The sequence below is a fragment of the Parus major genome, chromosome 13, assembly GCF_001522545.3.
Source record: "Parus major isolate Abel chromosome 13, Parus_major1.1, whole genome shotgun sequence".
Taxonomy (NCBI): domain Eukaryota; kingdom Metazoa; phylum Chordata; class Aves; order Passeriformes; family Paridae; genus Parus; species Parus major.
The window spans coordinates 4496211-4637375 of NC_031782.1; the positions used below are offsets into that span (position 1 = coordinate 4496211).

Sequence of the window (141165 nt, forward strand, 5' to 3'; positions counted from 1 at the left end):
CCCATCCTCCCAGCCCTCGTCCCCATCCTCCCGGCCCTTGTCCCCATCCTCTCAGCCCTCGTCCCGTGCCCGTCCCCGCCTGCCCGGTCGCTGCGATGCCATCTCCGGGGGTTCTGCCTCTTCGCACAGAGCCAGGACCAGGCTCTGCCGCAGGGGTTTTTCCTCTGGAGGGTGTTTTCGTGCTGCTGGGGCAGCAGGAGGGTGGCTCAGGGGTGTGTGAGCCCAGGTGCGGGGTTAGGGGAACCTGCTGTGCACCCAGGGGCTGTGCAAAGCCAGGGGCTGAACACAGGTGTGGCGGAAATAGAAATTAAAAGTAAACGAGAGAAATGTTAGTGGCAATGTCAGCTTAGTTTCTGGACTCGGGCATGGAGTATTTTTCAGCCTTTTGGGCTGAACAATATATGAATGATACAAAGTTCTTAGGGAGCATCCAAAGGAGGACCACGAAGATTGTGAAGGGTCTGGAGCAGAAGCCATGTGAAGAACAACTGAGGTCACTTGGTTTGTTCAGACTGGAGAAGAGAAATCTCCATCAACTCCCCCTCCCTAAGCCTCCCTTGCTGATTCTGGTGTGTGAACGTTTTGGAGTGTGTGGCACATCACTTTTGCCTTCATCCCCATCCTCCCCTGCCGACCTCCCTCCCCGCATTTGTGCTCAGTGGCTGTGTACACAGAAACCTCATGCTGATAGAAAAGTCCTTTCCTTGTCATTAGCCAAGTTCTGCTGTAAGTCAACAGAGATAAGTAAAACCAATAGTGAAACAAGAGCTTTGCTTCAGCAAGCCCACATTTATAGGTAGACAGGATCCCTGTCATAAAGCAATATAAAGATACAAGATTTGCAGGACCTGAATGTCTGAAAATTTGCCTTTTTTTCCCCCCCCTCATAAAATAAATTGCCTGTTACTACAGGAATCACCCTTAAACTATCAGGCTGCAGCATTGCTAACACCTCATGACTCCTTCATTCAGTGCCTGATCCTATCTCTGAGCAACTGTTTTCTCCAGCAAATGTAATGCTCAAGTGCTTTGTGAGTCATTTGATTTTAATCAAGTCTGTTCATCCATCACAGTCCTGTGGGCCATTGGCGGGGAGAGACTGTGCCAGCCAAATCCCACGTCCTCCCCTTTATGCCAGGGCACTTGATAATCAATCCAAATCATATGGCAGCAGGTTTTGATGTAGGAAATGAAATGTGTGCTGATTTATCAGTGTTCTGGGAGCAACTTCTGCTGCTGTTATTTATTATGCAACCAAAAAGGACAAGACCCTGGCAAGATGATGATGGTGGGATTTGGCCTCTGTTTAGTAAATTTCCTGGCTGATGCTGGTTAGGAGCTATTCATGCAATGTGTGAATACAGGGCTGGTTGTAGAAAACCAGTGTGATGGTGAAGTGGAACAAGTATTTGCTGTGTTTGCAGCGCTGACTGCCTGTGCTGGCTGGGGGAACTCGTGTCCCCTGTCCCCTCACAGGCTGCTCTGCCTGTTCATTCTGGTGCTTGGGGATCTCCTCTTTGCTGGACCTTTTCCAACACCCTGAGGTCTTGCTGGCAGCTGGGGAGACCTAATTGTGGTGTGGTTATTGGCAATTAAACTGTGTCCAAAACAATTTCCAAGCTTTTTCAGATGAGTGTTGTTGACATCTGTGCTCACTGTGCACAAAGAAGTGTGAAGGGGGCGGCAAATTTTTATGGAAGAGATCTGGGGTTAAAATAATCGTTTTGGCCATGGTGCAGCTTCATGCATTACTGCCACAGCATGGTGCAGACAAAAAGAAAAGGAACTTTGGGCCACATCTTTACCTTCCCCTGTCTGCTTAGTTTCCTAAAGGAAAAGCCTGATGTGACCACATACACGTGTGTTTATGTACTCCTTTTCCCCCCCCCAAAGATAAATTTGAGTCTGTGGGCCACTTCTGCCAGATTTGACAAGGGGTGAGACCTCCAAAAGAAGCCATTCTAAATCCTAGGAAGAGAGACATGATGAGCAAAAGGTCCTCAAAAGGAGGGGACACTGCAGTGTGAGCTGGCTCTATCAGACAGTGGGGAAGGAGCGTGCCTGGGTGACACCACTGAGGGAGAAGCTTCAGTCAGATCTTGCAACCAGCCATGGATACAAGTGTGTCTCATATTTCCTTCTTTCTGCACAGGGACTGCGTGGGGTGCAGTCCATACAATCACAAAGCCACAGGAGTTGCATTTGATGGATTTAGCAAGGCTGTGTATGGCAATATGGGAGTAAAGAGCCAGGTAGAGTTGGCATGGAGCCTTCTGTGCTTAGTCAAGGGCAAGTTGAGACTGATAACAATAAAGCAGGGATGCAGCCAATGTCTCTTTTATTGCTTCATATCCTCATTTTAATGGGAAGGCTGTAATTAAGGGAATTTAGCTCCAAGCTGTGACCTCACGGGCTGATACTCACATCAGATGCTGCCTTATAAAAATAACTCATTAGAAATCAGGGAGTCTTCCTTAGCAGTTCATCTTTTAACAATGCAGTTCCTCCTGAAATACTGGTTTCCAGGCCAAAACCTTGACTGGAATCCAGGGGACAGAACAAGGCAGCTTTGCATGCAAATAACCTCTCCAGCAACATCAATAGGCTGTTCTTTCCCCTGCTCTCCTCTGCTCATCTCTTCTGTTCTGCAAAAAGTGATGGAAAACTACTGAGTACCAATTGTACTCTGTTAAAAATAATGGTGGAAGTATCCTGCTAACAGGTGATGGAAACTTTTGCCCTTGCATGTCTGCTAGGCATGGTTTCTGTTGAAAGTTTATGAACAGCTTTGTAATATTCTGCTCTGGCTTTGTGTAATTTTAGAGCTCCAAAGAGCTGTTTGCTGCTTCAAAGAGAGGGTGAACCCTTTTTCTGGCAATGATTTGATAAGGTAGGGGTTAAAGGAATTGCCTGGTGGTGGATGATTGCAGCACTACATGAAAGGATGCCCAAAGCTTGAAAGATTGAACTTTGATGAGCAGACAGCTTTTAATTCAGCCTATCTCAAGGTAACCGTGTCTGCAGTGGCTGAGGCTGTCATTTGGTGCCACCAGAGTTTAGACAGCACCAACAGACACAGTTCCCAATCCTGCCACACCCATGGTGAGCTCCAAGCCTTGCAGTTCTGCCCTCCCCATGCCAGTGCCCACACCTGCGGGTCTGTGCTGATCCGCTGAGTGATGCAGGGACACCGGGCCATAAAACACATCCCGGCTTCTTTCTCCCAGGGTTGCTAAAATATTTTATCCAGGTCACCGTGGCCCCACCAAGCCACATGTTGGCAGTGCAGGAGTGGTGGGCTGGTGATGGACAGCAGTGGGTGAAGTGACACGTAATCAGCAGATCGTTTGTTTGCAGACTTCTTATCTGGAGGCGTTTGCATCAGAACTCTAAATCAAGCAAAGCTCTATGTGAAAGGCACTCCTGACTTGCAGAGGGGGTCACAGGAAGGGTAATTTTGTTAAGCTTTTGAAAGAATAAAATAATCATTAATGAACTGTTCTCTGCATTGGTGAAGTGACATTCATCTGGAGATGTAAACATATTTATGAGCATTAGAAAGAAGAAAGATGAAGGCTTGTATCTTTGATACTGCTCCCTCAGAGTTGGTTGTTCAAAATTTAGAGCCTTGGGACCCTGACACTGAAAGCAAGAATTACTTCTGGCTCAACTCAGACCATGTGAGCTCTCAGCATTTCATAGGGCTGGTGTGAGAACTGAAGTGTCCATGACGCAGCAGCTAAAATTAGTTTTGAAAAGAAAAAAAAAAAAAAAGAAAGAAAAATCTTGATGGGAGAAAGGATAAATCCCAAAAAACCTGCCCAGGATCAGTGGCTGATGCAGGAAGAAAGTCCTGCTCTCCTCTCTGCCATTTCCTGTAGCAGAACCATGTTGAAATCAGTAAACATTGGACAATTCTGCACAATCAAACAGTCCTGCACAGCAGGATGTCACCCACAGAGCTGCAGTGCAGCCTCAGGGCACATTGGAAAGATCAACAGAGCTGCCTGGTCATGGTGTAAAGTCCATTCCCAATTTTATGTGAAGAATCATTGCATTTCTGTTCCTCTTAAACTAGGAAGCTGTTCCCATGAGGAAACCTTGGGGAGAAGCTGTGAAAGGGAACAGCATTTACAGTGTTTGGGCTGGAGCTGATGAGCACAGGAGTCCAACTCCCTTACACCCAATGTCACTTGTCTCTCCCTAATTCCTCAGCTCCCAGAAGATCTTTTCCCCTTGGTTCCCACTTCTGCAGTCAACAACCACGGCTGCTCCTTGGATGCTTTTAACACAAAACTAAGAATGGTTTCAAATGGAAATTTGGGAAAATAATAGCTAGGAGAATCTCCTGGAATAAAAAAAAAATGTCCCTGTGGAGTTAACCAGGCTGCAGTAATGAGAAGAAATTAAGTCCTCAGTTTAGCTTTGAGTAGAGCCTGTCAAAATCTATTAAAAATGATTATATGATTTTCTCTTCCCTGACCCTCTTATACTAAAACAAGTTTTAAAATGAAAAATGTGTTGTGCAAGGAAGTTCTAGGAAGTTCTTCTCAAAAATCATTAACTTTTTGATAGGAAAATATGTGTTTTTTGGTGCTGGCCACAAAGACTCATATTTTTTTCCTTTGGTTTCTACAAAAGCTTGACATTTTTATCAAATTAGCTGATTTTTTTTTTTTTTTTTTGTGCAAGGTGCAATTGAAGCCTCTCCCCAAATAACAGTCATCACAATGATGATGACACCACAAGCTAAATTCTGCCCATTTCATGAATGAGCCCAATTTTTATTTCTCTTCATCACAAAAGTCATCCCACATTTGTTGTACACACTGTTGGTTGCTGTGTTACGGGACATTATCACCAGGTATCAGATGCTTTACTCTTGCAGAAGCACTTCTAATGGAGATGGAAGCTTCTGTCGGCTGAATTTTAGAACAACAGCAAAAAATAATAATACAAAACCAAAATATCATCTTCAGCTGCATAGCAAATATGGATCAAAAATTTAACACTGTATCAGATCACAAGCGTAAATATACCTCACCATAAATAAAATTCATTGTACAAAATAACTCAAGCAGCTTTTCATACAAATATGGTACATTTGACAACAGTTTTTGAGAGTATTTTCTTGTTTTTTTACACCTTTGATTCTTTTCTCTTTTGCTCTCCAATACACATGAACCTACCAGACTGGAGTAACGCAGGAGGAAAAGGACTAATGTTCAATGCTCCTAAGTGCTGTCAGAGTTTAAAAAGAAAACCACTGAAGTGCTGAATTTGATCTAGTTTCCTTCCCCTTTCTATTGCAGCATTGCAAGTCAAGTGTGGAAAATCCCAGAAAATCATGTGCACTGCCAACAGTGACATTTTATAATGGCAGAGCCAGAGGGAACATTAAAATAACCCAGTCTGACTTGGTGCAGGACACAGGCCATCCTCTCTCCCCCTGTAATTCCTGTATGGAGCCAACCACTGGCCTCTGGAGTGGACATTCCAAGTGGTGGCTGGGGAGTGCTGGGGAGTTTGCACACCACTTCAGCAAAGCAGGAAAATACAGGTTAAAAAGCAAGTCCCCTGTCAGTGGACTTGGGAGGATTCACACAGGGGTCAACATTTTCCTGAGAAAACAACATTAGAAGTCTGCAGATTATAAAAGATGGAAAAATACAGGACTGAAGCACAGCCTCCCAAACTTGGCAGAAAGTCTGCAAGTATGGGGAATATGCCTGACCCCCTGGCAATCTGCTACTTTTTAGCCCTACTCTTACAAATTTGCTCCCTATTTTCATTAACAATTATGACATTTAAAAAAGTTTGGGAGGAAAAAAAAATCTGTTTTCATGGAGTTGTTTAAAGACCTAAGCCTGGACCTTTCTCATACACAGACAAAGAGGGTGAGAAAACTGAAGATAAGCAATATATTAATCCTTGAGATAATCAAAGGACAGTAACATCAAATCTCAGAAATTAAGACTGTGATTATGATTATTACTAGCTGATATCTCACACTACTTGAGCAACAAGGCAAAAGCTCTGCATACGCTCTACAGTCAAAACACTTTACATTTTTGTCATGCACTTTGACATTTTGCTCAAAACATTTAATCCCTTGGAATCTGGAGGGATTTTACATTTTTGCTAGCAAATCTCAGGGCAACAAATAGATTTCAACTACCTGTTCTTTCAAGAACAGCCTGTACAACTTTTCAGTGCAACTGTGTTTTGCAGGGTTTCAGAGAATTATGGCAAAACTAGAGGAAAAGAATGCAAAGAGATTTACAGATTATTAGGTAAAATATCTCATGACTCACTCCAGACCTAAACTGATGAAAACAGGGATTTAAATTCACCTTCCTATATCCCATTTTGTCTAGGTAGCTGAGACTGGGCCATTTGGTAGAGTTCATCCTTTTGTAGCAGCTTCTTGTTCGTGCTGGTTTCCCAGAAGACTCCAGCATTCCATAGCTTGTCAGATGTAGTAGGACACTTAATTTGTGCTGTGCCTAGAGGTGGCTCTGAAAGCCAGAGAGGGACTTGTGCCAGCTTTTCAGCAAGACTTCCATACCAAAATAACAAGCATTTATTATTTAGATCAGGAGAAATATGGATCCTGGTCAGATCTATCTTCCTCGCATCTTGTTTTCCACAAAAAATAAAGTGCTTGATTTTTCTCCTCCTTTTAAAAATATATATCTCTAGATACCCTCACTCCAGTAGTATAGAAGTGCTGGAACATGATGAAATGCCAGAACTGACATTCTTAGTGGAAGAGTGAGGAGGGAGCAAGTCCCAGATGCTCTTGTGCTGCTCTTGCTCACAACACGGAGGAAAGAACTCGCCTTGCTGGGCTGGGTCCTTCCCTGTCACTCCAAGATTTCAGCCAGACTTCCTGAGATTTCATTTTACTTTCAGATTACTGTGCTGCACAATTTCCTCCCTGCAGCTGCAAATGTCTGTCTCAGTAATTAAAGGAAACTCAAGGTGTGAAAATGTCCTGCACTTGTCACATGTGGGTTATTTATGGATTATCAAGGGAGCAGGTGATGAGAGTCTGGGAGCACAAATTCATACCACACACCAAGAACTCCTCTTGCCAGCAGTAGCTTGCTGGCTGCTGTTTCCTAAGACAAAAACTCCAGTTGGGATATTTCTACTAATTAATTATATGTTCCCTCTGAGAGAATAAATGCCCAGGCTCTACCTTTTAAACATCTGTAACAGCATGCAGTTTACAAGCATGATGAAATGCATGGAACAAATATTATCACATCTGGATACAGCAATTTTTGCTGTGGCCAGGCTAAAGCTGAGGAAACACTGCCAGTGGCGAGGCTGGCATCATTTTCTCTTGGAGCACATGGTTTGATCTCCTTTCACATCAAGCACAAGCTTTTGTATCACTACAATGACACTACTGAGGGGAAGCAGGTTAGACCAGGAGTTACGAAATCCTCCTTGAAGTTCCACCTGAATTTGTTCTCTATATCCAGGGATCTTAGATTAGCTGACTGGGAAAAGGAAACAGACTCCAGTGTTCTCTCTGAACAACTCTGAACTGGGTATTTTTAAAATTCTGGGTATTTTTTAAAGCTTATCCTATATTTTATCTTTTCTAAACAATCACATAATTTCTGAGTGATGGTAAGTTTCCTAAGCCCTGCTGGTAGTCACCATTCTCTGGAGAAAGGTATTTGTTTACTGTGCCACTAGGAATTCGTCTAAACCAAGGGAAAATAGCATCCCAGAACACACACAGATTCCACACCCTGGCTCTCACCCTTGGCTGAAGAACAAAGATCCCCTATGTTCAAGGTAACTAACTACACCTGCATCCTGTCAGCACCAGTCATCATTTCCACCCAAATTAATATGTTTGAGAGTACATTCAAATGAATGCAGCCTCTTCTGTAGTCCACAGGAAATCTGGTTTAGTCCATGGAAGATGTGTCTTCAGGGGAGAACCTCTGCATAAAAATAAGTGGACATCCCACAGCATGGAAAAAGTCAGGCTGTTTTTCTCTTTCCCCAGCTCTCTGAAGTGCTGAGGAGTTATCTGGTGACTGCATCACTGCTGTTCTCAAGCCCACATGCCAAAGCTCCCCCTACAACTGCTGGAAAGGCCAAGGACACAGCAGAGAGCGCAAAGAGAGAGCACAGAGAGACCCCAGCCTGGGGCAGGCATCCATCCACAACCAGCCTGGCAGGGCTCCTCTGCACCCAGCACTCGATCCTCAGGGCACTGCCATGGCTAACACCCTGCCTTCATCCCTTCTTCCCCCCAAAGAGCGGGTCAGGGACTTGCCTTCAGCCCCTCCTGCTCCGTGGCTGGTGGCACATGTCACGGGGGCGTTGATTTGTCCCGCTGCTGCTGCAGTGGGAGCGGGTTCCCGGCGCCGTGGGAGCGTGGAAATCTCCCACCTGAGGCTGCAGTATGGCTTCAGAGCGACGTGTGGACTGGGTGAATCACAGGGAAAACCGGACCACTTCATGGAAGAAAAGCACATTTTGCCCGCCCACCCCCACCCCCCCTCAAGTCCGAAAGCTACGAGTAAAACCGATCACAGGGATGGGACAGAGGAACATGCACTCAAACGGGGCCGAGGGGAAGATGTGTCCTCGTGTGGAGAGGCAGACCCAGCCTCACTCCCTTGTCAGGCCTCACACCATCAAGATTACCCCTCCCAGCTGGTTTGGGTTCAGTCCCTGCTCCCTTCCCAACCCACGCAGGGTCCGTGTCCACACTAGCAGGTGGTGGCCAGCGACTGGTGGATGGGGGGCTGGAAGCAGCGCACGTGCTCCACCGTGGAACTGTCTGTTTCCACTGACTTCATGTACTTGTTCAGGATGGCAAAGATCTCGTTGTTCAGGATCTGGTACTTCCTGATCCTGTCGGCCATCTTCTTCAAGGGCTGGAGGGATGGTGAGGGAGAGAAACAGCGCATCAAGGGTCTCATGTCATCTGACCAGCTCAGAAGTAGCAGAACCTGTGCCCTGCTGCTGCTGGAAAGCTCTGCTGAGGCAAAGCAGCTCTAACACATGTTCCTGTTCCACTTAGCACCTCGCAGGGACCGCTGATTCGATTCATTATTGGCTTTAACGATTCAAGACAGAGCATTAACAGGATCAGTGAGTGGTCCTAAGTTAACTGTTCCAGAGTCTAGGCTCCCAACTGCTTATTGAAAAAGCCACCGAGATCACAGGATGGCTGCTGGAAGTACCAGCTCCTCAGGTCCAGCTTCCCAACCCCAGGAAGAAGAGGAAAGCTTTGGGAGAAAAAAGATTTGATTTTCAAGCCAATTAAAACCTTGGCCTCTCTGCTGAGACTGCAGATGGAAACCTTATAGCAAGGGCATCCAGTAGGAATAAGATTAACACCGGGCTTTGTTGTAATTGATGAATTTGGACAAAGCAGGATAGAAAACAGAAAGAAGTGTGCTGGTTTGGATCCTTTGGGACCTCACCCTTCAACTTACCACGTTTTTTATGATTTCATCCTTCCCATCCTGCCTCTGCACCTTCAGCAGGTGGTAACAGAAGTCAAAGAGGTCAAAGCGCCGTTGCTGTCCAAGGAGAACGATGATAGAGCAACCTGCCCAGTTCAGACCATCTCCAAAGCACTGCCTGGAGGGAGGAACAGGGTGATGGGTGGGAAGAGATGACAGGATAGAGTTAGGCAAGAGAAGTACCATGGCACCAGGAACCTTCCTTGGTGAAATCGGGTTCAGTCCTGCTTCTAGAAAGTGAGTATACACCTAGAGAAAATGAACCCAGAAGGAGATAATACAGAATTACACCCAGGCCAGGCTGTGTAGGGTGAACCACAGGGTAAGATGGGTGAGAACCTAGTTGTGGGTTGTTGGCCCATCTACCCATCTCCTGCCTGTCACCTTGGGCATGTCCCTTTACCCTGTCCTTTCCTCCAGCTGCTCCAACACATAGCTGAGCACAACAAAGTCCTTCCAGCAAGGACCCACATTCCCGCTCCACCTCCACAGAGGCTCTCACCGCAGCTGAGGGCACCCCGGGGGCTGGCTGGCCCCATCAGAGCTGCCTGGGGACACTCACTCTGCCGTGAACTCGTTGGTGCCCACGGGGATGCAGTACACGAACTGCATGGCGCTCCAGAGCCGGTGGAACTCCACGCACTCGTCCACGTGCATGACCCCGTTGGTGGGGGGCGGCCCGCGCCAGATGGGGTCCTGCAGGTAGCTCCGGATGCGCGTCAGGATCACCTCGAACATGGAGAGCCCGCAGCACAGCCGCTCCTTGGTCAGCAGGTCCCCCTCCCGGGCGATGGCTATTTGCTGAGGACAGGGACAGCCAGAGGGACACCAGTGAGGATGTGACCCACACATTTAACGCTGCCTGGTCTCTCCCCGGCTCTTTCGCCTCGTGGGAGGTCCAACCTTACCTCTGATGGCTGTTCCCATGGCACTTCCCACCAGAGAATACACATCCCTCAAACAGGAGGTTTAATACTGTGCTCCACTCTGTTTCACCGACCTCAGTATCTTTTGGAGTAGCTGTGTACATCAGAACACCAGAGCTGAAGGCAAAGCTCTGACCAGAAATACTGATCCTTCACTCTGCTAGCATGCTGTTCTGCCCTGTTAGTGCTACTCAGCATTTGATTTCAGGATTCTCATTTCATGGGTTTCGTCTCATCATTTCTGCAGATTATCAAGATAAAACAGGACAGAACAGGGACATTTTGCTTCCCAGGACACTGCCATCATCTCTTCAAAATGCAGATAGCCTACAGCTTTCTTGATTTCTTTCGTAGTTAGAGTTAAAAAGCTCTGAGGAAGATGAGAAGGCACTGCAAACTTGATACTGAAAAACCTGTGGTTTGTAAGCAAGCCAAATAATTTTTTCCCAGATGTGGAAGCTTTACAGGTGTGGATAATTTCTGTGACATCCCTGCTCACATTTAAATACACAAATCTGGAATAGTTCCACTGGATGAAATTATTTTGGCTTTTACACTAGAGAAAAATTAAAAGAGAATTAACTTCATTTCAGACCCATTGCTCCCCAAGAGGACATAAAAAAAAGCAGGGGGGATTTAAAACAAGCAAGTAGGGCCTTCCCTCAAGCTCACTGAGTGGTGCAAGCGTGGGGGTCTGTCACTGCCCTGGTATCCTCTCAGCTGCCCCATTTCCTGCTGTTCCAGCGGCAGGACTGACTTCTCTTTGCAGTGCTGCCAAAAATAACTCAGGAAATGGGAGCTGAGTGCTGTCAGAGGCGTGCAGTGGCTGTGGGAGGCTCTGTGCTCACCTTGGCAGAGTGGCTGCACAGCAGAGCCTTTCAGCCCTGCCACCACTCTGGAACAGGCACACAGAACAAGCGTGGCACTGACTGGGACCCTGCCTATCCCAGAGGACTTCCCAGAGCTTTAAGCAGATTTTAAGCATTTGCTCCATTTCCTGCTGTCCCTGTAATGCCTATAAAAATGTTATCCCAATCAGTCATGATAGGGACTTGCAGCAGCTGGGACAAAGGGCAGACACATGTCCTGGCCAGACATTAAGAACATGAATTATGCTTGGTTTGCTTGGGTCATCTTCATTCTGCTCTGAAAAATGCATGAATGTGCCTGCACATCCCTGTTCCTGATTATCAATTTATGCTGGCAGTAACCTCAAGCATTTTTAGCTTGGTTGCTCTAGAAATTAGAAGCATTTGAATTCTTGTTTGTGCCACCATTTAAAGGATGTTCTGGGGACCTCAGCTCAATTAGTGTTCAACTAATAAGCAAATATCAAGGGAAAGCTGTCATCATGTGCAGAGGCCACATTTGGTGTGGGATCCCTCAGTCTGTTAAAAGCAGGAATGGTATCACTGGTTCCATGGCACACACCTGTATGTGTTTGGTAAGTAAAGGTTGATTTTATTCAGCTTTTTAGCTAAAGGCTGTACACTGTTCCTCTCCTCACCTGCTCCAAGCTCTTATGGGCACAGATCTGCACACACTATCTATCATGGCAAAATAAGGGCACAGTAGAAACAGAGCCATTTCAAATATAAATTAGGTGTCAGCATTACTAAAACGTAGTGCTAAAAGGGATACTTTTGAGAACAGACTTCTCCAGTGATCTTGGTACACGATTTTTGAAGAAATCTTAATTTAGAAAGGGATGCATCTGGCTTTCAGTGTAGGTAGTGCCACTCAGTTATGCACATTCACAGAGTCTGGTTCTAAAATTCTTCACAGTAAGGCCAGTCTTTGACACAGGACTGCCATCCTAGGGTAGGTATCTTAACATGGGAGAGCTGTTGGTCCTGTGCTCAGAGCTGCCTCACAGTCTGGGGTCCCACTGATTCCTAAGATCAGGAGAGGAAGGATGCTCTCAAGGTAAATTGTCACAGGATGCCACTGTGCTGAATCTATTATTCCTTCTGTCTTCAGAACCAAAGGCTCTGATTATTTCCAGGGAAGAAACCAGACTGACCAAGCACTTTTGAAAACCCCTTACTAAATACCTTTATGGTCAGCATTAAAAGGGTGAGGATTCCTTTAATGAACCACTTTGACCCCCCCTGGTTCTTTATAGATGATCCATCAAACAGCAGCTTCTGGATTTCCAATGCAAAGTAATTATTTACAACAATCATTGGCAGTTTTCCTGCCATTGCACAAATCCAGTTTTGATTTTCTAGTTTTTGAACCTCTTTTATAGCCTGTTTACTGGTGAACTTGCCAGAACCCTACCCCCAAAACCTGCAAAAACCAATAGATCCCCACTGTAACATGCATGGGGCCACCTTTTGGGAGAGGCATCGGGCAGGCAACTTCAGCTTAGATTCTGGACAATTGCTACAAGGCATTTATGCATTCTGCAGGAAAAAATCCTGTATGGCCTGTGTCCAAAACTGCATTTCCAAAATGCATGTCCAAAACTGCATAAAAGGAGCAAGCTTAGAAGCTATGGAGGCACCTACAGAAAGCAATTCTTGTGTTCATTTACATTTGAGCTCAAAAAAATTAAAAATCTGGTACCCAACTGTACCTGTGTAATGAATATGGGAACAGTTTACAGAAAAGTAACTTTTTAGGGGGAAGTGAATTATCTTTTGTTTCCATCACCATTATAACTACAGCAGAAATAAGCAACGAGTGGACTCTAATAGCAGAATTCAATGATGATTTTGCATGGAAAGAAGGAGAGATAGAAAGACCAACACAAAGACACAAAAACACAGAGGTGAATTCTTTTTCTCGAGTGTCTCCTTTAAAAGGAATTGTCTACAGAGTAAGACAAAGTCCTCAGTTATCTAGCCAATTTCTCTGTTTCAGATGATTTCCAATGATGCAAAGTTCAAAATGTCCTTGATCCATGAGAAAAAAATACAGGAACAAATATCAACCACTTTCTGCCTGCCATAGATCTGTCACCTCCTACACCAGCTGAGTGTTCGTTCCATTCCCTCTTCAGTACATTACAGGAAAAGGGTGCTGATTCATTTGATACTTCAAAAGATTTTTATCCCATCAACCCCAAGTAAATGGGCACTTGAAGTTTGATTATTATTATTATTATCAATGGAGCACAAATTCTGCCCATTACACTGATCAATCTATGGAGATATTTTAAACAGTACTGAATTTCTGCACAGGAGATCTTTCCCAAGCTGAGACCCACGTCAAGAAGATAACTTAAATGGAGCCATAATTTTAAGCATGTGCTGAAGCTCTAAGCATGTGCTAGGAGGGAAACCATTCTCAGATGTATTCCTTGACAGGGATGAGCTTAATGGACCACACTGCAGTCCTAAAATGGGGTCCCCAAAAGTGATGGCAATTGATCATTAGGACAGCCCTGCAAAGCTTCTCCTCAAACCACACCAGCAATTCTCCATCTTTTTGAAGTGGAGAAGAGGTTTTTGGAGTTGTTCTGATTCAGAACTGGCTTCTAGCACACTAGCCTTACAGCTCCCTGCCAGCTCTCCTGACTGGAGGCAGCAAAACATCTCTGGACCCACTCACAAATTTCCCTTCAGAATGTTTGCTCGGGCAAGGATTCAGATTTGTTCCTCCAATTGATGTTTTGGGGGGAAAAAAAAAATCAATCAATCAATCAATCAAAAAAAAGAAAAAAAGAAAAAAAAGGATCACTCTTCCCAAGGCCAAGCAGGCCAAGTGGGGACTGCTACGAGTTTCCAACAGCCATCCCTTCCAATGCAATCCTTACCTGCGGAGTGCCCAGCCTCTCTATTAGGGGAACCAGGTGAAGTGGGGCATACTTGGCTTCGAGACGCTTCATGCGCACCTCCAAGCGTTCTCCTTCTGTCAAGCGAGCAGCAAACAGTGAAATGAGAGGAGGAAGTGGAGACCCGCAACTTTCCGCCGAGTTTGCTCAGAGCTGCCCCCCAGCAACCATCCGAGGAGACTGTGGGATCATCGGGGAGCCAAACCGAGCAATGAGGGGCCAGTGATGCAGAGAAGGGAGGGATGGGCGAGTGCAGTCTCAGCAGCAGCTTTATCACACATGTCCAAAGCATGTCCCTGTTACCGAGCACTCCTGTTGAGATGGACATTTCATGCTGTCATTCTCCAAAGAGGCTGTGAAATGGCTTCCAAACCTTAAAGGGAACCCCCAAACTGCCTGAGGTTTCAGGTCATGGCTAGGCTACGGGAAATGCACCCCTGGCTTTTGTTTGCACCTGACGTTTGGCTGTATCCACTGATCTGTTTGGAGGGGGAAGCAGGGTCAGAGATAATCCTCAGCAGAGATGGGAGAGAAAACAGCCTCTGGGCAGAGACCTCTGAGTCTGCCCACTGCTTCCCTCTCAGCTTCTTACCTTTGATGTAGACCCTGGGCAAAATATTTTGGAAAGGAGCAGCATGCAGCAAATCACAAACTTCTTCCTGGGACTGAGGCAGGAAGAAAGAAAGATAAAGTAAGTTAAAAAATATCTGTGGGGGAGACTGAATGGCTCAGGGGCCTGGGCAACACTACAACAGCTCACACCTACAGCACCTACTCAGATCCAACCCAGCTCAGTAGCAACTCCAGTGGTTTGAACCTAAATGATCTAAAACTGGAAGCAACACTTCAGCTTCAGTCAGGAAGTTTCCCTAACTCAAATAAGTTACTTCCTGCCTGTACAAGGCCAGGCCTTTATACTGATTTTCTGTCCTACTTACTAGCCCTGAAGGTAAGAGGGGATAAAGAATATGGAAGCTTCCATTTCATCTTACCCTGAATGAATTCCTGCAGCCTGTTCTTTAGGAGAGGGCCAAGGCAGAAATTACCTTTTGGTTTAGTTATTTTAGGAAGTATACATGAAAAATATACTGACATGTGGCTCTTCTGCAAATAGGTACATCACAACTGGTCTGAAATGATTTGGTTGTTGGTGTGGTGTTCTCAGCCAGGGCTATCAGAATCCCAGTGGTGCAGGCACCAGGAAGTATAAAACAGAAGTCCAGAGAGGAATAACACCATGAGATGCCACCTGAGGGGATGCATGCCAATGCACTTGAGAAAAAAATAATCCCAAACACAGATGCACAAGGAGGAGAAACCTAGAAATAGGCAGGTGGAGACTGAGGAGCGATGGCCGACAGTACATTGTACACGAGTCTGCAATGGGCAACAGCAGCGAGGAAACCAAAGCTGTTCAACACAGAGGCATCGTGTCACGACAAGGCATCAGCCTGCTCCTACAAAAGCCTATCCTAGGACATGCTTTCAGTTCTGAGCTCACTGGAGAGATGTAGACACACTCGGAAGCAGATCATGACAGCGCAGCAGGAGGAACCCGGGGCTGGATGGAATGACTGGGCTGGGCCTGTTTGGGATGCAGGGGTGGACATCCCCCCTTCCAGCCAGCAGGACAGTGGAGCATGGAGCTGCAGGAGGCTGCACTGGCGCATGGATGCTGGGATGAGAGCAAGTTTGTGGGAGTGCAGTTTGTGACACAGTGCTGGAGGGACAGGAACAGTCTGGGGCCCCTCCGTGGGCACAGAGGTGCTGATGTTAACAGAGTGGGCCTGTCACCTTGGTCATTTTGTTTGCAAAACACTGTTCACTCCTAGGTGAATGTTCTTCTGTTTTCCTCTCATAAAGTGAGCATTTTCAGCCATTTGCAGCCTGCATTCACCTCGTATGTGTCCCAAAATTAGTCACATTACTAACAGACCTCTTCCCCAAGGCCCATTAACCGAGAGCACAAACTCTGCTTACAAATCTCATCCCAAGCAACCCCTCATTCCTCAAACTTAAACCGTAAAATGGGGGTAAAATGCAGCAGACTGGACATCTGCATCAGAGCCATTTTTGCCAGGAAATACCACCAGCCTTAGATCACTCAGACAGCTCTGAAGGTAATTGCAGTATAAAAGCAATTCTTGCTGATGCACAAGAGCTCCATTAGAGGGAAAATCTTCTTTCTGTGATGGCTCTGTGCATCTGACATCCTCCAGCAAGTGGGAACCAGAGCCCACTGCATGCAAACGAGTCTATTACCGTGAGGAAAAACAGAGGATCCAAGAGGGAGAGGCTTTGTCTGGCACAGAAAGTAGGCAGATGTGGACTTTGATGGGCAACCTTCCTTAAAGGATCCCCAAATTCACACCATCTTTATTTTCTGCTATTCTAAAATGCCAGTACACTGCTGATGTACAGTTCCTGGGACTGAAGGAACATTTCTGCATTGAAATGAAGGAAGAAACCACCATGTCCCTTGAGTGTCCCATTAAAGATGTGACAGGAAAGGCAAATGCAGTACATCCAGCAGAAAACCCAACACTGAGAACAGCAGAAAGCACTGACAAAGCCACAAAAGAAACAGAAACTGCCAGAATATAGTTGGCAACTCTGGTCATTCTATAAAATTCTATAGAAGCCAAGCTGCTGGGTGATACACATCTCTTGTTTTCTTAATCTTATGCAAGCACTGCTCACTGAATGTCTTTGAAACACACCACCAAGAATTAAAAGTCTCTAGATCTGGAGTTAAAATGCAAAGGGCAAGGGCAGATATATGCATTTTGAGGACATGCAGAGACTTTTAGTTTTCTCTTTGCTCTGTGGCCAGATAAAACTTCAAATCTTTGAACTTCCTTATGGCTTTGCTCTGAACAAAACTTCTGGTTTTGCTTGGAAAGCCTGTCTTATGTTAGGGCAGTAATTTTGAAATACTTCTGGAGAAACAGAAACAACCCTGCCCAAACCATTCTGACACAGTATGCACATTTAATGCACAATTGTGTTGTTGAGCACTCCTCAGTTGGCTCTGGACGAAATTATGAGATAAATTCATTGCTTTGTAAATTTGTTATGTGAAAAACAAGAAGCTAAGAGGATGAGTGGCACCCAGCCACAGCCTTTGCCCCCCACCAGAAAGGGCATCATGTGAGCTGGGAGGCTGAGAGACTTGTGCACGTGTAAAACTCCTGTGCAGGGGGCAACACCAAGCTGTTACTCCAGCCAAATTTTCAGTGAAGATGCCCCAGGACATATATACTCAGCAGATTTCCTTCCTGTTGGATTGCTTTATCCATTTCACCATTACAATCAATCAGGCCGTTTCCATTGCACTGGCACCCCAAAAGAGCAGAGGGATCAAATCTACTTCTCACTGTACAAATATGTGTATCAAAAAGTATTGATCCCTGCCCCAGAGAGCTTACAATCTAGAAATTAACTCCAGTTGGTTTTGTTTCTAAGCAGGACAAACAAGGGGCAGCTTTGGGTCCAAGAATGTAATCTGGATCTTCCAGTACTCAGACTCAGCCATCCCAGAGGCCTGACCGAGTGCCAACGCTCACCATCCCCATGGACATCCCCAAAGACTCCAATAACACAGCCCCAGAGAGTCCCTGAGAACATGAGAATCTGGAAAATAACATTTCCCAAACTCTTCTGCTGGAGAACCCACTTGCACTTCTACTCTTGAGCTGGAAATTTCGGGTACGATGTTGGTGTGGGGGTTTTGCCTTACCAAAGCCTGCTCGATAAGGAGGCAGAAGAGAATGGCATTGCCCACTTCTCTGAGGCTCTGGAACACGTCAGTCTTCAGCTCTGCATACTCAATGATGTCCTTCAGCTGATGGTGGAAAAACTCCAGGATTCCTTAAAAGAGAAGGAAGGACTGTCAGAAAGAGACTGGAATCACTTCCCAGAAATTTGGATAAAAAGATGATCAGTGTCTGGCATTTCCTTTCACAAACTGCAGCTGCTAAATGCATACACAGAGGCTGGCATTGGGAAGAACTAACATGCAGTGTCTTATCCTGCTTTCAGTAAAGCCTTGGGAAATAGGGAGTTACTCATATAAACTCCCTGGATTTCTTCATCAGAGGAGGAAAGAGGTTCCAGACTGTGATGGATGACTTGGTGCTGGCCCATGTACAGCAGCCACAGTTTCTGACTGCAGCCGTGCTGCAAAAAATCTCTTCACCAGCTAAGGAGAGCATTTAAAAAGATTTAAAAAGTACCAGTGAACTCGCAAAAGCTTACACAATCCTGAAAACATAAGAGAGGCTATCAGAAGACATTCCCTTATCACCCATCTATGTGTTCAAAAGGAAATTTCCAGCAGGAGATTTCCTCAAAAGGTTTCCTATACATGCTCCAGTGTCAATGGCAGAACAGCTGAAAGTGTCCCAGCAAACCTGGCTGCAAGTGGCAATGGCAGGACAGGAGGCCAGCCTGGATTAACCATGAGTGTGGGCCTGAGTAAATGCTGCAGCAACACATGGCTGAGCTCCTGCTCAAGGATCCATCTGCAGCACCCACCTGGAGAGCCATATTCATGTCTTGGCAAGCGGCAGATCTTGGGCATTACTTCAATCAGAGTCTTCACATACTGCAGGATGGTGCCTTGCAGCTGTTGGAGACAAAGGGAGGTTAAACTGGAATGCCAGGTCTCCTGGCACTGGTTTTGCAGGAGGCTGGTTGTGGATGGATCCACATCTGACAGCACAGGATGAAACTTCAGCTGGAGTCCGAGAAGAATTTGCTTAATTTGGATTTCACTCAAATATGAAATTCAGTCCAAGTGTATGGAGTCAGAGTGCTTTTACAGCTTCCTCCCAAAGAATAAATCCCAGCTGCATGGATTTTCAATTTCAAAATACAGCTTGCTGTGTTTGCACTGTCTGCAGCTGAAATCCAAAACAAGGCTCAGTCTTATATACAGCTGGACTTGTGCTTCTAACCCAAAAAGCATTTCACCAGAGCTGCCAAAGGACTCACTCCCTAGCAAAGGAAATGCTCCTTCCACCTGAGGAACGATCACTGGACACTCAAGAGTTTAATAAGGAATTTATGTTCATGTAGAGCAAGTTTCTGCAGATCTGATGTTCTGGACATACATGGATTAGAGCAGAGCTTAGTTTAGAGCTTAGTTTAAAGCCCTTGCTGTCATTTGGAGTCCCGCACCTGCACCCTGTGGATACATTCTATGAGATAATGCACTCAATTCCATTTAGTCAACCATGCAACCTTTGTGCTGAATGCTGTCTGATCCTGCTGGGAAGGCTCCATCACCCCACAGGACTCGCTGGGATCCCTCACCAGTGCAAATCAGCTCCAAGTGCTCCAGTGTGGATCAAGAGACACGAAGGTGCCCAACGGGAACGCCCCAATCCCAACGCCCACACTGCCTGCCTCTACCTATCCAGGCTTTGGGGTTTCTCCACCACCAGGGCCAGGCTCAGAATTACCAGGCTCTTGACGATCTTCAGCAGCTCTTCCATGACCACAGCGATGCCTTGGTAGCCCAGGAGCCGACAGATGGTCTTGAAATGAGGCGGCCCCACAAAGTTGCGGTAGGAGCTGTAGATGTGGCTGTAGGCGATGTTGAGAGGCTGGGAAATTGGAAGCACACTGACAATTAGACAGGGCCATCGACCAGACCTGCAATGCTCTTACCACAGTATTACCTTCCATCACTACATATAAGTTTTAAGGAGGGGAAGGAGTAGAAATAATAATACCAGTGGTCATTCCCACTTTTGCTTCTTGTAGGAGAAGAGACTACTTTTCTTCCTGTGTGCTCAGATATACTCCAACCTCAACACTGTCATGGCACAAGGTTTTGTTATCCTCCTATGTAGCAACTGCACTTTCATTTCCAAGGTAATTTACTCTCCCATAGACTCCCAATCCAATCAGCTCTGTGGCCCTTTGCCTCTTCAAAATCAAATTGTTCTCTACTAAAATGAAAAGTTTTATGTACGTTTAAGCAGACAGATTTTTTTTTCCCCCTATGAGCACTTGCTTTAAATAAGGCATATTAAGACAAGCAGGAACTGAAGCAACTGAGTTAAGGGCAGATGGAAAAGACAGAGAAAGATCCTTTTTGCATCCTGCAAAGCTTTACATCAGCCTCTACTTAACAGACATCCCATGGGTCCATGACAAGGATTAGAATCTGACACTGGTCTAAGGAGAATGGTGCCTAGGACATTGCCCCCAAAATTCTTAGCAGCAGAGAACAGAAAGTGATTTCCAAGAATGTACTCTATCAGTGTCATCTTGGAAATATGGAAATTGCTGCAACATTTACAGGATCCATTTGGTGTGAGACAAAGAGAGGCAGAGGGAATTAATTCACTTGTGTGTTCTGCAGGAAAAAAGTACTGAGAATCAGATTTAGCTGAGACACCACATGCTCGAGAGGGCTCTGCAATGGATGGAAGTGTTGGCATCATAACTCAGCCCAGCAGAGGGGCTGCACTCTCCCCCCATAACATCTCCAGCCACAGCAAAAAAGCCATCCTGGAAAAGATCCTGGCACATAATGCTCCTTCCAGCAAAACACAGATTAACCCCGGGCTCATGCTCACCTAAAGGTAAAACAAAGATAAGGAAACAAATTAGACTGAATCCCAAATGCCTCCCTGTGGATATTGCAGATTCCACAAGGATCCCCTTTTCTGCCAGTAATGGAGCCAAGGGAGCGCTGGGATGAAGGCTCTGAGGAGGTTTGGATGAAAGGGAGAAAGGGCTGAACAAGTCAAAATGTGGTCTTTGCTCCACCACTGCTGCGATACCCCCAGCTGGAGGCTCCTGTCATCCCCCACTCCTGACTCATTCCACAAGATTTACTTTCAGTGCATCATCTGAGCTGCTAATGGGTTACAAAGTCATTTGCTAAAAATTGGAAATGTATTTTCTTTAGCTTTCAGCTATAGAATTTCACCAGTGTACTGACCACGCTTTCACAGACTTGTCAGTTACTTTAATCAATTAATTGTCCCTCATTTTGTCACAGCCCTACAGATCTGGTCCAGCAGGTTGTTACCTGCTGTAATTCCCAAGTGCTCTTTGAACCAGCAGAATTAAGGCACAGCTAGAAAGTCTCCTATTTTCTGTGAAGTGCAATTTCACCTCTTGTTCCTGGTAGGTGCAAATAGCCCTGAAACACTATTAAGTGCAGAAAGACCGCCTTGGAGGCTTGCTCACAATAAGCAAGAACTTTCTTTCCCATCAAAACTTTTTAAATAAAAAAGAAAAATAAAAAAAGGGGCCCTGGGTATGTGTCAGAGTTAAGAATTATTCAGGCAGGCAAAAGCCTACTTTCAAAGCTCCAGCTCTTAAGAGAATTGAGCACCCTGCTTAGGCTTCTGTCTGCATCCTCAGATAACCAAGTCTTTAAAAATCTGGTAGAGACAGACCCAAAGCCACTGATTCTGCACCCTGATACATTTGAAAAACCGCAATGTGTTTTTTTGAAAAGTGTTTCTGTTTAAACACCAGATAATGCCCAGCCTGGAACATTTGCCAAATGGCCAACATGACTATCTCAGAGGGAAGTCAGTGCTCCAAGGCTCCAGCCCAGCCATATTCCCATAGCTTTTATTGCTTTAACTTTTGCAAGGCACTGTCCCAGTGCCTGATGTCCTCAGAAAGCTGCAGGGGTGATCCAAGTGGCCCAGAGATGGCTCCTTGCACTTTCCTTCCACACCTCCCTGTAGGCTCCTTTACCCTGCTATTTCCCCAGGGTTAGTACACTGGGGTTCATCCTAGCGTGGGGGAATAAAACAATCCTTATTTCAGTGGGCTCATGAATCCACATTCATGTCTGGAGGCCTCTTTGCTACTCCTTGGCCAGGGGAGTTCTGTCTGTGCATGTTCCTTGTTCCTCTGAGATGCACTGGTAGCAGTTGTGGTGCAGCTGGTCAGATTTTGCCCACAACAGGGCTGATATCTGGCTGTACAGGCAGCCAGCAGCTGGTGCTGCTGCACAGCCCTCGCCTCGCAGCACGCCCTCAACCCTCAGTGGGATAAAGGGGCTGGAGAGCAGCTCCCAAACAGCTCCCCTCTTGAGTGAGGGTCTCAGCAATTAGCCTGATTGGGAGAAAACACATTTTAGGATGTGCACTGGCTGCAGATGAGCAGGATGATTCACACCTGCCTGTCTGCAGGATGAGGTGGGTTCATGGAGCTCTCTGCAAAGCCATACAGCGCACGAACAGCAGGCTTGTGTCTAATAATAATGCTCTGCCAGCAATTAAAAATATAACTCCATTTAAGGGTGAGATACACAGCTTGGGCTAAAGACTGTAGGATGTAAAAAATTACACCAGTGGGTATTTTAAGACAAAGCAGCTGAAGGCACAAGCTGGCTGCACAGCAGAGCAGAGCACAGCACAGCACAGCTCACTCCCCCGCGCTGGGTGGCCGCTTCTGACCCCTCAGAGAACCAAAGCCAAAGCCTGACCCTGACATTTCCTGGGAGCAGCAGCTGCTGGAGACACTGAGGAGGTTTGCCCCACCCTTGGTTTGGGGCCAAATGGGCAGGTTTTGGGGATGGGAGGCTGGGATGTGCAGCATGGGGCAGAGCTCTCAGTGTCCTACAGAGCCCACCCTGCACCCAGGGACAGTCATCTGTCATTGTGAGAATGTGGGCAAGGTCCCAGTGCTGCTTTAGGAGCTCAGGAGATTACCAGCAATGCTCTGGAGAAGCTTTAGCAACAAATGAAGCAAATCAAAGCTCTATTTCCATGTCTTTGACCTTGTTGTTGGCCATCACTCAGACCCATCTGAGCTTACCTGAGGAAAGCCAGGGAGAGTTTTATCTGACAAAACTGAACCGAGATAATAGACAGTACTGACTGTTACAGAATTCCCTTGGAAAACTGAAGAGCTAATGAAGACCAATATACTCAAAGACAAAAAAAGAACTTGCACACAGCCCCAGACAAATCAGGGATCCCAGCCAATCTAATCTCAGTGCAACAGCTGAGGGTGTCTTAGAAAGTGGAATGATAACTCCAGACTCAGCATCAACATTTCTGGGGAAGTTCCTCTTGAGCACATTTTGGCTTTAGAGAGGAGCAAGTCACTTGTTCAGAGCCTCTCCCTACCAGGCCCATCTGTCCCCTCCTGGCCACAGGCTTGACCTGTCCCCCTGAACACCACAGGCACAGGCTTTGCCTCTCCCTCCTGCCCTCTCAGGACAGACAGGGGACGTCCCCAAGTTGTCTGTAAGCAGAGGCATACAAAGGAGAGCGAGTCTTAATCCTATGTAGTTCATCAGGAGGTCAAAGTCTTTGAAAACCCAATTCCTACTCCCATCACACAGTTTAGAAAATATTAAAAGTCTACTGGAAATTGCAGCACCGTCAGGGATCAAAATGAACTGCTTATAGCTCTAACTTAAATCAGTAGTTCAAGTGTGCAAGAAATCACAGAATTAAAGACAAAGCCCCTGAGTCAACTTGTACCAGGATCCCAGATTTCACACCATGTACCAACGTGTCTGTAACCCCAGACCCTGCTGGGGCTCAGTGATGGTTTTGCTGGGAGATTGTGGATACAGGAAAAAAAACCAAACCAAGTAAGCCAGCAAAAAAACCTACCCAGATTGTTTTTTCCTGCCTTGGAGACACACACTTCTCCCAGAAGCTTTTAGGGATAACATTCCCAAATCACTGGAAGATGCCTGCCCATCCTTCCCTATTGGTTGCCATGGTGAGAGATGACGGAGCCGAGCTGGGTATAAAGGAGGGAGTGCAGGGAAGGGATTTAGCAGAGGCAGGAGGGAGGTGAGTGCTGGCAAGGCACTGCCTGAGGCCACCCTGTCACAGAGCCACCGCCACGGGGCCACCGCGACCTGGCCGCAGGTAAGTGCTGGCTCTGGGAGGGCTCAGCATGGGCACGTGCAGCCTCATGTAAGGACAGATAAGCAGTCATTAGGATGAGCTTATTCTTGAGTGAATTAAAGGAAAGTTACTGTTAGAGAGAGAAGAAAAAGGAAAGAATAAACCAGCTGCTCTGAGCACTCGCTGGATGGGAGGGAGAGCCCTGCAGTGAGGCTCAGAGAGCACTTTGGGGATCTAAAGGAGTGATGTGCTCAAGTAATTTGTGGCTGTTGCTGAACAGCCACACAGCTCAGAGAGTATTAAAAACTACTGGACATTGTCCCATCAGGGAATCATAATCTACTGCTCACTAGCTCTGGCTCAAATCAGTTTAAATGTTTAAATTTATTAGGTGGGCAGTGTCTTTTTTCTGTCTTTGTTCTTATTATTCATATATTTTTGTTTCCCTAAGGCCACTGCTTTTATATTTCACCAACCTACAGACTTCACATTTGAGATCCTGATATTACAGTGTGAGATTCTGCAGGAACAGAGGGAGTTTATACTTTATTAAGCAAGGAAGGTACAGAAAATGCAGTGACAACTTAAAACAATGAATTAAACATTATGGAGATTTCTAAACGTCATTTAGGCATAAAATCAAAATATCTGTTGATTGTCAGGTTAAAAAGGCAAGCTGGAGCTAGTTTAATGATCACTTTACATTAATCACTTGCAGTTTCTTTTTTGTTTTGTGGGAAACAAAAAGCTAAAAAGGCTTCTGATAGAGACAGGCAGTCAGAGAGATTTAAAAAAAAATATAACCGGAGCAAAAATATACCCTGTATTCCAACTGGATGTTTTTGTTGTGAAGCACAGTGATACAGTAGTCTGGGCAACAGCAGGATTTGTCTTTTGCAATTTTGGCATTATAATAATTTAACCTAAGAGAGCCAGGATAGTCTTGAGTCCAACCGAAGGGAGGGTAAAAGTCAGTGGAAAGACTTCACCGATGTCGGTGTCCTTTGAGCCCTGACACGGATCACAAAACTGAGCCTCTCCCTGCATCTGGTTTCAGGGGCACGATGAACATCGAAGTGCACAACATCACTTACACCAGTGCCACCGTGTCCTGGGCCATGAGCAGCCCCTGCCCAGAGAACTACTACCACGTCATGTACCGCCCCAACTGGAACAGCGTCTTTGCCGGCTACCTGCGGCAGAACTTCCACCGCGAGCAGCGCGTCCCGCACCCCCTCAGCTCGCTGGTGCTGCACCGCCTCACACCATCCACCATCTACGTCCTCTGCATCACCTGCAAGAACTCCTACCCCTCCAGCAACCACTGCACCACCTTCCACACTCTGGACAAAATCCCCCTGGTTTTCGGCGGCTCCAAGCACGAGCCCACCACGTCCATGTGGATGGTGAGCAGCCTCCTGCTCCTCTGCTTCCTCGCCCTCCTGGCCTACGGCTGCCTGCAGTTCTGGTCTGCGCGGTGCCAGCGGGCTGCCAGGCTGAAGCACCCCGACAGCAGCCCTGAAGAAGTGCTGGAAGGAAGCAGCTCACCAGAGGAGGCACTGAGTGATGGACTGAGAGAGGAGCTCCTGGAAGTGCCCATGACCACTGTGCTAATGAGGAGCTCCGGTCTCATGAAGGAGAGCCCCTATCACTCCCCTCACTGCTTTTTTTCCTATAAAAACAGCGATGATAAAAGGGCCATCTTGCCACAGCATGGCCTTCAATGAAAGCAAAAGGAAACAAAATCTGGCTTACAGGTCTGGTATGTCCTGCTCTTTCCCAGCCCTTGCCAAAAGGACTGTCTGTGTGTCCATGGCAGCTGTCTGTCCCAGGGTAGAACATGAGGCATAGACATTGGTCACAGGGAGAAAGATTTTTATCAAGTGACAAAAGTACTCTCATTTGCTGAGGATTTTTAAAAAAAGAAACCAAGTTAGCTCTCTGGGAACAGCCAGGCTTGGCAGACTGTAGTGTCATTAGCTCATGTGCATCAGTGCTGTAGGTTCACTTCAGAGTCATCAATCAATGTGCACAAGAACTAAACTCAAGTGCTTTCACACTTGAGTGCCCCTCCACTAGCATCACAACCCAAGACCTTGTAACCCCTGTATAAACAGTCATTGCAGCCTGAGAAAAAAGCTTTTTTTGTCAGTATTATGCAGTGCACACTCAAGTATTCAGTAATTCCCATTTTGAACAGAACAAGGGATTCCCGGAGTGGTACCTTCCTCGGGGAGCATCACTGCATCAGAGCACAAACTTGCTCATTTCCCTGTGATGGATGTGACTCAGTCTCAGTGCCAACACCAAGCAAGAGCAGTGCTGACATCCCTTAACATGGGTATTTTATGGAGAAGAATATGGAAAAGCAACAGGACACTGAATTTGCTTCTTGCATGGCTGTTTGGTTGCACACAGCAATGTGACGCTGCTCATCTGCACCCACCACTCTGTTAATGAACTAGTCCTTGCATTTCTGTCCCTTCCTAAATAAATATTTCCAACATCCACCCCTGCTGGCTGTTGTGGCTCATTTACTGACCTTGGACCCGTAGAGGTAATAGGGCTGGACGTTGGCAGGCTTGTCCCGCTGGGGCTCCTGTGTGAAGGGGATCGCTGTTCTCACAAACCTGCGGTGAGCACGGGAGACAGGGAGGGAAGTGGTGAGAGCCTGGTTAACAGGGCACAGTCTGGGATACCCTGCAGCTGCAGGCTAGTTAGAATTCACCACCTGAGCTATATCAGCTGGAATGCAAAATCTTGTCACAATCTGTTGGTGGTGTACAACCCACCAAAAGAGAGATTTCTTCTCATTTTTAACAGGCATGAAAACAACATCTGAGCAGCTACCAGAGCTCTCCTGCTGAGTAAACCAACCCTCAGCCACTTCAATCACTGTCTAACTGCTGCTTGAATTTGTTACTAATATTTTCAAGACCAAATGAAGATGGTGGGTTTCAGCTTCATTTTAAGAGTAACTGCTGCATCCCACAGGGAGCACAAAACTCACCACAACGCATGTCAGTTTTATGTGGCAGAGGTTTGACGTTCTGGAAAGAAAAGCAGGGTCTCCAGGTGGCCTTGCTTTCCCTCCTCACCTGTTGGTGGATCCATTGTAGCAGTAGTTGGGCAGGAAGTCGAAGTTGAGCTCCCAGAAGACGTGGAGGGTGATGCGCCCATAGGGCGCGGACACGTTGTGGTTGGCCTCGCGGAACATGGCATCGAAGCTGTCCAGAGTCATGTGCTTGCACAGCAGCCTGTGAGTCAGGCGATTGATTTCCAAGAGCCACTCCAGCTCCTGCAGCACATAAAGCAGCAGAAAATGCTTTGTATTTCAACAAAAACAGCTGATTTAATTGTCAGGGGAATGGGTTTTTTTTTATCCACACGCACACAGAACTAAAGACATCAATTTAACTCAGCAGCCAAGGCCAATTGCACTTCCACTCAAGGGGGTCCTGGGCCAGTATTTTGTGAACCTGTAGGAAGCAAAATTAATTTGTTCCCCACTGAGCACTGGCTGGCTTTCACCTCAGAATCCTCCAAAGGTGGAAACTGGAAATTTTACACTACTTGACTCTGATGCTCCTGTAACATATCAAAGACAGCAAATGCTGTACACACATGAAAAATGTCACAACCCCCTTCATCCAACAGGGAATTAAAGCCAAGATTTCCTTCTCCCAGTTTTCAGGACTCTCTTATATAAGCTCTGCAAAGTCTAACTGCTGACTGCCACCTTATGATTTACACAGATACTTAATGGTCTGATAATAATGCAATTAAAGCTGCATAAACAGAAATAGTAAAGACTCGGCAGCATAAAGGAAGATACATGACTGGTTGAAACCTACTGCAGGGGAGCACTGCACTCAAAACAGAAGACAGTTGACTGTGTATCCACAGCAGTTTATTAGTCTCCCTGCTCATAATCAAGAGTCAATGAAAGTTCTTACCACGATGGATGTCAGGTCCTCGCTCTCGAAGCGGCTGATGGCCTGGTCTAACGATTTGTACATGGCTGCAGAGATGCGCTGGGTAATGAGCCTGTTCAGGTCGATCGATCTGCCCAGCAGCTGGCAAAAGAAGAGATCTGCATGTTATATACTGATGAGGAAAAGGTGTTTCAGTTTTTAGTCAACACACAAATGAAAACCAAACCTTGAAATCCACTCAAACATGAAATGCCTCGGTTGAGTGTAGATTACTTAAGGAGAGAGGGAAACGTGGAGCTTAACTCATTTCTGTGTCACAAACAGATTCACCCTTTCTCAGCCCAGAGCCAGCCTCAACTAGGATGCCCTCCACCACCAGAAGGATAACAGACCAGGAGTGATGAGCACTGGAATCTGCTGCTTGCAGTGTACCTGGACGTGTCTCTGCTTGAGCAGCGTTTCGTAGCGGTTGGACGGTGGGTACGGAATGATCACCCCGTAATTCTTGCATTCAGCCCGGAAACGTTTGTCCAGTAAAACACTGAAAAAGGGAAGCAGTGTCAGGAAAATAGAAGCATACACTATCAGCTTCTCTATGCATCTTTCCTGAGTTGTTTTTGATCTTCTTTTAATCTTGGCTCTGAATGACAAGAAATCTCTGCACACTAAACCACAGGGCAGTGGTTGTTATGTGGGGACTGCTCTGCTTGTCTTTCGTGGCTAAAACATTCAAAAAGATTAAAAAAAATGTGCTGAAAGATATCAGTGCCAGGTACTGGGTGGTTCCCCTGGTGTGCTCCCTCCTTGAAGATCTGCTGTGGGAACATTTGGTTGGTGATGGTGATTGTCCTCCTTCTCTGAGGCCAAATGTGACCTAGAGACAGAACTTGCAGTCACGTGGAAGACTCAGTTCACCTCTGGGGCCACGAGAAGAAGACTCTCCCTAGATTTCATCCATGCCCTTTAAATTGGAAAGGAGGATATGCCAAAAAGGGTCTGTCTCCCCAAAGGGAGAACAAGTTCTGCTGCTTTACTAGGACAACAAATGAATATTCCTGTTTTGTAGAGATGGGAGCTTTCCAGTCGTCTGCCTGCTACACAAGCAGAAGTCAAGCAAGGACATGCCTGTCATAAGCTCAGTTTGCTTTTCTGCTGCTCTCACAAACTGTACTCCAACAGCTACTAGAGATGCCAATTATTATTTTTTCACTTTTAACTGTGTCTCCTTAATTAATTTTCCCCATCTACAGCAGTCTGGCATGGACAGCCAGCTCTGGGGGACAGGGATGATCTATGTTTTGTCTTCTTGCAGTGGCTGCTCCCTGAGGGAAACCTTTTGGTTAACAGCAATTTGAATCCAGCAGTATCATCAGTCACCATCAGGGTCTCCTACCTGCCAGCCATTGCTTTGTAATAGGCAAAGATCTGATCTGCCAGCTTGTACACAAATTGATCAAAGCACAAATTCACCTGGGGGAGAAAAAACAAGACTTGGTGAGGGCGTCACCAGCACAGAACAGCTCCTTCCTACGCATGCAAGATCAATACAACCCAACACAGATCCCTCATTTAACACAAACATGTTTTAAAGGTCACACTATCTAAAAAACACACTGCAGTTCTCACAGTGCTGAAGGTAAGCAGAAAATTGCAGTTACATTTCTCTCTTTATAGTTTCTGCATGTTCTTACAGGTCCTGGTCCCCTATCCTCAATCATCCTTCCCTCTCAGGGAATTCTTCATTTTCCTCTGCTCAACAGACTCTGCCATGTCCCCAAGCTTTTGGCTTCCATGGTTCCCAACAGGTACAGCTGAGCTGAAGCCCCTAATCAGGAGAGTCTGTAGGGTCTCTGGAAATGCTGATCTTTTTGAAAACATCTCAGTCTGATGGGATATTTCTTTCAGAAGAAAGGTGCCTACGATGAACTGCTGGGTCAAACAGGGCAGTGTGACCCCAGTGAGCTTTTTCCATACAAGAAAGATGAAGAGAACTTACTTCAGCTTCAATTTCATCATACAAGAACTGCTTCTTGAACTTGGTCAAAGCATAGTATGCACTGTCATTGTAGAGGTCCAGGGGGTACAGTACATACCTGAGGGCAAGAACACAGACCACATCTAAAATTAACTTTGGAGCTTACCAGCATAAACTGCAGGCAGTGCATGTCGTGCCCTGCCTGATGCAAAAAAAGTGGTTTTGCTCTGACTTCATGCCTATCACTGCCACCTCCTGCAGCCCCTCAAATAGCCCTTCTTTATCCCTGGGTTCTGCAGGAAGCAGCTACAACCAAACTGGAAGTGAGCTAACTATGAGTTGTTCAATCAACACTTGCTTCTTTGCCCTTAAAGAAGTTTTCACCCTGCCCTCACTCCAGAGAGTGCTCTGACAATGCCCATACAACAGAAAACCAAGTTTTCCTAACAAGGAAAACATTATGGGGATGATTACACTTGCAGAACAGCAGTTCCTCTCATCATTTATCCTACACATAAAAAAACAGTTGAGATGGCTTAACCTGGGCCCACCCCCTTTGGTGACACATCTGTCTCAGTGCTGTGTGCAGGTGACAGTGCCACCCTGTCCTGCCCACATCCCAACAGTTGCCAACTGCTGTTTATGACACACAAAGAAGTGCCAGTGCCAGGAAGTCGCCCCTGTGTCTGCTAACAAGGTGTTCACACAGCACCATTCATGTGACAGCAGATCAAGGAACATCTATTTACCTCCCACGTCAAAAGGACTGCTCATCACCAGCCTACCCTTCTTCCTGAGCAAAATCCCAAACCCCAGCATGTGTATGGTCCCAATGGAGCCCATCTGCTCTTACTCCATCATGGAGGGTTCTTTGGTTTCCAAGATATGGTCCGTGAGGATCCAGGGCATGGACATCTCGATGGGGAACTGGATCCGGCGGCCCATGGTCAGCTCCAAGAAGAACTCCCGGAACCAGAGCTGGGACAGGTCACAGCACTGCTGCAGAGCTTCTGGAATGCAGAGAGGATCCATGCTAGCCCCACACTACTCCCCTGGGGATGGCAGCGAGGCCAGGACACAGGAGGCAGCTGCTGCAGCCACGATTTTGGGTATGGAACATTTTCTAGGATGGCTCTGGTTTTAAACCCAGACGATGTCCACACTGCCTGAGCACTTGGTAATGTAAGAACGAGGAAGGGATCACCCCTTATGCTCTAGAGGGCCAGGGAGAACACTCAAATGGCTCAGAATTATTCTGGAAGACTTCTGTGTCCAGTGGCTCAGTTTGTCTGAGACCAAAGTAAAGTCTAGTCCTAGAAAATAAACTACCACCTGCAGCTCTCTGCTCTTGCTGATGGCCCTGCTCACATAGTGACTACTACACAGAAGCATGCCCAAACCAGGCAGGAGGACATTTGGGAAAAATCAAGGAAAATCTTCTGCACAGGTCAATAAGGAGCAAAGCTGATCTGCTTTTGCCTTTCTGAACATGCAAGGGCTGTGTTCAAACCTCCCCCTGCCATAATCTCACCACTGATGTTGAGAAGGTGGGTGAAGAAGAAGGACTGCTTGTGGAACTCCTCAATGGCCAAGACTATTGGCCCATCCAAGCTGCTCCTCAGAGTCTTCTTCGAGCCACTCTTGTCTGCTATGAGGGACTCCAGCATGGTCCGAACCATGTAAAGCTTTGGGAAAAAGGTGTCACACAGTTACCACTCTCCAGACACCATCACACACAGCCCTGCTGCTCTGGGAACAAAAAATAACACTTCTCCCAGGTGCTGACCACCCTCTGCACACATAAACCGCTATCCTTCGGAGGTAGAGATAATTAAGCCCCTAAAAGAAGAGGCTTTAGGAATTATGCAACAGATTAGGCACCAAAGCAACATTTAACACACAGCAGAATGGAGACTTTGTGGAACAGAGCACAGAAACTGCTGCTAATCCACAGGGTGGGAGACTCCTACATGGCTGTGAGACCATTAATTCCCCACACAGGAGACAGACATTCACACACCTGTGTGCTTGATGGTCCTACAGCTCGTCGTGGGACTTTAATATCAAATCCACCCTTGGGATCCTTCTCCCCTCTCAGGCAAGGATCATTTGGAGGCTCTCGACCTCCCTCCCAGTCACAGATTGTCTTCCGAATCGCCTGCAGGACACTGGAGTGGGGGAGAGGGAAAGCAGTGCTTAAGTTTGATTTTACTTCAAGATGAAAATAGCTATGGCTGTGCACACATGAGAGGAAAGGTACCTGAGGTGGGACCATACACAGCTGGTATTGGTGGGGTTATGCCCAGAAGTTACCTCTGGAGGAGCTGCTGGCCAAGGACTGCTGGCTGTTTGTGTACCGGAGCATACCCAGGGCCATGTGCTCGTGTATTATGAAGTGTAACACTAATAAATATATGGGTTGTGCACTGCATTCAGGGACAGACTGACCTGATCAGAACATTCTTCTTCTTCCTGACAGCCTGTCGGAGAGGCTCCCTCAGGGTGACCTGGGCAAAGTCCTGCAGGGCAGCGTAGATGGTGTTGCGGATGGCCTGGTTGAAGACACTCTCCATCCGCCCCATCAGCACTTGGAGGCCTTTGATCATGGCAATCACCTGGAGAAAAAGTTAAACCCAGATGTATTTGCTGTTTTTCCACTGTGTGAAGAGGGCTATAAAATCCAGCACTGAGAGAAATTGGGACTGAATTAATTCTGATCATGTAACTGGTGATCAGGCAGCTAGGTTTTGGGTGTTAGCTGCTTTACAGGTCACAAAAGGCTGAGGAGAGCATTTATACCATCAGTTTCTTGCAATTGGCCCTTGTCCCTTGTTTCTACTCCATCTCTTGGTATCTTTAACACCACACAAATGCTCCACGTGTGGGTGCAGCTTGCACAGAGCTGCATCTGACCAGGGCACAGCCCTCCCTGCCCAACAGCACAGTGGAGGAAGCCATGAGACAACATCCAAACCACCCTGGACTGTGGAAGGCAGGAGAAAGGTGAGGACATCCCAGAGCCTGGCTCAGAGGACTGTTCCCACTGTTCCCAGACAGCCAGGCTGAGAGCTGATGTGTCCTGGGGACTGGCTGAGCATCTGTGTTTGCAGAGCTCCTGAGTGCAGCTGCTGCTCCTGCTCCAGATCACACTGCTCTGCAAGCCCCCTGTTCTGGGCTTGTGTGGAAACATTTTGGAAGCAGGAGGATACAGGGGTGACTTCTGTGAGAAGCCCCCCACATGGACAGAGCTGGCTCCATGACAGACCCAATTGCCAGGGCAATTTAAAGCCCAGATTAAAGGATGTGGGAATCCTTAATCCCTTAACATGGGTCACAAGGATGAGGATCTGGCAGAGTATGGTGAGAACACCTTTCCATTCTCTTTCCCTGGCATGAAAACAAAGACAGGAAACCAGCATGGACTGGCTCTGACTCCTGTGCAAGTGGCACCTACTTCCACAAAGGCAAACTTCTCCTCGCTGGTGTAGTTGTACCGGGTGGCTCTCTCATACTCTTCAGCTGTTCCTGGGCAATCCTTGTTACAGAATTTATCTGTGGGATGAACCAGCTTCCAAGAGTACTAGAAGATGGAAAGAGACCATGTCAACATTGCAATGAGGAAGGAGATAGGTTAGGAAGACTGAATTAGACCATATGCCAAAAAAATATTTCCTAGACATCACTACAGTTTGACATCCTTGGCTTCATTAGCACTTAGTGAATTGATTTTCTTTATCTGTGAGACTGCCAGTCATACCAGGCTTTTGATATCCATGGACTTGTGTTGAGATGTGGTCAAAACTTTGCAAATTAAGAGTTCCCATCATCATTTGAATTACAGTTTTAGTTGCTCAAGACCCAGACTCACCCCAAACTGCTTTCAGAGATGCAGGGATGCACTCACCACTTCCATGACATGGGCACTCCACTTGGACAGCAGCTGCAGCCCCCGTAAAGCCAGGTCAAAGAGCTCCCTGTACTCCTCATCTGACTTCTGGCTGTCCAGGCCTGAGCCAGTGACAACCTGGAAGACATCACATCATGTCAGGGCTACAACCAGCAACTTGCTGCAGGGGTTTCTCTCAGTCAACAGGTTTTTCTACCAAATCCCACCTGAAATGAATTTCTGACCTTATGACCAAGCTAGAATTGAGGAAAGCATATACTGTTCTTCAGGAAAAGGGACCTTGACAAGGCTCTTTTTACACAGGCAGTCAAATTATTCCCTACAAAAAAGAATTAGTGTGACCTGTCACCTCAGAGCAAATAACTGACTGTTTTTATTCCACTTTCCCATTCCTTTGTGATGTCTAATACTGCTGAAATCCTTGAGAATTCTTTACCAATTAAAGTTCAAACAAGCTCTTACAAATGCCAAGAAAGAAGTGCCTGAGAATGCAATGCTACAATTTGTTAAACTGACACTGATGAATGAGGATCACACACACAAAAACCAGTCCCAATGGCATCAGACAGGGCACTGGCATTCAGTAATGAAAAGAACAGAGGTGCCTTCGTGAATTTTCCTCTAAGCCCTGACTGATAGGCCTGTGTAATTGAAAAGCACTATTTGCAAGTCATGGGTGTTCTGACATTTGCTTGATTATAAACATTTAGTTGCCAGTTCTTTTTCTGCTTATTTTAACGAAGCTGTGGTCAAGGAGCAGAAGCTGTTGCTGTAGATCTCCTGGTGCACATGACTTTGTACCTGCAAGAGCCTTTCATAAGGCGTGAGATTTGGAGAGAACAAGTCAGCCACAGCTCAAGGTAGTCATGGGTTTCTTCCTCACAAATACAGAACATTTTGGTCCAACAGACAGCTAACACAAAACTTGTTTCTACTTAATAACCTATCACTTTTGCTTAATTCTGCCACACTGTGTCTGTCTTTCAGCCAATAAACTGACAGGTCACATACTCATACACATCTCTGTTACAGCTTCTAGATCCTTAGCTTACCCTATAAGTCACATTATTACAGCTTAAACTTCTCACTATTTTACCTAATATAATTTCTTATCTACTTAAGGCATATTCTTACTTACAATTTAGGAACATAAATTCATAATTTTTCTACCTAATGTTTGTGTACCTTTATCCTTAAATTAACTCAAGCTCTTTCTAGGACTGCAGACTGAGCCCTTGAGCATCTGTGGAAGTTTCTGTTTCCCCATTTCCTGCAGTGCCCCTGAGGAGCGTGGCTGCAGGGGCTGCAGCTGTACCCACCTCGCTGTTGCTGTAGCGCGCGAGCTCCGAGATGAAGCGGATGTGGTCGTCCCGGATCTGCACCATCTGCTCACAGATGTTGTACTGGGGGCTGATGCTGCTCTGAGTGCACGTCCACCTGGGCAAAAGAGCAACGGTGTCAAGGACAGGACACAGCCTCCGCTCAGACAGCCCAGGGACAGCTGCTCCCTTCGCTTCCACGGGCTCCAGGCATGCCACCCTCCTGGGAAATGTCAGCCTGTGTCGTCTCCCTGGTGTGTGGGGTCTTCCAGAGGTGGTCTCACACAGTGTGATGGGGATTCTTGCCTCACCTTTCAGCCTGAATGTGTCTGCTCCATCCACCCTGAAGGCTGCTCTCAATGTGGGCTCACCTACCCCAAGGGCAGAGATGGCAGTTTCCCAGGCCATGATGGGACAAGCTCTCAGGGAAGGATGAACTTCAAAGACCTGCATCATTTGCATCCTTTCTGCTAAACCTAAGGATAATCATCCCCTTAGAGGTCCTCCCTCCAGGTCTGGGTTGTGCTGTCTTCTCCTGCAAAGAAAAACTCTGCAAAGAACTAGCCCTCCCATTGTTTTTCGTTCTGGCTCATGCTACCAGCTCAGTGAACAACCCTCAGTATAAACCACGAGCAGAATATCACCTGAACTAGATTTTCATTTACATTGAGCCATAGGTACCATGTAACAGTGTAATGTCATCCTAAAAAAAGGCAGCACTCCCCTTCCAAAGGCACAGTTGTGGAATGGGACAAGCCAGGTCTATTTAATTTAATATCCCCTTTCTCCCTGTAACATATTAGATGATTGTCCATCCTATGATAGTCCTATTCTCCAATTTACACTGGCCATACAAAAGGAAGGTGAGAAATGTGCCCCTGACATGGACATGCACATATCCCTGCACTTAACTGCACCTGTTGCCAGTATTTGTGTGGTAGACAGTCCTGGAAATGCTGGGCCACATCACCCCTTGTGAAATCCATCCTCCCCCAGTGCCCCTGTTTGGCTCTTACCCGTTAGCAGGTGCTCCCCACTGGACAATTGGCAGGTTAGCAGGGCTGGCCAGGGCTGCCCCAGCCCTCCCTGCCACACACAACCTACTCCACAGTGCAGAAACAAAGCGCCATGCGGGAAAAACACCAATTAATTCCACTTGCACGGAGACAAGGAGGGAGAGAAAGTGACAAAAACAGTATTAGTAAGAAATGGGGATTACATGGAGGCACCTTGGCAGAGTTAGAGCTGGGAGTCTCATGCAATTTGCTGGGAAGGCAAGTGAGTGAGGAAGAAACATTGGTTAGTAGGGCACGGCACACAGACCTGGTCAGACAGATTTCAAAGACAGACATTAAAATTGTGCACAGGTGAAACAGCCCATGAGCCACCCTGGTTTTGAGATGAGAAAATGAGGAACGCTGCTGACACATATTCCGTTGAAATGTGCTTTCTGAATGATTTGGGATAAAAAAGTGCAAATCTTCTGAAAATTTATTATTTTTTAAAAAGAGTTTTCAAAAATATTCTTAAATTCACGTCACACAGAACCATATTTTTTTTCTCTTTTTTTCCCCCCACAATTTTAATTGAAAACTTTTTGCTTGGGAGTTTTGCCACGTTGTTTTCAAACATCTTCTGAACAATTTAACGGGCACTTTTCAACCAGTTTTTGGGAGGGCAGGGGAGGAGGGCTGCTCCTGGCAGGCAGAGAAGGCAGACCCTTGGGGGTGGAAGGGGATGAGCAAACAGAAGCAATGACACTGCAGGTTAGTTCCTGTCCTGCTGAAGGGACAGCCTGGCCTGGCTGCTCCTCAAAGACACCAGAGAATCTTGATTTCCACACAACACAGTCCCCCAGGTGGAATCCTGGCTGCCACCCACCACCACAGCCCAGACAGGCTTTGCTCAGGTGTGATTGCAAACCTTATTCCAAGGATATCCAAACCTAAGGAGGATTCTTCTGGCAGCCACTGAGTGTGATGCAAAGCTACAAGCACAAGCAGCACCTCTCCCGCGCCTGCTGTGACTGAAACAACCTCTGGATTCACCTGATGGCAGCAGCCCGTGAGCCCAGGCTGCTCCTGAGCTCTCCACTCCTGCTCTTCTCTCACAATTTCCAGAATCATAGAATCACTGAGGTTGGAAAAGACCCCTAAGATCATCAAGTCCAACCTTTGATCACCACCCTGTCAACTCAACCAGAGCACTGAGTGCCACATCCAGTTGTTAGTGCCACATTCAGTCTTTTCCAGTTCATTAATCTCCAGAGCACCCGAGCCTCTGGTTCAACCCTCATTGCTGCTGTCCTTCAGGAACCCTGCCTGAGCTAGAGGAGACACCCTGGTACTGCAGGGATCCACTGCTGTGTTCATGCTCTGGAGGATTTTGTCCTGGGGGTGTAAACTGTGGATTAAAATCTCCCCAGAGCAGGGACACGCTGCTCACACTCACACAGCTCCAAGCACTCGGTGCTGCCCCAATCCATGCACCAGCCTCCCTTCCTTCCTCCTGCCTCGCTGCCAGCCCCCTCCCAGCCCTGTTCCTGCCCTCTTCCACGGAGCCTGGCAGCTGGCTGCACGCCCAGGGCGGGTGAGGACATCTCCCCATGCAGGGACAGGGAGGAACACACGGGCACACAGAGCTGGACTCACACCTCACGGGACACACACACGGGCACAGGCCTCGCACGCCCGCGGGGCCTGCAGCTCCCTCAGGCCCTCAGGACACACACAGAAGCCAAGAGACATTACGGCAGGCACTCACTTGGATTTGTTCTCCTCATAGTGAGCACTGGTCTTAATGTATCTGGCCAGTTCTATCTGCATATCGCCGAATAAAGGAACCACCTGCAGCTGCTGGAAAAGAAAACAAAAGATGGTTGAAACATGGCAGAGAGAGAGGGGGAGAGAGAGAGACTGAGAGCCTGGCCCCAGCACAACACAAGGGACTCCAAAAAGGCATGCTGCACCTCTGAAGCTTTGGAAAGTGTCAGAAAGTCAGAAAGTGTTTGAGGGAAAGTGCAAACCTGGACCCAGGGTCATTTCACACCTAGGAAACGACTGAAAATGATCACAAGGGTTTCTGTGAGAGGAAATCACCCCCTGTGAGTGCTCTGGAGAGCTGGGCTCACTGCTGCCAGGCTGGTTATGGCCAGAACAGTTCAGTGGTGGAGCCAAACAGAGAAAGGCTCTTTTTACAACAAAAAGAGAGAAGTGGGGTCCTGAGCAGGCCTTATTGTCTCCCAGCCTAATCCTCCAAGAGAACAGAGGGATGAAAAGCCAGCATGTTTCTATTTTGGACAGCCAGGAAGGGGTCAGCTTTCCCCAGGGACTCAGCACTATGGTTGTTTGAGATGTGTCTTAAAACTTCTCCATAAAGAGAAAGGTACAGGCAATGTAACATAGCTGTGCTTGCCCTTTGTATCTCAGAAGGTTTTGGATGGGAAATGAATTCCAAGTGCTCTAAAGATACCTCAAGCTCAGACAGGTCCCTCCTTCACTGAACTTCCACCTGCAAACAAAATCCAGCCAAGGGCTACTGATATCAATAAAATATGAGGCTTCAACTTCACCCAGGTACAAAAACCTTGCCCCAAAATTCAGGGAAGATGGGGGCCAATTCCCTGTCCTGTCATCACACACTTCTCAGGCTGAGCTGTGCACAGGATGTGTAATGCTGTCATCAGGGATTCCCACTGGCACTTCCATAAAAGGTTGAAATGAAGGGGTAGTTCATTTTCACTACTCAAATTCCTGGGCAATCCACTAGAAATTTAATCAGAAGGCAATAAGTAGATGTAGTGAAGGAGTAGTTGGTCTTTCCTTATTGAGATCTGATAGTATGGAGTGGTCCTTAACTGATTAGGTGAGACCACAGCATTTGCTGGAGAAGTGCAAATGGAAGTCAAGCTGGAAAGGAGGAAGTTACTCCATGCAATGGAAGGTATTTTACCTCATTCTCTGATGGCCCACAGCAATAAACAGCAAATCTGTCTGAATGCACCAAGATGACCAAACTCTACAGATTACACTGAAGGCTTGATTTAGAGATTTAGTTGAATTAGCAAAGCTGAATCAGGGAAAACCCAGAAGACTCTAAAGAATGACATGATAAATCACCTTTGCAGAGCAGTCTCCCCAGAGATGGGAGGGTTTTAAACACATCATCGCCCTGTCCATAAGGTTACAGTGTCTGTGGCCCCCTGCTCTCAGGGCCATCACCAGGAAATGGTGCAGACTGGGGTAAACAGGTCCCCAGTCATCAGGGGAGGATGAAGCAGCTGGCACATCAACCTTCCATCCAACCTGAGCTCACCTATTCCCTCCCCTGCACACACCCAGCACATCAGCCATAAACTCAACCTCGGGGCAGTAAGCAGGGAGACATCCTCTATCCAACACCACAGCCATTCTCCTCATCCAGGCTCCTCACTCCACTTCTGGGTGAAGTACCAAGGAGAATTCACTGTGCTGGAAGAGTGAGGGGAAGGAGCCCCCTGTGCCCTCCCACAAATCATCACCTTCTCATTATCCCTGATCTGGAGCAAGTGCTGGTAACAGAAACTCATCTTTCCATCTCAGGGAAAAGATTAATAAAGGACAAAGGAAGGACTGTTCAAGCTCAGCAGGTCTCAAAGAAAACTAATTGCTCCACCTGGGAAATTCTGCTGTCCTCCTCCTCTTTGCCACCAACTCATCTGCCTTTTGCTAGATCCCACCATGCCTCCTACAGCTGACCTGCTTCAAACCCAAAATGCCTCCCAGTCCCAGCCTGTGCCCAGAAGCAGTGGAAAGGAGGCACCACCTTCCCCGAGGTGCTGTGTGGGCTCTCAGCCTTCCTCTCCACCAACAGGGTGATCCCAAACCTTTCCTGTGCTGAGTGGTCCCAGGGCACTGCAGCCTGGCCTCCAGCTGTGGACCAGACCATGGCCAGATGTGCTTCAGCAGAGAGAGGATGTGAGGCTGCTTCCCACCCTGCCACAGGTTTCATGGGCCTCTCCCCAAAATCCACAACTCACACTAGACAAAAACTGCTCATCAAACCACAGAGTGACCCTTTGAGGATCTTGCTGAGCACCTCCAAGTCCCAGCTGACACAAATTCCCCCAGAAGCTTTTTCTGTGCTACAGGGAGCAGAGTTTATACATGAAATAAAACTGCCAGATCACACCCTGGCTCACCAGCTGTGTCCTCTGTCCCTCAGCTCAGCAGAGGGAAAGAGAAGCAGAACCATCACCCACACAGACCTCAGCAAACCAGCCAGGTTTGCTGATGGCCTGGAACCACAGAGGCTGCAAACCTGCCTCAGGAACGTGCCAAGAGAGAGAAGCCATGGCAGTCGGGCACATTCTTCCCTCATCCATGAAACAGCCTCTCCATCCTCTGTGCCCTGGCAGGAAGCAGCCAGAGCTGCAGCTCCCACTGACTGCCCAGCTCCAGAGCCATGGGAGCAGAGCCAGTCCCAGCACTGCCCTACATCCCCAGCCCTGCAGGCACTGAGGGTCAGCACTGCTCACCTCACCCCTGCTGCAGCTCTGTGCCCAGGCCTGGGCACAGAAATTCCATTACTCAGCCTTTAGCCCAGATAGTTTCTCAACCCTTGGGTTTTTTGGACCTGTAAATGATTCCTGTGGTTGTATTTTGCTAGCAGCACAGGCTGCTAATCCACTGGTCTGCAATAAACACCAGCCTCACACAGACAGGCCACTGACCTTGAAGAATTTGTCTATTTTGCTAAGGTTGATTCTCTTCTTGGCATCCAACTTGTAAATGTTGCTGACATTCCCATCCATGAGATACAGGCCAAACCCCATCACCTGGAGGAGATGGAAAGGCAAGGTTTCATCAGCATGAAGTCAGCAGCACAAGTGAATTTAAAATATTCTCCTGGACTGATTTTCCTCCCTCCCCATTAACTCAGTACAAATCATTACAGAGAGTCAAGCTCCCCACATTACGCTTCAGAGAACCTGAGCTGACTCACACCATTGTAATGAAGTTTTTATGGCAATAGTGACTGCAATCATTGCCAATAACTGACTGATAGAAAGGACAAATACACCAAACAAAGAGAGACTTTGGCATGTTTATCTATGAGGACTCTTTACAGCCAGAAAAACAAACCTGGGAACATCTGCCTTCAGCAGGAATTATTGTTGGGAACAGGAATCAAGAAGAAAATTCTGGGTTACAAAGTTGGTGGTGATTTTACAACGTCCTCTGCAGTCACACAGGTCACACCCATGATCCTGCACTTCCATGCACAACAGAAAAACCCCTTCCAGCCTTGGAGGATGTAGAGCACCCACCAGGCAGAGCTGCTGGCAGCATTGGGAAGGATTGTGGGGAAAACGAAGAGATGGAGACGGGGAAGAGAAGAAGGAAGATTTTTATATGGAAATAGGGGAGAAGGCCATAAAGGACAGCAGAGGATTGATGGGAGAAGGTCCAAATTAGGGCAGGAAGAGGGGCAGCTCATGGCACTGGCCAGCAGAGCTGACACTTCAGAGCACTGGGGTGGGACATGCCCAACTCAGGGCCGTGTCCAGCCTGCTCAGCTAAAAAAGAGGTGAGAGGGAGGACTGAGGTACCACAGCAAAGGACACAAAGCACCAGGGGTCAGAAAAGGAACAGGAAGAGGAGGAAGCAAAGCAGCTCTGCTGCTGCCTGCAGAGCACTCACAGCAACTTGCATGAGCAGAGGACACTGTCTCTGCAGAGAAGGGATGAATGTCAGCCCAAAGGAGCAAAAAAAATCAAGAAACTGAAGAGAGATGTTGTCCTAGGAGTGAATTTCATTTTGCTAAAACAGTGAAACTATGCAAGCACCCAGCCCTACAAGCATGGCCCAACCTCACCTTTAAGAGCATGTGCTTCTCACTGGGGGTTAGATACATCTTGTTTTCATAGTAATCCACACAGATGTTGACAATATCAGCCAGCAACTCCTCATAGCCAGGGATAACCTCTAGTTGTTGGTGCAGACACTGAAACACAACAGAAGCCACATTATCCACATGGGCAGAAGAACAGCAGAAACCAGGCAGGAAGCATTTTAAGGATTAAGAGTAGAATAATAAGAGGTTCCTTTAAACCCCATTTGTGTGTTTTTCTTAAATTACATCTTTTAGACCTTCATCTTTGTCTTGATACAGAGACTTTCAAAGCCACCCAGGATGTCACATGAGGAGACATTGCTAGAATTACACAGCCTGACCAAAAAACCACCAGAGTCAGTGACAAAGACCCAGCAGCTGCTGCCACAGCCTGGTCTGAAGTGCTGTCAGCCTCAGCAAGATGAGTGCTTCTCTCTGCTCAGAAAGGCTGCGTGGCTCAGAGCAAAGGGACCTGCCTGAGTGATGCGGTTGTGGTTTGCCAGGAACATGGAGAGGTTCTGGGACTCCTGGATGGACTGGGGGTCTGCCATCTTCCGCAGGAACTGGGCAGCTCTGCAAGGGACAAATCCAACATCACCAAGGGTCACTCAGCCAGTGTCACTGCCCACCTTCCCAGTGCTGCAGCCCCAGACCCCCCTGCATCACAGCTCTATTCACCAGGAGGGAATTGAAACACAACAGGCTCAGAGATTTGCCTAAAATCGCAGAGAGAGCCTGGGACAGCACAGAAGCCCCATCTCCAGCCCTGATGTCCTCCTGCCATCACTGCTGGTCACACCAGGTGCTCCCTGGCAGACCAGGCACAGTCCTGTCCCCATTCCCACCGCTCCATCCCCTCTCACCTTTTGTAGGCAGAATGATCATTTTTGACGCTGCACTTCATGTTCTTCAGCTCATCCAGGACAGCAAACATGTTGATGAACTTGCCCAGAGTGAGGAGATAGGCCTCAGACACAAAGTCCTTCCTCCTCTCAGCATGGCACAGGCGCTTCACCTCACTGCAGAACCGCTCGATGGCCTTGCGCTACAGGGCAGGGGCACAGGGTCATGCACCACCACAGGAACCCCCTCCACCCACCACCAACCAGCTCCTTTAAAAAAAGCATTTTTTGGCTGGGGATGGAGGCTCCAAGGTTCCTCCCTGCTGCTCCCATGCAATGAAGCATTGTTACAAATCACTGCTGACAAACACACTCAGTGCTTGAGGGGAGAAAGGGGCTCAGACACTCCAACTGCACCTGCCCCAAGTGTGGGGTGTTCTGCAAAATCAGGCTGCATTTTTTAGGTGGGACATAAAGACCTCACAGGATATAAAACCTAAAAATGGATGTGGAACTCAGCTGCAGCCTGTTGTAATGCAGGTGGTGATGGGGAGCCCATAGCAGCTCTGTGACTGCCACATGGCAAAGGAGAATCAGCTCTCCACATCAGCCAACATCCCCAAAAAACGGGAGCCTGTGACACCTTTAGCTCCAAACAGTGGGAGCTCTGGGTCTCCATGAACTTGGAAGGGCTGAGGTCTATCCTAGCCAGTATAGAAGATTTTGGGGCTATGTGAGTGACACACAGATTTTCCTTCACACAGGTCTCAGGTTTCTGCAAGGAAGAGACCTACTGGGGGCTGTCCTGGCAGGCAAGGATAGCACAGATCTGCTTAGGATGCTAACAGCAAAGTAAATAGATTATTTTTTCCTCTCTCCTTGACCTCTTACCTGAAAATACATGAACTTCATAAGTTTGGTGACTTCTGGCTCCAGAACTTCCACTGTTTTCTCATAAATCTCCACTCGGTTTGGCTGCTCATTACATTTCACCTGCATTGCAAAGAAAATCATCTGTGTCAGCATCAGCTTCTAAGCCAGCTGTGGGTCACTGTGGCACCATCTTCTCGTTTCACAGGAGTCCTGTCCCCACCCAAGGACAACGGAGAAGGAGCTGGTTCTCAAAAGCAAAAGAGGATATTTCAGATCTGAAATTCTCTCCATGCATTCTAAACAGGCACAATCCTGACTCTGGGGGATAAAAGTCTCCTAATGCATTTGGCATAGAACAAAAGCAATATGGAGTCTGGACTTGCTGTATAATGTGGGAATGTTGTTATCTGAGATTTGTGTTGCAAGACACACAAGGTTCCAGGTTACAGCTCTGCCAGAGCCTCACTGGGATTATTCTGGTTCTGCTGAGGATCCATTAAAAATCACTGGGCTTGTCTGTGGCTGACAGCAATGAACTGAGTCACTGTTGCTAGACTCCAGGGAAGCTAAATTTAAGGACTTACTCAGTTGTCATCCATCTCACTTCCAAAACAGTTACTTGGAGTCATTATCAAACTTGGAGGGAAAACACCAGCTGCCCAGGGCATCCTGCTGTCCTCTGGTTTTGTTTGCAGCTGTTGCTCCCAGAGGCTGTGATGGGGCTGACAGCTCTGGTCCATGTTCAGTAACCCAGCAGCTGATTCTCAGGGCATGGGGGGACACGTCAGCCAGCCTGACAGGGGGAACAACGCCAAAGGAGCCTTGTCCTCTCTGCAGTGGGCAATCTGATCTAATGTCCTTGCCCTGGTTCCACACTGCAGTTAGGCACTACCACAGTATCACAGAATACTCTGAGCTGGAAAGGACTCACAGATCAAAGTCCATCTCCTGGCCTTGCTCAGCCCTGAGGATCCCACCATGCATCAGTGGCCATGAGGATGCAGTTGGAGCAGGGAGCAGTGGTGCACACTCAGGTGCAGGCTCTGCTCCTCACCTGTGAAGCCACAGCCTCTGATGCAGCAGGGAGCTGCACCTGACCAGGCAGGGAGATTGGGGGGCCGAGCACAGAACCCCCCTGTGCCCCATGGCAAAGCACAGGGGTCACTGCAAGATCAAACCTGGTCAATCTATAACTGAACCCTCTGCTGTGGCATTCTCTGCTCCTCCATCACACACAGCACTGACAGCAGCCCTGAGGGGAGCATGGGGGGAAAGGGTAGGGACCCACAGGCTGCCCAGAGAGGCACAAATGTCACAGGGAGGCCACTAAACCACATGATTTGTAGTGACTGTAGGGATTTGTAGTGATGTCTTGCCATCAGCCTTCTGCTGGTGTAGCCAGGGGAGGAAGAGCAGCACAGCAGCACATGTGAAGTACCCAATCAACAGCAGAAATCTCCTCACAGCCACGTCTCAGCATCATCTGCTTTAGTTTGCTTTGCTTTTCCTGTTCTTCTGTCTCCACTCTAAACTAACCCACTGTCAAGACAAAACCAAAGAGGTGCTCTGGGAGCCCCCTGCCTGGGAAGGGCTTGACTACCTGAGGGATGGCTCGTGAGCAGCTCCTCCACGTGTAGAGCATCACGGCGTACTCGTGGCCCTCTTCCAGCATCTCATTCTGAAAGACAGAGGGGTGTTGGTGGGACAAGGCAGGCACTGCGGGCTCAGCACCCTGGGGACACTGCTGGGGGACTCACCATGCTGGAGTGCACCGTGGCCTGCTCGATGTACCGGGCAATGCCTGTCACAAAGGCGTTCCTGTCTTCAAAGTTTGTGTCAAAATTAGCCTGTGGGCAAAAGGGAGAGATGGGGATTAAAACACAGCTGCTGCTTGCTCACCTGGTACAGCCTAACATGGGATGTGCTGACAAAAAGCAGATTTAGTAGGGCTCCTGGGGCATGGGAAGAGCTTGTGAACTATTTGAAGTTGCTGCGCTTCTAGGTCAGAAGTAGTTTCATACATACACATACCCTGAGATGCTCTGGAATCACATACGGTCATCATGCAGGGAATATGTGTGGAAAAATGGCAGTCAAGACTGACAAATCCTTGTCAAATCAAGCCCAACTTTACTGCAGCCACACCAGAGAGAAAAGCTACAGCAATAATTCTAAGGATTTTAGCTTGGTAACTCAAAGACAGATGCAGCCTTATTAATTTCTGGTTTTGCCCTGGCTGCTAGGGGAAGACCACATCCTGTCAGCAGGACGTGCAAGGGATAAACACAGAGAAAGGGCAGGGAATGAGCTGTCTGGAAAACATAAATACGAAAGTCAGCCCACATCCAGGTGCTATTATCAGTGCTACTGTTGCTCTTGCAAGCACAAACAGTCATTGGGACAAAGACTTGTTCTGGGAGCTGTGGTACAGTTTTGGGTTGGAACAGGGGAGCGAGAAATTGCAGAGGCAGGTGGGGGATGGAAAAGCAGCTCCCCTGGCTCTCTGGAGAGCCCTTCACATGTTCTGTGCTTGGAAATTTCCTCTGCCAAGGCTGGCTGATGGTATCTGCTGCAGGGCAGGGCAGACAGAGGTCCCAAGCACCCAGAGCTGCTCCATGTGATGACAGCAGCACTGCAGCCACCACACTCACCTCAGTGACTGATTTCCTGAGTAGGAAAGCTGGGAGCACAGACCTGTGGCCACAAGGCTACTCCTTTTAGTGCCTCCACGACATCACATGTGACAACAAAAGCTGAGACTGCATGTGCATTTCTGGCTAGCAGGGGAGAGGGCTACACAGAAACCGAGTATGATGAGGAAATAGGCTTGGCCAACATTTCCAGATACAGCTTAGAGGACGTTTTTAGGCCCAGCTGTGTGCACACACTCGTGGCCTTGAAAGGAGGCTGTGCCATAAGGCTGGACCCTGAGCCCCTCCTGAGACACAAACCAGCAAAGGCTAAAAATTTATTGAAAGAAGAGATAAGCAAATAATTACATCAAGATTTTTCAGGGAGAGCTGAAATTTGAACAGCCCAGAATGACCTTTGGGTCTGATAACCCGTAGAGATACCAAGGCTCTGGAATGAGCCTGGGGTCTGACCTGCTGAAAGAGACCCTGCAGTCCCAGAGCCCTGCGTACAAGGCACAACATCACAGTGCTGGTGTATTATACACTGCCAGGGGTGATCCAGCAGCATGGAGAAAGGAACCCCCTGTTATATTTAACCCTGGGTGTGTGCTACAGGGCAGGGTGTGGTGGCCAAGCAGCCGAGGCATCCCACTGTGGAAGCAAAAGCAGGAGCCCGGCCGTGCCCTGGGCCCTCGCCAAGCTTTGCTCGGTCAGTGCAGCTGCAGCTAAATCTGAGTTGCTCAGGGCAGAGAAGTGGTTCTAGCAGCTGCCCTCCCCTGCATGCCAGCAGCTCCAGCTGTGCTAGAGGCACAGGCCAGCCAAAGTCAGGCAGGACTTTGAGCCTGCCCTGCTCGGTTCGACGCACGCACGAGCATGGAAAGGAAGCACAGAAATATGTGCACAAATAAACATCACTGAGAACTTTCTGCTGTTATCACAAATCTTATCTCCTGCTTCCTACCCATTCATGCACTCTGGTCCTCATTTTTGCTTGGCCTTAAAAACCCCTTTCACCAACCTCTGATGCCTTCCTCTTAAAGTCCTTGGGAACAGATTTGTGGCTAGATCTGTTCTGAACGCTTCCTTCAACACGCTGAACCCTGGATGTTTTCAGCTATTCTCACAGCACTGTGCTTTGCATGAGCCACTGGAACAAGCCTCCCTACCCTGTGCCTTGGGGAGCTGAAGTACCTGGTACATGATGGAGGAGGGAGGAGGCTCGATGCATGGCTGCTGGTCTGGCAGGGGCAGCTCCTCCAGCAAGTCCACGTTGGACAAGGCATCCTCGAGCGTGACGTGGGTCGTCATGGTTGCAGATGTTCAGTTCCCCTGCTAAATCCAAACCAAAAGAGAGGGTGATAGACAAGACAACCAGCCAGCAGGCAGAAGACTGAATGGGAAAGGATAAAACCAAAGCCAGTACTGGCTGGCACTGCAGGGGACAAAATCCCAATTTATCTGTTTTCCCTTTTCTTACACATTAAACCTACATCTCTGTTTCACCTCTCTCCTGCAAACAACAGCAGAACAGGAATGCAGAATAAGAGAAACACAACTATCCACCCAGGCACCTCTCTCTTAACTCTATGCAAAACTCTCTCAAGACTGAACAGCTGGGTGCTGCAGTGCAGCTTTAGCAGCCCCGGGTGAGAGCATGTGCTCCGAAATGCAAAGCGGTGCTATCAAGAATATCTCCTGAAGCAGCTTGATTAGAGAAGTATGACGGATGCTGACACTCACATGCTCTCCTTCTCACACACATGAACAGCCCTGGAAACTGTAAACAGCCAATTGCATTAATTCCCAGAGGTGAGCTGGAAAGGCTCGAGTGCTGTGCAGGCAAAGCTGTGACACTGCAAGCAGCAAAAAAGAAGTTGCTGTTAAATTTCCCTACTTTTACCACTGACATGTCATCCCCTGCCCAATCCCAGCCTGCCCTGAAGCTGCCAACAGCACCAGCTGCAAAAAATGAAAATAAATACACAAAATAAAATCAAAGGGAAACTTTTCTGAAAGTTCCCTGGCGCTTACCCCAGGCAGGCGCCCAGTGGGAAGCACGGAGCAAACCTGTGTGTCCCTGTCTCCCCTGGCACTCACCTTGGCTGTGAGTGCTCAGGCACAGGAGGGGGACTGTGCTGTCACCCAGGCTGAGCCCTTGTGTAATCACAGCCACAGGGCTTCCCCAGTTAATGCCTAATCCTGTGCAATAGCTGCGGCCGACCTAGAGCCTGTGTCTCCCAGAAAAACACCCTGCTGCACTTAAGACGTTTGCAGAGAGACAATTCTTTAAATATTGACACCTCATTCAATTAGCAAATCACATCCCCTCCAGTGCTTCTTGCCTCACTCAGAGCCTGTCTAGTTTGAAATGTGAGCCTTTGAGTTTTGTTGCTCTGATCTGCAGGCCAGTAGAGCTCCCTAAATCAAAGTTCCCAACGAGATACTCACACATTTCAACAGAACACCCTGCAAGCCAGCTAAGCTCTTTGCCTGCCTCATTACAGAGCATGTTTTCAAATCCTTTAATCATCTCTTTGGCTTTTCTCTAAGCTTCTGCAACTTTTTTTGCCAGACACAAGCAGGCAGGACACAAGGCTCTGGCAGTGTCTGCACAGGCACCAAATACAACAGCAGCAGAACATCCCTCGAGTAAAACCACAGCAGCTCCTTTGGTCACAACAGCATCTCCCACTGCTTCCAAGAAAATAAGTTTGCTTTTTATTTCCAGCACTGGGAGTAGGAAAGATGATGGCTTTGGGACATCCATGGACAGACACACACGCACCCAGCAAGGGCCACAGGGGGAGGCACAGGGAGCACTCCTGGGGTGGGCTTCACCTTGGGTCATAAGAGGGAAGGAGTCTGTAGCTGTGCCTCATCATCGTGGGCTGCAGGAATACCTGTGAGCCTGGCAAAACTCATTTCTGCTCCACAAATGCCTCCCCAAGGCACCAGGTAGCTGAGAAATGGGTTTGGCTGTACCTGCAGCTGAAACATCATTAAGTGAGTGCCTGGAAAAAAACCCCAAAATCTCAAGAAGCTTTTCCCCTCCACACTCGAATTTCTGTTTCCTTCTTTACCCCTGTCTGGTAAAATGGTTTCCTGTTACAAATTGTAGCAACTGTCAAACCCAGACATTACTCTTCTGCAGCTTCCTCCCTGCCTGCCTGCAGGCTCCCTGGGCTACTTGGCACAGAGAGGCTCAGCTTGCCCAGCCCCACAGACGGACACAGAAGTGCCCACCACGCTCCACCACCATCCTAAAGCACCTCTGGACTTGCCACTGGGATCCCAGAACAACACTCCTGGCTACTCACTCATGCTACATTACTTACTTCAGACTTTAGAAGGCAAAACTTCTGGGAGGCTACGACAGTCCCTGCCCTAAAATTCCTACACTCAAACAGGCAGAGAGGAAGGGTGCAGAAATGCATGAACAGAAAAGAATGCACCAAGTCATTGCAAGTGAGAGGTGCAATCAGCCACCAGCCCACCCCATGCTTTGCCATGGCTGAGCAATGCAAGGATCCAGATGCAGTTGGAAAAACTACAGACTTGGAGGGTTTAACACGAGTTTTTATGGGGACTTCCAGTTTCTTCTCCATGCTTTCTCAAGATCAACTGGGAGCCCAGCAGCAGCTGCAGGGAACAGCGTGGTCAGCCAGGACTTCCCCTGGGCCTCATGTCTGTAGCACATTGCCACAGGGAGCAGCCTCACAGACAGGCTGTGTGACAGAGGGACCGCTGGTCCAGGGCCAGCAGATCACCAGCCCAGATCACCCAGAGAGGATGGCAGGTGAAGCCCTACTCCCCCAGACCTCCCTCACCTTCCTGCCAGAACAGTTCTAACACAGAGATGCAGGGCCCTGTAAATCCTGTAAATCCAGCTCCATCCCCTCTGTCCACAGACAAGGGGGGCAGCTGTGAGGTGATCTGGCAGCAGCCAAGCGGCTCCAGCTCAGGGAATTCAGGGATCCCTGGGGATACCCATCAAAAAGCCTTAACTGCCATCCACCACCGGGGTTTGGGGTGGGGTGGCTGTGCTGGGAAAGGGAGAATCAGTCCATGCTGGTCTGTGACAGTGCTTGGGCACATGTGGCCCTGGGGCTGGGCTCCACACAAGCAGGAGCAGCACAGCAAGTGCCCAGGAACGGGGCTGTCCTCTGTCCTAGCACAGGCTCAGCGGGGTGAGGCTCTCCCCTGCACACCCTGCATATCTTGCCCCTCTGCGCTCACAGGCTGCCAGCAGCCACCTCCACATCCCGCCCCTGGTCAGAGAAACCAAAGTTCCTCCGGTCCTACGTGTTTTGGCAAAACTGAAGGTGAGCCTGGCAGAAACCAGCCCCACCCCAGTGAAACCCGAGGCAGGGATGCTGCACTGGGCTGCTTATCCCTTCTGCTCATGAGCATCGGTGCTAATGGGTGAAGTTGCCCACACTCTCTGCTCGTTTGCTGCAGAAACTCTCCTTCCCCTTCTCCGTCCCCTTCCCCTTCCCACAGCTCAGCTGCAAACCCTCTGGCCATCTCACACACCTTCTAAAGCCAAATGATCACACAGAGGACCTGGGGCTTCAGACGCTGCAGGGAGCCAGCCAGGCATGGCCCAGCAGCCCGAGATGCAAAGGAAGAGTTCCTGACACAGGGACTGGCAGCAGCCTGGGGACCAGATTTCACAGACAGCACAGGAAGGCTCTGAGGAGCGAGGATGGACATCCCAGATGTCTGAAATTGCAGGGCATGTCCTGCCTTCCCCACCATAATGCTTGCCCAGCAGTACTGATGCAGTATCATCCTCTTTGCAGGGAGAAGCACAAAGGCAACTTCGCTGTTCAAGCAGCTTGGGGAAAGAAAGACTTCCAAAAGTAGGGCCATGTGCATGCACGTGTGCTCAGCTCCCAAGCTGCACAGCCCAGAGCTCTGGGGAAGTGGCATGGGCTGCTTAGGATTTTCAGCCTGCCTGCTCCTACAGCAGACACTCACACTGGTGCTGTAGTTGGTACCAAGAGCAGGAAAGAAAGCAAGAAAAAACAGGAATTGCCCAGACAGAATCCAAGCCCTGTGAGCCTGGGGTGAGGTGATCAGCAAAAAGACTTTTGCTGGGGAGGTGGTAATGTAGAGGAAGAGGACAAACCTGGTCACCCTCTGAGGATCTGAGATTCTTCTCCAGCTCTGATTCTCAGCCCCTGGGTAACCTGGGAAAGTCACTGAATTTAGTTTTACCCGTATGAAAATGCTTCTCTCTCTTTCTACAAAAATAGCACCAAACCACTAGGCAGGCACTGTCCTGGCCCAACAAACACCCAGCAGGACAAAGTGTCAGTTGCATAAAAGTCAAGTTTCTGCTACCCACTGACTGACAGCAACAGGAGGATAAAGGATTCTGGCTACCAACATGCATTTAGTAAAAAGTAACTTCACAGTGTAAAACTTTACCCCTGCACAGGACTTGTAATTGCAACCATCACCACAGCCAGGAGGTTCTTTGCAGAGTGAGTGAGGGTGGCAGAGTTGAGCCTCTGCTCTACACAGACAAAGATGTTAATAACCATGAAATTACCCTTCCCCTTTAAAAAAGGAAGCCAAACTGCACGATTCCTGAAGCTGTTTTTCTCTATCTCCACTCTATGTTTCCTGCCATCCCATTAGGGCTGAGTTCCAAGCATCTGCACCATCCTTGTCTCTCAGCAACACAATTATCCTGGAATTTATTTATTTTACAATAACTAAATAGTATTGTTTTTTTTCTGGTGCCAAAGAAAGCGGGTCAAGGAAAGAGACAGGTATATGAAACTATATTTCCAATAGAGCTGAGAAATTTAGAGCAAGTTTATAAGCAACCCACTGCTGACAGCTAAAGCACACAGTTAAACCAAATCATACAGGCCAGCATTGTTAATAGTTGACCAATTATTGATCTTCCAAAACCAATCTTTCCCATTTCTCATGCAATGTGTGTTAACAAAATTGAATTCAGTGAAAATGAATTCAGCATATTCTGCTTTACTCCAGAGACCCTGGTCAGAAGATGGAAGATTTTCCCCTATTCCTCAGGCTTCATTAATAATAATCAACTGTACAGAGAAAAGGAAGGAAAAATTTTTCTTTGCAGGGAATTAGCACAGAATTATATGGCTGTGAGACCAGAACACTGGGCTAGTCACCCACCTCTGTGACTAACCCCAGACTCTGTCATCATGCAAGACATGAGGGTGATTTTTCTTTCGGTATCTCAGGGCAGGAGGGTGCAGAGGCTTCAGCGACTCAGCCTAATTCTTTGAGACCTTTGTGATCCAAAGCCCCCAGGCAGGAACCCCCCGTGGGAAGCGGCAGATGGCAAAGGGGGCCACGCTCTGCTGCTGGCAGTGTCCCCTTGCAGCGCACAAACCCTGCACCCTGCCCCCTTCTCCGGAACAGCCCTGGCCACGCAGGGAGTGTGCTTCTTCTCCTCCTCCTCGTTCTTTCCCGGTCCTTCCAACCCACGGAAATTTCCTGCGGAATCCATCCACTCGCTCCCTCCCCCTCGGCCCGGTGGGATGCGGCATTTCCAGCGGCATCGGGGGCAAAGTTGAGCACAAAGGAGCGCTCGCTGCCCGGCCCCGCACACGGGCACCGGCGCCTCGGGGCGGGAGAGGCTCCGAACCTGCGGCCGCCGCTCCGGCCCTTCATTCCCAGCGCTGCCTCCGACTCCGGCGCTGCCTCCATCCCCCTCATCCCCCCGGAACACCGTATTTCCACGCCACGGGCGCTCCGGCAGCCGGCCGGGGCCGCCCCTCCATCATCAGCATCCTCTCCGCGCCCCGTTCTCCAGCACCGCCGCCACCCCGGCTCGGGCCTGCAGCGGCCGCGGGCCCGGGGCTCGGCCCCTTCCCCCGTGCTGGGGATGCGGGCGGGGGGAGGACAAGGGGGATTTGCGCTATTTTTTCCCCGGCGCCGTGCGGCGGCTGCGGGCAGGCTGAGCGCCGCAGGTAGCTCGGGGCATTGTGGGATACATCCCATACATCCCGGCCCATACATGCCATACATCCCGGCCATACATGCCATACATCCCGGCCATACATGCCATACATCCCGGCCATACATGCCATACATCCCGCACATCCCGCCCCGTCATCCCGCACATCCCGGCCCGCCCGCACCTGCCCCGCTCCGCCGGCCCGGGGCTGCGGGGAGATGGGGCTCGGCGGCGGGCACAGCCCCGGGGAGGGAAGGAGGGAAGGAGGGGATGGAGCCGCAGCCCCCGCGCAGCCCCGCGCCCACCCCCGCCCGCTCACCTGCGCTCCGCGGGTGCGGTGCCCGGCGCCGCGGGATGCTCGGCGGGGGATGCTCGGCGCCGGCCGCACAAAGAGCAGAAATGGCTGCAGCAAGTGCACTTCCGCGGCTCTCGCCGGCCCCTCGGCTCGGCTCGGCGCGGCGGCGGGGGGAGCCCCGGGCCCGCCGCGGGAAGGGGCTGGAGCGGCGGGCGGCTCCTCCCCCAGCGGCGCGGGGGATGCGCGGCGGGGCCGGGGCCGCGTTTCCCCGGGCGGGAGCTCCGGGCTGGCGGCAGAGCGGCGCCGGCGGCTCCCGGCGAGGAGGGAAAGGCCTCCGGCACCCCCGGGGCACGGAGGGGAGAGAGCAGGGGCCCCTCGGAAGCTTGATGCTGGCACAGTGGGTTTGGGTGAGAAAGCAGGACCGGGCTGGGGTTATCCATCTCGCTGCTGCTGGGTTGCGGGCGTTCAGCCCCTCTGCCCCTCGGAGGACCATTGTTAGGCGTCACCTACCACCTAAACAAACGCCCTGGTGGCAGAATACATACAGCTTATAGAAAACATACAGAGCCTCGGATGACTGAGGATGTTGGGGATCAAAACCTGAAGGCAACACCTTTGCTCAGAGCTCCAGTCCTCTTCTGAGTCAGCATCGCACCAAAAGGTCTTCCTTTTGGCATTTTTGGCAGCTGTCTTTTTTATAAGGGACAAGTTTTCAGTCCTTCTGCTCGTACTTCTGTTTAAAGCTCTAATACAGCTGTACTGTGAAATCCAAACTCACAGCTTTCAGAGGGACACTGCCTGATGGCAACAGATACAAACCCTGTATGGAGCTGTCTTGTTTGTTGGAAGACGCTGGTGGATTACCCAAGGATGGACGAAAGTCTAGACACAGGTCTAGGTGTGTTTCTGTGGTGGCCCTGGCAGTGTCCCTCTCCTGAGCATGAGCCTGTGCCAGAATCAGATTGCTACCTGGCCTTTCCTGCATTAGAGTGACCCCTCTGGTTCCTCAGAGACTGCTGCTGGTGTCCATGGAAGTGTGGGGCTGAGCTTGTTCCTGTGGGTGTCTGTTGGCTCTGCAGGGAAGCTTGGACACCAGGTTTGCACTGCAGATCTGCTGCTGTCATTTGAATGCATGCCATGGGCTGATGGCACTGGGGTCTGCAATCTAGAAAAGCAGCAGAACAGTCTTAGGAGCTAGTTTTGTTTTAAAGGACAGGACCACGCCTGAAAAATTTATCAATAAATCTCTGGGCATAGAATATTTCCCTGCATAGTATTTCTTCTTTGGGGGTTGGACTAGGTGACCTTTAAAGGTCGTTTCCAAGCCAAGCTATCCTATGATTCTGTGATATCTGTGACTCTATCTTACCCTTGGCTAGAAGACATTGTAGCCATCATTCTTCTTTTTACTATTTAATACTTGTCAGAAAAATTCAGTAAGTGAGCATTGTTACTGCAGACACAAAAGATTTAACAGCAAATTATCATTCTGAGGCCATGGGTGAAACAAGGTTAGTTCGAGAAAAGTGGCAGAAAAGACTGCTGTGGACTTTTTTTTGCACAGTTTAATCTGGTCCCATTATCAGCCAGGGAATTCCATGATGGGAATTCCATGAATGTTATGATACTATTTTAATTTTCTGCTCCATGTTAGCTGGTAGAAGGATAGAATGAGCTTCCCTGCATTTGTCCTGCAGAACTGCCTGCAGGGACAGGACAGCAAGGGGCAGCCCCATGCAGCTACAGCAGCAGTGTGTGCATCAGGGTGTGAGGAGGAGGGAGGGCACGGTGGTGGGGTGAGCTGGACACAAGGACACACATGAATTTGTGGTGGCTGCCAAGTGAGCTCTAGCAGAGCCATTCACCTGAATCCTGCTGTGCTGACATTCAGAGAGGGATAACGCCAAACATCACATAAAAACACGTTCATTAAAAAATACTCCAAGAAGTTCCAGATTTTTTTATTTCTTTCAGGCCTGATTTTAAGGTAATTGTGCACTGGAACAACACCCACATCCCTGGGGGACTGACCCGTGCCCAGAAAAGAGCTTTTTATGGCTAATGCTGCCACACTCAGTCCCTGGTCTCCACTGAGAAGCATCAGCTGTTGTTTCTAGATGAGGTTACTGCTTGGCTGCCTCCTGCTAGCAGGGGCTCCAGCCTGGCTGTGCCTGTGCCTGGCCATCTCAGCAGCAGCCTGGGGACACGCTGGGACACAGCTCTGGGGCCTGGGGACATGCTGGGACACAGCTCTGGGGCCTGGGGACATGCTGGGACACAGCTCTGGGGCCTGGCTCCAGCCAAGCGTGCAGAGCCGTGCCCCCACCCGCGATAACCAGCGGGGAAAAGCGGGGACAGGCACAGCCTCCCACCCTGGAGAGACACAGCCAGGCAAAGGGACAGCGGCTCCACCGTCCAGCACGTTGGGAATGCTTTCTAGGGAGGCAGGGAAGGGGTGTTCAGAGAAAGCTCACTCACTTTGCAGTGGGAGACTGATATTCTCACCTCTGCTTTGTGGGGAATGGGTCTGGTCAAGCCACAATCTACCTAAACTTGCCTTAGACACTGCTGTGGTGAGGGAAGACTGTGTCAGAGTGCCTTAATATCATGCAGTTACCCCACTCTGGCACTGCCCTTTTGAGATTCCTGAAGTGCCTTGTAAATTTTGGGGAAACATCCTCTGGGAGCACTCAGATATTACCACCCCTAATTTTACAAAGATTCAGAGAATTTAAAGCCACCATCATGGATATTTAGACCTAAAAATCTGGTGTCAATGTAATAAATTACCATATTTGCAGAGATTCTGAATGCTTCCTACCCCCATAAACCCAGCACATTGTATAACCCCAGAACACAACCACAGCTCTGGGGAACAGAGATATTTCAGAAAGCCAGAGGATGCCTGTCTGCATCTTGGTGGAAGGGATTTGGGGGAAGATAAGGCTGTATAATTATAGATGCATGGTTTTTGCAGTTTTGCTCACATATAGTGAAAGTCACAGTTGAGACTCAGCAATTTTATTGTTTGGAAAAGTCCATATTGTGTGCATAGAAAGACTGCAAAATAAAACTGAACATAAACCACCACAATAATGTTTTGTGCAACCCACAGTAGCTAATAAATATTACACTTATCCTAATATAAATATAACCTCAGAAATGTCACCTGTCAGAGCAATACTGCTGCTCCTTAATAGCAACGACCCCATGCTCAGCAGACCCGTGGTTCCTACAAGGATGGTGGGGGCAGTGAGCCAGAAGCTGAACTCTGTGAGCCTGCAGACACCCCTGTCACAGTGTGGGGAGATGTAAATGGAAGGAACTGGTGCCTTGCCCATATCCATGTGCCTGAAAAGATATTCTGGCTCCTAAAAGCCACCCTAGAATGAGGTGCCTGAAAAAAAATACCAAAAATTAAGCCTCCTTCTATGAAGAAATAGTTTGACACAGGATATGTGAGATCATGGGATTACATTATTTCCTTGTTCCATTTTTGTTGGCAAACATATTTGAACCTAATTTGTGTAATGACAGAAGGTTGCTGCTGAAAGTTTGCACTTCAGAGTTTTTGTAAGGTGCTGTTGTGTAGGGTTTCCTCATGTTCTCACCTGCCCAAGGAGAGAAGCATCAAAAATACTTATTGCATATCTGTATATATCATCTGTGAGCCCTCTTGACTTCCCTAGTGACTGTTAATGCTTAGCACACCATTCACACTGGACTTTTTCTTTGGTCACTGCCTTTGCTCACAGAAGAGATGGAGAAATCTTTACTTGTGATGATTCTGTTACTTTTTAATGTAGGAGAAAATTCTTCTCATGATCAGTGGTGACTGAGCACATACCCTGCTTGTTTTCTCCTCCTCTCTCCTTCCTGAGCCCTCTGGCTCCTTCATTCCCAATACTGAACTGGTGTTCAGGAGTAGATTCCTGTATCTTTCACAGGTAATCAGATCCTGGGGCTCTGTCTAGTCCTGGACTGGGAACACATAACACGCTGCACTGCTCAGTCCTCCATACTTTGTTCAAAGAAATTGGGTGGAGATCACATGTCAATCTTCTGATGTAGAAAGACTGAAGAAAAAACCAATATAAACATTTAGCTTTGATTTTCCCCCTCCAAGAATGTCTTCATTTGCATCAGAGTCCCTTTTTCCCACTCACTGTACAGTGCAATTTGAGAGAATTTCAAGACTCTTCAGCACATACATTTCTTTTTCTCTTCCTCCCTCACAAACTCACATGCACACACAGACACCGCTTCACCTTACCAGGTATCCAAATCCTATTCCTGTTATGCCACAGTTGTGGGGAAAATCATGCAAAGGGAAAACAAAACCACCTTGAAATACCAGCATCAGAAATGCAGCCACTGAATCCAGCCTGTGTCTCCCAGGCTTATTCCTGTTCAGAGCTTTCAGGTCCAGCCCACTCTGAATTAGAGATCCAGGGAAATGTCTAAACATTCCTGCTCACTTAAAGAAAGCTTTTTTTTTTAATCTTCCTCCAGGGAAGACTTTCATTTGGGAGTTCACAGAAGTAGAACAGCAATGTCAGATCTCTTAATTTTGAGGCTGTTTCTTCGGGAGAAACACCCTTGCTGGACTGTGTGGTTCAGGACTCCATGCTCAATAGTCACTTCTGGTTTTAAGATGCAAGCCACACTCTTGGCCAAACCAAAGCCTGTGTCTGTCTAAGCTCTGGAAGACCTGGGGATATCTTGTTTGTCTGGAAGTACCAGCCTCTGGCCTCTCCTTCTCCCCAGGCATACGGCAGATGTTTATGGTGAGAGGATTCCTGTTAATGCTGTGCTGGGGAAAATCCAGCCTTCTCTCTTCTCAGGACACTCAGCTGTGCTGAGCACACAGTGCCATGATTACACATCAAACTCAGAGATTTCACTCAGCTGAAACAGCAGAAGAGAGAAGGATGGCCGCTCATCTTTCCCCTGAGCAAGGGAGAGAAGAAAGAAGAACATTAATGTCAGCTGGAGAGGAATGGTTAGCAAGGAAAGCCTTGGGAAGAAACTGAGTATTAACAAAAACACAATCTATCCTTATAGAGAAAATGCCAGTGGAAGAACAAAATTCCTTCTGTGCAATGTTTCTTTTGTTACCAGTGAATTTGGCTGGGTGGACACTAAGTACCTTGTAATGGCTTGGCTGTCATTTTTACCACCTTTAGAACTCAGCCCCACAGATCCACAGCTTTCTTAGCAAGGAAACTGTGGAATTAACTTGAGTTAGGTGCACTAAATGGGCTTCTCAGTGACGTCAAATAAAAGGCAGAGAGCCCAAAGTTTGCTTGCTAGTGGAGGTGAAAGCTGCAATGCTTCAGCTTAAAATCCTCCAGGATTTTATCTTGTGTTAGCATGTGGAGAGTACAACTCTCTCTCCTCCTTAAAGCTAAGGGGAAGGGAGTTATTTTCTTTGGGAAATAGAGCTCTCCAGTACAATACTCACCATCCTCCAGCAGTGGCTCATCACCTCATAAATGGTCTTGGAGGCCAGCTTGGGTTTGTAGAGCCGAAATCCTGCGTTGATTTCTTCCACCACTTCTGCATTGGTGCGATTCTCATAGGGGATTTTACCTTCACTGAAGACCTCCCACATCAGCACTCCTAAAGCAACCAAATGGGAAAAAAATCACACAGAGGCAAATAAAATCCTCAGCAGGCCCAGGGCCACCTTCCACCTGCTCTTTTCTGCAGCTCAGCATTCGTGCCCTTTACTTGGAAAAGCATTTTCACTTGGATTCTCAGTAGACAGTTGAGAAACCAGGCCCTAACACAGCTGTACAGTTTCAGGATGCCAGCCAGGATCTTTGGTGCTCTCTGAAGCATCTCTCTGTTGAGTCTGTGAAGGGCCTGAGCACCCAGCTCCAGCTGTGCTGCTCACATCCCAGCCCAGGAGTGCACAGCTTCAGCCACAGCTTCAGCCAGCAAAGGGCGAAGGAAGGCACAGAATTCACAGGCACAGGCCAGCAAAGGTTATAATCCTGTATTATTTACTGCTGGCCCCAGGGCTGAGTGGCACCCCATTGACTGTGAGCTGTGCACAGCACACTGCCCCATTCACTGTGTGGGCTGGAGAGGGGCCAGGCCCATGAGTGTGCCAGATCCACAGCCCAGGGGACAGCCTTTGTTATGGCTTTGGGGAAAAACACACAGCAGTGCTCTTATCTGTGAGGGTCCAGAAGGGAGACCAAAGAATGGACACAGATCATAAAACAATGCATTGTGGAGCAGGAAATGAGGTGAGAAGTGTGAGCAGTGAAATAACATATTCAGATCAGCATAAAGCAAATGCAGTCAGCAGAGAAAATCTGGAAGGGCCCTGGGATTGACATGCAGAGAGATGGAGAGCCTAAATGTTGTCTCTCCTCTCCCTCTCCCTCTCCCTCTCCCTCTCTCTCTCCTCTCCTCTCCTCTCCATTTTGACAAGAGTTTCTTACCGAATGACCAAACGTCAGATTTGGTGCTATAGTTGCTGTAGGAGAAAACCTCTGGGGCAGACCACTTGACTGGAAACTTGGTACCTGTGGAGCTGGTGTACTGATCATCCAGGACAATCCTGGAAGAGGAAGAGAAGGGGGAATGCTGAGTTACCCCCATCCTGTGACAGCCCCAAGGGATCGTGTACAGCCTCAGTGCCTTTACCTCGACATCCCAAAGTCGGACACTTTGACCACGTGGGATTCCCCCACCAGGCAGTTCCTGGCAGCCTGCAAAAAAACAAGGTGCAAAGGCATCAGGTCAGAGCTAAAACACTCTCACAGCCACTCAGGGGCTTTTATCCTGGAGGAGCAGATAGTGCTAGGAGCGTCAAAGTGACATTGTGCCATACAAAGAGGACAGAACCCTGAGCTTCTCATGCTTTCTGCACATTTTGCAGCATGGTCCTGGTGGCAGAAAAGCTGTTCAACCATCACTCTGACTTGCAGGCCCTTCTTGCCCAGAAAGGGTGGAGCAAGACCCTAAAATAGCCACAGCTACTCACAGTCATTGCATGCCTAATGAAACTGCAGCAGTGACTGATGGAGCTTGACTGAAAACCCCTTAATTAAAATTATTTTATCATCAATGCCTGTTTATACATTATTTATGCTAGGACAGGCTTTTTTTGTCATCTTCACTGATTTTAGATGTGAAGAGTGGTCAGTACTGTGGTTCTTGAGGAGCAAAAGAGTCCACTCAGGAAAAACCCCCAAATGCTATAGGCTTGTTTCTTCTTTCCCAAAACAAGTTAAGGGGAATGTATTGATCAGTGCTCCAGGGCTTGGTTTTTGGTTTTTTTTATCCCTTAAGTATTTGTGCTGCTTTTGCAGTGAGGGCAGATACAGGATTCCCTATAAACAGACAGGCAGGAGTGTGGAAGCTGAAATTATGGAAGAAAGCAGAGGAAAAAGCCCCTCTAGAGCAAAGGAAAAGTCCACATGGGACCAACATACCAGGTCTCTGTGGATGACAGAGTTTTGCTCCAGATAAGCCATTCCTTCACACACATCCAGGCACATCCCCAGCAGGGTTTCCTTGGAGAAGCTGCCCCGCTGGCTCCTGAGGTAGTCGGACAAGCAGCCATTCTCCATGAACTCGAACACCAGGCAGATGGGAGCATCCTCAAAGCACACACCATAAAGCTGGACTAGCTTGGGGTGAGACAGCTTCCTGAGGGATAGGGAGGGAAGGTGGGAAAGAGGCTGAAATAAGCTCAGTGCCTGCTATCCTCACAGCAAGTGTGTTTTACACAGCAATTTGTGCCACAGTGCTGCAGCCAGCTTGCTGCAAAGGCCAGCTTTGCAGATGTGTAGACCAAGGACTAAATATCATCCCATTTTAATGGTAGTGGTCACCAAAAGATTTTTCTGCCTGGGAAACCATCCAATCAAACAAAAATAACATCAATTTCTGTCTGTCTTGTGGGGAGGGAAATGCAAAAAAATGCAAAAAAGGTCAATAAAACCAAAGACAAATACATTCAGTTGTGCAAAGCAAAAGATTTTACAGGTAGGGCTTTTCAATGAAATTTCCCTTAAGTTTTATGAGTTTATTTCTGAGAAAAACCACTTTGCTCTCCAAAGTGCACCATCAGTTATCTCTGCCTTCCTGAATAGCAGAGATCTGGAAGACCATTCTGGATATTGATAGATCTGGAAGCACAGTAATTCACTTATACTTGAATTGCCTTCCTTCATAGCCACCAGAGCTCACCAGTGTATTTACTATTAAGATACATAGCAGATAATCCAAGTTTGAATTCCCTATTCATATTCCTGACTTTCATTCATTGTTACAAATCCCACAGGGTGTGATTGTTGTGGTGAATCTACCACTTACATCAAGACTTTGGCTTCCTCGATGAAATCCTCCTCAGACATTGCTCCTTCACGGATGGTCTTTATGGCTACTTTGGTCTTGCCCAGCAAGTAGCCAAGGTAGACCACCCCAAACTGACCACTGCCAATCTCCTGCACACGGGTGAGCTCACAGGCATTAATGACCAATTTTCCTGTTGATTGCAAGGGAGAAAGAGTAAGGACTAAGCAGCAGAAAGCCAAACAAAAAGCTTTTGTGGGTAAAACACTGAGGCACGGCTCCAAGTGAGACTTTCTGGCTCTCCCTCAAATTGCCTGTCTGACCTCTGATAGCTCATTTGACTAGTCCATGCTGCAGGTCATGTTCAAGGGCAGGAACAACAACATCCCCTTTCTCTCTCCTTTGTCTTGCCTATCCAGTTCTTCAGGGAGGATTGTTTTTACCATGCTTATGTGCAGTACCCAGCACAACACGGGGCTTGAGTTTCTTTGACGTCTCCAAGAATTACAATAAAGATGATAACAGCAAAATTCTATTGACAACAATATTCAAATGAAGGTATCTTTCAGGAGGGACTCAGCTTTCATTCTACACTCCCATTTCCATCCCCTTTGTTCAGCATTCATTTTGGTATTTAATGTTGACTTCACTTCCCTGGGGTTCTCACCACCTCCCAGGCACTGCACCATCAGTTCAGACATTTCTCAGTGGCCATCACAGAAATGACAATCTGGTGAACAGTGCAGTGGGAAGACTTGGAGAAAACCACTTACTGAGGCTGTAATCACATGAATATTCCTCAATATCCATGGGGATGTGCAGGATCACCCAGCTGACCTGCCAGGAGTGTGTTTCCCATGCAGTCATGGGAGAACCTTACCGTAGCTGAGCCCTGCGGTGATGGGAGCCTGTTTCCTCCAGGAAGAGACCGCGTACCGCAGCCGTGTCACGAGACCTGGGGACACAGGGACAGGTTCCTGTTACTGCCACAGCCACGGGAGCCTGCCTGCCACCACCCCAGAGGGCAGCTTGGATTCTGGAAGCAGATTTATTGCACTGAGTTCTCAGCTCCACTTGAGGGCAGCTGAACCTCTGTGCAGGCTCTGGTTTCCTGCCTGTGAGAAGGAAGCCAGTTCTGAGCACTTCCAGCTTATTTCTCATTTTCACATCCAAAGCTTTGAGTCTCTGTAAACTCTGATGAATTTCCAAATGACACTTGGTATTTATAGGGTGTTTTGAAGCCCAGTGCTTCCCTTGGTACTCCTGGACTGTGGGGATGGGAGTCACCATGTCTGGTTATGGATACTGGCCACGTCCTTCACTTTGTGTCAAATCAAGGATGCAGGGACAGATCAGAAGACCCTGCAGTGTAATTCCAACATATAGCTTGGCCTGGTAGTGGTGATACACCCCCAGAGCTCTCTATAATGTGTCATTATGACATCTGTGTTGGCCATGGTCAGCCTTAGAAGGACAACCAGAGTGAGGATGTAATACTGAAAGCTGGAAGCTGGCCTGAAATGGTCATTTCAAAATAAGTGGGAGAAAAGGTGATGCCATTTAATGCTTAATTGTAAGGACAGAGGGCTTGGGAGCCTTCCTTCATTCAAAACAGTCACCTGGCAAACCAGCACCTTCTCTGTTCTGCAGCAGCTTCACTCACCTGCTGCATTGTGCTGGTGGTAGTTGATGAGGTCAGGGATGGAGTCAAACACGTGCTTTTCTGCCAGGTAGTACCGCTTGGGAAAGTCAGTTGTCTCATTGATGTGATAATGCTTTATAACAGGATTGTTGTCTGTGCTGGAAAAAGGAGGTTTTCTTTTAGAGGAAATAGCTCGCAGCAGAAAGACAGGGATTTGGGGTATAAACAGAAATAAGTGAGCCAAGGGGAGAACCCTCCCCCAGAAAGAATGGGGGAGTGGCAAGGAGTGAGCTGCAGCTGCTAATGAACTCTCTGTGGTCTCCCTCTCACAGATGGGCTCATCTTGAGGGAAAGGCTGAGGTCTCCTGATAAGAGAAGGTTGTGTACTAAGTTTCTCTGCCTCTTCTTTGTGAAACACAACTTTCTGCCCCATCATTGAAAGTCTTTCACCTTTCTTGCACTACCCACCTCTGATGAGTCCAGCACACAGCCCATGTTGATCCTACTGACAGTTCAGTTCAGTTCAGGGGACAATGCCATCAGAACGACAACCCCAATGATGTCCAAGGGACTATTTATAGGCACATATTTAGATTCAGGGAGAAGTGGAGCCTTTAATACACTTTGGGACTGGCAGCTGACTCTTCTGCCTTTTTTGGAAGTGTTTTCCCTCTATCATTTTCATCAGCCTTCTGCTCTCTCATTATAATGCCAAAACTATACAGAGATTACACACTCATAGAAGCCATTTCATTGATGTAATTGATGTGAAAAGCTGCTGAGCTCAGCTGTACCTTAGTGCTTTGGTGAAAACAGAGACTGTGTACATGCCAGGCTGCCTCGAATCTCTCACCATGAAGGCCCCTTCTCTACCCTGGAACAGGAGCAAAGGAAAGAAAACTGGTTAGAGACATAATGGAAAAAAAATTAAAAAAAAGTAGGCTGGGGGCAAAACTGTGCTTATTTCAGCCCTGTCATGAAGATGTGCTAAACATATAGGAAAAAAAAGAGCCATCACCCCACTGACAGAGCTTAGTGTGTTCCAGCTCTGGTGGCTGCCCAGGGCCTGCAGGTCTCTCTTGGGTGTTAGGTGCTTTTAACTCAGCTTCCTCTCAGAGCTCTCAGAGGAAATGAGACTTAGGCACTTGTGCTGAGTACATGTGGGTGTGCCTCTCTGTCCCTCCAAATCTCTCCTCTGGAAATTCTGAATCCATTGACTGCCCTCAGCCCTATCTGACAGAACACATGTTCAATGAAATGTGTGGCCAAGTGGAAAGGCAAACCCCTCTGAGTGCTCCCTGTGGAGTGAGCAGCCACAGAACAAATCACAGTTAATCCAGCACCAGAGAATCCATATGGGATTGCAGGAATGAGAATTTACCAATGTACCACAAATTGGAAAACCTTGGACATGATCCTGCCCTTTTATAGGTACACCAGTCATCCAGTATCTAAATAAACTTATCTTTCTGGGTAAGAAAGCAGTCCTCCTGCAGTCTGCCACTCACAGAACAATTTCCTTTTTAACTTTTCACTGTAATTGTTTTCCACTCATCTGAATGCTAAAATGCCTCATAGGGCATGATCCCACTGGCCCAGATGGATCAGATAGCAAAGGAGATTTAACATCACAGTTATGGAATGTGCTGTACTGACCTATATATTGGTAATAAACCCCACATTTTTCTTCTGTTTGCAGATAAAGAAGATTTTCACCTGGCATCCTAAGCACCTGATTTTTTCCTTCCCTCCTCCTTTGCTTTACATGGTAGGTTTCCTCCATTTTATGTCTTCTACCCACCCACAACACTTCATGCAGAGCTGATCCACCGAGTGCACCCCGCCTTCCCTAGAGGTGTGATCAGCTCCAGGTGAACACAGAGGCTGAGCTGCTCCTGCATCCCTGGGTATGAGCTGCTGACTGTGCAGCTCTGCCCAGGAGGGATCAGCCTTCTGAGCTGTGAACTTCCCAGGGTTGGCCCTTCAGCAACTGCACAACACCTACTGCGTCTGCAGCACACAATATCTGGCAGGGGAAAGCTCTAGAAAAGGTCTCTCTGCTGTAGAAGCATTTGTCATGCACAGTGAGGGCTTCAGAACTGGAGGTGGGCAAGTTTTGGAGGCAGCATCCTGCCCAAGTTACTCTAAGCTCTATTCTTGGCCTTCCGTTCTCAGCTGACACCAAGCCTGGCCAAAGATCATTCACAAACGTGGCCATATTTCTGGGGGGAGCTGTGAGGTTTGCAAGGCTTTGAACCAGAAGTCTCTGCAGCCACATGGGGTTAATTACCACAGAAAAGTACTGGTACGACCGAAAGAAAAAATAAGACCACTAAACCATGTGTGGACTTGTCCTCTAGTACTTTGTACAAGAATTTTTAAAACCCCACAATAATGCTCCTATTTCCATAAAATACTACTGTTCCAAGAAAGAACATTTTATTTGTATTTATTAACAGTGACACCTGTTAATGTAAGAACTGATTTAAAAATGAAGGTTGTGTTTGTGTGGAGAATTTGAACAAGAAGCTTATTCTGTATCTTCAGTACAGTTTTCACTGGAAAACTCTGGCACAACTGAAAAATTAAAGATGTGTGCTTACATGTACATACACACAACTGAAAAAACAAAACCCACAGCCATACTTTTGGCTTTCACCCAAAATACTTCAGCACAAGATTGGTTAGATTTTCAGAGAACTACTGGCATCCACAGGCCTCCTGCAGAGATAGAAAAGATGAGCTAAAATCAGTTTTCAGCTGGCACAGTGGTCTGAAGCAGTGTTCTCCTCCAGTCCCAGTTCCTGGGTGTGTTTGGATGGCACAGCTCCATCCATGCTCAGCTAACCTGGAGATAAGGGGGTTTGCTGGTGGCCCTTTATCTCACATTACACACTAAGGACACAAACAGAGCAGGAACCAGGGTTCATCTCTTACACAAAGCAGCCCTTGCAAGCTTAATTTGTCATTAATTAATTATTATTTCCCATCCAGCCCATCCATAACACTGGTTTACCTCATCCCTGAGCAGTGTTTCTGCTTTGCTTCTGCTGATGTTCTTATTGTACCACCTGAAAACATGAAAAGACTCCAAGTCAGCATTTCTAGGCCAGGAAAGTTTCTCCTGAAAAGCTTCTGAATGGAGCATCCCCAGGGTGGAGTGTGAGGTGGGGTGGGGGTATTTGAGGCTTGTAGCTTCAAATCCAGGATACAGGTACAAGAAAAACACAGGCACAACTTACTCATAAACTTGCAGATTCTCGGGTGATTTTTCCACCAGGTAGCTGCTTGGCACGTAGCCTTCATGCCTGTTGAGAGGCAAGACAAGTGTGAGTGTGATGACAGACAGGATTTTCTTTGCATCTGTAGGAGTCAGCCCTGAAAGCTTTGCCTGCTCATTGCATGATAAAAGTGCTGGTGGGTATGCATTGAGTAGGGTTACTGGAGAAGAAAACAACTGATTGCGCCTCTAAACTTAGAGAGTTTCACGATTTCCCCCCTGTGTATCACTGCAAATAGCACTCTGAACTAAGGACTGTTTATTGTTGTAAATTTAACTTTAAGATCCCTTTTCTCAGCTGCCTGAAGCAAAAGCAAAGGGAAGAGTTACCCTAAATAACCTTCCATCGCTTTTCCCCCTCTAAATAAGAGGATGCTTCAAAAAAGCTAAACAAGAGGGAATAAACATATATATTAATGGAAGAACAAACTGGAACTAGAAAGGACTTGCACATTGGCTGTTGAAAAGGGACTTACCCATTCTTATCTTGAATCAGCCACCAATGTTCCTCAGAGCTGTCAATCACATAATATTCCTCATTATATTGTAATGTCAGCTCTTGTGGGTTCTGGGCTTCATAGTCATATATGGCAATAACCACAGCTTCCTTTGGGTCCAGCAACAATTTCTGCACAAATTAGGCAAAAGACTCATCACATTCATATTATTATTAATATTCATATTCATAAAAAAGCAGTGGCATGCTCTCTAAAGTGGTATTTTCCTGTCAGCACTGGTGTCCCCCTGGGCTCAAAAGCCTCAAAGCACACAGAGCATCTAGTGGGGTGTGGTGGCAGCATGACAATCTTTGGCACTTTCAAACAATGAATTTCATATAAAAATTTCAATTGCACAGAAAACACCCAGGGAGTGTTATCACAGGTGAAATTCTAGGTCACTGCATGGTGGTGAGCATTAATAAGGACATACTCCCCACTGGTAGTTAATCATGCAGGACAGGACACTAAGGACACCATCTCTGCACTCACCCTGTTATCTTCAGGAGTTGGAGGAAGAGGTTTCTTTGAGGCTGAAAAGAAATCAAGAAAGATAATTTGAAGTAGGTGAGGACAAAACCAAGGGAGAAAGGAGCAGTGCAATTAATACATACACCACTGAATGATGACCTTTGGACTTTGAGAGCAAGACCTGCCTTGGAAACTGGGGTACAGATTAGTTAAGGCATCAAGGTAAAAAATACAGGGTAGCTGTTTCTTTGGTGAAGAATGATTGACCACTTGTGCTCATTTTCAGGAGGCAAAGTAAAGATTATGCTTGGCTATTGAAACCACAGCAGAAGTATGGTTTGGTTTGGTTAAAATAGGACACAGAATGTTGAATGCATTTATCTCAAGAAAGTTCTTATGGCTTATTTACTGATCACAGATTATTAATTCCTTAGTTCTCCACCTCATTCCAAAACCAGCACCAAGCATCACACAGAGGAAAATGTGAATTCAAAAAAAGAGTATGCCACATACAGTAAAACATAAGCCAGAACATCCCAAGAAGCCAGGAACATGTCTCTTTATGGAAATCTAACATAATATTTTTTGATGTCCTGTACAAAAGAGATTCAATCCTCTGCTTTTGCTAGGAATAAATATTTTCCATGTCAGGATGGTCTTAACAAGTCCCTTACCGCTTTTGGTGGGGTCATATACCACACAGCCAACTGCCATCTTCTCTGTCTGAGCACAGCATCTCCACTTGCCATCTAACCAAAAGTCTGGATGACACTTTGAAGCCAAACTGTTGTTGTATCTGGTTTCTGAAAAACATTAGGGGAAGAAAAAGAAGGGGGGAAATGAATTTATTTGCATCAACATTCATTCTAGAAGTCAACTAGAAATAAACAGAAGTAATCTTCTCTTTAAAGAAGCTTCTGCAGGCTTGTTTCAAGAGACTGTTCATATTGTCCAAAGGAGGGGACAGTCTCCAAGTGTTGAACAAGAAGAGGTGATAAAGTAGAAGCTTGGAGTGGGGGAATAAGATTGCAAGAGTCAGTGCATGAACTTCACAGTATCTCCATCAGGCAAAATGTTTTCAGAGGGAACAATACAGCAGCAGTGCTGTAAAAGAGAAAAAAGCTGTGACAGAAGCCTGGTGCAGTTTTTATGTAACTAATTGACACCTTCCTCACATCAAGAACTCTGTCTCTGCCCCCAGTGTTGGTTTCTGCAGCACCATGTCAGTGAACCACAGTACAACTCAGGAGGTGAACAGGAAATGAAAGTTACCCACAAAAAGGTTCCTTAATAATCATGATTCTCTAAAAAGTTTGTCACCTAACCAAAAAAATCTATTAATAAGAGCTGAAAAAATTTCTGTGCAGAAAAGGTTATTAAAAAAATTAGCTACAGGAAAATCTTCATCTCTTCCTGAAGAAGAAACCTCAAATTACAGTAATTTATTAAGAGTTTATTCTAGAAAGACACAAATCACAGAATCCCAGGAGGGGTCAGGTTAGAAGGGACCACAGTGGCTCATCTGGTCCAGCCTCCCTGCTGAAGCAGGGTCATCCAGAGCTTGTGGCACAGATGGTTCTGGAATATCCCAGGCAGAGAGGTCACATCCTCCATGGATAATCCATGCCCAGTCACTGCACAGGGAAGTTCTTCCTCATGTTCAGGTGGAGCTTCCTGGGCATCATTTCTGCCCATTGCCTCTTGTCCCATTGCTTGGCACCACCAACAGAGCTGGTCCATCCTCTGACCCCTCCCTGACAGACATTAAGGTCCCCAGATAAACTATGCCAAGTCCAAATTTCCCATGTCTGCTGAAAACACACCCACCAGATTTACAAGCAATCCGAGTTTATAACCCACTACCTGGGCTATAAACACTTTGACTGCTGAGATGGGAGACATTGACTCCTCCTGTGCACTTCCTCTGCATTATTTGTGACAAAGCTGGTCAGACATAAGCACCTTCCACAACTGGGTGGGCAAAGGTGGTTTTTTACCTTCCTTCAGCGTGAGGACCCATCTCTGCCGGCTCTCGCGGTTGGGGGCAAACACGTAGAGGATGTAGTTGTCGTGGACAATCTGGAGAGGGGAGCAGAGAAAGGAGCCAGCCATGAGAAACAATCCCACACACACTGGCCACAAGGGAGTCACCAAAGGAAAGAGGCAGCAGCCCTCTTACCAACGAGCTATGTGCCAAATGTGGGGAAAGTGGAGTAGCAGAGACTGTTCAGAAGCAGCTTTGAACCTCACTGACTTTTGGTTATCTAAACTGGAGTAGAGGTTCTGATCAAGAACCTGGTGTTGGGTTCATTAAGGACTGCACTGGAAAGGAAATGCTATTGAAATACAAAATGAAGTGATGTCTCTCTCTGTATGGTCAACAGACTCACCTGGAAAGGGTATTTGTACTGACAGGGAATGATGATGTCACTTTTCACAATTTCCACACATTTAATCCTGGAAAGTTCCACACAACCCTTCAAAGTCCTTTTTTTCTAAAAGACAGAGAAAAGCACTTGGTTGATGCTATTGATTGTGGATTAAGTGAATAATTAGACCAGACTGTTGTGTCTGTCAGAGACTTAGTTTTAATGGAGCAGAAGCAAATTAACTGATTATGTAAGACATAAAAAAATGTAAAGAATAATTTTTTTATATTTGGTATCTCTATCTGTATTCCCATACACACACATATATTTCAACTCAGCACATGGATTTTAGAGAACCAGTCAAAACCTCTATTTGAAATTCAGCTTTTACTTTTTTTATTCCAGCAAAGTGAAATCAGGTTTCAACCAAAAAACAACTATTTTCATTAAACTTTCAGTTTACTAGCCCTGTTTCATACTGAAAAAGATATAAACCAATAAATATTTTATTAAAAAAAGTTTGGGTACTGAGGATTTCAAAACTCTTCATTTGATCCAAAATGTACATTTTTACTGTATCTGTTTTCCAAAAAACTACAATATATCTCTATTTTTGTTTTGTCTGGCTTTTCAGCTAAGAAAAAAAAAAAACAACAGGGAATTTTGAAATAAATGTTATCCTCAAAAACTTGCCAACAAAGCTGCTTCTCTGGCATCCTCTGCTGCGCTCCCATTCCCCAGGTGTTTGGGTATATCAGGTACCCAAATAACAGTATGGGCAGCAGGGAAAGAGTAAAAAGAACAGATATTCATGTATTGCAGCTTCCTTGGTGTACCCTGTTCCCTGTGGAATCCTCACCCCGTGGCTCCATGGCCAGTGGCACTCAGCTTTTGTGGGACAGGGGTGAGGGCAGCTGGTAGAAGTGGAGCTGAGGCTCAGCCTCTGGTGCTTCTGCAGGATCCACTACACCAGTTTACTCTTCAGAGTGAGCTGGTTTCCTGTTTTGATTCATTTTCAGTAGGAATTAAACACTGGCTGTCCCCACACTCTGCTTTGGGACAGCGTGACGGAAATCAGTGAGATTTAAGAGCATCAAAACATTGCAAAGGTTCTGTTTTCCAAACACTATCAGCAGGAGAGAGCCTGAACTTCAGCGTTGTACCTGCCACAGGTTATCACTCAGAGTCTCAGCAAGACTTTGGCAACCTTCTGACCCTCCCTTGGGCCCCAACTCTTTGTGTCTTACACCCTCCAGCTCCCCCTTGCCCGTTTTCCCTCTGTCACCCCCACCCTGCAGCTCTGCCCCGCTGGCAGCAGCCATCCCCAGCACTGTGCCAGCCCCACTGCTGCTCCTGTGCCACCTTTCAGAGTGAAATTCAGCCTAAACCGGGCCAGCAGCTCATGCCTCTGGAGATGGGGGGAGGTTTGCCACAGAGAGAAGAGGTTTGCCTCGAAACAGAGAGGCCCCGAGGCTCCCCAAGCCTCATTCTTGCATGACTGGATGGGTATTTTGCCTTTCTATAATTGGACTTGAGGCAAAAGAGGAAAATTGTTACAGTGTGGTCGCATATTGCTCTTGCTGGCCTTTGCTGGTGCATTTGTGGTTTGTATTTGTATTTGCTTGCAGTTTAACCAGTGTCTCTGGATTTACTGCCAGGACTGTCTCCTCTAGACAACATCTGCCTGTGGCTCTCTGGGGTGTGGGAGTCTTCTAAATCAATAAACCCAAGGCTTTAAAGCACCCCTAAATGTAAACACCAATTAACTCTCAAGAGTGCTGACAAGCCTTAGGAGGCCTTACTGCACCCCATTTTCACCATCTATTTCCTTTCATTCTTACCTAGTCACTTCTTTCTTTCAGACTTTGCTTCCTCTGTCTCTTCTGCAAAACCTCCTCTATCATTTGTTCTACCCTTGGGACTTCTACCCTTTTGATGAGGCACAAAGCCATTTATATCCTATAAAAACCTTCCATTTTGCTAGTGCTGAGCCCTCCTTCATCTCACTCCTTTGAAGTCCTGGGGTTTACCCACATGCATTCCTCCCCTGAGGCTTTAGCAAGCGATGCTGTGCCAGGCACAGGCTCTGCCCTTTCCTGCAGACTGGCTTTGTTGATGCTTTTCTGGACTCTGCCGAAAGACAGGGTCCAGCCTTCTCAAGGAGCTTTGTGCAGCTCTCATGGCCCACTGTGTTCCTTTTAATCACACAATTCAGTGATGGAAGCTCCTCATAATCTCATGTTGCAGCACAACATTGGTGTGTGTCTCACAGGCAGAGCATTGCCCAGCGGATCCTCAGCAGATGGGACCCTGCTGATAGAAAACAATTACAGTCCTCTAGCAGGACAAACAACAGGAATTACCACTCACAAACCAGGCATTACCCAGAAACTGGGCTGGAAACTAAACATATCCCTGCTTTTGTGATGTTCAACCACACTTCAATCCAACAAAAGCAACAGGGCCATTTGGAAGGAAGGGGAGAGGAAAAGCCTCTTAAAAATGGCCTCTGAAAAACCTCAGGGACTTGTTCCTAAAAAGGCGAGACAAAACATGCTGACAGATCTCTGTTTGCTGTTCCCAGAGCATAGCTGGGTAGATGTTTTAGCTGCTTGGTCAGTAAAAGCATCAGGGGTTTTGCTGTGTGCCGTGTGTGGAAAGAAGCAGGGCAGGCTGCCATCATGTGAGGAGAAGCATGAGTGCTGCAGATCAGCCCATCCTGCTTGATTTGCTTTTGGTCCATGATTTGCAATGATATCAGTTCTGGGAACAGCTCTGAAAGGAGCCAGGTGCATCACAAGCCCAGTGCATTGATATCTTCATCTTTGGTACTCCCCCTCCTCTTGCCACACAGCTGCAGCAGCTCTTTCATTGCTTAATTCTTTTCTTTATCTCTGCATTAACCAGATGCCTCTGGTGGCCCTTAATTGCTTTAGATGCTGGGATAATTGACCATGGGACAATGGACACAGCCCTACCCTGCAACACAAGGAGGCATCTCCCTGTGCCTGCTTGAGGAATGAGCTGCCTGACATCCATCGTGTGCCAAGCCCAACCACCAGCACCCGAAAAAATGAATCCCTTCCCTCCATCTCAGGTCTGGAGCAGGGGCAGGGATGTGGAGCTCATGGTGAGAGGGCAGGGAGCTGTCAGGGGCTGCTACAGGTGACACAGGTCTGCTCGTGATCGCATTTCCTGAGCAGGGCCCTGCACCCTCAGGCTTCACAGAGGTCTGAGATCTTGTAAGATACAGGGCTGAAAGGCACTGAGCCGAGTGTTTGGGCTGAAGGTCCCTCAGTGGGTGCCCCCAGGTTTTGCTGAGCCCCAGTGTGTTTATCAAAGGGCCCTGACAAAAGGTGCAGCCACCAGTGCTGGGAGCAGAGGGAAAGGAAAGGCAGGGCAGAGCCTCATCAAGGAGCAGAGGAGGAGGCCAAAGGCAGCGTTTCTTGGCAGGAAGGCAGCACCCTGGGCTTCAAGAAAGTGGGCTTGGTTCCAAAGTTGCATAACAACTTGTATCTTCTTTCTTCTGTTCTGGTGAGGGGAAAACCAAGCCAGTAAGATTGACATGGCCCCAATTCCTCAGCAGCAGTCCCTGCTGAGGGCTGTCCATGTTGCAGCTTGGCTTTCCTTGCCCAGCGGTGTTTGTGCTCTCCTGTCTCCCCATCTCCTGTGCATCCCTTCCTGTGCAATGCTGGCAATGCCTCCTTGGTAGGAGGGTAGAGGAAAGCTGATTTATAGCTGAGGTGGAGCAAGGTAGGAAATTCCAGTCCTCAGCAAGTCTGACCACAAAAAGAACATAAATCAAAGCACTTTATGACCTTCTCTGTACATCGGGGCTTTTGCTTTTGGTAAGAATCTGAGCCAAACGTCATTCCCCATTTTCACTTACTGTCTTGACTAAAAGGAGCAATACTTAATTGGTGGTTAAGTAGATGAAGGATCTTTGCTTTGACCCTGTGTCACCTGTTCCCTGTCTCTCTGCCCTGGCTGGGCTCAGTGCTCAGCCTGGCAGAGGCAGCAGCTGGTTTTGAGGGTTGTGAAGGTGGAACTCCCCATGGCAGAGAGCTCAGCTGGCTCGGTCAGCTTCAGCCTTTCAAACAAGTGACGTGTTCCTGCCTTTCAAGGAGTTTTCTTCAGGCCTTGCTGAGCTTCTGAAAGAATTTGGGAAGGAATTTCTTGATGTAGAAATAGCAACCAGAAGCTTATGAGATATCACTGGAAAAAGATGCAATTATTTTTAATGGTAGCCCTCCTGCTAAAGTATTTTTCCATTGACCAAAAGACCTGAGCTTGAACTTGAACATCCTTGAACACTGTGTTGATACAATTACTTTCTATCTCTTATAATATTCCTTATTTGTGGAATGTGCTGTTTTTCTCATTAATAGTTAGGATATTAAGAACTGTTGAATGCTGGATTCATAGCAACTTTGTCTGGACACCATCTTCATTCAGTATTTTCTGAGTTTTCTCACATTAGGAACACTGAGAGTTTCAGGGTTTATGGGAAATAAAACAATGTAACCAATTTTTAACTTGAATCTGAGAACTAAATTGAGCAAATTGATTTTTAAAAGAAAGTTGTAAGGGATTTTGTATTTTCTGTCATGCTAGCTTTCTAAAGGAAAATTGGAGAGGAGTGATAATTGATAACACTGCGATTTTTTGTAGAACCTTGGCTGTTATGTTATATTTTAATACCTCCAATGTATTTTGTTATATTTGATATTTAAATTCCTAAATGTCTCTGCTTATCTTACCTGTCCATCATGAGTATTTTGTCCTTTGGCTTGAACTAAAATAATAATTTTATTTTTTTTCTGCTGTTTTCACATCTAAAGAACATGAAGGTGTTTTAGGGGTGGGCATACCTTGAATGCAGTGTGCACAGAATTGTGTTAAATAAAAAAGCCATCTGCAACTGGTGCTTGAGGTGCCTGCATTCAACTATTTACTATCCTTACACAATCCCACAGACCAGATCCAGTCTTGTATTTCCATCAAATCCAATTCCAAAATTCACTTTGGCTCAAGTCTTGTCCAGGATGGTTATCAGGGTGCCCATCTCTACAGTCAGCACAAGGGCTTGGACAAGAAAATCAATGCCATCATCAAGAAACAGAAGGGAAAAAAAGGGAAGATTCTTGGCTTTCAAATGAGCTTTCTAATATGATGGAAATAAGCCTTTTATGTTACATAAAAGCACATGGAACAACTCCTGAATACTATATTAGTTTCATCAAAGCTATTCTTGACTCCAGCAAAGACTGGGAGCAGTGGATTGCAGTGAATGAAGGATTCAGTGGAAGAAAAGAAGCTAAATTAAATCAACTATATGACATCACTTTTTCATGAAAAACAAAAATAAATTAAGCTTTAAGGCCAAAATTAAAAAACAGCCAGAAAGGATGAGAGTATAGAGCAACAGCCAGGCATTGCAATAAAATAAGTTACAACACTGATTACAATATAAAGCAAAGTCAAAGGCACTGGAAGAAAAAAAATGGCCACAATAGAGAAGTCTAATAAAAATCTCATATTTATTGTTATATATTCAAATTAGGAGGTATTCCTTCCTTCTTAAAGATATAAAAGAAAACATGGGTTGAAGATTTTGCTACATCCTCAATGTTCTCTGACAAAAGGAAGATTTGAGCTTTGTAAATTAAACAAAATGGAAGTATCTGACATTTGCTGCAAAAAGCTCAGAAGGAATTAAAAAAAATTCTTCAAAAACTAAAGACTAATAAATACACAAAAACGGGCCTAGTAGGCACAGAACTGGGCAGGCGTAGAAAGGTCAAGTAGAAAATTACTATATTCTAGAAGATAAAATTAGTTATTCCAGCAAAGAAGGAGTGATTTTTGTTACCAGACTTTACCACGTTTGTGTAGCTAGAAAGGCCACAGACAGACACAGAGAACCTGCATTTTGCTCAAGGCAACCCTGTCTAGACAATATCACCACCCTGAATCAGGATGCTGCTGCAGGAGTCATGAATGAGAACAGCAATAGACAGGAACTTCGCAAATATCCAGAAAAAGATTGGGTAAGATGGAATGGAATAGATTGATGAAAGATGTGGAATCTCTGTCATTGGCTTGGTGGTGACTGTCCTGCTCTGAGTGTTGATCTTATCCTGGAAAAACTCCAACTAAATGAATTAAGAAGTGCTCTCCAACCAGCATTACCATGATTCTATGACTTCACTATAGAAACGAGGCTCATTGTGACAAACAGCATTAACTTCATCCTCCAGCAACTCCAATACTAAAATTTGGATTATTCAAAATTCCTGTTAGATTTTCAGAGACGTACTAGACATTAAGGCACAGACTTGTACTCTGTCTCCATCTCATTTAGGGTTGTCTTGATTTTATTACATAAAAATTGATTGAAATGGGTGACGCAGACAGATGCCAAGCCTGACCTCTTTTTGGGTGATATGTGTATTATTAGTAAATTAGTTGGAGATATGCATCAGAAAACATGTGGTATTGCAAATTCTGGCAAGCAAGCAGTACTAGTTAATAAATACATGGCAGGTTATGAAGAAGGACATATTTAGTCAGATGTATTTATTTGGAAGGTAGTCTTTAAAACAAAGATGAAATTCCCTTTATGTGAGGACTGCAACTTCATGGCTGCCAAGGTATTCAGAATACACAAAAAGCAATGACAAGTGGTATGAATGGCCACTCTAACTAACAAGACCAGCAAGGAGATCTTCAGAAGAAAAGTTTTAGTGTGTTTACATTAGAGTCTTGGGGGAAAAATCAAATTGGATTCTGTGTAGAATAATAAGGTAAAAGGGACTGGACTGAGGAGCAAAGCGCTGCTTTTTGTCCCATGGGTAGCAGGACTGCTGCAAGCAACCCAGCCTGTGGATAATGCTGCAGAGCAGCTGGAACATTTTTGGGATGCTGATAAAAGTCTTTTCAGCCAAGTTTATTCGTTTGTTCTCATATAACAAGAGACTGAAAGCAGATTTCACGGCCCAGTAAAGTGCCATCTTTGCCATCTTTATATGTGACTATCAAAGATCTGAATAAAAGAGTCCAGGACAAGGCTGACTCATTCTATGTGACCTCCTGAGCATCTGAGCAGTGTAGGAAGAATTGTGCTGATGTAAATGAAAAAAGAATTTGGGCTTTTCTGGGTGAGCCTTTCATTGCTGCCTTTATCAGCTGGACTAATAATAGCCCACAAGTGCATGAAGATATAAAATTTCAAAATATTTATGTGCCTGAAGGATTTGCTAAGGACAGTAAGCTGTTGGGTGAAGGGACTACAGATAATTCACCAGTTCAAGTGCTTTTGCTTCATGTCTAAGGACATTTGAAACTCTGTCCCAGACACCTCCCCAAAGGGATTCACTTCTCTGCTGCTTTTGCAGAGCAGGAGGTGTACCACGACCCTGAGAGTACCACAGTGTCTGAATTATACATTATTGTAGTCAGGATCAAACTTATTGAAATAGTTAAAATTACTACTCCCATGTGCTTATTTACTCAGATGTACAGTAGCTACAAAATCAGACCCTGAAACAAGTAATTTTTGCCTCTGGAATTGATTTGCATGTTATAATAAAGGCACTGCTGATGTCTTTTAGCAGAGATGGGGGCTGAATACATGTGCCTGTTATCAGGGCTTTGCTTTATGTTAAGACAGCCCTGCATTGTGCACTGCATAATGAATTCCAGAAAACACAGCTTCTTATTGTTGTCAGTTATTGGGGGCTCATTCTCCTAATGAGACATGTAAATATCTTTCATTAACATTAAGGGCCACTGTGTGCTTGGCCTCTGAGGAGAACAGTGCTCTCTGTCAGCTGTGGCAGAAAGACAAAAATTACAATGAAAATGCCATTACAGTTATTGCAAAAAAACCCGCCCTTATGATGTCAGCTGTCTCGACAGCTTTGGATATTGTTTGCAGAAATATCCCTGTAGCCTTTTGGCCTGCTTATTTCCTTGGTTTGGACTGATACAAAAAAAAAATCTTTAATATTATTTTATACCTTTGATTTAAAAATGCAGAGAAAGGGACTGGATGTTAAATGCTGTTAAATACAGGCAGAATATATAAACCAGGGCTTAATGCATAAGTATGTACTTTAAGTCATCCAAGTGAAATCAGTGGGACTTCTCAAACTTTTAGGCAGCTCAGGAGCTGTTTTACCTGAATTTTTGCACAGGCTGCTGTTACTGACTGACCAGGGAATGGAGAGATGGGAATGATACAGAATAAAACTCTGAGTACAGAAATCCACCAGACAGGTTGGTAAGGTTTCTTAAAGAAACTCATTGAAAACCCTTGGTGAAAAGATCCCCAGAGATCTCCCTTGAAAAATCCATTTAAACAGCTTTTAAAGCCCAGATTCTTGCTGGACCCATCCATGTGTCAGTCCATAAAGCACCTGCAGCCAGCTGTCAGCAATGTCCCTAAACCTCCAGAGCAGGGCCACATGCAGCCTGGAAACAGTGACAGCCTGCTGTGACCTCTGCCAGCCCCAGAAATTATCTGAGAGTCCCTGTGGAGGAGAGCAAAGCAGTGCCAGGGACTGCACCAGAGAATGAGCACCAGAGCATTGATTTCAACCCCTGCACATGGTGCCTGGTCCTGCTGTACTCCTGGGAATGGCACAGCCCATGTGCTGGCCAGGGATGATTGGAATCCTCCCTCCACTGGCTGTGAACTCAAATGCTGTGGGTTCCCTCCATTCTGAGCACAAAACAAGATGGTTCTTGCATTGGCTGCCCTAAGCTTTTCTCTCCAGAACAGCACTGGCCTGACCATGCAGAGGTCTCACCAGCATATCATCTAATTTTAATTACTGAAGAGGCTAATGATCTGTTCTGGGAGTATTTCACAGGATGAATTCTACTCTCTGTACTTTGTGACAAAATCTTTTCATGTAACAACCTGATTTTGACAGTTTTTGTGAGAAGAAAAATCAGCATATCATGGAAAATCAGCCCTGTGGTTACAAATATACCCACCACACCTCAAAAGTGCACAAGGTTCTAAAGTTGCATGTGTGTTTACCTACACATGTCCACACACAGATAATATATGCATTTTAAAACATAAAATATGTAAGTGAATAATACACCAAACCCTTATCTCACCTAAATGACCTTTTGGAAGACCCAGAGGGAAAATTTCTGCAAACACAGAGTGTGTGAAGTCTATGCCCCACCAAAAGTCACCAAGTCAGATTTTCCAAACTATTTCATTCCCTAAAGATGCTGACAAGAGAGCTATTGCAAAAGTATCTAGTCAGAGTTACGTTGAATTCACGTCAAGCCCACCAAGACCTAGAAAGCACCAAAGAAAACTAGTAGTGAAGATTTCTCTAAACACCTACAGCAAAATAATTTAGATGCTTTTCAAATCTTAGCCCTGAATAATAAAGTGGAATAGTTTTAATGGAATTTAAAATCTTACAAAATGACACTTGAAAAATAGTTTGGAGAACAGACAAAGATAGTCTCGAACTATAGACAGTCACAGTATGCAGCAATGAATAGTGTCTTGTTTAAAATGGAGGTAAGAAAAACACGGAATACAAAGTAAAAGCAAGAAAAACATTTCATTGGGTATGTTTGAAAGAAATGACATGCAGGTGAAAATATGACTGTTAACCTTTAAACCTTTTAACCTTTAAAGCTGGTTTATAACCACAAATAGGTTGGGATAAAATATGAGGGCATATTGTGCTTTTCTTTTTTTGTTGGGTTCTGTTTCTACTTAATTTTCTGTAACTGAGCAAGATCAGATGGTCTGAAGTTGCCAGTGCTGGATCCAAGGCAGCACAGTTCTTCTCTGCCTGCAGGAACATTGCCTAAATATAATGGATTAACAGCACGTTCAGGGACTGTTGGAAAACAAGCAAGATTATTTACAACCGTAACGAGGCTCCACAAACATCCAGCTATAATAGAAGGAAATAATTCTCACTTCACTAGAGCACTAAACACAATGGGGTGCACAGATTGACTTCTAATTTTCTTCATATTTAGCAAATCAGCAAAATGCAAACTAGGGGAAACAAAGCCTGGCCTGAGCCTGGATCTCATCATCACAGCCCACCTGAAGCTTGCTGCAAAAACTGCACGTTACATGTGGCAGGTGAATTTATTTAAAAATGCTTGATGGATCCCCTACCAGCCATCAGCCTGACGGCCCAAAGAAAAGAATGAGAGTGAAGATCTGTGGTGACTTTTTCACAGATACAATCAGGGTGCACTTGTGACCTTCACAATATGCCTCTCCAGGTCACCCCGTCCCCATGTGAGGGGCCAGGAACAGGCTCACTCAGCTCTTACACACTGCCCATGCTAAATTCCTACAATAAAACTAGATCCTTCTAGAAACTGGTAGAGTAGTCTTCTTCCTCCATTCACACCAAATGCTCACTGATCAGAAGCTCTAAATGACCCATTTAACCAATTTTCAGTGCATGGTGCTGTAGCAAGGACCAGATAAGTTAACAAAATTTAACAAAGATCATCCTTCCCACCATTAGCATCCTTCCCTCCCTTAAACAAATTTCATCCTTCCTTCCATTACTCTGAGAGACAAAATGACTGACGTACCCCGTGGCGATGTTCGTAGTAAGCCAGCTTGGATTTGGTCAGGACAAAGAAGCGCACTTTGAAGTTGGAGGGTGAAGTCCTTCTCTTCTGCTGGGATTTCTTGATCAGCAGTTCCTCCAGGAGCACACAGTTATTCATGGCTGAGCCAAGAATATTTGTCTCCCAGGACATGGGGAGTCTGTGCTGTGTGCCCTGTCAAAGAAAGAAATACGAGAAAGAAGACAGTTAATTAAAAAAAAAAAAAATGTTCAAGAGGCAGCGTAGGTGCTTTTGAGCTTTATCTTCCCATCTACAGCAAAGCTTCCTTTCTGTCAGCCCATAACCACATCCTCTCTGAAGTCACAAAGCGAACAGCACATGCTGAAATATACGCTAAGGTAAATGTTGTGGAAAAAAATAACACTTGAGGGAGATGCAGTAGATGTGAATCAATGATTAAGGATAAATTAAAGGGGTGTGGCATGATTAAGCATCTATCTCCTACTGGCTCATCTGGTAAATATAGCTATAAATGCACACACCCAACACGGATGTACAGGATGAATGTCCCTACTGTCCTCCCAGATGTAGGTCATGCATCCATATTTCTTTTGTGAAGGAATGATGCCTTTCTATTTAGAGTATTTAGCACAGACATTTCACAGGACAGATTTTGAGGGAGTCCCTCATGTAATGATTTATTTGACAAGGTGGTGTTCAGTCAAAGGTTGGACTCAATGGTCTTGGAGGTCTTTTACAGCCTTAATGATTCTGTGATGACATGAAAATTCCTACTGTGTAAGCAAAGACAAATGATATCCAAGATATACTTGTATAAGGAATGATAACTATTTGCAGTTGGCAGATATTTAAACTGACAGATACAATAACCAATAATTAATTAATAATCAATGGCTACTTTTTCTTAGAGATTACTGACTGTCTCAGGTGTATCTGGTGAGGTTGTGGCTGGATGCTGCAGGAGGCACAGGCACAACAGGCCCTCTGTGGATGCCATCAAGACCAATGTCACCAGCAGTGAAATGGGCACAAACACCCAAACAAACACATCTGGTTTCCTCAGGCCTCCAGAGCACTGTTCAGGACAGTCAGCACCAGGCTTAATATAGAATTATAAAAAAATAATGATGTGTCTAATGCAGTCAGTACAACAGCACTGTTCTATTTTAAAACAAATGTAATTCGTCTTTCTCTGCTCCTTAATTTTTCATATTTTGTGTATTTTTTGTATTATTGATGAATGATTATATTGCTGATGGTACTGGGGCTTGGAGAGATGCAGTCTGGTGGAACATGGGTAAACAGCAAGATAAAAAAAGTATTTTCATTAATTTGATTTTTCTGAAAATCATTCCAGTGTAAATCATTTATTGGTGCTGAGTTATGCAGAATTAGGGTATAAGAAGGCAGCTCCATATTGCCAATGCATTTTAGAGTGTTTGCAAGCTCAAAAGATATTAGATTTATTTTAAATACAGTTCATAAGGGAAAAAAAAATCAGAACAAATATCAGAATTGAAAAAAAAGTGAAGGCTCGGATTTGTTTTAGGGCAGTTTAGGAACCGCAGAAAATAACTGTTTATCCCTCCTAAAATATGAAGTGTCATATCTCTTCCTTGCTTTACATTTTTTAGGCAGGAGGCTCCAGGGATCATCAAGTGTTCTTTAACAATTTTGTTCAGTGCTAGTTAAGAACGTGCATTTGCCATAAAAATACTATTTAAATATAGGACTTAATGTACAGATTTGTAGACACTTTGCTTAAGACAATGCAGTACCTCAGGACAGAAACAAGGACAACCAAGGACAAATGGAAGATGTTGTGCAGCTGATGCCTATATGTGTATATATACACATATAAAAATAAAAATAAATTATAAAAATAAATATGGTGGTCTTGCTGAAGACAAGATACAGCAGATATTGTAACATTTGTCATGCTGAAGTCTAGTAAGCCTGTACTTCATTTCTTGGTAGAGTGACTGTGTACTGAGGAACTCTTGTGGTAAGTGATCAAGTGTGTGATCTCCTAAAAAAAGCATCACTGCTGAGAAGGGGGATTTCATACCTATTTGTAGATTAGGATAAATGCTCAGGCCAAATTTCCCAGTTTTTCTACAAGCCAGTCTACCTCACGCAACACACGGGTACAAAATATGCAGAGTTTGGTGTGAGTTTTTTGGAACTGAGCCCTGTGTAAGCAGCAATTTGGATAAATTCCAGACCTTGCACCTCCAAAATATAGGATCACTTTTGTGTGCTCATAAATTTCTTTTTGCTTGAGAATTTGCTGGTTTAGATTATGCTCCAAGATCCTTTCTTGTAATTAATGAACTAAAAAATGTGCAGTAGACTGCCCTGATAAACTTTTGGATTTCACTGCACCTGCAACAGTGAATTACCCCTATAAAGGCTTGGACCTTCATCAACAAATATTTCACTTAATTTGAGTCAGTACAGTTGGGTTTATAATGATAATTTTTAACGGCATTGCATTTTTAGCTAGTAACACTTGTTTAGGACTCTTTCTAGCCTCCTCTCCACACTAACTGAAGTGTGTAATTAAGGACTTGGTGAAAAATCTTTGTAGCTTGGGCCAAAGCGGTTTGCAGTTTGCTGGCAGAGATGTACACGTTGTCTTATCAGAAAATTGAATACAAATAGCAATACAAGGGTGTGACATTGCGGCTCTACAGAAGGAGCGCAGGACAGCAGAGAGTTGAGAAGCCAGCACGGAAACCTCTGAGAGGAGAGGTGCTGCTGGAGATGGAGGATGTGGGAGAAGAGAAGATTAACCAAGGTGGTGAGTAGTGGGGGGAGAGCTAAGAAATTCTTTGAACATAGTGACTGGCAGCTCGATTTGTTCATGAGATAGGAGATGAGTTCTCAGAGGGACACGGAGAGGGGAGCAATTTGATCAAATACACAGATAAGGGGCTTGGCAACTGCACTGCATTGGTGTAAACATGGCATGATGTGACACCGTGACAATGATGTGACACCAGGTCTGACATGGAAGGGGCTGCGAGGGGCCAGGTAAAATGGGGAAGAGAGAAACAAGGAGAAACTGAGAATACAGGTTTGATACAACACATGCAGAAAGATGCACAAGGAAATACGAAAATAACTGCAAGAAAATGATTGCAGATCTTAGCCTGGAATATAAGAACTAGCAGGATTTAGCAGGCGAGATCAGCCACTGTGAGTTTGCCATGGTTTAAAGTGAAGGTGGGCCAGCTAAGAGAGTAAACAGGGAAAATATGAATGACCCTGAGGAAGGAAACAAGTCAACACAGCCAGATTTTGTTCAACATGGGATTTGATATAAATGCAGATTTCATATAAACATGGGTGTTGGTTTCAGTGAGAGTTGCTAACTAGTGCTGTTTGGCAATATCTTTATCAGCTGATAACTCTGCTGATCTGGGGAGGAAAGCAGTGGCTGATCTATCTTTGTATCACTCTTGCCTCAGATGTACCCCTTCTTTTTTTTTTTTCACTTTAATTCTAAATCCCATGTGTGCAAACACACAAATACTTGAGTGTAGCAAGCCAAAACCAAAAAGGAATACTAAGGCTATATAATGTACAGCCAGGTTGACATGTATAAACAAAAAACATAAGGTTTAAGAATTGTATTTATATTTAATTGTACATTTAGGAGGGAGTAATCTGTTTAAGTGTAGTTGAATTTCAAATACCATTATTTCTTGACCAATTTTTAACTAGCATTCTTCATTCCTTTCAAGACATAAATAATTTGGCATTATCCATCTGGGTGAATAAGGGTTATAACCCTCTTAAAGAAAGCCTCAGGCATTGAAGTGTTTCAAGACCTTTCTACAGTTGAGTAGGATATATATAAATATAAATAAATATATATATATATAAATGCACCACTTGCCCAGGACCAAGTTGGTTGCAGAGCTGGAATATGTGAGTGTCTCTGCAGAGCTCTAGACACAAACTACAAAGCCTTCCTGAAAGGGCTCTGACCTTGTAGGTACCATTTTACACTGAACACTCCTTTCAAGAATTTTGGCAACACTTTATATTGCAAAGTAGAGAAATTTTGTATCCTTTAGAAAATAATTAAATATAACAGAATATCTTAAAACCACTGTAAGACTAAACTTCATGATGAGAGGTGATGAATTTTTTAGGTATCCTACATCTTCTCTTCTTCAGTGCTTTTATAAAGCTTGTTGCCATGTACCCTTTGACACTTTTCTGTCCATAGGCAGGAAAATCTGAAATATTTTAAATTACTAAGACTGAAGTTTGAGCTGTTGTGTGCTCTAAATATTCCTCTGTGCTGGGCAAGTAGAGGTTGCAGATAAAGTTCTTCTTATCAACTGTGGCCTCAGTGGACTCCTTTATTTCTTTCAATCACCTTTGTCCTTTCCTTGCTACGTCTTGCAAATTGCTCTATTTCTGATTTTTAAAAAAAATGTAATTTTATGGATTGGATTTTTTTCATAGGGGTTTTACCCAGATTATGCAGCTCTCACTTTGATTACTGCAGACTGTGAAAATCTCCCCACCCGCACATCCTGCTCCGAGACCAAGGTTTATGTCCTGAAGGCGGCAGAGAAATTTATGAAGTTAAATATAGGTAGTTTTTGTTTCTATAAAAAACAACAGTCCGGAAGGCTGCAGGTCTCTCTTCACTCTCATAAACTGACCTATATCCTTCTATCATGTGCAATATTTGGGTCAATTTTACTGCCTGGGTGCCAACTCTTCCTTTACACCAGCTGCTCAATATGATGATTATTACTCGACTTCTAAACTTCCATAATTCAACCCATTTTTCTACTTAGCTCAGAGTGTGAGAAAGTCATATTTAGGTTACTCAGCTGTCTTGCTTCTTTGACAATTCATTATCACCCCAATAAATATGGCTCCAGTAGACCCAAAGCACAAGACAGAAAGCTGCAGAAAAAGGGAAGAATTAGCCTGGTCTTTACGAGCCAGATGCATCCAGCTTTCCTTGAGGTCTTACAACTGCACCTTTGAATCCCCTCACACTGCTCCCAGTGACCCAGGGAGTTGTAGAAGCAGAGCAAGATTCTCCTGTGAACTGTCTGGGAGCCCTGGGAAAGCGGATGCCTTGTTCTGAGCATCTGCTGGGAGGATGTAGTGAATTATCCATCATTTGTAAAGTGAATAACTCCCAGGACTGGCAGTAACATAGAGAACACATTTTACACTGGAGAACATGCACAGGGTTAGGACAGGCTCTTCTGTGATGAAGGGACAATTAATCCTTTCCTCAGCTGTTCTCTCTCAGGCAAAAATGCAGAAAGGAAAACCTTGTTTCATGGAGGTCGTACCCAAACTGGGATTTTGCTCCAGCTCCTTTTATTAGCGCCTGGCTATCATTGTTCCTGTCTGTCTCCCTCTGAAGACAAAGGTGGGACTTGTACTGCTGGCAAAACGTGCTGCAGATCCCAGGGTTTTCCCTGGCAGAATGACAAGTTTGCCATACCCAGGTCACTGATGGGTGGACAGGAATTACTTCTTCATGCCATGCAGATGCACTTTTTTGTTCATTCACATGTTTGAATAAGCAGTTACAACAGCCATGTGAGCAAGAAAACACCCAGCATTAATGTCTGGCTTAAAAATCAGGTTGGGGGGCTGCTTCCAGAGACAATACTATGACTATGGACATAGGAAGGAGTGCTGGGTGATTCCATCAAAACATGGATTTTGGGCTCTATCAGTTTCCTAACAGTAATGAGATACCTGTTTTATTGCTAAATAACCATGAAAGCTCTGTTTTAAGCTCTGGATCTGTTTGATAACAGGCTGTAGAGCAGGAAACAGTTCAGCTGTCACGTGCACTGCACTCTGTTGTGCTCCAGTTTTCACATGATGAGAACATTTAAACTCCTTTCCTACATTAGCAGGTGTGCCAATAGGCTGCAGCTGATATTTTAATCTGAGGAGTCAGGAAGAAAAGGCTGCACAGCACTGCACTGCAAATTTATTAACTCCCAAAGCCACAGCAGGAGACAGAGAGATGGGAATTAACCACAGCAGATGGAGACATAAAGCTTGGTTAAGTCTCCTTCACCCCCAACAGGCTCCTTTTCTCTTGCCCTCCTCCCTGGTATCTCCTGCAACAAAGCCTGTAACAATCACCAAAAAAGGAAATTCCTGAGCTCATTGCTTAACCAGGCTATAAGATACAACTCTAACTTACACCCAGCAAGAGACTGGAACTGTTTGACTTTGGGGTTGTTTTTCAGACAGCATGAGAAAAACACACATCTATCTATCTATCTATCTATCTATCTATCTATCTATCTATCTATCTATCTATCTATCTATCTATCTATCTATCTAGAGTGCAATACCAGCAAAAAATGAAAGAAATCTGTTGTAGCACAGAAGAAAGCAGTGCTTTTCTAAGAGTGTGCTTGAAAATGGGGTTTATATTTACTGTGCTTGTACAATGTTTGGATTCCAGTTCTGCTAAAATAACAGCATACTGCAATGGCACACACTGTACACACTGCTGCTGAATTAATAGAACTGGAGTGCCTGCTACTGAAACATGCCAATTTGCATAAAATTAGTTATGAAGAAAATGAAAATAAACTTAACCAAAGCTGTAAATTAAGATGTTGAGTCTTTGAGGCAGAGAATATCATGGTACTACTTCACCATCTGCTGAAGGGGTGTCCAAGTTTATTCCCACAAGTTGGAGATGATGTAGGAATTGTGCTTCATTATCAGTTTTAGGTTTGTACTGGATAGTGGCCTTATTTCAATAAAGAGCTGGAATGGAGCAGAAAGCAAACTGTGGAGTGCTACACTTGACATTCCCCATCATTCTTACTTTCTCATTTTGAACCACTGTAAGGAGAAGTGTCAGCAGCTCCCCATGGGCTGGAAAGGGTCATTCATGGGTCTTCTTAGAACCAGCCCTGCCACCAAGAACAAGACTGACCTTATATCCCCTCTGTCTTGGCCACCATACAGAAATTGGCCACATACAGAAAATGAGACAAGGAGATCACAGAGATCAAGCAAAAAACAAGAGCTTGGCTCTCACTGCCTGCTCCTGTTTGAAGTCACAGCATTTTACATCCTTGCTGCATGGTTCACTGCGTGCAAGGCACTAGAGAATCAAGCTCAGCTCCTGTAAAAAGAATGTGAAATCAAAGTCTGGAAAGTCCAATAAAACCAAAGGTGTGTTGGTACCTCCTACTACACTGGTGTTATCTCACACATTTCTGGAGGCAATGATTTTTATTCCTTGCCTGTCTTTCAGAGTATGATGTAACAAAATGGTTTGAAACAAGATAAGAGCTTTCTGTCACAGAAATGGGGAGTACAGTTCCTCACCCTGTGTCACCAACCTCCTCCTTTCCTTCTCCCTGTGCACTCTCCTCTCTCAAAAGCTCTCCCTGATGCTCACACGGCACACAGCACAGCGTGTTTAGTCACTAGAAAAGCTGGAAACTTAACCAAGGAAAACTGCAGCAATGTTTTTATGGGGTTTGGGGCTGCATCAGTTTGCTTTGCAATCCAGTGTCCGATGGTGACGGCACAAGCAGTGACAAGAAAGGCTGCACAGCCAGTACAGGGGCTGAATGAGCAGGGGGTGAAGAAAGGAGAGAGGGATCAGGAATCAGGAGTAGGGTGAAGCAATGAGACCTCCTTTTCCAAAGCAGAAACGTTTTAGTTGCAGCATCCTTCTCTGAATTCAGCGAATTGCTCACAAATGAAAATAAATCAGCCTATTTTGCAGCCAGGCTTGTACTCACTGTAAATTGTAAAGTGTAGTTCAGTTTGGAATATTTAAATATTCAACTCATTGTAAATTGTAAAGTGTAGTTTAATTTGGAACATATGAACATTCAGAAAATCTGTGCATCATTTCAGGTTTTCTCATCAAATAAACCTAACGATTCTGGACCTTCTTTGCATGTTTTTAGAAATAATTAACAGGATCCCAAGTAATTATCATTCGACTGAATTTTTTTTAGTGAATGATCGATCTGGAAGAGTGAATCTGTAAATGACACTGCGTGTGTGGGGATGGGTCCCTGTCACCAAGGCCATTGCTGCCATCTGCTGCAACGGCACAGAAACGGCCAAGAGTCGAAAAATCCTTCCCTGTTGGCCATTCCAGGGAGAAAATCCTGCAGAAGCGACCCAGCAAGCCCAGCTCTACGTGACCCGGTGAAAAACTGAAATCCACGGTGTTAAATTCAACTCCTCCCTGAAGAAAACGTTAAGGAAAGGAACGGAGCCCAACCTTTTGACACAGATTTATGGTCAGATTTAGTGGATTCTGCTGCAGGAAGGCTGCAAAAACTTCCCAGGGGGACTTCAGAGGTCTTTTCCAACCTAATTGATTCTGTGATTTCTGTGATTTCTGTGATTTCTGTGATTCTGTGACTCCCAGCAGCGGGGCCGCCCTGACGCAGCCCCGTTCCGGCTGTTCCAGAGCAGTGAGAGACGCCAGGCTGGTCCCTCCCGCCCCGGCAGCTCCTGCCGCCTCAGCAGCGGCTGTGGCGAGGGAGCCCCGCACTGTGAGGGGCCTCAGAACCCTGAGGGGTCACAGAACACTGAGAGGCCCCAGAACCCTGAGGGGTCACAGAACGCTGAGGGCTCCCGGCAGCCCCAGGACGGGATAGCCCCTCAGAGCCTGCACCCCCATGACGGAAACTGATCCCCACGCCTGGACCCGCCCCCAGCGAGCTGAGTGGAGGAGCGCCTGACTGCTCTGCCCAGTAGCCAATCAGAGCGCGGCACCGCGAGGTCGCGAGCCAATAGGAAGCGAGAGCAGGAGCGGCCGGGCGGAAGCGGCGGCGGTGCTGAGGGAGTGCGGCGGGCGGAGCGGGCAGGTGAGGGTGGGAGGTCGGTGAGGCGTTTGGGCGAGTTCGTGTCTTCCGCCGGGTCGTGGTTCCGGCTTTTCTCTCTCCATCACTTGCGAGCTCCTTCCGCGGGGTTTGGGCCGAGCCCGGCGCAGAGCAAGGTGCCGGATGTGGGCCCTGCCTGGTTTCTCTCGTGGGGCGCGGGTGAAGAGGGGAGGCCGCACGAGGAGCGGCTGAGGTCACTTGTTCTGGTGAGCCTGGAGAAGAGCAGACTGAGAGCCGACCTCACCGCGGGCTGCAGCTTCTCCCCGAGGGGCAGCGCCGATCTCTGCCCTCTGTGACCAGTGACAGGGCCCGGGGGAACGACTGGAACTGTGCCGGGGAGATTCGGTGGATATTAGGAAAAGTTTCCACCAGAAGGTAGTCGGACACCGAACAGGTTCCCCAAGCTCTCTTTGGTCATAACCCGAGGCCTGAAAGAGTTCAAGAAGCTTTTGGGACAAGCTCTCAGGCATGGAGGGGATTGTTGGGGTGTCCTGTGTGAGGCCTGGAGTTGATCCTTATGAATCCCTTCCAGCTCAGGCTATTCTATGATTCTGGGGGGGTTTGCCCACCAGGCCCCATCTAGGGAAGGAGGTCACTCCTCTCCCTTTGGCTGCCCAGTTTATAGGCTGGTCTTTTATATTTGGGGAAATGAGTGTTCTGCGTGCTTCTAGTACAGTTAATCTTGCTATAAGTATACCTTGGTGAAAAGGTGATGTGGATTTGCCAGGAGTTTCCTGTATTCTGCACACGGATTTGTCTCTTCTGGCTCATTTTCTCACATCCACTTCCCATATTTTGTCTTTGTTTATGTCTGTATTCTAACCTGACACAAATTCTTGACATTTGTTTCTTGGGTCATTCCCTAGGTATTTTGTCTGGTAAAAATGGCTGAACCTCAGCAAGTGAGTGCCCTTCCTCCGCCTCCAATGCAATATATCAAAGAATATACTGATGAAAATATCCGTAAAGGCCTGGCTCCAAAGCCACCGCCGCCTGTGAAGGACAGCTACATGATGTTTGGGAATCAGTTCCAGTGTGATGATCTGATCATCCGGCCCCTGGAGAGCCAGGGTATTGAACGGCTGCATCCTATGCAGTTTGATCACAAGAAGGAGTTAAGGAAACTTAATATGTCTATCCTGGTCAACTTTCTGGACCTCTTGGACATCTTGATAAGGAGTCCAGGGAGTATAAAGCGAGAGGAGAAACTGGAAGACTTGAAACTACTTTTTGTCCACGTGCATCACCTTATAAATGAGTATCGGCCTCACCAAGCCAGGGAGACGCTGAGGGTCATGATGGAGGTGCAGAAACGCCAGCGCCTGGAGACGGCTGAGCGGTTTCAGAAGCACCTGGAGCGAGTCGTGGAGATGATCCAGAATTGCCTGGCTTCCCTGCCTGATGATCTGCCTCATGCAGAGGGGGGACTGAGAGTGAACGTGGAGCCCATGGATGCTGATGACGGCAGCAACTGTGCTGGACAGAGCGAAAAGCAGAGGGAGCGTTCTGGTGGCAAGAGAGATCAGGTTTTGGACAAAGATGCAGCAATGTGCAGCATTATTGATGAAATGACATGAAGCAATCACCTGGTTTTGTTAAAGCACCACAGTGAGAGACAGAAGGGATTTTGAGGATACACGTATTTTGTTTTGCTGTTGTACAAGCAGACAAAGCATTTGTTGTGCACCTGTTGGAGGTTGTGAGTGACTGGGCAGATGAAAATGTTTTAATGTTTTGTGACCTGTGTTTTTCTGGTAGAAGTGAAAAAGTCTAGTTTTTTGCTAAATGTATCATGTCAGTTGGTAGGCACAGATTAAAGTTGGCTTTTCCTGTTGTACTTTCATTTGTCACTTCCTGTTTGTTTTGGGTATGCTATTCTATAATTCTGTATGCTCTTGAGTCCAGAAAAAAATTCCTACAGAAATGGTGCTTATTTTTCACACAGACAACACACAGCAACTTAGAAAACAGGCTCACAGAAACTCAGATTACATCAAGGAATTCCTTATGGGCTGTGTTTGAGGTGAAATCTGAAGCAAGTGGGTTAACTGTTGTCATGTAGCTCTCATATCCTTTTATTGTATGACCAGAAAGGCTTTCTTGGGATCCTGGCAGAGCCAGCCTGCCCTGCCTTTCCCATTTTTGCAGAGCAGTTTCAGGATCCTGCTGGTAATTATCAGATTTGTTCCTCTAGCAGCTCCCTGCAGTTTCCTGTTCCTCAGAAAACCACAGGAGCTGAGAGGAAGCCCTTTCTTAAGGAGTTCTGCTTCCAGCTGCAGCATGCAAAAATCACCCTTCATTCCTCTTTCTATCTCTTCTTTCCTTCGAGTGTGTTGCCAGTTTGTCTCTCAGCTCTTGGTTTTCCTGATTTTCACTTAAAAAACCTATCAGTTTGATGCCTCTCTACTCCTATAAGATAGTCATGCAAGACAAGGTTCCAATTCTAGCATCTTCCACATAAATAACTCATAGTACTTTATTTCATCTGTATAAAACACTGTGAGGTAGTTCAGCTGCTTCAGCAAAGAATATTTCTTGGCCCTTGATCACAGGTGCAGTTCTAGCCCCAACAATTAAAAAGGCAAGGTATCCTCGAGGAGAGTGGCCAGGGAACAGCATTTCTCACAAGCTGTATTTCAGCATTTTGTCACAGTGAGCCTTGAGTCAGTTTCCACACTACTCTTCCAACTCTATTGTTTTATGTTATATTGCAAAAACCCAGATGTATAAGGAATTTTTAAATTTGAAAAAAGACTGGCACTCCATTAGGCTCAACTGTGTAACAATTTTCCAAAACTACCAAACTATTGCTGCCAAAAAAAATTTGCCAGAAGATGCTCTGAGTTGCTTCTAAGTATTAGAACCTGAAACTTACGATGAAAAGCTTGAATCCTACAAATCTGTTACTTGGCCAAGCCCTTTCCACTTACTACAGTCTGCTACATACTATGTAATCTTTTATCCAGGCACTGTCTGCTGTGACAAAAGCAGGTGTGGGAAACAGTCTGGGGCAGTGAATGGCTGGTAGTCGTGTCAGCTCAGTGCTGCTGTCAAGTTTCACTTACAGTCATCAAAGAGATCTGGAAAAAACAAGAAGAAGATTCTGTGGTGCTGTGAAGTGTTGTCACCTCTCAGTCAAAGCCCTGGCAGCAGGAACTCAGTGCAGCTTGGCTGCACTGCAGGACACAGCCCAACAGCCCAGCCTCAGCAAAACAATCCAGATTGGACTGAGAGGTGCCCACAGCTCTGTCTGGAGATGATGTGCTAAGAAGGAAACGCAGAAGTACAAAAAGAAGATAATTTTTGGTGAATGAGAAGGGCAAACGGGAGCATTGTTCGTCACCTTCAGCCAGAATGTTGTCTTACATCTGCCTGAACTGGGTTCTCCTGGTGATATTCACAGGTAACTGAGGGGGCAGGAACAGCTGGATGGAGGTGGGTGGAGGTGACATGCACCAGGGATTCTGAGGGTAGCAAAGAGAAATTTTATCTTGCAGCAGGAAGCTGCAAGTTCTCTGGGTTAAAATGGAACTTCATCACAGTGGCTCAATAGAGTTCTAATGGAAAACAAACATGCTGAGGGCATGGTGATTTTAAAGATGCTGCTTCTTCTGCTGGCTGCTCATCTTATTAGTGGGGTTTTTTAGATAATGATGATTTGTGCAGAGGACTTTAAATTATTTCAGAGAAGATGTGAAACAAGGACATTTCACTTTGGCAGGCTTTGTGAAGATGAATGCTTAGGTAGACAGGGAAAAGATCAACTGTGGCTTCTGGTATTTTTAGCCATATGAAATACTACTGGGACAAATGAATAATTTTTCTTTTTTAAATCCTGAGGGAGCAGTCCTAGATTGTTAAGGGCAATAAGAATGAAAACAACAGGTTGCAAAGTGATACTAATAAAGACAGACAGACATTAAAAACTTGGTGGTAAGATAACTTCAGTAGAAAGAAAAGGGATATTAAAGATACTTCATGTAGTTCTTTATAAAACCTTTTTTGATGAGTTTTATTTTGAGCTTCCTTTTCATATTAAATAAGCTGGTTTCAGAGACTGGTTTTTAGTGTGTTGTTGTGGCCAATTCTCTGTGTGCAAGTTTATTTTTAAATGTAATAAGCTAGGAAAATATCTAAGCTGGACTGGGAAAACAGCTTTCTTGCTGTCGTGAATGGGCTACTGGGCATTAGCGTTCACTGTCTTGACCTGAGCAGCGTGACACTGCCTCCTGGAAATGTGACAAACTTATGGGGAAGCTAACAAGTTAGAAACTGTGCAAGACTTAGAAGAGAGAATAAGGTAGTGGAAAAAAAAAAAAGAATATGTATAATATTCCTCAGAAAAGCCCTGGAAAATTTCTTCTGATAAGAATGGGCAAAATCTGCTTTGAAGCAAGAGAAAAGGAAATTCATTCAGTGGTGATCATTCTGATGAAACCTGCAGTTTAGTTAACTGAAAGGGTGGAAGAGTTCCCCACAGTGGTTTTGAGAGAAGTCAATGTCTCACTGTTCCCCTGTGTGTGTGGCTTGGATTAAATGTACACAAAGGAAAAAGTTAAGAGTCAAGGGACTGCACCTGGCTCAAGAGAAGCCACAGAGTCTCTTCACTTCATTGCCTACCTGCAGAGGCTGCAGAAAATGTTCTTTCCTTGGATGTGTCTCTGGCCAGATCATTATCCCTCACTGCACCAGTCCTGCCAGGACACATCTGCTTGTGCAAAATCTGATCCAGCAAAGCCTGCTGTTCTTTGAGAGACAGGAGGTTTCAGGACATGCAAGATGCACAAGAAGTTTCCACTTGCTCCGTTGCCAATAACTGTTTCTCTTTTTGTCCACAGGCCCCACAGTATCGGAATTAGTTGTGATAGGAGAGGTTGGTCAGGACGTCACTGTGCCCTGCCACTACAGTGTGCGGGACAGAAATGGCATCACATCCATGTGCTGGGGTCGGGACAGGTGCCCCAGCTCCAAGTGCTCCCGGCCCATTATCTGGACAGATGGCTGGAGGGTGACAGAGCAGCACAGCAGCAGGTACCAGTTGAAAGGGGACCTGCAGAGCGGGGACGTGTCCCTGACGATCGTGAGCGCCAGGGAAGCAGACTCTGGGATCTATTGCTGCCGTGTGGAGCTCCCAGGCTGGTTCAATGATCAATTAATTAATCACAAAGTTGTGGTAAGGAAAGGTGAGTGCAGAGGAGTGCTCTTGTGAGTACTGTTGTGGTGGATCTGCTCCTGGCTCTGGACTTCAAAGCTTGTGGTGGAAATGATTTCTGCAATCATCCATGAGACTGATCCTGAGGACCTTGCACATCTGCTGTTAGTGGTACCTCAGTTCAGCTGCCTTGGGCAATGTTGTTATCCCACTGCAGCCACTGCAATTAAAAAAGGACATGATGCTTTCGTGGAGTGTTCGTAGAAACACTGAAACATTTGAAAGAAAGGGCAGCATAAAGTATTTATCCAAAATTTTATTGCTGCACCTTTGTCATTGAAAGCTGTGTTTGATTTTCCCTGCTTGATTCTAGATGAAAGCCCAGGAATGCAAAATTGGTATAGGGAAGCTTTTTATCAGTTCTTCCTTTGATTTTTCATTTTTCCCTTGCTTGTGACACTATATAGAACAAGTGGCTGACAAATGTACTTCTGCTTTGCTAGAAAATTTTTATTATGGAAACACTGTCTCTTTCTCACTAAACAAATACCCAATAGGTTAATTATGTGTTGATTTTGTTTTATTTTTTTAACATCAGCAACGATCTCTACTGCAAGTCCTCACACTTACACCTCTGAACAGACCTCAGGTAACTTTTTCTGGGTGTTAACAGCATATACAAGCCATATTGTAAATGGGGAATCTTAGGAAGGAAAAAAAATATGATGATAGATGATAGAAATGTCTTGGCTAAAATTTATTAGATATTACCAAAGATCAGAACTTGGATTTAAATTTTGCTTGATATTATACAGAGTCTAACAGAAGGAACATGTATATTTGGGAGGAAGCTGCTTCCAGATGTGATGCTTAAGTAGATGTTTTAGTGGTGCTGCAAGGTTTGCCTTTATTTGACAGTTGTTTTGGTTTGTTGGGTTTTTTTTGTGGTATAAAATCTAACCTCATCTTCTAGAAATGCATCCCATTGATGGAAAAACACAACTGTTTAATCAGAACTGTTTTACTGGACTAGTTCAAAAGAGCATCCAATTAAGGCTTCTGCCTCCTGTAGCAGTCAGCAGCAGATGATTAAGGAGGATGGTAGAAAAATGACATTAATTTTGTGATACAGTGCCAAATTATTCTTCCACCCTGGTTTAAGGTGTGTCCCAGAGGCTGCCCACGGCCTCTGTGCACATCTAATGATGTGAGGTCCCTCACTGCAGGGAAAGAGACAGTGCTCAGCTATTCCTCACTTGTTTTCTACATTCCCCTCACAAGAGAATAAACTTCTATCATGAACCCATTCAGCTGCATCTTTTCCAGTCTGAAAAAGACAACTTTAATTTCCACTACACAAGAGAAACCTCATGGTGTAGCAATGGATTATTCTCTGGATTCTGAAAAAAAAGAATCAGGGATGCCATTTGTATTTCTTCCTTATCTTGGATGTTTCCAGCTAAGCAGCTCCAAATTAGTGTTACTACAGTTGCATTTCCTTTTTGGAAGGAGAAGTGAAAACTTTCTCAGACAGTTTCTATTCTAGTTGCAAGTAACATTGGTTCCAATCTTAGAACTCAGGGGTTTTCTTATCCCTGTGACCTCCTCTTTAGCTGATGGTGGAACAGTGTTTGAAGTTTTCAGAATACAAGGTAGTGTATGCATGTTCACACAGAGGGAGATTGAAAAAGGCAGGTGGCCATGTGGCTCTGATTTAGAAATACTCCAGAATCTCCAGTGGAAGCTGATGATCCTGTCCTCTTCAAATTAGAGCTTCTGAGATAAGGGTAGCAATTTCAAACATAAAAGCCACCAGCTGGGGTTGGCATAGAGTGAACAGGAGATTTTGTTTTCAGGAGGTTTTTTATGTCATCTGACAACACAGGGAGAAACTGAGAGTGATGATAGATAAGACAGAAATTTGTAGCTTTTAACTTTAAATGTTGCAAACAGCTGTGCTCTGGGAAATTACCTCAAAATGTGCTGCAGGTCCTTATGCAAAAATATCACATTTTGTTCAGTCTGTTTACTGTATAGCTGCCTGAGGCTTTAAAAGTATCACCTGCTTTCTGTGACTCTGCATCATGTGCTGCTTCAAGGCCTTGAGCTTCATCAGTTTTCAACTGATAACCTAAGTTTGCTTGATGCATCATTTTTTGCTTCAAGGCCAGGTTGGATGGGGCATTGAGAAACCAGGTGTAGTGGAAGACGTGGAAGAAGTGGATCCCACAGCAGGGGATTGCAATGATATGGTCTTTAAGATCCCTTTTAACACAATCTGTTTTATGATCCTATGATCACTGCTTCTTGGCTCCAGAACTGACTGGTAACTCCTTCCCAGTGCTGAGATAACAGCAAGAGCCAAGTATTTCTAAAGAAAGAGTTCAAAGCTCTGAAAAGAACAGCAGAAACTTCAATATTCAGAGTTTTGTGCTGCCCTCTGAAGGCACCAACTTCTTATGATATGCAGAGCCCAGTTCACTGTCTTCTGATACACACAGAAGTTTGGGGTCCCAAGTCAGGAGTACAAATTCTTCTCTCGAGGCAGAGCAGTTCTCTGTGCAAGTGATGTGTTTGTCTTGCCTTTGCTCAGCTCCTGACAGCACCAGTGAATCCTCCTTTACTACCACAAGGACCTGGCCATCGGTTTCTGCTTCAGAAGTTCCTCAGACTGTAAGCATCAACCTTGCTGTAGCACACCTAGACAGAGTGGATGGGCCTGAGAGGTTACTGGGTCATCCCTACAGGTCACTTCCACTGCTTTTGTCTGATTGCAACAGAGTATTGTTTTGTAGTCTGTGTTTTTAGTGGTTATAAAGACTGCTTATGTGCTCATTATGAGAGAGGGGGGGAAAAAGACCCTGCTTAGCATGCATAAAGTACTTCCCTCTTGAGGAGGAAGAGCTTTAGCAACATCTGTATTTCCTTTCAGGCCTCTACTCCCTGCTCAGGACTCTCAGACTGCTTGGATGGGACTACAAACCTGCAGGTATGGTAGGATGTAGGCAAGAGTGGAACTTGGGCCACCTGAGAGCACAGTGGGGGTCAAACAGGCAGCTCTGTGTGTCCTGCTGAGTCCTGCAGTGACATCAGGAGACATCTTAACTCATTAAAAAAATTCACCAAATATCATTAAACCTGAATAAATGGCATTTGTTATAACTTCAGGTCTCCTGAAAATCTCAAAGACTGTGTTTAACAGCACGGTTCACACAATTGTTGTGGAGATTCTGCTTGAAACTGGACCTGTTTCTCAAATTAAGCTTTTGGTCTCAGGTGTACTTTTCCTGCAGAGTTGTAAAAGACACAGAAGTTCTTTGGGTATTGCATGGACTTGTTGCTGTCAGTTCCACTAATGCTCCTTGGCTTGTGTTTGACAGAACACGTCTGTATCGCTGCCCAGTCAGCAGCACCCAGAACGTGGGCTGTACATTGGGGTTGGCTCGTGTGCAGCACTTCTGCTCATCCTGATTTTGGCTCTGTTCCTCACTAAACGTAAGTACTTCTCATAGGCAGTTACTCAAGGATTGCTCAGGTTTGTGCAGTCACAGCTGTGGCTGATGCCACGTCTCCCACTTCAGAGCAGGGAGCTGAGATCCCTGGAAACCTCTGAGCTGTGGCTGCTCACAATGGGAATTTCCTATCCTGAAAACATTTGAAGTTCCCTTATTTAGTTTTTTACACTTTAATTTATCTTGGAACCCACTACTTTTCTTCTAATTGTTTAAACAAAATGATTTGTTTAAATTATTGTTTTTTTCTTTATTTTCATTATGGATGGTCCTTAGAATATTTTTACAACACAAAGAAGATGGGTGGTTCTGCAGGGTAAGTTTTCTGTTCCTGCTTTTGCTAATAGGACAAGTGAGGTTGCAGAAAAATAAATGTCAGTGTGCTGACCATTCCATCACATACTTGGGCTTTATTTTTTAACCTCAAGTTAACAGAAAAGAAATATAAAAGAAACTAACAACTCCTTCTACTTCTTGTTACTTAATAAGCAAAAGTAAATGTCACTGTCATAGCTTAGCATGTCATAGCATTAGGGAGCTTGCTAATCTCAGGTGTGAATTGTCTCATAAGTGGAAAGATGATTCATCATCAGTCATGATCACATGTTTAAGCGTATTTTGCATTTTCTAGTGAGCTGGTTGATCTGTTCCTATGTGGTTTTATTGTCTGTTTAACACCATGGTTTTTACTCTTTTGTGCAGCTTTGTTGTATTTCAGAGGCCACAAGGTGTGGGGAGCCATACTGCCCTGGAAGATGAGAGTCATGCAGAGGAAAATGTTTATATCATGGACTAAGGACTGGATGCATGGCTGCCTTTGTCATTGCTGGGACAGTAAAAAGTTTGCAAAATGTTGGCTGCTCCCTCTGTTCAGCAGCTGAACGTGACTGCACTACTGAAGCATTATTCACATCCTAATAATAAAACAAATAAAAGCTACTCTTTTAATTAAAATCTTTTTCAGCCTGTTCCAGAGACAGAAACCAAAACTGGCATTAGTGGAACTTCCATTTCCTAAAGAAAGTTATGATTGTATTTATTATCTGCTTCGAATTCTCGCTTCCTTGCTGGAAAAAAAAAAAAAAAGAGGAAGTGCCAGAAGGGCACAATTGTGTTCACTGTGGATTCTATCTGCCACCTTCCACAGAGTCTGTGCCATCAGAGGGCAGAAGCAATCTCAGAGCTGTGTGACAAAGATGTCACAGGGCCAATCTTGGTATTATTAGTAATTTAATACACACTGAGTTGTATTTCCATTGAAATCAGGGATGGCCTGTTCTGGTAACAGCTCAGTAATGCAATATACTAATGCCTGTCCACCTGGATTTAAATCTGGAGGAGCTATGGCTGCTCAGCCCCGAGGGGATATCCTTGAAGCCTACAGCATCAGCACATCAGTGGACAGAACAGTCACAGCTTGTGTGCAGAGAATTATGATTAAGTGTGATGTTTTTTGGCAAAGTACATCACTGTTTTTCTGTGGTTTTCTCCTCGGGCATATCTTTACCCTGAGAAGCCCTTGGGGTGGAAAATCTGAGCAACCTTCCCACCTACCTTTTTAAAAATAATGAAATTCTTTTCTTAGCTTGCAGAGAAATCATGGGCATTCCACAAAATATTGGCTGGAAGTTGGCCTTGCCTTCACACATCTCTAGATATCAACTCTTAATTCTTAAGAATGTTGAATTTGTTTGATGGATTTTACCTCATAAATGGGAAATATCTGTGGCCAAGTGCCTTTCCTCTATTGCTCCTCAGTTAGTGATGTGCCTCAGCTTTTATTCTCTGCAAAACTAAACTTTGATTTACTTCAAATAAATGGAGTCAGTCCTGTGAGTATGAGTTGCTGAGGGAGAGACACAACACACCCAAATCATCTGTAAATGGAAGAATAATTGTCCTCAGTTGTTTTTAAGAACACATTTTAAACAGAGGCTGGAGAAAGAGCTGAAAAGCAGCACAGGCAGGAGAGACCCCAACTCTTACCAAATTTTGGTCAAATCATTGCTGCCACAGGAAAAACAGATGCACCACAAACTTTCTACCACTGAGGTAATTTTAAACTCCAAAACGATTTCAACAATGCACTGAGGCATAAAGGCACAATAATAAAATCAGTGAGTATTTATGTTAGCAGCTGGGATAGGATCTGGTTGTGCTTTAGGGGGAGCTGGGGTCAGTGGAGAAGTTGTCCCTCCTTGTCCCAGCTGGTGGAGGTGGGAGGGCTCGGGCTGGCTGGGGAGGGCAGTGGTTACCCCAGGGGTCACACCTGGCTCAGGTGAGGTCTTGCAGATGAGTGTTCATGCAAAGACTCACAAAGGAGGGAAATGTTGGAGGTTTTTCTCACAAGCGGGACAGGACTGCTGGGTGATGTGTCACAACCTTTTGTTTTGGGCACCAAACTTGTGCCACAGGAGATGGCACAAGCTCATGTCTGCCATGAGCAGCTGATCTCTTTGTTATAGAACATTTTAAAAGTTTTTCAGCCAATGGCATTTGCTAAAGCTCACAGACAATTGTTCTATTCAATCACTAAAGGTATACGTACTCCTTCTTCAAACAATGCTTGTTTGTTTGCTTTCTGTTTACAGTACATAATACTCTATTATTAAGCTTATATTATTAACCTTCTATTATCTTGGTAAGCATATTTTTCTGCAGTCTTAAGTTCTATCTTGACCAAGCCTAAAACCTCAACTATTGTTTAATGTCCTTGCATATTGTATTATTGTATCTTCTTTACTTTCAGGCTTTGCAGCTGCAGCTAGCTGTAAGTTCTCTGTTTTTTCTTTTCTGAGGCCTATTTTCACAGCTTCTGAAAGTCTTCTTACTTTCACTGTTTTACACAGGAAAGGTTCATCCTGCTAAGAAAGGAAGCAATGGAAAACAAACTGGGACAGGTGACCTTGGGGTGCTTTGTATTTTCACTGGTGATCTCTGTTCTTCTGGGATCTCTGTTGCAGCAGGCTGAAAAGGCTGAAATTGAAGGTGAATTCATGGCTGACTGAAGAGTAGGAACACAGAAATTGGGTGATCACTGATCCCAGGGACAGGAAAAGTGATGGACAAAACCAGCTCTGCCATTTTCTGTCTTCACATTGTGTGTAGCTTTGTGGAAGAAGGTACTGAAACCAGAAAGGACCTGCTGGCATCAGACTGTATTTTTGCATTTGACTATTAATAACAATTACTAACCCAAAGTCTCTGCCCCTGCTGCAGATGTTGCTTTCCTTCTGCCCAGCTGAGCATGTTGCTGCTGCAGGCTCCAGCCCATGAGAGGAGCTGGAGGAAGTCTGATCTGGTCTCTGGACTGGCTCTCAGGAAACATCTTCTGCAATTTCTGCTTTCTGCAATTTTATGTAATCAGCCTCTACTGGGGTCAGAATTAGACATGTGTGGGATCTCCAAAATCATCTGATTTCAACTTCCTATGCTCTTATGGAGTTTGTGGGCCCGCCTTAAGACTCCTAATCATAAAAGATGCTTGTCTGTAAGGACTTTTAAATTAATATTAAAGACTAATTCAGGCTAATCCTTGCTGGTTTTAATGTAATTTTTTTTCATTAAAAAAAAGTTTTTAATGTAAAATAAACTTCTAAAGTATCCGATAACCAAAATCTTGAATCAAGCAAAATCTTTCTGCTTTGCAACTGCTTGGTAAACAGACTTTACAAAGGTTGTGTGGAGCAAGAGCTTTGCCTTGGGCATGCAGTGAAATACACATCCACAAAGGCAGAAGCTCCCTGGGCCTCTCATTACCTGCACTCGTGTCAGTGAATCTTGGAACTGGCATTTCAAACTGAGCCTGAGAGACAAGCAGGTGGCACTTGGAACCCATTCAGCCATCAGGAGATTGTCTGGCAGCACATTGAGCTGATGAGGCTGATGGGCTGAAAACTCTCTTTTTTGAGACACCTCTGCCTTTCCTACGTGCAGGAAGCCACTAGATAGCAGTACAGAGGCAGAGAGTGACCCATGTGTCTGTGGTTCTTCCCTGCACACTTGGATTTTGGATGGTCTTTTCCAGTACACTCTGCTGCTGTTGGCCCAGCCTTGCTATAAAAACAAAGCTGATGGGATGCTGTGCTCATCCTGTGCCTTTCCTGGTTGCCTGTGACATACTGTCCAGTCCTGTCTGGACAAGCTTCATGGAAATTTGTAGCTGAATAATGACCCAAGTTTGTGCCTCAGGTGAGATTCAGCTGCTCCCTGCACTGGCATCAGCTGAACATCAGCTCACAGCCACTGCTGGGTGGTGAGTAATGGGAGAAACTGTGATCATTGAAGGGAAAAAATCTCCAGGATATTGGATGCCTTGGGTTTCATTAGTTCTGTTCACAGAGCAGCTGTGCCATTGTATGAACTGTACCTGGTAGAATATTGGTATTTTACTCATTGCCTTTACTGCTAAAATTTTATTTGCTTTTTTCAGTGCTAGCAAGCAGAAGGGTGATATTTTCATGGGCTTGACTATCATGATAAGCCCAAAATCTCATTACTAAAAGTGTAATGCCTGGTTAAAAGCCCATCATTTTATCATTTGAGCTTGGAATTGCACTCCAGTTTGCACTGTGCTACATTTATTTGCACAGAATTTTGTCTATCTGCAATTCTTCATTCCTGACCTTACTGCCCTGAATTACTTTTGCTTTATTACTCAGCTGTTTCAGAGAAGAACTTCCAGACAACTTATTTGTCAATTGGTCAGAAAGAAATAAAACAGTCAGAAGGAGTGAAACATATTTCTTGAAGATGATGTTGCATTTCTTTGGGAAGGATGTGGTTTTGGCAACAAAACATTTGCAACTTCCTCCAAGGCTATCTTTGCAAACAGAAAATACGAATTTGGGGAAAGAGAGGGGTCTTCAAGCAGAAGGCAGAAGCATGGGAAATAAGGGATTAGGCAAATGTAAGTGAAGAGAAAGTCTGAGGGGAGATTGTGCCAAATATTTAGGGGTGCAAAAGCACAGAATTTGTTCTCAGGACCCTGGAACAGAAGTGGGCCTTTAAAGTTCCAGGCAATGGCAAAGCAAATAGAATATTGAAATTTCTGGTGATAATACCATACTGAGTGTCTTGGAAGAGGAAAGGTGAGAAGGGCAGCCTGTTCCCAGGGTTTACTGCCCTCTTGCTAAACACTCCCCAATGTCCAGTGTAAACCCCCCTGGTGAGCTTGGAATCATCCCCACGTGTCCTGTCAGTGGATACCAGGGAGGAGAGATCAGCACTTCCCTGTCCATGTCCCCTCCTCAGGAAGCTGCAGAGAGCTCTGAGCTCCTCTCAGCCCCCTTTTCTCCAGCCCTGGATCCTCAGCTGCTCCTTGATGTTCATTCCAGCCCTTGCCACCTGCTCAGTTGGCCCCATCTGGGTACATTTATGTACCTGAATGTCCTTAAGTGGTGCAGACAGAGCTCCAAGTGGGGCTGCAGCAGCGCTGAACACAGTGGGAGATCCCCTCTTTGGCCAGTTCCTATCCGGAAGCGTCGGAAAGAAACGCAGCGTGTAAAATCTGGAAATGGAGAAATGAGACTTCAGTGGGACTCACTCAGTGCCTCTGGAAAGGAAAAGATCTGGTTTTCTCTTCTTCCACTCGCTGCCCTGGTGTCTCCATCAGCCAGAATGTCCCATTCTGTGCTGTTTCACTGGATGATGATACAGATCTTTATAGGTGAGTCTTAACCTGGTTTTTGTGTGTTTGCTCAGGAAACTAACTTTTCTTTTTTTCAAATGAAAACCAGCAACACTTGTTTTGTGAAAACTGAACAGCGAAAAAGATCATAATTGTATATAGAACTTTAAAAATTTTCTTTATTTACTGAGTTAATACTGCTTGGTTTGTGTTTTTTTCACTTTTAAAAATTTTTGCAGTTTCTTCTGTGTTAGTGCCCTTGTTCTCTTCCCTTGCAGAGCTCCTGAAGGATGAGAATGGCTTTTTGTTACGTGCTTTTAACTCAGCTCCATGCTGAGAATGTGTTGTCTTGAGGTTCAATAGTGAGTTAAGTGCTTCTTTTCTGTTTATAGTCATATCCTCTGCAATCTCATCAGCAGAGAAGCTTCAGTAAGGAAAAAAAAAAGAAAGGATTGATAGGGCAAAGATTCCAAATATCTTCTGTGAAGTAGGAAAATTATTCCAGGAATAGATCAAGGGGGGAAAAAATCTTATCAAACATTTGTCTTTGCTGGAGGATGAACGTTTTTGTCCATCCACTGACCACTTTATGGGAGAGAAGACAACTACAAGAGCAACTATTGGAATTACTGCTTATTGCCAACTGCCTCTGAGGGTGGGTTTGAGAGAGACTGTACACAAATATGAATATACCTGTATGATCTAACCAATTATGAATACCTATTTCTATTTTGGATGGGATACTAAACATCTGGAGTCCATTTCTCTCTCACTGATGAAAGACTTTGAGTGGCAAACCTAACAGACTCCAGTGGGAACACCCAGGCAAAACCCTGGGTCAAATCTGGATGCCTGGAAAATCAGGGCCTTGGAGAAGGGCAGGATTCCCTTCACAGCAAGAGCAGGGTTTCAGGAAGCTCTTCATTTTAAAGACCTGTTAATTCCCTCCTATTTACTATTTCCTTTGGAAAATGTATCTGTAGAAGAGGCTGCTCCTGAGAAGTAAGTTATTTATTCCTTGCAGAGGTTCATGCTGCTGATTCCAGGCTGCTGCAGCATTGAAGCTCTCCTCGCCAGCCTGCAGTGCAGGCAGATGTTGGCAACATTAGCTTCACACAAAGTGAAAGAGGATTTGAAACTGCAAAACCTGTAACTTTCTAGCAGGACTACTAGAGGGAAACTTCATTCAAGACACTCTGATGCCTTGTGTCTTTCCTCTTCTTCTTCTAAATTATTTACTGATTTATTTACTAAGTTTAGGGCTCTCTTTCTCTCAAAGAGAAGAGCAGGCAAATTTTCATTTTTTAAAGGGTTGCTTAACAAGGCTATTTTTGTGCTGTGCAGAACTGGGCTGAAATAGCAGAAGATGAACCCATTTCTTCTCAAGAAGCAGCAACCTGAATTCTATCAACAGTTTTAGCTGGTTTTGCACACATCTTTGTTGGGGTGACTTGAAAATACGTGTTAACCTGCTCATGACTAACCCCTTGCTCCCACATAAATACTTTCAAGATTTCAATACTGCATGTTCTGTCCTCATAGAGAGAGGCTGTTTTCTCTGTTTTGCTGTTTCAAGGCAAGCGAACCTTCCCTTTCCAGGGGCCAAAGCCACCATCTCACAAAGCCTTATCCTGTATTCAGGAACTCAGTTTCTGGCATATCCTGCCTTCATTTCACTGCAGAAGCTCCTGCCTTTCAGGATGTATTGCCCGTTGTTTTGTCTGCCTCTATTCTTTCAGCATTTGGAGCAGTGGAAACCTGAATGGGTTGGCTTCTCTTGCCAGTGGGATAAGCAATAATGGATCTGAAATGTCATCCCAATAACAAGTCATGAGGCAGCCTGCCACAGACTGAAGCCTCACCTAGGGAATAGTCCATTAAAGAGAAAACAAAAGAGACATGGACACAGTTGGAAGCATCTGTTTGCTATCTGGGAGTGGTGCCAAAAAGGAAAGGCATTCAAACAGCTGGCAAAATAGAAATGTTTGGCAAACCAGGGCTGGAGCTGGTGATAATAGCAGTGGCAGCAAGTCCTCTTTGGGGTGAGCAAGCTGGCCATGAGGTATCAGATCTGCAGGGTTGGAGGACAGGTCTGGTTGCTGCCCAGGTCCCTCAGTTCCTGCTCCACAGTGTGTAAATGATAACATGGGGACAAAAGAAAGGTAGGAAGACTGACACAGACCAGGTGAATGTGAACCAGGAAAGATTTATTCCTGTCTGGGAACTGTTTTTGTATAGTGACTTTTGTGAAGAAGAAATCTCTTTTAAGGCAATCTGGGAAATCATAAACAGTTAAGAGGGAATATAGCAAAGATTCAGAGCAGATGCCAAGATGGACATTGGCTGTAAACACCAACTAAAGCTGGTCAGTAAGAGTAAGAGGACAAGGGAAGCGTGTATGTTCTCTTTTTAACATCAATATGACACCAACAACTAAAGCTTCTGTGTAGAGTTCCACAAGGTAAGTGGGATGAGTTTGGCAGGGCTTGCTCAGTGCACGTTCTGAGAACAGGTTCCTACAGACAGATCCCACTGCTCTGCCAGCTTAATTAGGCACTAATTTCACACATGAAAAGGTATTTTGGACCCTGCTTTTGAGACAGTAGTGAAAGGCAACTGTGACAGCATTTCCTTTTTGAAGGAGGTGATGGTGGGCTGGGAAAACCAGGTGTTTTTCACAACAGGGTTCTGAACAACTCTCAAACAGCCTCCCAGGAGAGGAGATGGGACGGGAGCAGAGTTTTCAAATTCCATTTGCAGAGGTCCCACCTGTGCTCGGGCTGTCAGCGACAGACCCCAGCTTTGCTCACCACATGTCTGATGCATTTTGTGAGCCTCCCTCCAGCAGCTGGCCAGGACCAGAGCAAGGAGCAAAGCAAAGAGAGCTGTTGTCTGTAGTGCCTCAGGCCACCAGCTGCCACAGGCTTCAGGAGAAGCCGTGGGATCAGCAGCTGCGGCCTGCCTGCGGGCAGGAGCGTTTCTTCTCACTCCCTGTGTTGTGTGGGCAGAGTCACCATCAGAGACACTCTCAGCTCTCCTCATTCTCCCCTGCAGCACACACGGTGTCTGAAGCAGTTGTGAGAGGAACAACAGGACAACCTGTGACACTGCCCTGCTCCTACCTGACGCAGCGCTCAGGCATCTCCGACGTGTGCTGGGGCAGAGGCCCCTGCCCCAATTCAAAGTGCAGAAACAAAATTTTGCACACAGCTGGCAGTAAGGTGACGTTCAGAGTGTCGCAGAGGTACAACCTGCACGGCCACGTGTCCTCTGGGGACGTGTCCCTCACCATCGGGGCGGTGAAGGCGGAGGATGCGGGCATTTACTGCTGCCGTGTGGAGATCCCCGGCCTGTTCAACGACATCAAGCGGAACATACGGCTGGAGGTGGCCAGAGGTGGGTCTGGGCACCTTGGGGAGGTCCCCAGCACGGAGAAACCACTCCCTGGGTACTGAAAATTGGGGTCTATGTGCAATTTTCCGGTTTGTTTTGGCCAAAGGTGTTTTTCCCAAATTACGTATTTTTCAAGGGAGATCCGCAACCGGTTGCCAATTTGAGTCACAGTCAATGTGCGGTTTAGATTAAAAAAACCCCTAATTTTACCCTTTTTTTACCTTTCAAATGAATATTTCATTTCTCATTGTGTAGCTCTGCTTGACTTTTTAAAAGATGATAGAATTAAAAAGGGATTTATAATTTAAAGAGCCCTTGGAATGAAATTCAGTTTCTCATTTGGTGTTCACCCCAAAACTGAAAAAACTTTTGTTTCATTCATGTCATAAGGAGACACATTAGGATGACCCACCCTTAAGGGTGCTTCCTTCCCCTTAAGGGTGGGTCCTCAACATCCACATATTTGGAAGTTTTGCCTCAGAGTCTTGAAGGTCTTCTTCCCCTTCCTATTATTTTTCTGAGCTGCAGGATAAAGCAAGGTCTCGCACAGAAAAGAAAGAGATGATATCCACCCTCCACAAAGCAGAAAGATAATTTTTCTCTGGCTTTCACAGAGTGCAATTGGTGTTCACAGCACATTTATTTGTCTTTTTTAAGCAATACAACAGGAGAGAGGGTGAAAAACACTGCAATTGCTTGTCTGCCTCTGAGGCTGAGGGCAACACTCCATGAAAGAAGTACCAGTTGCAGAGATTAGCAAGAAGATTGTAGCTGAAAAACCAAGCTGTTTTATTTACTGTATTTTTATGAGGATATTGAAAAGAAAAATAACAAAGTTTTCAAGCTTTGGGGTTTTACCGCACAAGGTTCTGACCCTTACAGTTCTACAAGAGGGTTAAGGAGGGGGTGTTCGAGACTGGTAAAAGAAAAGCAAATCTGTAAATCTGTATATTTCTCTGATTGCTTGTGCTTTCAGCTAATTAAAATAGCTTTATGCATAGTAACTCTCCCACCTTCATTGTTAGCATTTTAGCAGCCAAATAATTTTTATTCATTTCTGCATTGGCTTCCCTCAGGGTTGGTTGTGAATGCTCTGACCGTGCTTTTCCCTTGGCTGTGTTTTTTCCATGCAGCCCCTCCGGTGACCACCACAACCACCACCACCACAAAAGCTCCTGTTTTCTCCAAATATATTACAGAAACAACTTTTGTTCCTCAAGCAACCTCTGATCTCCAGCCAATACCAGAGACTTCAGTCTGGCTGACAAACAGCATCCTTCTACCAGAAACCACAGCCCCCGAGTCTCCAACAGTGACTACAGGGGAGATCTCTTCTCCCTCAACAGTTGCTAGCACAGAAAATGACATTTTTCCTGTAACTATGGTGGAAACGAGTGCTCCCCCAGATTTTCCAACTACTTCCCAAGCAGCTGATGTGATGACTGAAGATGTCATGATCTGCTCCACACTCCCTGGAAGAACAGAGGGTAATCAGCACCAATCCTTTCCTTTTTCTGTGTAGCAGAGATAGTCTGTGCTAGTCTGGCTGGCCCCACAGACACTCTTCAAATACTTATATTTATACCTGGGAAGTTCTCTCTGAAATGCCTGTGGGTGTGTTTCAGGGGGTTTAGGCAAACACAGATCAGATGTTGTAGATGATGCTAAATTGGGGTGAACAGCCAAGGCAGCAGAGGGTCAGGCTTCTTGCAGAGGAGCTTTAACATGGAGAAATAATGTGCCAGAAACCTCATTAAATACAACAGAAATAAATGCAAAGCCCAGCACCTGAGACGGAGTACCAGAGATTCACTTAACTGTGCACTAATTTTTTTCTTGATTTGGGAAAGACAATTGAAATTGCCTGGTAAAAAGATTAGTTTAGAGTATGTTCTGCTTGAAAAATAGTGAGAATTCAAAACATGTTTAAAATTGAGTATTTACATTCTCATCTCGTATGAAGGCTGCTGCTGTTGTTAGTGATCAGGGTGACCTGTTATCAAACCATTTGTAGGTTGCTACTTTATCCACATTACTGGCTTAATATCCACAGATTGATGTCTGCACAAGTTTGAATGCTGTGTGGAGACCCTTCTAATTAGTGATTTTTATAAGCTTTACTTTTAATTTTGTTTCAGTGACTTCTGAACTCCCAGGTACACTTCCAGCTTCAGTCATTACTGAACTCCCAGGTACACTTCCAGCTTCAGTGATTACTGAATTCCCAGGTACACTTCCAGCTNTCCCAGGTACACTTCCAGCTTCAGTGATTACTGAATTCCCAGGTACACTTCCAGCTGCAGAGGAAACCACCAGCTTTGTCATGATGGAAGAGATGTCAGTCATGGGTGAGTAGGATAACATTACAAGGTCAGGAGTTGCTTGCTCAGAGAAATTAAAAAGTTGGCAGAAACAGGAGTGTTGAGTGTTCTTAAGAGTGCACCAAACCTGTACTGATAGTTATTCATTGCAGCTGGCATTGCGAAGTATCCAGGATTGACACAGAAAGAGTTTGAAATCAGAATGTAACAACAGCCAAGAAAAACATGTTTTTATACCTCCAAAGGAAGTTGATTTTGAATAACTCATGACTGTCATGTATCTCAGAGCTGAGAGAAGTCAAAAACTGAATTTTTCAACATCACTGAATTCTCAGATATCTGATTTGTCATCACTATGAGCTCACTTAGAATGGATATTAAGAAAAAACACTTCTTTGTGAGGCTGGTGAGGCCCTGGCACAGGCTGCCCAGAGAAGCTCTGGCTGTCCCATCTCTGGAAGTGTTCAAAGAAAAGTTGGATGGGGCTTGGAGCAACCTGGGACAGTGAAGCTCTCTCTGGGTTTTCCTGTTTCTTGATGAAGGCTGATATTTTCCACGGCTTCCTCAGCCACCACTTGTGGTGGAAACTGATCCTTCTCCTTTGGTTGCAAGGTGCTTTTGCCCTTCTCATTCCCTGAGAGTTCATTTCTCCTTGACTGAAGTAGTGAAAGCCGCTGCAGCCCTCACTCCTTCAGGTGACTGTGCCAGAAATAATTTCAATCTTTTTCATTTTCAGAGGTTTCAGCAAATTCAGATGGCAGTGCTGGGAAACATGAAGATAGACGGGATAAGGTAAAACCTGCTGTAATTTCAAGAGTGTTTGGTTAGAAATCAGTCACTACAGCAGGACATGCTAGTGATTTTCAGTGTATTCATACTACAGAAACTGCTTTTGCAAACAGGGGCTTGAAGTTTTATTTAGAAGCTCAGGTACCACCTGTTCCTGTTTTCAGTGGATAGAGCCAAAGCCTGAGCATTCCATCTGACTTGGACACTTCAGAAAAAACTCATCCCCTAGCATTCCTGTGAGAGAGAGGAGGTAACATCCTGAGGGTGTGAGCAGGCAAAATGCAAAGCTAGGAGGGCATTACACCTCCCTGTCTCTAAGAGAAGGATGGGGGTGACTGAGGTCCTACTTCTACTTTGAACACCTCATGGAGAAGTTCATGTTAAATGGGATTAATCTGGTCTCAGTACTTCAGAATAAGGTTTATTAAGTACTGAACAGGTAAATTAAGTTGTTTATCATGATCAGCTAGATGTGTCTTCTCAACATTTTATACAGGCAAGTTCAGAACAGCATTTCTAACTGCAGCCCAGTGCTCTGAGCCACCAGTGCAGCCCCTCCTGTGCAAGTAGCTCTAAGACAAACCTGCTCCCAAAGCCTTTTCAGTTTCCTTCTTCTCCCTTCCAGTTTCCCAGCTCTGCCATTCTCATTGCCTGTGTCATAGGGGGGTCAAGCCTTCTCATACTGATGATCTCCTTGGTTTGGAAACGTAAGTATCCTTCAGCTAAATGATTCTAATGCTGGCCTGATGCACGTGTCCTCCTGAGTCCCTGGCTGTTCTGGGAACTCTGCCATGGCCCTGGTGACAGTGCTGTGTTTGTTTTGTGGGAGTTGCTGTCCTTACTCCAGGACTGTGGCACCATCAGGGTGCCAGGGAGGATGAGTTGGTGAGGATGCAGCAGGAGACAGGCTGTGCAAGGAATCTGTTCCCTCACTGGTTGCAGGGCTGGCTCATCCTGTCTTTTTATACTTAAGTGGCCCCATAGTTTCCTGGAAATGCTCCCAAAAGACACTGGTGTAACTGAAATCAGGATGGGATCCTTTCTTTCCTGCTTAGCCCACAGAAACTTTGCAACTTGTTGTCATTGCTTCTGAGCTCATTTGACAGATACATTAGAATTATAGATTTTGTTTTGCCATTGTAACATTAATATTATTTTGCTTCCAGGTAAACAGGCAAAGAAGTTTATAATAAAAAGGTAATCCATTTTGTAATTTCCTATTAAAAGTTCCAGTGTAATTTTTCTTAGAGACAGGAAGGTATTGGCCACTGATTGTAATGGGTGCAGTATTGGCTCGTGGTGCTGATTACCAAAGTTGTATTTGGAGGAAACTTCAGGTAACTTCACTCCAGAAATTCAATAATGGTTCCTGGATGGTGCTTCCACGTAGGAATGAACAGAAACCCAGAGCATTGGAGAAATTAAGGAACTGTTACTGCAGTGTAGTGACTGCAGCTTAAGGAAGTGCTTGATCTGCATTTATTTTTGATAGAGTACCAGGACATGATACCTTGTGCAAATGTAATTGATAAGTTCATACCCTCTGGCTTATCTTGAAAAAAATTAACCTCCATGGACAAACCACAGGGGAATCCAGTGAAGTAGCACCCCTTTTCCAAAGACCAATAATTTTTCAATGGTAGCTGGTCCTTCACTGCTTGCTCTACCTGGGAGACAGGGACTGGGGAGAGACTTTTCTGAATCCCATGGTGGTTACCCTACAGCTGCCTTTACAGGGTTTAAAAAACCCTTTCCTATCCATGAGAAGAATGCAAGCCAGGTAAATACCTCCCTGGTGTAAAAAGCAGGAGTCACTTCATTGCAGTCATTGGACTCAATAGCTTCAGGTTTTCTCTTTCATGGGAATTTGCTGGTGTTACAAATGAAAAATAATGCTTTAAAGCAGTAATGTCCTTTTGCCCCATCCATAGTGATCTGTGCTTCTCACTGCAGTGTTGGACCACCAGAAGAGACTGGCAAAGTTTTCAGTGGTGCTGAAGGAGAAAACAACATTTTTTCCCTGTGAAGAGCTCCTACATCATCTGCAGATGCCATGGGAAATAAAAAGGGCCTGCTCCATGCTGTACTGAGAGATACTTGTGAGCCCTCAAAATATCAGTGGGTATAAAACAAAGGCCAAAGCTTCAACTATGAAAATTTAAAATCTTTGTGCAAATTTTCCCATGTCACCCTTAAAACTCATTGCATAAAGAAGCTTATTTGAGAAGGGGCTTTATGCATTATTCATGGATGCTTCTGGCATCTGCCTTCTTACTAACACCATGTTGCACAATTGAATTCATTTTTCTCTATTTTTACTAATGCTCTTCCTTGAATACAACTTGTACTGTGAGGAACAGCAGAGATCACATGGAAGGCTGCCTATCTTCAAATTCCCATAAAGAAAGAAAAGGAATCATAAAATACAGTTTTTAATGCTTTTATGTAATCAACAGAAAAATTAGGCTACAAGAATGCTGTGAGTTTAAATAAAAATTGCAGATTATTTAAGGGGTATCACTACTGCCTGTGATTCAGCATATTTGAATAACCCTTGGAGAATATATTAATAAACTTTGTAATTTGTCGCTGGCAATTGGACTATTTATGCCATTTCCTGAGGCATTTCAACAGGAGTTAGTTATTTCCCAGGTGTGGAAATGACTGGTGTGCTGTCTCAGCTCTCCAAAGAAATACTGCAGCATTTCCAGAGGTGGGAAAACACCCAAAAGACCAACCTGGAGGGAAATTTCTCTCCCCTGCCTCCACAAATCCCTGTACCACTTATTTCTAAATCCATTAAGGAAGAGGGATTGTCCATGGAGGCTGGGGCATCATTGATGGGATGTACTGCAGAGCTTTTGTGTAATTCCCTGGGGTCCTCAGCCATCCTGCTGCAGTGACTTTGGGAGAAGATCCCAATCCATGACAGGATCTCCCCACTGCCTGGAGCTCATCAGTGCTCGCCATGGCACCTCTGGGCAACCAGAGCCTGAAGTAGGAGCTCATTGTGGGAACAGCACTGGATCAGAAGCCAGCAGGGTCTGGCAGCTCTGGGTTTCCCCACTGACCGTGCTCAGGGCTGTGGTGAGACTGTTGAACTCTCCAGTGTCCTCTCACAGGCTGTGAGCTGGGGCAGCCAGGGGAGGTTCCTCTTTGGGCTCCTTCTCTGTCTTGTCTGGGTTCAGAGCCCTGCCCTGCAGCCCGGTCTGGGGGGGCTGTGGGAGGCACAGGAGAGTCCCCAGATGTTGGATGTGGTCTGTGGGCTCCCAGGCTGGGTTTGCTCAGCTGACACCTGCGTCTGTGCCACACCAGTGACTGTCACCACCCCAACACAGAGCACAGGGACCTGGCATCTGTCACTTCTAGGCATGAACCCACACAAACCTGCATGGGATAAAAGGAGACAAGCAACAAAGGAAATCCCAAACAATTCTGATGTACTCCTTTGAAAAAAGCCAAACTTTTCTTTATGCCTTTTTTTTCTCCCACCTAATTAAACCTGCTAATTAAGTCAACAATATCTCCATTGCAGCTTCCAATTGGCAGAGTTGGGCCAATCCTTTTGCTCTTACTAATTAGCTCTTCACTAATGACTTCTTTACAGCAGAGCTGGCTCTCACTTGGGAAGGTTCTAGAAAATCTGCAGTGGTGCTGGCTGGACTTAAAAGCTCTGGTTTTGGGGAGTTTCACAAGGGGAGAAGAGATGGGAGCCAACAAAGTGAGTTTGATCTGATCAGCCATGTGGAAATGCAGCCCTGAGAAGCTGCAGGGAAGCTGTAAGTGTAACTTATGCCACTGAGCATTCTTATTTATCTTTTTATTCAGCCCAATTATTGAGGCAGAGCCTTGGGTTTAGAATGGCAATTGGAAGCAAGGATTTGGGGAGGGTTACCTTTAAATGAAAATTCATTGAAGTTATTTGTGAGGACTCAGGCTGTCAGTATGTTCAGGGAAAGGTTAAAGTGAGCCTTTTAAATGTAGCTGGAGGAAATGCTGCTTTCCAAAAGCAACAGAAGCCCCAGGATGCAGTCTCTGGGTCTAGAGGAGAAAAGCTGGAAGGAAGCAGAAAGTCTTTAGAAAGAAAAGGCTGTCAGAGAGGACATCATTGGCATCTGGAAATGTTGGCCTTTATTTTTAAGACTTTTACCTTGGAAAGTAAAAAAAAATACACTCGAGTAAAGATAAAGCACTGAAGCCAAAAAACCCTCTGGTATGGAATTAAAGCAATACACAGGGCAAAGGAGCAAAGCTATTTGCTTTAAAACTACCCTTCATTTCCCCAAAACTCCAGTCCCTCCATCCTGACCTCCCACCACCTCTCAAACTGCCAAGCACCATGAGCTGAAATCACCCAGGTCTGAGGCCTCTCCCCAGCACTTGGAGCTGCTGGAGTTCTCTCAGCATTTATGGACTTGCACAGGGAGCCTGTGGCAGAGCAAAGCAGGTTTTAATTTGTTTAGAGTCCATGTCAAGCCTAAATGTTGTTATATCTGGAGAGTGTGTCTCAGCTCTGTGGAGCAAAGCAGTTAATTAATGAAGGATTTAGCTTTTGGTCCAAGTAATGATTTTTATGGGTTACTCAGTACTTTGTGGACAATTGTCTGTATCAAAATGACTGATTAAAGATGGTAAAGGAGGTCTGACATGAGGAGATAATGACTGAACTGCCAGATTAGTATGGAGGAGATACAGAAAAGCAATTAAAAAGGGAGATCTGAATATTTTGGGATATGGGATTGACTAATGAAGAAACAGAAGGAAATACTGAAAAAAAAAAAAGGCAAGCATTGACTTAGGAATACAAATCCTTTAAAGAGAAACCAGAGGAATGAATAAAATATAATTTTGAGTTTAATAAGAGACCTCTCTTAATAGACTTTATTGGAGCTGACTGTTCTGATGGTCTCTTTCCATCTCAGCAGCACATTTCATTATGTTTCCAGGTTTGTTTCTTTGCCTTAATGTGCATTTCCAGGCATTTTTTAAGGTTAATATAAAAAAATCTCTTGGTTTCAAAGGTGAAATGTAATTGGGGCTTAAGAAAGAGAAAGCTGAAGGGAAGAATGTGGCTGAGTACATAGGAAATTAGAAATAAGAATAAATAGCATCATGGGACTTGGGGAAAGAACAGAGATAACCACACAGTGTGAGATGAATGCATGAAAAAGTGGAAAATTTTAGCTCGGTAGAGAGAGGAAATGGGATGTGCTGCCACAGACATGACAGCAGATGGCAAAATTGAGCTGCAAAGACTGAGCAGAGAAACATCTGGAGAGGCTGTAAGGTGATGCAGATTTGCTGACACCAAGCAGTATCAATGCAGCCTCCTCCAGTGATGATGGAGGTCCCAGCCAGGAGTTCAGCTCATGGGCTGAGCTCATGGCTCCAGGGAATGCTTCCAGCACACTTGGCCTTGGCTCTGGTGGTCTCCAGCAACACAATTTCCAGCCAGTCTCAGTAACACCCTGGTTTTCTTGTGCTCCTGAGGCTGTGGTGACCATGCACTTCTTGGTTTCCTCTTCCCGCTACTGCCTAACCCCAGCTGGGAGCAATGTGGTTTTGGTTTCTCTTGCTAATTTAAAACACAAACCCCAAGACTCAGCAGCTCCTGCAATCACAGTGTGGTAACAGTGACCTGGGAAAGGAAATGTCAGCCCTAAACAATCCCACAGCTCATCTCAGCACCCACTCCCTCCTGCCATCCAGCAGGACAAGGAGGGCAAGGAGCCCTCCAAGGAATCACTTTGGAGTGTTTAGAAATTAAGAGAACACTGTGATTGGAGTGGGGTCTCCCACAGAGGACCCTCATCTCCTCACCCTCATCTTCTTACCCTGTGCTGTAGAGTCCCAGAACGAATGAGGTTGGCAAAGACCTCCAAAATCATCGAGTCCAACCCACGCCTGATCCCCACCTTGTCACCCAGAGCAGGGCACTGAGGGACAGTTCCTTGGACACCTCCAGGGATGGGGACTGCACCACCTCCCTGGGCAGCCCCTTCCAATGCCCAACAGTGCTTTCAGTGAAGAAATTCTTCCTGATGTCCCACCTGAACCTTCCCTGATGCAGCTTGACATCATTCCTTGTCCTGTTGCTGGTTTTCTTGGGGCAGAGCCTGATCCCCACCTGGCCACAACCTCCTTTCAGGGAGCTGCTGAGAACAAGAAGGTCCCTCCCGAGTCTCCTTTGCTCCAGGCTAAACACCCCCAGCTTCCTCAGCCTCTCCTCATAGGACTTCTTTTCTAAGCTCAGCTAAAGAGCTCCAAGTAGTTTGAAACTGAGACAGGAAAGACCATGAGGACCCTGGGAAGAGAAAGGCAAATTGGGGTGTGCAGATACCAATGGAAGGACTGGGGAGAAAGGTGTTGGGAAATAATCTCTGGTGAAAGTTCATTGCCTTTCTTTAGTCTTTCAAGCACTGACCCTTTTCCAAGGGGAAGGGAAATCTACCACTTCCCCAAATATTTTTTTTAAATTTTAATTTAGGAGAAAAGAAGCTGAATTTTCTCTGACTATTTTGAAATGCAGCTTCTTTTTTTAAGTATCTAGAAAAACAGTCAAATTTTGTGGGGGTGTGGTTTGGAGTTTTTTGGGGGGGAGTTCTTGTTCTTTTTTTAAACCTAGGTGGGTTTCTTTTATACTTAAGGAGAAGAGGTGTATGGTAGGTAATCCAAACTAGGGAATAAATCCTATCTGTGGTTATTTTTTTTAAAATTAAGTATATTAAGGCCTGACTCTGTTATCTCATATACATATTCTGTAGTTCTACTGATGTAAGTATGCACTGCATCCTGGAAGGTAACTCCTTCTCATGCTTAAATGCACATCTAATGAAGATTCATGGCTTCAAAGGTGCTCTCAAGCACTAGAGCTGGTGTCATCCTTAACTAAACCATCCAGTAGTTAATAAACATCCCACAATCATCTGCATATTTAATGCAGGACAGAGAATTTTATGGAACAATCTTTTAATCCAGCAATGCATCATTTATGGGATTTTGGATTATTCACTTTGTGCTGAATTAAGTTGTCTCTTTTCACCAAGCAAGCCCCCCGATGTGGGCTGTGTCACTGGCCAGGCTGCCCAGTGATGGATGGTTCAGGGATGAATTATTTATTGGCCATTTTAGATCACTTGCCCAGCAGTGAACTAAGCCAGTTAATTTTACATCTGTTCATCTTCATTCCTAAGTGCACAAAATGGTTTCCATGTGCATGAAATTCATCTCTCTTCCTTCCTCCCCCTCTTTCCAGTGCACCAGTGCACTGGTGAGTTACCCTTGAGGTTTGGGTGAGTTTGGGATGCAAACTGTCCCTTAGGGTGTGTGGTAACAGTGTCCTGGTGTGGGGGGCTGTTTGTCCAGGCTGGTTCTGGTTCTTCAGCTCTCACTTGTGCCTTACTTTAAAAGCTTACTTTGAAATGCATGTGGTACAATCCTCTTTAGTCCACAGGGCTGTGCAGAGAGAGTGTCAATGGAGCCAGTTAGGGTGAGGAAAGTCCTGGAGGCTGTAATGATCAAGCACTGATTTGTTTTTTTAATTATTTTAAATTTGATTTCTACCTGTAACCTCAGGCAGTGCTGGGGCAGAGCCCTCTCCCAGGGCTTTCCTGTGAGCTCTGCTTCAAGGACAAGGGATATTCAGTCCCTCAGTGGAGCAGAATCAATGCTGCTTTTGAATTCTGCTTGGTGTTTTATGCCCTTGGTCCATTATCTAATGGGGAATATGATGAGGTAATTATGGAAATACACAAATTGCAACCTCATGAATACCAAAGAAATTCGTGATGATCCATGCTAAAAGAATGCATAAAAATGCAAATCATTTGTAAATGGGGAGCAGTAAATCTTGTTAGTATTAATAACTTAGAGCATTTAATTGCATGAGGTCTTGATGAATTCTAACCAAAGCTGTCTGAAGAGATGGTTTTAGGACTCTTATCCTGTGAACTGTGCACCATGAGGTCAAGGGGAGCTGTAACTTGGATCCACTTGGTGGTTCTGCCTTTGGCTCCCTCTATAATCACTGCTTGGCTGGTTCCTTTGTGGGCTAATGAAGGGATTGGGATTTATCCTCAGGCTGCTCTCTGGTTTTGTCATATCACACTGTATCTTGCTTTGGTTTGTGGGAGGTGCTCCTGATGCCTTTTTGGGCTACCTAAAAAAAGATGCCAGACAAAATTAAGGGTGTAAAAAGTAAAAATATTTAATGAAAGGCCTTTAGGTACATTATGGGCAGATGAAACACCCAAAGATGGATGACAGGTTATGAATTTTCACATTTTATAAGTTTGGTCCATTTGCATGTTGAGGGTTAATGTTCCAGTTACAGCTTCAGGTAATGAAGTCATTTACCCCAAGTTTGCTCCTCCCCAGCTCACTTTTGTCTTACATTTCTCAGGGCCTGAGACAGTGAGGTGTTCTTTATTCCCAGGCCTGGAGAGGAATTGTTGTGTCTGACCAAAATGTGAAGACAGCAGCTATTGCTGTGCATGAAGTCCAAAGCTATACACTAAAGAATTACAGCATTACAAATACATGAAAAATATACAAGCTAAAATCCAAAGGCCTCACTCCCAGCAGCATCCTGGGGATGAAAGGGAGAAAAAAATCCATCTTTGTCCAGATTTTTTGTCATTTTTTCTGCTGCTATTTTGATATATCTGGCCAGGTATGAGGGGCTTTTGTTGGGAATCTGCTGGGTGAAGATTCCACAAGGAAACACACTCACTGAAGCATTCCTGAAAAGAAAAGTTTTCTTTTCCTTAAACTTTGCCAGGCTTGCCAGTGGCTGGGTGTTTGGTGGAGCTCCTATTTATCAGCTCTCCCTTTCTCTTTAGTTCATCCATCCCCTGTCTATAGCTGAGCTATTCTGCCCTAATCAAAGATACTGGATGGCACCTCCATACATGAGCCCTGCAGCTTCATAAAACCTGATGAAGGAGAGAGGAATATTCCAAGAGAAAACAAGAAAAGGTCATGATTTATTGCTAATAAACAGCTCCTTGGATCTTATTATCTTTGCTGTGTAGAAGCCTGGAGATCTAGATTGGGCTTTATAATTCACATTGAAATTCAATGTATCACATGTCTCTTGTAAAGCCACATTTTTGAATGATACTCAAACCCTATTAAACAGGTACTCATTAAACCACAACACCCTATAAATTCTTCCCGAGTTTTGTTGACAGTACACATCAAACACGAACCGTTAAGTGCTTTTCATTTTCCTGGTAGTGGGCTATCATAATGCATCACATGACAAAATAATGTGTTTACATGACAGATTTAATGCTTGATCTGCTGCATGAAATGCTTCAGAGCACCAGAAGACAAAAATGTAACATTATACTTCCAAGTGTCTATTAATTCTTAACTAATAATAAATTACAGTGGGATGCTGATAAAAATGGATGAGAGAGGAACATGCACACGGGAGGAATTCATGAGGATCGGTGACATGGCAATGAATACTAAATGCAGACATCATAGCTAGGGTGGAAACACAGAGTTTCTGGGTTGGGAAGAGACTCGCTGATGCTCCATGGGGCTGACAGACCTCACAGGCTTGTAGTGAAGGTCACGTTAGCTTTACTTTCACTTTTCCCTCCTAAATGGTGCCAGCAAGGAGTCCCAGCTGGTGCTGCCCTGGGAATTGGCCAGGCATGTGAGCAGGACTGGAAATGAGCCCCAGCTCTGGGGACATGAAGATGCCCTACCAGCCCTTTGTGTCAGCCTGGGGCTGAAAGGGTCACCCACTCGTCCCTCTTAAGCCCTGTGAGCTAGGCTTTGCCTAGCCTGGTGTATTTCTTTGTGAATTGTCAGCCTGTGCCTGGCCTGACAGCTGAGGGGCCGTGGGATGGCTCCGGGGACTTTACAGATCCACAGCAGGCCTCTGCATGGACATCTTGTAGGAATGAGGGGTTCACTGAGGGCCAAGGGCAATCACCAATCCTCCTGGGGCTGGGAGAGACAGAAATCAACCCTTGCTTGCAAACTGCCTCCCACCAGCAAAAGAAAGTAACCAAATTTCACTTTTTTCCAGCCAAAAACTCTTCTCCCCTGCTCTCTCTTGCTCCATCCCTGCACGTCCTGTGCTGATCAGTGTACCCTGCCCGTGGCACTGGGCATGTGGCTCCCACCCTCATCCTGCATGTCCCAGCCACCCCAACACCTCCAAACCAGACCCCAAGATGTGCTTTTCTCCCACATGAATCAACTGTTGTGGTTAGAGCAATGATTTCATGCTTGGGTTTGAGCATCACTTCCTACTCTCCCTCAAAGCAAAGCACAGACAAGTCTCAAGTCATTCTGTGCCAAATTGTATTTTGTTTTTTCCTTTTGTAAACCTCTATGCAAACCATTTTTACTTTTGCTATTTGTTGCTTTCATCAAAAAGGATTGATAATTCTGGAGTTTCTTTATGAGGAGTTGTCCCTCAACAGGTCTCATTTCTCCCCAGTGCCAACTCCTTCCCTCCACACAACTCTACCGTAATTCACGACATCGTTGACTTCCAGCCCCGCCAGAAAAGTGCCAGAATTTGGAATTTCAAGAGAGATCTCCAGCCACTCCACAAGTTTAGAGTATGAGGGCAGCTGTGTCCATTAATCTTTTAAAAGAACCCAAATCTCTGTTTTTTATTGCAAGTGGGAGCTAGGAAGGAATTGGTATGTGAGAAAACAATGCTGTAATGATGACATACAATCAAAGGGAGGGTAATAAACCTGCTATTCCTCCGTACTTACTGGGGGAGTTGGCTGGGGAGCAGGAGCTGAGGCTTGTTTTAACTACAGACAGCTCTCTCTTTTCAGTTTTTATAGCTTTCTCAATCACTTTGCTCATCTGCTGCTGGAGGCTTTTATTTGCTGATAAGGGCTGTTAAGCAGTTGGAAAGTCAGGCCAATGAAGTTATATAAAATGCAGCAAAGGGTTTGTGCCAGGTTACAGCCAAGGTGCTGGAGGAGGGAGGGGCAGGAGAGGGCTCCAGGCCTTCCTCTGGGCAAGGGAAATGTCCTGAGAAGGGGACAAATTACAGTAAAACAGCAAGAGATATAGTTTATTGCAATTTGTCACTCAGGAGGGGTCATATATATATATTTAAGTGTATATATACACCATCTTATATTTTTCCCTGCTCCTTGTGCTGATGGGACAGTGGGCTCCTCTTTCTTAATATTTTTCCTTTTTTTCTGAGAAATTTCTGAAGCCTCCTTCAACAAGAAAACGAATTATGAATGTTGATATGCAATGGGAGCTGTGCTGAGGTTGCCTTGCCCCAGTCTAGTGGTCTGAAGCAGCATCTTTTAGTGAGGAAATGACCAGTTAAACCCCAGGAAGTCTTGGAGACACATTAAAGGCTACTTCCAAAGTGACTTTGTAATACATTTCCTTATCTGGAAACAATCAATGATAGAAATGGAAAAATGAACAGATTTTAAGACTGCAATTTTTCTTTGAGCAGTCTTCAGGGCTGTGTCTCTGCAAGCCTGAATGCAGGGGATAATATTGGGCTGCATCCATGGTGAACCTGGCTTTTTTGGTTTGGGTTTAAAAGATTATTCTATATAGAGTTGGTTTTGTGGTTGTTGTTTTGTTTTGTGGTTGTTTTTTTGTGGAGGGAGCAGTGATTCTGAGACTGCTTTGCTCTGCTTTCTCAGCCACTATTTATTCATTCCAATTTGCCCCTTTATGAGGAATTAAAAATTAATCTGGAATGTCAGGTCTGGAAGGTATTGTGTATATATATAAAGAAACTGATACAATTTTAGAATTTAAAAACCCCCAACCAACCAAGCCCAAAACAAAAAACCTGTTCCCCATATCCAGCTACTATCTTTCAGGTCCCTCCTGCAAATTGTTAACATAGTTCAGTTGACTTGTGGTCACTTTTACAGTTTATCAAATTTTCTGATTTTTAAAAGGTTCCTAATTTGCTCACTTCATGTCCCCAGAGTCGAGGATTCTCTTTAAATCCTGCATTTCTCACCAACTTGTTTGCAGCATCAGTTATTGCAGTACAACAACAGTTTGTTTTCAAAGAAATTCCTAGAAAAGCAGGCATCCTTTACAAATGTCAACTCTGTTTTGGTCCTGACCTGAAAAATGAGGAGTGTCAGGTTTTACTAAAGCATTTCGGTTCTCTTTTGCTCTTTCTTTTTTCTCTGAAGCAAATTGGAAACATTCTGTCGTCCCTTCTTGTCTCACCTCTTGCAGATTTCATATGATGGGTAGGTAGGTAGGTGCCTTTCTGCTTCCTACTTTAATTCTTGAGAAATTTCCATCTAACCCCAAGGAAATATGAAGTCAAAACTGATGACTCTGCCTGGAAAAAGTCCACTGAGATGTGACAGCTCCTCCTCCCCGGAGCAGAGCAGCAGCATGAACACCTTGGGAGAAATGCTGCTGGCTGCAACAAACCATTCACTTCATTTTCCTTTCCCTCCTTGAAAGCAGTTTGTTCAAAGCCCTCTGCAGTCAGGAGCCTGAGAAAATAGTTTAAAAAGCTCTAGGAAAGGATTTACTCTTTGCATGAGTTGACAGTCTGCAATCTTCAGTGCAGAGCAGTTAATTGAAAACCGGGGAAGGAAAGGCTGTTAAAAGGTATCATGTGAATCTTGGCTCAAGGCAGTAAAGCCCAGCTTTCAAGTTAGTTTTTTCCCCTGTTTTTCTTCTTGAAAGATGTGCAAGTTCAAGGAACAGAGATCTCAGAGTTTGGATGGCCATAAAGCTGCTTGGTAATAATGGACCATCTGCTGCTGTGAGTGCAAGGTGCTCACTGTGGAAACCTGCTGGGGCTTTGACCAAATGCCTCTTGGAGGAGCTGAATCCCTCTATTTCTACAAATGTACATATTCACACATTGCTACTGCATCTCTCTTCTCTAACAGCCTGGATTTTGTGCCCAGCACACTGGGATATGGTCTCAGCAGAGCAGATTGGTGCCTGCACCCCCTGGTTCTGGCCACTTCACCCACAGTGGTTGCTGCTCTCACTCTTGCCAGATCTACCCATCTACTTCATCATTTGGAAAATCACTTTCCAAACTGTGGTCTGTTAACTGTGTATAAAATTGGCACTGAATATGGTCTGAATGTCACTTCAGGAAAGGTGGTATGAATCCTTTTAGAAAAAGTGTAGCCATTGAGTCTGCCCACACACTCGCTGGCATGTGCAGTGTGTTCCCTTTCCTACCCTCTGCAAGAAGGATTTGAGATCTCCTGGGCTGATGTTACATTTTCTGGTGCAGATGCATTAAAAATGGATTCATTTTCTTTTTTTTTTTTTCAAATTTTTTTTTATCAGGCTCCACTACTTTCCTGCTGGGGCTATTTATGTAGAACTAGATTTAAACGTCTCCTATTTCATCATAAATTGTATTGACCTAGTAAAATCCATGCTGTTTTCAGCAAAGTCTGTTCCATTTGGAAATAAGATATAAATCTCCTGACTTCAGAAGGTTTTTCTAAAAAACCCTCATTTGAGGCACAAGTGGGGTCAAGGCAAAGTAAAAACTGAGATCCAAAGTTTGCTGTGCTTTCTCCTCATACCAAAACCTACCATATCAAATCCACCCAGCATTCAGAAAGTTTTACTGCTTGCCACTTCTAGTTATTAATAAAACACGTCATTTATATATATAAAATATATTATATATATATATAAAATAAGAGTAAGGTTAATAAAATCCCCACTCTTAACAGATTCAGCTGCCATCCCCCTGCTGCACCACCTCTGAACCCCCAGAGACCCAGAAATGAGAACACACCTGGGGGGCTCAGCCTGTGGTGTGTTCCCAGGGTGATGGCAGGCCTCAAGACAGAGTTTCCCACAAAATGTAATTGCTGCAGCTTCTTTAAGACATTGCCAGAAGAAGAAGAGGTGTTGAGGGCACAATCTCTTTTTTATGAGTTACAGTGTGTACTCGTGCACTGGAAACCAGGAATTCATTTCTATCATTCTCCTGAGAGAGTCTAAAGCCACTTTTCCCAACAGAGTGGCTGAGCTGGTGGCTGCTCTGGAGTAGGAACACTTTCCTCTGTTGTTTGCAACTAGAATACTGAAAAAAACCCCAAAAAAACAGAGATTTGGGTTCCACTGGTGGCAGAGAGAGAAATTACTGTCAGAATGGAGTGGGGTCCAGTGAAGGAAAGGCCTGGGCTCTGGACTTGTCCCCCCCATTGCTTTGAATTTTCCTTTCAACCATATACACAAGGTTTTGGATCAGGAGCAAAGTCCTTTTCCCTTTCTGTGGTTGTCTCAGCAAGCAGCTTGTAGCTCCATAAATCCCCTGCCCCTTTTGCCTATCAAGAATCTTGCAGGGAGATCATTTCTTTGGATGGTCCAGCTTTGGCTGGATCATTTCCAAGGCAGGTACTAATCCCTGTGCACTGCCCCTCTCCCAGGCCCTCACTCCAGGATCTGGATGCACTCCAGTAGCCAAGCACCTCTGCTCAGCCCCAGAAACCACCATGCCTGAATTTCAGATGCAGAAGTTACTTTTATCTAGCCCTGAGTGTATGCACAGAGGAATAACTGAGTTACTTGATGAACTGATTAAAGATTTATAGTTCTTAGAGCACATAGCTGTCTTTTGGGGAAAATCCTGGATCAGAAATCCATCTGTGTCCTCACTAATCCACGTATTATTCTCTCTCATTACTTTCTATTGATTCATTTTCATTTCATGTTGCAGCACTGGGTCACCAGTGTGTTTCTGATACTACAATACATTATTTAGCTGTCTTCTGACTCTGGTGGCATCTGTTAACATGGTTGACTCTTCCCTGTCTATTCATTTAGTAATAGTACCTTAATTTTTTCTATTAATAATACCAACATCCTACTGATCATACTGGTCATACTCTGACTGAATCCAAAGTTAACCCTTTTGTGCCTTTTCATTTTACTACCTGCAAAATGTCACCATGAATTTTTTTTGTCTCCTCTGACTTTCCAAGTGATGCAACCCCCGCCATTTATGTTGTCATCCCATGGGAAAAACAGAAAGCAGGGAGCTCTCCTCTGCTCTTAAAAAGCTCTCAGCTGCCATTCAGGCACTGAGGTGAAATGCAAAGGATATTTAGGGAACTTTACAGGAGAATATGTATCCAGACTGTCACACAGACCCAATGTAGTAGGCTCAGACTTCTGCCTATTCTCTTTCTTCATCTATTTTTGCCCAAATTTCATTCCAGGGATTCACCTCCCCTTAAACAGGAGAGGATGTGACCTATTTTTTTTTTTTTATTAGGCATGGCTGGTGTTATTTCAATACAAGAAGAAACCCTTTTTGCTTCCCAAAGCCCACCACATGCCACAAACTTGTCTCTAAGAACATGGGAGCAAACCAGCAAGTCATTCTTTCTGCCTAGTGAGGAACAGCAGCAAACAGCAAGGCCAGTGCTGGGCTCCTGCCCAGCTGGGCACTGGGATGGGCTGGAATTGCTGTCCCAGGCAGGGATGCAGATGAGTGACACATTCCACAGCTTCCCCCTGGCACAGCCCTTGTCTTTCCAGAGATGATCCCTCTGCAGAGGGCCTGCTCCACATCTCCCTGGGCATGACCCACTTGTCAGGGTGGGACTTGCATATTTTAAAATGTCAGAAAAAGCATTTCTGCCCCACTGGTGGAGGAACCTTTTTTTGATGTTCCCAGGCTTGTCCAAGTGTTGCTGCAAGGGACTGCAGAGCACTTCTGCTTAATTTAAAATCTGCTTCCAACAGCTGGGCTGTACCATCTCCAGTGCTCAGAGCAGCACAGCAGCCCCTCTGAGCAGGCTGCTTTCTCCATCTCAGCTGCTTCCCTTCAGGGTGTCTCTCATCCTGGCCTCTCCTGAAATGCACAGCAGATGAGAGTAACAGTCCCTTCCTGGGATTTCTCATCACTTTCCTTTGCTAGACTGCCTGAGCAACAGTGACAATACCTCTAGCATCGCTCTCCATCAGTTAGAAAATCCCTTGTTTCCCCTCAATTGCAGCCATTCCTGTCCCTTCCCCTGGATTCACAGTAAGAATAACAACAAAAAGCAGCTGGGCTGTGCTGTGTTGTGAATCAGCACACCCTGATTCACAAGATTTGAGGACATGGCAACACCTCAGTTCCAGGACTTCAATAAAACAGCTGTGCCAAAAAGTGTCCCATCCCACTGCAGGATGGAAAAGCTGCTGGAGAGACATCACAGCAGGGTTTTGGGGAGGCTTGGCTGCTGGAACTGTTGTTCAGAAACACCTCTGTGGCTTCCCTGTGGCTGCTGATGTGAACACAGAGGTCTTGCAGACAAACCACTCAAGTTTTTTAGGAAGAGTAAAAACCCTTATATTTTGAATTTCTTTTTTTTCCCCCCACCTTCTCAAGCATATGTAGTTTCTTATTGTGCTTTTCTCCACTCAGCCCAAATATTTTTTCCCTTGGAAAACACTGATTTCCAATACTGACTGGCTTTGACTTTTTTTGTTGTTAAACGAATTTGACCTTTAAGATGTCCTGTGGACTCTTAAATCCTAAATTGTTTTGTACTTCCCCTTTTCAGCTGGTTCAGCTTTTTAATCTGCTTTTTAAAAAAGCCACAGGCACCAGAGTGGAGCAAGAATCCTGGGTTTCTCTCCCCAGTGGCACAATTAGAAGTAAAACTCACCTTCTTCCTTCTGCTTGGCCCTGTGTGATTGAGCTGGATGTGTCCACGCTCTGTAGTTCAAGTAATTCCCATGATAGAAAATCTATCAGGCACTAATGGAAGATGTTCCCATAGTTAATTACTCCCTTTGGTTTGTAGAAAAATAATAATTAGAAAATGACTCCCCATACTTAGCTTGGATTGATCCAGTTTTAACTTCCAGCCACTGGGTCTTGTCCTGCCCCTGTCTGATGGATTAAAGAGCTCTCCTTTAATAGAAAATCATGTGGATACTTTAGAGACCTCTTCACCTCCCCTTGGTGAAATCAAATAAACCAAAGCTCTTTGGTGTCTCCCTGCAAGGGAAGTTTTCCTGACAATGGTCAGGGCAGGCCAGCAGAGTCCAGGTCAGAGCTCACAAACCAGAAAATTTCTGTGTTCTTGGCCCACTTTCTGAAACCCCAAAATAGATGAACTGTGAGAAGGGATTGGGCATTTAAATACATTTCCCCTCTCCCTCCTCATGGTTCAAATTATCAGAGAACTAATGGATAAAATTAATCAGGCACTGTTTTGTCTGTCTCCATGCAAAGGCAGGTGAACATTGAACTATATTAAATATTGCTTTCTCTTGGGAAATCGAGATTCCATAAAAATACAGTTAATTAAAGATTGAGACCAGACAATTTCATGAATATATACAAAAATGATTTGAATATGGATGCTATGAGATTGGAGGAGGGAAGAAGGAAACCTGTCCATGCCCCTAAAAACCCATTTGAACAGCTTAGTGCTGGATTTCATATTTAACTTAATAAAGGCATTTACTGTTAATGAGATGATGAATGTGCTGGAAAATAGGACTAAGTGATTAAAATAGGAAATTCATGAGATGTAGCTCTTGGCAAGAGTTGGGAATGGGAAGAAAGTGGATTACTGGGAGTATGTGATGGGAAGAGCTGTCCTGGGACTGCCAGAGAGGTCTGGGCACCCAGAGAGGCATCTCATAGTCCTTTTCCTGGTCTCTTTGGCTTCCTGACCTCCTTCCTTCCTTCCTTCCTTCCCACTCCTCCTGATGTTGCTGCTGTGTTGCTAACGAGCTCTGGTCGTGCTGTCGCTCTCCAGGTCTGCAAATGAATATAAATGAAAAGAAAATCTCTGCCCCATGATTTTACTAACCTGTGTGCGTTTGCTTGTCCAAAACAAGAGTGCCAGAGGCTGGGTTAATGAGAAGCTGGTCACAGGAGCAGAATCCTGCTGAATAGAAAAGGCATAATTCAGTCCTTAGATCATAGGAGATTTGGGACATTCTTGTGTTCTGCTGGTATAGCTGGGTGAATTTCATGGGTTTAGTGACCTCCAAGCAAGGACAGAAAGTACTGCTTTCCATCTAAAGCCATTCTCTGCAAAAATAAGACACAGCTTCTGGACACAGAATGCAGGCATGGTTACAGAAACTATGGATGGGACATCGCTTTGCAAATTTATAAAACATTGATCAGGTTAATTCAGTGTTTCCATTTGCCTCTGGAACTGATCTGCTCCTGGGAATAGGCTGCTGGAATATTTAATATTTAGATTGCTGCAAAAACTACCTGCAGCAAAAACTGCACCAAGGAAATGGGAACACAGGAGAGTTCTGTCACATTGCCCTTTCCATCCAGGTTAAGGATCATGAGGCAGCAGAACCCCTCAAATCTCACTTTGCAATTGCAAAGTTGGCAGTTCAGGACATGTTCCTGGGACAGCAAAGGGAGGTTTGGCTCTGCCTCTGCTTTTCTTCCATGCTGAAGAGATGAAACCTTGCCTTTCTGGGCATAAATCACTTTCAGTCTTGGGAGCTTAGGAGGAAAGCTCCTGAGGAGTTTTGTGCCTTCCTTTGAGGTATCAGACTGTGTGACAAGTGTGAGGACAAGAAGGCTGTGCTGGCTCACACAATTCAGACCTCAGTGCCACAGCAGCCACCAACACATTAGAGGAGGAGAAAATAATTGTTTTGATTTTCAGAGGCACGATATGTGACAGCAAAGTATAAAAAAACCCAAAACTGTGACAGGAAAGACGGCATCTTTTGGTTTGTACGGTGCAGAACAGGGCAGGGTGTAACACGGGAATGGCAGGAATGATGGCAATGGAGAAAAGGAGGGGCAGAACAGTTCCCTGAAAATGTTTGGCCATTAGGTGCCACTCTTCTGCTGCTTTTCCAGCTGACTCAAATTCCTTCAGCTCGGGTAAGCCAAGTGCAGCTGCTTCCTCAGTCGACAGGTTTAATTCTTGTGAGAACTTTCCAATAAATTTTTTGATCAAGAACCTTCCACTTCATCCAATTCCTGATTAATTTGATTCCCCACTTTAACGTGATTGAAAATTCAGGAACCGGCTCCCTTGCGCTCAGAATAAAAACAGCCAATATATTCTGTTTGATTTAAATCTCTTTAGGTAGCAATTGTGAGATAATTCCATCATCAGCTCCGGGGTGTAAGTATTGAATTTGTGCAGAGGGTGGCATTTCAGCACTGCAGAAGGTAAAGGAGTCCAAGAAAAATAGATGAATAACAAGGGAAAAGAGAGGGTCCAGCAGGGAGTTGTTGCTGATATCTCTGACTGTGGCACTCAGTTGTCTTGTAACTTTGGTCAAAACAAGGACTCTGAAAGTAACACAGAATAATCCCAAAGTCAGGGAGGCTAGCCTGCCATTTTCTGGCAGCAAAGTCTGTATAAGTACATCTGTTCCACCCACTTCTCCACTGTCCTCTGCAACAAAAGATAAATGTGTGCTTGGCCACCCCTCAAACCAGCAGCACTGACTCCTCAGATTGCATCCACACTGTAATGACTCAGTTGGGAATGATGGCTTACATGGGAAGGCAGTACCATTCATTACTTAGTTTTTGGGTTTTTTTCAGGAGCATTTGAAAGATTTATAGCAAACTTACATCTTAGTTCTAGGGAGCTAACTAGATTAGTAGTAATTAAAGACTATATTTTAAATTAAAAAACCCAGTCACTTGTGGCTTGCAGATGTAAAACTCCCTGTTTTCTAATCCTGATGAAGATTTTGTTTGCTGTTTCTGCAGTCAGCAAATGAAAAGCCCCAGCTTTCTGCAGTGTACCTTGCTGGGAGGAAAATTGCCAGCATATGAAGTGAAGGAGACTGGTGGGGAAGGCATTATTTATTCTATTTTAATCTTTTTACTATCCCTGTATTAGGGACACAGAGCCTGCAGTGATCTCTCCATGGGTGACAGAGCACCTCTGCCCAAGGTCACTTATTGATGCCTGCATTTGTTTGCTCCAGAGCCCACCTCTCCTCTTGAATAATTCAGGAGCACGTTCAGGCCCAGGAAGGCTCTTTGCTGAGCTCAGGAGGCAGCCAGGGCTTGGCACAGGGGCTGCAGGTGGCTTCAGACCACTGAAGGGCAGGGCAGGGGCTCCAGGCTGGAGCTGAGCCCTGCTGCTCTGACAGCAGGAGAGGGAACATCACCAACAGCAGCGTGCCAGGCCCATCCCAGTGTCCCTTCTTCATCATCCCTTCAAGGTAATTAACCTTGATGAGAGGTGAGGGACAGAGATTTCTGCTGGGAGGGCACTCTGACACCTCTCCTTTTTGACTTGTTTTCCCTGTTCAGGGCCACATCCTGGCTGTTTTGAGGGATTCACTGAGCTGTTGATGCTGGAGTAAAGGGCTGTTCAGTGGAAAGTCAGGGGGATCAGACTGGCCTTGGAGGAGACAGTGCAGTTCTTTACAGGATGGGGTCTGTGTCTGCTTGCTCATCATCTGAGACCTTCCCACTCATGGTTCTCTTCAGAAACACCAGAGCACAGCGTTTTCCTCTCATGCCACATCTCAGTCTCTCCTTGGGGTCTCTTTTAGGCTCCCATCACAGCACCTGTATGCTACAACTCAAGAAATTCCAGAAGACTCACGAATTCTCCCCCTGTAGAAGCCACCAGGCCTCATCCTGCTCCTGTCCAACACCTCCTCCATGGGAGGATCCACAGATCTGCTCCAGCCTTGCTGGGTTCATCAGCTCACTTACAAGTCTTCATAGAAAAATCAGCTTGGTAGATGTGCTCCACTAATCTGCAATGACTTTGGTGTTGGTTTTTCATTTATTTCATCGACATACTCATATTTTCTCTTTTGCAGTAGTTTAGATTTTTGTGGGGTTTTTTGCTGTCTTCTTTTCTGCATCTGTGTGGAGTAGGCAAGGCAATTTTCAGTTTAAATTGCTTCTGAGGAAGACACATTTAAAGCCATACAGATGCTTGAAAGGCATGTTAAAGACTTAAAGCATCATGTTAGGGGCCCAGCTGTACACCCTGAGTCCTCCAGGATGGAAAAAAAGGTCCATAATCTGCATGTGATCTTCTGATGCTTTCAGGAAAGAAAAGAAAAAGTTCAATATGCAGTAATTTTTGATTTGCTGTCATGGAAAGGTTTCCAACCATAAGCTCATTGCAACAAGCCAAAGGAGGCCTTTGACAGCAGGTTATGCCATCATCCAACAAATGCTGGTGTATTAGATCTTTCAATAAAATAAAAAAAAACGTCTTCATGTCCTTTTGGATTCCCTGTTTCTGACCTGCTCTCCCAGATGAGGGTAGCAAGCACTGCACTGTCCACCTCAGTGAGTTTGTAAAAACTTCTGACTGGACTGGTGGTTAGACAAGATTTGTGTCCCCCCTCGTGAATTCCTGTTTTGCTCCCCATGTTAGGAGCATGGGCTAAACTGAGATTATCAAACTTATGTTTGGCTGGTCAGTTGAAACAGTTGATATTTTCCATAATGCAAAGTAAATACAGGAATGTATTTATGTGCAAAAGCTATACCACATTGCTCCTGAAGCTGTTGAAGTGCTTCATCTCGGCATTTTCAGACTAGAAGACAGATGTTACCAAGATACTTATGGGATGACCTGTGCTCTTCTTTAATGAGAAATCATTAGCAAGCAAGCATCCACAGAATGTCTGAACTTAACTGAAATGGGATTTTTCTTGTAGAAGAGGTTTTATGGAAACTTACAGTTGTTTTTGTATTTTCTTTTTGTTTTTTGTTGTTGTTTTTTTTTGGCAGGTTAATTGACATACTCCTTCTGTGCACATACATTTAATCCTGCCAGTGTGATTAGATCAGAGAATCTTTCCACAAGACTTCCCTGTGGGCTGCTCTCTGCCACATTCCTGGGATTTTTGCCCTATGAGATGCTCTGTGAGAGCTGCCCAAATGTTTTTTTCTTTCCCAAATTTCCTTCCCAAATGCTACAGCAGAATTTTTGCTGGCCTGTGAATACAAGTGAGTTGTTTCCTACCACCTCAGCTGGCAGTGCCAGTGAAAGAGGAGCAGTGCAGGAGGTCTGTGAGCAGAGGCTGGGGCTGGGGGAACCCCAAGGATTGTTTGATTGTGGCTGCTTGTGGAAACCTTGTGCAATAGCACATGGGGGCTCTGTCTGTGACCATGTCTTCTTGCAAAGCCTGTGGTCAGAGGGGGGATGTCTGGGGCATTGGGCAACTCAAGTGTTCTGCAGTGTTATATTTCAGAAAAAAAGGGTGAACAAAGGCTGTATTGGTGTGCATGGAAAATCTGGTTAGGCTGGTGTCTTTTCTCACTGTGGCTGTGTTGTGTTTCCTATCCATGAGTGCAGAATATAACTGTGATTGTCCATTAATTGCCTGCTGATGGATTGAAAACATAACTAAGGTGTGACTGCATCTGTTTTCACTAAATCAGAAGATTGGCATTAGTAAATTGATATTAAACAAGATTCAAGGCAGCAGCAGCTCCAAGTGCAATCCCTGCTTGTCCTTCTGAAAGCCCTGGGCAGAAATTACAGTCCTACAGCCCAGTATGTGAGGAACAATGTTGAGTGAGAAGAGCCTGATGGAGAAAAGCCACCTGAGACCTCAGGGGACACCTGAAAACCAGGTGTGATCAGTGGAGGTCTCCAGTGAGGGGGGCATGGGACGTGTGATGGGAAGGTTTGCTGATTGTTACACTCATTTTCAGTCCACTGTGTGATTATTCAGAAGTGATGGTGTTTGCAGAGCCACTGAGAGCCCATCATTTCCCCACAGCTGCTGGAGGAAGGGAGGACCCAGCTGTAGAGACTGAAGCCCCTGGGACTCTGCTCAGGGACTCCTGCCAGGGCACCCTAAATCCACAAGGACTTGGCTGGCTGGAGCTCACTTAGTATTTCCTGCAAGCTTCACAGAGATGTCTGCAGAAAATAATGCTTTTAGGGTGATATTTAGGGTCCCTTCCAAGCCAAACCATCATCTGCCTCCATTCAGCCAGTGGTTTGGGAAAATGGCATCGTGGGGATTCCCACATTTAAATAACGCTGAGTTTTCTCTTTGCACAGGATGATTTCCCTGAAAGTCAGAGCCATATATGGACCAAATGAAAATCCCTGCTTGATACTGAACCTGCAGACCCAGATCCCTGAGGCTGGAGGGGAACCTACATTTTAGTCTTTCTGCTGCAGGTGGCACTCCTGTTCCTTCTCTTTCCACCGTCCCAAATCCGAAGTGATGAGTTATTTGCTATGGTCCAAAGGGCAGCAGAAAAGCCTGACCAAATTTAACTAAACCAGAAGGGCACAAAAAGGATTTTGAACAAAATGTGAGTGGCTTGCTTGCCCTGCCCATCCCTTCTCAATTACTGAGAGCAAATAACTTTCATGTAATGGCTATGGGGGAGAGGCGTGGAGAGAAATCAGAAAAGTCTTTTTGGCAAGAAACAGCGAGCTTTGGGTGAGAAAAAGCAAATGAGTTCCACAGTGTTTGCACAAACACGGTGTGTGCTTGGCTGGCTCCAGGAGTGGCCCTGCAGCTGAGGCTGGGCAGCAGCAGTCTGGCATTCCAGGCTCTGAGCTCTCCTTCCACGTTTGGTGTCCATCCCTTGCTCCCTGCCTTGGAGGGGCAGCTCTCCCCAGAATATCTGCAGCAGGTCTGTCCAAACTCCCCCAAGTTAGGACAGAGAATTTTCCCTCTTAGCACCATGGCAATGCTTCCTCTCCTCCTGCCTGATGTGCTGGAGGTGCAATGCAGGAGATCCCCAGGGCCCATCACAGGGGTGATGTCTATCGGGTGGGCAAGGTCAGTTTTCCCAGGCAAAATCTGGGCAGCCAGGCCTCTTCCATTCCTTAAAATCCAGGTGGAGCTTTGTTTTCCCTTGGGAGCTGCGTTAGGGCAGTGGGAGAAAGGCAGCCAGTAGCAATTAGCAGAGCAAGGCAATTATCAGGTAAAAGGAGAGACATGGTGGGGTCTCCTCCCACCACCCCAAATAAACCAGAGAGGGAACATCTGGGTTCCTCCCACCTAACCAAAACTGCCCATCAGATCATAATGGGTTAAAAAATAACAATAAAACTTGCAAACTGGGCTGAAGAAGCTGAGATATTTTGAGGTTTTATCCAAGGAGATGTTGAGAGGTGACCCAGCCACAGCCTGCAAGTTACAACACAGGCAGAACAGTTCCTTAATCTGAGGGAAAGAATATAAGTAAATTTCAAAGGCTGTAAAGAGAAGTGACATAAATCCAGGTGGGAAATAAGGCATGTGGAATGTGTTCCCTGGGCAGCAACAGGAGGGTGCAAGTGAGATGTATTTCTTGCCTTTGTGCAACACCATATGCACTAATCTAAAAAGCCCATAAAAGTCTTCCTGCACTTTAGCTTGATTCTGTGCAGAACAGGGAGAGTAAACAGAGAGGAAAAGTATATGGATTGAGTTGATGGAAATTTACTTTTGACTGATTGAAACTGAGGTGACATAAAGCAGATGGAATTTTTTCTCACCACTGCTAGCTTAAGGAAATGAAGCCTTTCATGATGATCCATTTTTTTTATTATTATTAATTTTCATACAAGGAACACAAAATATTGTGGCTGTGAAAGAGCTGAATATGAAGCAGAAATAAAATATGTACATAAACCAGGATAACTGACAGGCTTAATACATTTTTCAATTTATATGTGAATATAGACATAATTTCCCTCTGCATAAACCAACCCCCCACCCACAGGGGGTGACATGGGAAGCATAAAATCAAAGTGATGTGCAGAGCTGCAGGCAGGGAGAGGGGTGGTGGCAGAGGGCAGGTGCTGCTGGGTGGGATTGTCCCTCCCTCTCTCCAGCCTCGTCCCTGGCACAGCCATCAGACTTGCTCAGGACCTGACAGCCCCAAACCTTTGGGCTTTTTGTGCATTCTCTGATGCTCTCTTCATCAGCAGCTTGGATGTTCTGCTGGAATCAGAGAAATCATCAAGGTGAAGGAGTTGATTGTAGTGGCCAGAAGTGATGGAAAGCAATTTGGAGGCAGAGCTGGTGTGCCCAGGATGGAGCTGTTTCCTTACAGCTCCCAGATGATCCACAGAGGACACTTCAAGATTGTGCTAAATTGCACCAGGCTCAAGGCAGATCCCCTGTGGCTTCAGAGGCACCAGTGTGCCATAAAACCACCTTTTACCAGCCCATCCTGCTTGCATTTCACCCTAAATTTTTGGCTTACTTATATAAAAACAAAGCAAAACAAACAAAAAAGGACTGAAAGGAAAATGGAATTAAAAAGAAGGAAAAGGGAAAAATAGAGAGACAATGAAGCAAAATAAGAGAGGGAAGAGATTAAAATTTTAAGCACCCACAGCAGTAACCTGCCTGACTCCTGGGATGCCTGGCTGTGCCCAGCGCTGCATTTTTAATTATTGGCACGATCAGGCCATGCAGTTAATCAGCACCCTGGTGCAGGAGCTGATGCTCACACGGAGGCTGTCCTCTGCCAAGGCATTTCTTTGGGATTTGTTTAGCTGCACGACACAGAGAAACCTCATTAGGAATTAGAGGGGCTCTCCACAAAGGATAAGTTCTGATGAGTGAGTCTTTTCTCTTTTGCTTGAGCTACTGCAAAGGGCTTCTTGAATTAATGTCATGTAAGCAGCCACAAAAGCCTCTCAGCTCTGTGCTCTCCTTGCCCAGATGGATGTGTGCACTGCCTTACCCCGTGTTTTTCAGCTCAAAATGGGTGGATGTTTACCAGAGCCCACCAGGGACTGCTGCAGATGCTCCTCCAGGGCCATTGTCCTTTTGCTGCTTCCCCCTGGGGTGTTTGGGTGGCTGTCACCTGCTGGGAGGATGAGGCTCTGCTATGCCTGAGGACAAATATCTCCCAGAAAAATACACCAGGGATTTCCCATGGCTTTGGAGAATTGTCCCAGTCTACCCCTTCTCTCTAAATCCTTTCCAGCAGTGTCTCAATCTTGATCTTTTCCAGGCATTCCCAACAGCTTTACAGGGATCCCTGTGCTCAAAAGCTTTCTGAAAAATCTCTGTGACTTCCCAGCTCCTTCCAAGTATCCTTGCATTGGGTTTAGAGCAATATCCCTGATTTTCCAGAAATTCCTCAATCTGGAGTCTTCCTAGGAATCCACACCCTGCTTTCCAGAAATTCCTTGTGTTAGAATCCCTCTAGAAATGTTCCTGGTGCTTTCAGGCAACTTTCTGCCACTTTTAATGAATTTATCCAGCTGCTTTTCAGATTTTTTTTTTGTGACTTAGTAGGAAATTTGCTCACAGCCTTTCAACATCTACTTTCCAGGAAAATTCTGTTGCTTTTTGTGAATTCTCCCCATGCATCTTGGAATTTTCTTGTTCCTTTTAAAGAGTTGTCATACTACTTTCTAGGAATTCAATTCACAGAATCATAGCAGCTTTCAGGGAGGAAAAGACCTTTAAGGTCATCAAGTCCAGCCATCAACCCAGCACAATGTTCACCATTAAATCATGTCCTCAAGTGACACATCCACTTGTTTTTTGATCACTTCCAGGGATGGTGACTCCACCACTTCCCTGGACAGTCTGCTCAAACATTTTACAACCTTTTGTGTGAATTAAAAATTTCCTAATATCTGATCTAAACCTCCCCTGGTGAGACTTGAGGCTCTTTCCTCTGGTCCTGTCAATTGGTGCTTTTCATCTTGGTTGTTTTCCAGAAAATTAAACTAACAAATTAATTTAATTAAAATTTAATTGTGGTGTTCTAGGATTTTTATTGATGCTTCCTTGAGATTTTCCCACTATTTTCCAGGAGTTTACATGGTGCTTTCCATTATTTGCTCTTAGTTTTCTAGGAATTCTCCTTGAAATCACTGACTTTTCCCCAGCTGCTCTCCAGAAGTTTGAGTGGTGCTTTGAGGGAATTTCCCCTGTGCTTTCTAGCAATTTTTTCTGTGCCTTTCAAAGATTTCCTCTATTGCTTTCTAGGCATTTTCCCACTACTTTCTAGGAACTTGCTCTGCTGCCTCAATATTTGAGGTGAAAACTCTGTCAGCCACTTTCTGTTCTGGTAGCACATCCTGGTATTAATGGGGTCGAAATTAACAGCACAGACCATCTGTGACCATGTAAAACAGACCAAGGAGGCAGGGCAATGGGGTGGAAACAAAAATATGGCAAATCCTGCACTTTCACCTTGATTATAACTTGATTCTGCCGCTGCAATTTCTGCCTTTGTTATGTCAAAGCTGAGATCTGAGGAGAAAATTCTGTGTTTTTTAAAAAAATGATTGAGTTTTTTGGTTTTGGTTTTTTTTTTTTTCCAGTAGAGTAACACTTAAAAGAGTTTTGCAATTAGAATTGCTAATGCTGGAGTGTGGTAACAGCCAGGCACGATGCAGCCTTTCTGTTTGGCACAGCAGTGATGAATTGTTAGAGAAAGGAACTGATTCACTTTGCTAAATTAGAACTGATGCCACAGGCACTGTGAATGTTAACATCCATGTAATTATGCAAAATATTTGTACTTTTATCTACATTAAGTATGGTACAAGTGTACAAGTCACAGAGGCTGTCAGAGAAAACACCCACAACTTACCCAAAAGGGAAGTTCCTTATCTCCTTGGTTCCCAGCAAAGGTGTGGTGAAAGGTTTCCTACTCTAGAAAGTAAATCTTCTTTCCACAGTGCATAAAACAAAGCAGAATTCAGGGTTTGGGGTCTTGCTTCACTTATACTCACATACCTGTGGTGGTGACACTGAGATCTCTGCTGCTCTGTAATGCCATTGGATCCATGCTTTTGTCTACTTGGGGAAAAAGTTAAATCCTGGTAGTTTAAAAACTAAATCATCCCACAATGTTCAGAGCTGCCAAGGGAACTGTAGAAATAACCAAAATATATGATTTCCCTTTCAGCTGTGTAAAGTTTTAATCTGAATTTAATTGCATTTGAGGGAGTGGAGGTGGTGGTGTTACTATAGAATATTAGAGCTTCAGCTCTTGCCAACTTGAAGGTGACTTTTCAAAGGAAAAAACTTCCATGAGAAGAGTTTCAAGGTCAGGCATACTTATTTTTAAACCAAAACAGCAGCTGTTGAAAAAGATTCAGATCAGCAAAATCCTTGATCCTTCACTTTAGTTTCATAAATTCTTTTTAAAAGACGTTGTCACTTTTTCTTGCTCATTATTTATTGAAGAAGCTTCATGCCTATGAGAGATATTTGACCTCTATATGTTAAAAGTTGTTCAGGTAGCAAATTCTTTAATAAAACAGGCACTTTCCTACAACAGGTTGAAGCTTGGCTGATGTGTGTGTAAAATCATCACCTCCTGGGGAGAAAAATCCCACAGTCTTATGGGGGATGCTATTTGTCCATCAGGTGTGAGAAATAAATGACTTTTCATCAATATTAACATGGTTGTGCCAGTCAATACCCAATACCTTATTGTCCAGGTTTGAGACAGAAGTATATCCTGATGAAATTCCTCCAGTGGTATAAAAACCTGGGCAGTTTGTTCCCCTTTTTACTTTTCTCAGAGCCATTGGAGGGTGGGAGTTAGTGAGCCAAAATGTCTTTAGTTAATCCCTAAATATCTCTGGGGCTTTTTTTGCTGTGAGGTTCTGGGTTGGATCTTGCTGGAGATAGGGGTTGATGTTTCCTTTAGCACACACTGAGTTTTAAGGGTGTTATCCTCAGTAAAGTGAGTACAGGAACAGTGTCACAGGGTTCAGGCCAGATCCTGTCCCAGCAGAGAGTTGGGGTAAAGGAATGTTTGCTGCTGCCTGAGACAGAGTCAGCATTTAGCCCTTACATGCTCCAGGTTTGTTGCAGGTTTGTTTTTGAAAAGAGAAAGCAAAAAATGGGTGATTCTGAGGCACCAGCTTGTTGTAAGCCAGTAAAGCTGTATCCAGCACATCTCCTAATCCACCTCATTCACAAAACCACCAGTTAATCCTTTCTACTGCTTGTGATGATCTACAAAGGTCCAAAGCCATTCCTTTTTCAGATGGCACACTAAGCAGAGCTGGTTCTGCCGTAGCTCCCTCGCTGCCCAGCACCAAGAGCCGTGTTTAGGGAGAAACTGCACTCAGTGGATGTGGCAGGACCAGCCATGGAACATCAGAGCTGTTTGCTGTCTCCCCTCACGAGGGATGGGGCCAGAGCAGGTGTTCCCATGGCCATGGTTGATGCTCAAGGCTTTGCAAGCATGGCTCATGCTGCTGGCAGAATTAATTCTTCTTTTTCCAAGGTCCTCTCTGTCACCTTCTGTGTAATATGAGGGTTTATGACATGGGGCTAGTGACAGGCACTGCCCCAAAGAGGGATGGTCAGGGACAGATTTCAGGTCAGCTCTGTTACAGCAGGAATTAGGATTGTACTTTTCCCTAGGACTGTCCAGACAGCTCACAGTGATCAGGCTGAGTCCCATCTCTAAAGGATAAACAGATTTTATTTACTGTTCTGCCGAGAGTCTGACTGGAAAACTCTGCAAGTGATTTCTCATAGGTGGATTTCAGCCCAGGGTGTAGTACCAATGTGTGTGTGCACATGCATGAAAAGGCATTTTATCTGTTGAGAGAAGGTCCTTAAAAAAACCCAAACAACCTAAACCCCAACCTTCCCAACTCCTGCATCATGGCTTTACCCCAGCTGGCACTCATTCCTCCTCCAGTGGGATAGGGGAGAGAATCAGAAGGGTTAAAGGGGAAAACCTCATAAAAGTCAGTTTAATAGGCAAAACAAAAGCTGAGCATGCAAGGAAAGCAAGACAGGGAATCCTTTCATCAATTCCCATGGGCAGGCAGGAAAAGCTGAAGATCCATCACAGGTAACAGTGACTGGGCTGCAGCCCATGTTTTAAGGAGCTCTGCTGTAACATATTTTTTCAAGTGATCTAACAACATTTTTTTGTTTGGTTGTTTTTTTTTAGTTTTCTTTTTTGTTTGTTTAGTTTATTTGTTTTTGTGGGTTTTTTAATTTTATTTTTTTTTTTGTATAGCCAAGATTACCAAGTGGTAATTGCTTTACACAGACCCTCAGCACCTCCAAGTCTTGTCTTTGTAGTCAGGTTACTTTAAGATGCCACAAATTATGTTCCCCAGACCAGATCCACTCCCCCTTTGGAGCACTGGATGCTGGCTGAGCATGGGGAAGGCAGCACTGTGTGCTCACCATCAGATGGGATGTAAGTCACAAAGATCTGTTTGCTGCTGGGTGAGACACTGTTCTTGACATCTATTATCTCTTTATTGGTTCATTTTCTGGGAAACAAGAGCTGAAGTGGAAGGAAGTGGTTTCCAGCTGTTGCTTTCAAACTTGACAAGCATCTGGAGCTGCTGGTGGGATAGGAGGGTCCACAGTGAAAACCTTGAAGTGCTGATTTATCCCAATTTTAAACAAGATATTTGACTTTTAAGCTAGAAGATGCACAGAGATTTAGCTTGAGACCAGTCTCTGAAGTTGTTTATAATTCTTTCTTGTACCATGTCTGGATGAAATATTTTGTCAGTTATGAAATGTATTCCCAATCCCAGAGAATGGCTGAGGGAGAAGCAGTTTGCACATGATCAACAACCAGCAGTTCCTTCAGACTTTGCTGTGTATTTACAGCTCTCCTTCTCAGGAGCTTTTGCTCTCAAAAGGAGTCAAAATGCACAAGAAAAAGGCTTTCTCTGTCCTCTACATAGATTGGGTTGGCAGAGGAGAGGGAAGAGATCCAGTTGAGCAGTGGCTGCTGCTCCTGGGAGGTGT

General features: G+C 45.4%; 6 protein-coding genes across 13 annotated transcripts; 4 read left to right on the forward strand and 2 right to left on the reverse strand.

The window, feature by feature from the left end:
• Positions 1 to 4750: 4750 nt before the first annotated feature.
• CYFIP2 (cytoplasmic FMR1 interacting protein 2) lies at positions 4751 to 53859 on the reverse strand. 4 transcript variants are annotated; one of them, XM_015642039.1, is made up of 31 exons: positions 53693 to 53859; positions 47613 to 47753; positions 45546 to 45635; positions 45389 to 45466; positions 43807 to 43908; positions 42937 to 43118; positions 42550 to 42646; positions 42056 to 42184; positions 40911 to 41015; positions 37964 to 38052; positions 35201 to 35318; positions 33879 to 33998; positions 33429 to 33554; positions 32423 to 32589; positions 31995 to 32142; positions 31506 to 31659; positions 30828 to 30984; positions 29996 to 30092; positions 29393 to 29469; positions 28432 to 28540; positions 28021 to 28140; positions 27163 to 27362; positions 26607 to 26694; positions 19679 to 19822; positions 18750 to 18840; positions 17953 to 18083; positions 14806 to 14878; positions 14196 to 14290; positions 10069 to 10307; positions 9477 to 9624; positions 4751 to 8912 (listed from the first exon to the last, which is right to left on the reverse strand). In XM_015642039.1, the coding sequence occupies exons 2-31, from the start codon at positions 47727 to 47729 to the stop codon at positions 8745 to 8747; spliced, it is 3759 nt and encodes a 1252-aa protein (XP_015497525.1). In that variant the 5' UTR covers positions 47730 to 47753; positions 53693 to 53859; the 3' UTR covers positions 4751 to 8744. The 4 variants fall into 4 exon arrangements, with proteins under 4 accessions (XP_015497525.1, XP_015497524.1, XP_015497523.1 ...); XM_015642038.2 differs by having other exon boundaries at positions 37964 to 38055; positions 47613 to 47750; positions 53693 to 53858; XM_015642037.2 differs by having other exon boundaries at positions 37964 to 38055; positions 53693 to 53858.
• FNDC9 (fibronectin type III domain containing 9) lies at positions 23978 to 26574 on the forward strand. The gene is made up of 2 exons (XM_015642041.1): positions 23978 to 24085; positions 25122 to 26574. The coding sequence occupies exon 2, from the start codon at positions 25129 to 25131 to the stop codon at positions 25789 to 25791; it is 663 nt and encodes a 220-aa protein (XP_015497527.1). The 5' UTR covers positions 23978 to 24085; positions 25122 to 25128; the 3' UTR covers positions 25792 to 26574.
• A 2814-nt stretch (positions 53860 to 56673) lies between the features above and the next one.
• On the reverse strand, positions 56674 to 81151 carry ITK (IL2 inducible T cell kinase). The gene is made up of 17 exons (XM_033517723.1): positions 80846 to 81151; positions 70265 to 70369; positions 69872 to 69953; positions 68549 to 68677; positions 67896 to 67936; positions 67383 to 67534; positions 66869 to 66934; positions 66643 to 66697; positions 64421 to 64500; positions 63648 to 63784; positions 62865 to 62939; positions 62006 to 62177; positions 61120 to 61336; positions 60329 to 60393; positions 60124 to 60242; positions 59133 to 59290; positions 56674 to 58618 (listed from the first exon to the last, which is right to left on the reverse strand). Exons 1-17 carry the CDS (start codon positions 81014 to 81016, stop codon positions 58547 to 58549), a joined length of 1896 nt encoding a protein of 631 aa, XP_033373614.1. The 5' UTR covers positions 81017 to 81151; the 3' UTR covers positions 56674 to 58546.
• An 8493-nt stretch (positions 81152 to 89644) lies between these two features.
• Positions 89645 to 91564, forward strand: MED7 (mediator complex subunit 7). Of its 4 annotated transcripts, none has more exons than XM_015642002.2 (2): positions 89645 to 89712; positions 90594 to 91564. In XM_015642002.2, exon 2 carries the CDS (start codon positions 90612 to 90614, stop codon positions 91302 to 91304), a length of 693 nt encoding a protein of 230 aa, XP_015497488.1. In that variant the 5' UTR covers positions 89645 to 89712; positions 90594 to 90611; the 3' UTR covers positions 91305 to 91564. The 4 variants fall into 4 exon arrangements, with proteins under 4 accessions (XP_015497488.1, XP_015497487.1, XP_015497489.1 ...); XM_015642001.3 differs by lacking the exon at positions 89645 to 89712 and adding an exon at positions 89725 to 90102; XM_015642003.3 differs by lacking the exon at positions 89645 to 89712 and adding an exon at positions 89725 to 89933.
• Positions 91565 to 91658: 94 nt separating this feature from the next.
• On the forward strand, positions 91659 to 101928 carry LOC107210763 (hepatitis A virus cellular receptor 1 homolog). Of its 2 annotated transcripts, XM_015641998.3 has the most exons (9): positions 91659 to 93130; positions 94566 to 94910; positions 95478 to 95528; positions 97473 to 97552; positions 97812 to 97868; positions 98260 to 98374; positions 98668 to 98707; positions 99094 to 101513; positions 101611 to 101928. In XM_015641998.3, exons 1-8 carry the CDS (start codon positions 93082 to 93084, stop codon positions 99185 to 99187), a joined length of 831 nt encoding a protein of 276 aa, XP_015497484.1. In that variant the 5' UTR covers positions 91659 to 93081; the 3' UTR covers positions 99188 to 101513; positions 101611 to 101928. The 2 variants fall into 2 exon arrangements, with proteins under 2 accessions (XP_015497484.1, XP_015497485.1); XM_015641999.3 differs by lacking the exon at positions 95478 to 95528.
• Positions 101929 to 103521: 1593 nt separating this feature from the next.
• LOC107210765 (T-cell immunoglobulin and mucin domain-containing protein 4-like) lies at positions 103522 to 109769 on the forward strand. Its single transcript, XM_033517774.1, has 4 exons — positions 103522 to 104059; positions 107075 to 107416; positions 108547 to 108900; positions 109552 to 109769. The coding sequence occupies exons 1-4, from the start codon at positions 103537 to 103539 to the stop codon at positions 109767 to 109769; spliced, it is 1437 nt and encodes a 478-aa protein (XP_033373665.1). The 5' UTR covers positions 103522 to 103536.
• The last annotated feature ends 31396 nt before the right edge of the window (positions 109770 to 141165 follow it).

What these genes read in the sequence shown, in the direction of transcription:
- CYFIP2 (XM_015642038.2), bottom strand. Translation starts at nt 47,729, where the DNA reads ATGACGACCCACGTCACGCTCGAGGATGCCTTGTCCAACGTGGACTTG. An exon ending in ATGATGAAATTGAAGCTGAA is followed by an intron (nt 29,470 to 29,995) that starts GTAAGTTCTCTT and finishes TTTCTCCCCCAG; the next exon opens with GTGAATTTGTGCTTTGATCA. An exon ending in TGAAGATCGTCAAGAGCCTG is followed by an intron (nt 18,841 to 19,678) that starts GTAATTCTGAGC and finishes TGTCTCCAACAG; the next exon opens with CTGCAAGGCACCATCCTGCA.
- ITK (XM_033517723.1), bottom strand. Translation starts at nt 81,016, where the DNA reads ATGTCCTGGGAGACAAATATTCTTGGCTCAGCCATGAATAACTGTGTG. An exon ending in AGTACAAATACCCTTTCCAG is followed by an intron (nt 69,954 to 70,264) that starts GTGAGTCTGTTG and finishes TCCCCTCTCCAG; the next exon opens with ATTGTCCACGACAACTACAT. An exon ending in ATATGACCCCACCAAAAGCG is followed by an intron (nt 67,937 to 68,548) that starts GTAAGGGACTTG and finishes ATTTCTTTTCAG; the next exon opens with CCTCAAAGAAACCTCTTCCT.
- LOC107210763 (XM_015641998.3), top strand. Translation starts at nt 93,082, where the DNA reads ATGTTGTCTTACATCTGCCTGAACTGGGTTCTCCTGGTGATATTCACA. An exon ending in CACCTCTGAACAGACCTCAG is followed by an intron (nt 95,529 to 97,472) that starts GTAACTTTTTCT and finishes GCCTTTGCTCAG; the next exon opens with CTCCTGACAGCACCAGTGAA. An exon ending in CTTCAGAAGTTCCTCAGACT is followed by an intron (nt 97,553 to 97,811) that starts GTAAGCATCAAC and finishes ATTTCCTTTCAG; the next exon opens with GCCTCTACTCCCTGCTCAGG.
- FNDC9 (XM_015642041.1), top strand. Translation starts at nt 25,129, where the DNA reads ATGAACATCGAAGTGCACAACATCACTTACACCAGTGCCACCGTGTCC.
- MED7 (XM_015642002.2), top strand. Translation starts at nt 90,612, where the DNA reads ATGGCTGAACCTCAGCAAGTGAGTGCCCTTCCTCCGCCTCCAATGCAA.